This window comes from Thamnophis sirtalis, unplaced genomic scaffold (genome assembly GCF_051295495.1).
Source record: "Thamnophis sirtalis isolate CommonGarterSnake01/CBP01778 unplaced genomic scaffold, rThaSir2_p1.2 scaffold_1, whole genome shotgun sequence".
Taxonomy (NCBI): domain Eukaryota; kingdom Metazoa; phylum Chordata; class Lepidosauria; order Squamata; family Natricidae; genus Thamnophis; species Thamnophis sirtalis.
Window position 1 is genome coordinate 149,688,375 of NW_028261381.1, and position 113,137 is coordinate 149,801,511.

The following is a 113,137-nucleotide window of genomic DNA, read 5'->3' on the forward strand; positions in this document are numbered from 1 at the left end:
ACTTAGCTGGGGGCTGGACCTCCTTCATGGGTCAACAGCCCCAGGCCTGCCGGAACAGCCAGGTTTTGGTGGCTTTTTGGAAGGCCACTCACTTAACTCACTTAACAATTGTCTCACTTAGCAACAAGTGGGCTCAATTGTGGTCATACACCAAGGATTACCTATATAGGAAGAAATACTGAAGGAAAGAACTGCAATGCCTGTATAAAAATAACTTCCTCCATTGTGTTATCTTACTTAGGTCTTCTACTTCTTGCCCCATGCCGAAGGTGTCTTGCCATTTTTTTTTTCCACCAGCTTCATTTCTACCACTGAAATAATAATTGAGATACTATTTCACCAAGGCTCAAATTTAGTAGAAATCTGGTTTTTAAAAAATTCTTGTGGTTCTACTTTCCTCATAGCGCAGGGGTGTCAAACTGGCAGCTCGCAGGCCCGATGCATCACCCACCAGGCCACACCCACCACAACTCCACGAAGGAAAAATACCCGTTGTGATATGTCATGTGACGGCAACGTGATGTTGTGAGTTTGATACCTGTGTCATAGTGGAAACAAATACAGTTCAGGGTAGGATGAAGAGGATTGAAATGGACAGATTGTTTTGGACTCTCCCATTTGTTAGCTGGGAGGAATTTCAGTGGAAATTCCAGCTTTCGGTTTCACTAGTCTCAAGAGTGAGAGCACACACTTGGTGTTACAAGGATGTTTTCAGAGGGTTTGGGGGGTGGAGCAAAATAGTTGGCTTTATAGAAGAAACCCTTCTTTTCTTTTCCCAGCTAAAAATGAGGGGGGTATTTTTTTGGTCTATTGAACTTGTGGTCTACAGCCATCTTTAAAACATTTTTTAGACATTTAGACATTTTATTAAGATTTATAGGCCGCCCTTCTCCCTGAGGGGACTCAGGGTGGCTTACAATCACAGGGAAGGGGGTGCAATACCAGAGACAAACAGTAAGTGAACAAAATGAAATAATAAAACACAACTTGCATTCCACAGTCAACACTCGGGCGGGTAAATTGGGAGCCTATCCCCAGGCCTGCTGGGAGAGCCAGATCTTAAGGGCTGTGCGGAAGGTCTGGATGGTGGTGAGGGTATGAATCTCGACGGGGAGCTCGTTCCACAGGGTCGGAGCTGCAACAGAAAAGGCTCTCCTCCGTGTAGTTGCCAGTCGACATTGACTGGCAGATGGGATTCGGAGGAGGCCCAGTCTGTGCGATCTAATCGGTCGAAGGGAGGTAATCGGCAGAAGGCCCAGATCCACTACCATGGAGTGCTTTAAAGGTGGTCATCAGTACCCTGAAGCGCACCCAGAGATCGACAGGTAGCCAGTGCAGCTCGCAGAGGATGGGTGTAATGTGGGCGAACCGCGGTGCGCCCACTATCACTCGCGCGGCCGCATTCTGGACTAACTGCAGTCGCCAGATGCACTTCAAGGGCAACCCCATGTAGAGCCCATTGCAGTATTCCAGCCTAAAGATCACAAGGGCTCGAGTGACTGTTGCGAGAGCCTCCCGGTCCATTAATGGACCTGTCCTACTAGCTTCTTTTCTCATTTCTTTGAACTGCCTCATATTCTTTGTAGTTTTAACATATTCACTCCCCTATTACACTGTCACTCCATTCCTGCTGATTCTTAGGAATCTCGCCTTCCCTTTCAGCAAGGAACATTGAGGATATGAATTTAAATTTGTATAAATTTGATAAATACAAAATAAATATTTGCTTTCCCCAATTAATTTGCATCATGTATTTGAATTTTATTAAACAGTTATGAAACACCTGGGACGATCAAACCAGAGGCCTATTTAGTCAGAGTCTCCCAGAGGCAGGCTAGGCAAACAAATTTCATAAGTAAATACAAATAAATGTTCATTTCCACACTCTGAAAAAGTAAGCCTGCTTTATGCTTATTGCTTGTCCCAAACTCTTCAAAACATACTGCTTTGGTATTTGTAACTAACATCTGAGTATATTTTTCTAACAGCTTTTGAGAAATCTCTCTTTTTAAATTGATATTTGGAAGAGGCAGAGGTGGGCTGCACATACTTTCACAACCAGATTGCTGAAAATGAGAGAGTGCGCACCCAGCTTCTTCATGCCGCGCTAAGCGTGCACGCCTTCCGCACTTGTGCGTAACACCTAAAACAAGGCTTTTTCTATAGGGACAGCTTCCTGCACATCTGCTAGGTCAGCCATGGTTAGTAGAACGCAGTGGCGGGTTTCAAAAAAATTTGGAACCTCTTCTGTAGGTGTGGCCTGCTTTCTGGGTCCAGTGGTGGAACCTCTTCTAACCGGTTCAGTAGATTTGATGAACCGGTTCTACTGAATAGGTGCGAACTGGTAGGAACCCGCCTCTGGTAGAACGGGAGAGGTGCGAAAATCAGCTTGGCTGTGGGGCAGGGCGAGCGATCCAGAAAGTGAGATATCTAGGACTGGACAGTGTTGGGGCAGGGGATGGGGGTTTCCAACGAGTGCTTGGAACTACCGGTTTGGCCGAACCGGTCCAAACTGGCAGCAGCCCACCACTGGGAACAGGACGTGTCATATAATTGATGCCTGCTTACCTAAAAGCGATTTAACTAAAATGTCACTGTTACATTTTTTTTTATAATAAATTCTGGTCATTAGTTATGTATTACATAACTAATTCTCAATATGTTATTGGACCAATAACACCAATCTTATTTTGTAAAAGAGTTAAACGTGTATTTTATTCGTATTTTGCAAAATGTGTATTAAAATTGCAGAACATCATCTGCTTTACGTGCTGGACACCCCAAAGTCAGCCTATGATATCAAGCAGCAATTAATAAGAAACATTTATTTCTGAGAGTGCATTAGACGGATTACACAATTTTGGCTCATCTGTACAGACCCATATATTCCTATCCTTCCTAGTTTTATTCTGATGTTAAAGGTTGAAGCATGATACAGAATGCATACAATTATAAATTAAACAGAAGAAATTAATAAAGAGAACTTTCTTACTTGCAGAATATTGAATTACCACCCCCATTCAGGACTGTTGTTTAGTATCCCATTTTGTTGCTAATGCACGGAATAGGGTGCAGGAAGGATCATGGTCAAATGCCCCAACATAATGAAGTGTCTTATAGAAAGGGAATAGTGCGAGGATTGTTTATGGCTTTGTAGTATAAAAACCAGAATGGTCAAGTCCATGGTCAGCCAGTTAACTATGAGGTCACCTGTGATGACACTATCATTCTCTCCTTGATTAATCATCTGTGCATTTGCAGTAACCTTATTTGTGAGATGCCCCCATTGTCAGACCTGGAAGCCATCTTTTATCTTTGGGGCTTCAGGCCTGCCACATTGTCTACTGTGGGAAAATGGGGGGGATTATACGGAGTGTGGGTGATATATAGTCAAAATAACCTTCTTTTCTCAGAGAGTCAAGGTCACCTTGTCCTGCAGCTGTGATGAGGTAACTGAGAGGGGACTGAGAGGCATCCCCAGTTTTGGATGGTGCCTGATTGGATGTTGTGATGGACATGCGGGTGCTGGGCAGGAGCTTGAACTTTTGTATGGGTGGGGAAAACCTGGAAACTTTCAGATTTGGGTTTTTCCAGATGTGCCAATATGACACCTCTAATAAAATGGAACTTTGAGGAAACTCAAGCCTCGGAGACTTCTTTTGTTGGGGGTGTTACTTGGAACCCTGACACCCATCACCTTTGCAGCATAGCAAATGGATGCCTATCCCAGCTCTTTTTGCTTTATACGTCCAGATGAAGAGAAATACGAAACCTGCAACATGAGAGGCAGTGTTGCACCCCTTAAATGCATGTGTGAGATACCAAATAATCTTATACACCCACAAACGTGCGGGTATTGCCATTCCTCTTGGAGACACCATTGTTTTCTGCTTAAGTGGGGCTATCAAGGGTGATACAGGTAGTCCTCGAGTTACAACAGTTCATTTGAAATTACATCACTGAAAAAAGTGAGTTATGACCATTTTTCACATATGATCATCCTCATGGTCACATGACAAAGGCTTGAATGCTTGGCAACTGGTTCATATTTATGACAGTTGCAGTGTCCCCATATCATGCGATTCCCTCCTGTGACTTTCTGACAAGCAAAGTCAATGGGGAAGCCAGATTCACTTAACAACTGGGTTATTAACAAGGGCAATGATTCACTTAACAACTGGGTTATTAACAAGGACAATGATTCACTTAACAACTGGGTTATTAACAAGGACAATGATTCACTTAACAACTGGGTTATTAACAAGGGCAATGATTCATTTAACAACTGGGTTATTAACAAGGACAATGATTCACTTAACACCTGCGTTATTAACAAGGACAATGATTCACTTAACAACTGGGTTATTAACAAGGACAATGATTCACTTAACAACTGGGTTATTAACAAGGACAATGATTCATTTAACAACTGGGTTATTAACAAGGACAATGATTCACTTAACACCTGCGTTATTAACAAGGACAATGATTCACTTAACAACTGGGTTATTAACAAGGGCAATGATTCACTTAACAACTGTGACTAGAAAAGTGGGGCAAAACTCATTTAACAAATGTCTCATTTAGCAACAAAAATTGGTCTCAATTATGGTCGTAAATCGAGGAATTACTTGTATTTGTAATTTGGTGTTAGATAGAAAACATCTCTTATTTTTACCTAACAATTTCCATACTAGAGTTTTTTCGAATATAATTTTTTGTTAAGGACTTTGATTACAATAGTACAAACTATTTGTACTCTAGGAGCTTTTAATTAAGCAATGTTATCTATCGAGGCTACAGAAGAGGATCATCTCTTTAATAGATATTATATAATATACTATAATAAATATATAATAGAGGCCTTCCACGAGAAGAGTCCTCCACTCCTCTACTCTCAACAGAATCCCTTATGCCACCAGGTTCGAACTTTGGGCTTGGACAACCTAGAACTACTCCACCTACAGTCTGACCTAAGCGTAGTACACAAAATTATCTGCTACAATGTACTACCTGTCAACATCTACTTCAGTTTCAACCCCAATAATACACGAACACACGATATAAAGTCAAGGTAAAACTCATCAAACTTGATTGTAGAAAATATGACTTCAGGAATAAAGTGGTCAATGCCTGGAATGCACTACCTGACTATTGTTACATTCTCAAACCCCCATAAATCAATTGTCTACTGTTGACTTCACCCCATTCCTGAGAAGTCAGTAGGGGCATGCATAAGTGCACCAGCGTGCCTAACGTCCCTGTTCAAATTTCCCCATTTATTTGTACCCATTTCCTGTGTTCTTATTCATGTTTATTCTTATTCCTGTTATCTTGTACATGAGTGACAAACTAACTAAGTCTCTAAAATGAGGTTTCTCCCTGCAAGATTTAACCCCGCAACGCCCCTCCCCTATTTTGAAGCACCCTAAAGACCTAACCCTTCACCTAGGCCTTTGGCAAAGACAATCAACCCTTTCTTCTCTTTTTATTCCCATCCAGGTTTGTTTTCTTTGCTGTTGTTTTTCCTGTGTCTTTTGCTAGCAGCAAAGCTGACACTACTTTTGTGCTCTTTGTGTTTTTCTTTATTTGTAAAAAAATGTAACAATTGTAAAGCGCCCAAAATTGCTGGGAATTGGGCAGCATAAATGTAACAAATCAATATTAGTAAAATATGCAGAAGTATACTGTGAGATTCCTAGAGTCTTAATATGATATAGGGAGCCATAGAAATCACATACATATATACCAGTGGTGGGTTCCGGGTCCGGGTGCAACCAGTATGATGCAACGGAGCCAAGCACCCACCACATGAACGCGTGCAGCGCGCGCATGTGTACTTACTGCCTGTGATGCTCCACGATGCGATGCTCCAGCAGCTCGGTGGAGCATTGCGCAGGCGCCATATGCTACATGCACATAAACTCTGAAAACTTCAAATACTGGTAAGGAGCACGGGCGGGTGAGTGGGCCCTCCAGAGCACCGTACCGGAATGGTACCTGGGCATACCGACAATAGATAGATAGATAGATAGATAGATAGATAGATAGATAGATAGATAGATAGATAGATAGATAGATAGATAGATAGATAGATAGATAGATAGATAGATAGATTAGATAGATTAGATAGATTAGATAGATAGATTAGATAGATAGATAGATAGATAGATAGATAGATAGATAGATAGATAGATAGATAGATAGATAGATAGATAGATAAGATAGATAGATAAGATAGATAAGATAGATAAATAGATAGATGGATGGATGGATGGATGGATGGATGGATGGATGGATGGATGCATGCATGCATGCATGCATACAAGGCTTCTTGTGGTCTTATCACTCATCATCCCAGTTATTATCCAACAAGATTTTTTTAATCCACTGGAATATAATTTTAAGCTGCAGGTACCAGTTCAGTGTTAGTATTGCTTGACTGGGAGGTTGTTTCTGTTCTTTTCTACATCACTGAGTTCAACGTGTACATGAATAAACAGACTGAAGTCAAGGGTCTCCTCCCATTGAACAAACATTGGTCTGACATTCTCACTGATTAGAACACCCTCTCTACACTCCAAGGCCTAAAACATCTTGCAATTCTAGTGAATTTCTGAACTTCACGGCATTTTATGAAGGTTTGAGAATGGTGTAACAGATTAAAAAAGTGACACTTCCAGTAGACAATTAACAGAAATGTTGTAAGTTTAATACTGCACATTTAGATACATCTTTCACAAGGCAAAAATTCAAAAAACATGAAATGTACATTTAATTTTCATCAATAAAAAGTAATATAACATTTAATCAAGGTTAGTTGTACATGCCAGAACACAAGTACATTTTGTTTTTGTTTTTTTAATGTAGATATTGCCTATAAACTGTGCTTTTATTAATCCTAAAGAAATGATCTTGTAATAGCCGAGGCTTCTATTCTTACCAATCCACTGCTCAGATCTACTGTGCTTTAGCAAGTCTTTAAAAAAAACTTGAATGAGAAGAGGTTGAATCTATACATAAACTATTTAGACCACTCTTGCACAGGGATCAACAGAAACAGGAAGGATATTTAAGCAACTGCCTTTGCAAGAATTCAACATCCCCTTACTCTCATTCTACCTGAATTGAGGGAGCACCATATGTAGACTTGCACGGGATCCAATATTTAACGTACTTCAACCTTCAATATGCCATTTTGTCCTTCATACCGTATATATAGAATACCCAGTATTTGGGAAGATTTGTTTTCAAAATATTCTATATAGTTGCTCTTGGAAAGAGTATGAAATGTAAAGCCTTTTTGGCACAGACCTGAATTGTGATAACCTAAAGAACGCCTCTTTTCAGACCTTCCCCAATGGCAGAAGATGTACAGCAAATCTTATGCAGATATTATTAGGAACAGATGGTAAGGAGTTGAAAAATGGGGCTTACTCCTAAGCAAGTACCGTATTTTTCAGAGTATAAGATGCACCTTCCCCCTGCCTCCCCCCCCCCAAAGAACGTGAAAATATTGGTGTGTCTTATACATCGAATACAACCATTTTTGGCCTCCTGAAGCCACACCCCCTTATCCACTTTTTTCGAAAAACTGGCATTTTTGCCTTCCCCCTGACCCCAGAAGCATTTTGCAGATTTCAGGAGGATTGAGGGAAGGCAAAAATGCCCCCGTTTTTGTGAAAAACAGGCCACTTTTTGCAAAATGGAGGCTTTTTTGTCTTCCCCCAGCCCTGCTAAAGCCTGCAGAGTGCTCCTGGGGGCCGGGGAGGACAAAAACTTTTTTTTATTACTTCTCTCTTCAAAATCTTGGTGCATCTTATACACAGGTGCGTCTTATAGTCCAAAAAATGCGGTATGTAAAGACCTGCTGTTCCAAGAAGCAGCAAAGGGGTTTATACGGAATTGCAGAATTTAGGCACAAAGATGAGCTCAATATCTGGTCATGTTTTCCGTATTAAAAGATTCTAGCAGATCAAAGTCTTAGATTACAAAATCTTAATCTGGGAAACATGACAGTTCCTTGGAAGCACACAAAATACAGGTAGTCCTTTACTTATGACTGCAATTGAGCCCAAAACTTCTGTTGTTAAGACAGACATTTGTTGAGTTTTGCCCCATTTTACGACTTTTCTTACTGCAGTTGTTAAGTCAGTGGCGGGTTTCAAATTTTTTTAGAACCTCTTCTGTAGGTGTGGCCTGCTTTGTGGGAGTGGCTTGCCAGCCATGTGACCAAGTGGGAGTGGCTTGGCAGTCATGTGACATGGTGGGCATGGCCAACTTGTAAAATGTGGTGAAACTCACTTAACAACGCTCTTGCTTAGCAACCAAAATGTTGGCATTGAAGTGTGCAAGTCTTAAAGCTGTCAAGTTGCAAGACTCTTGCACCCGTAACCCTTCAGGAAAAAAACCCCAGGGTGTTCAAACTTGACAGCTTTAAGACTTGTGGACTTCAACTCCCAGAATTCCTCCTCTCGCTCTTCATCTTGATGATGTGCAGACAGGCAGGGGGAGGGAGCTGGAACCGTTCTAAACGGCAGTGTAGATTTGTGGAATCTCTTCTATAGAAGAGGTTAGAACTGGCAGGAACCCACCCCTGTGTTAAGTGAATCACTGCAGTTGATAAGTTAGTAACCTAAGCAAACTGTTGTAATTCAAGGATTACCTGTAAGGCGGGCTGAGACATAATTGCCTGGCAAATCATTCTCTAATGGAAGAATAGCATGGCAAGATGGCATGCTGTTTCTCTGAGAAAACCATTAACTATTTTTCTGCTGTTCACTATAACGTAAGCTCAAAGAACTATGTTTATTATAGTTTACAATTCTGGAAATCTCCTAAGACCTTCATGGTGTTCTATCTCTGCCTGCCTTTAATTTTTATTTTATTTTTGGCTCAAAACCCATTTGAAAAACCTTTAAGTCTTGAAAGCTTATCCAACTGAGTGGAAGCATTAAAAAAATTGTCCATCCTTTTTTATCTCTATAGTGCTTAAATTGAGACTGAAGACACTTTGTGGGAGGAATCAGCATTTTTGGCAAAAAAACAAAAATCAGTTTGCTAACCCTTTCTTCCTAGATTTTTTTTTTTAAAAAAGCTTCTAGTTTGACCTAAGGCCCAGGAATTTCCTGGGGTGTTCTCTCATACATGTAGTAGCTGGAATCAACCTTGCTTATTTTTTTGAGATTAGTCAGGTGGCCCCATGTAGTTTAAGTGTGTATTTTTTCCCCTGTGGTTTTAGGTAACTCAACTGTCTGGCAATTTCTTCCGAATTTTCCATCTCTGCCCTACTTCATACTATTTTATTTTCTTCTGCATCCAGCAGCATCTTTCTGTGGGTCAAAAAGAGCAAGAAGGCAAGTCAGATGTCCTAATGCAAATCAAATCCGTTTTGTAGGTGTCTGCTAATGTTAATGCAAGTATAAACAGACTGAGACATGATTGTGGCAATGCCACAATCATCATCTTGCTCATTTTGACAACCCCCCCCAACAGATGCCTTCCTAATTAAAGAAGACGACGACTTACAAGGGCCATTACTAAGTTCCAGTTTCTTCCTAGCGCCGCGTAACGGAGTGAGCTCCCGTTACTTGTCCCAGCTTCTACCAACCTAGCAGTTTGAAAGCATGTAAAATGCGAGTAGAAAAATAGGAACCACCTTTGGTGGGAAGGTAACAGTGCTCCATGAGCCTTCAGCGTTTAGTCATGCTGACCACATGACCATGGAGACATCTTCGGACAATGCTGGCTCTTCGGCTTTGAAACAGAGATGAGCACCCCCTCCTAGAGTCAGGAACGACTAGCAGATATATGCGAGGGAAACCTTTACCTTCTTCCTAGAAACGAAATTTAAATTTCTGTTCCTGGGCCAAGTTACTTCCTAGGCAGCTCCAAACTCAACTCATTTCACTGGCTATCGTCAAACACTGTTTGTCCATGGCTTCTTAGGTCATAATTGGCTGGGTTCACCCTAAAGCCATAAATGATGGTTTATAAATCTCAGTTGGCTGGCTTTTCTGCAACTCACTATAGCTGAATTCAATTAGGGTGATACATAGCCATCATGCACAGCCTGAAGAATTATAGATCCACGTGCATGGCAAAATTATTGAGAGAGGCATTTGAAGGATCTCACTGCAGACCTGTCTGCTTTTACACAGATCCATCACTGAATGAAAAGGTGGGCTTTTGGCATTACAAACTAGCAGGGCTTCATCATGTGTTCCAACAGAAGCCCCCTTCATCCACCCTGGCTTTGGCACTCTCCCTAGTGAATCTGGCAGGCAATTAAAATAGGAGGTCCTCGGAGATGGATTGCACAAGCTGTTTCTGTGAGATGGATGCCAAACAGGAACTTTCTCGTGCAACCTTTGGAACAATGCAGGGAAAGAAAAGCTGCCTTAACATGCTGTATCTGCTGTTGTTAAAAGATGAATTCTTTGATGCTTTGGGATACATTATTATTTCCTATTTAACAGAGTGCATCACAGATTACGCATAGCTTATGGGCCCCTGGGTGATTTCCAAAGGGTGAAAAAAATGCAACCTATAAATTTTTGGCATGCAGCTTGAAAAAGGAGACATATTGGTGAGATGTCCTCTCTAACCCCGGTTCTGGAATGGTAGCAAGCTATTTTTTTTTCCATTGAATAAACAGATTTTTAAAAAGGAAAAAAAGATGAGCAGCATGCAGTACTAGGCTCTTGATCTCATCTGCATTATCAAGAAAACTTGATCTCTCTCTTCTCTCAGAAGCAATTGACTTTTTTGAGTTTCCGCCAATAAAGTCTGCACGTTTCCATGTAAGGAAAAGAATATTTATGAAGCAAAGAAGCCTTCTAAATTTTTAGATAATAAAAGTATAATCCACAGTATGCCTTTTGAAAGAGATCCCTCTGTTCTCATACATGGACAAACATGGATATGCAGTTCTTCAACCAACCTGTTTTAATTTTTGTTCTTGAAAGAGAAACCAGCCATAATGACGTATCACTTTGTAAAATGCTTGCGCAAAAACTTAAAAGGGACATTCCTCTAGAAAGCCCATCACTTAGTGGCAGTCTTCTGTATATTTTTTTCTAAGCAGAAGATGCTGAATTCGATCTCCAGCACTTTAGAAAAGAGCTTGGAACTTGGACAGGAAAGCTTTATATGCAGACAACCTCTTTTCGTTGTTCCCAACACGGTGCCTACTGAGGTGAAGTACTGAGGTAAAGTATCCACAGATACTTCACTTTCCTTGGTATTTCTCACGCTCCCTGTCCCATTGGACTTTTTACATTTAAGAGCAACTATTTTATCAAAACATGGGAACAATATAAAATGTATGAAAATAAAAATATCAGGAAAATATGACAAGCTATGCTATAAAACCAAGTACCAGCCTCCAACCCTCATTTTTCTTTTCTAACGATGCCTTTGAGATTCAAATGGGCCCTTTAAGCTTCCTTACAATATAGAAACAATAAGCAGCTGCAAAACCCCTGTAGAATTAGAAAATGTGCCAAGCGGATGCCCCAAAAGACAAAGATAATTGAGGACCCTAAATGGTGTCCAGCAGGATGGGATACCTAGGAGGACAGGCAGTAGTATGGTGAATTAGTGTTCTGTAACAGGTTTTGCCCCTCATGGTTTTAATAAGGAAGTTCCCATCATCATCATCATATTATAAATATACATGCTGGCCCATTTCTAAGATGGTTTTGAAGTTTATTTACAAGTTAATTAAAATAGTCTGTTTCTCAAAACGTTTTTATTTTTATTTTTTTGCATGCTGCAGAAGCTCCTTTGTAGCCTCCCAGAGAAGTCAATTATCAGGAGTGGTCGAAAGTTATCTGAGCACATTCCAGAGTCTCCTAACAAAAGGAAGCAGTGGTGGGATTCACTTACTTTCCCTACCGGTTCACAAATGTGAGCACACGCACATGTGTGCTCACTTTGCTCACACGTGCTGTGTCTGTGCATGTACACCACCTTCTGTGCATGTGCAGTGCTCGCGCAGTACGTCGGGGCGGATGGGTGGAGCCTCCCGCAGCCGCGGCTACCTGAACCAGAGAGAACCGGCTGAATGCCACCTCTGAAAGGAAGGTGTCTTTTCTTACCACTATCATCTATATAAATAATCCCTGAAGCTCTATACTTTCCTAAAATCAACCTTTCCTGATCAGATGTCTTCCTAGTTAAGAACATCGTAATTAAAATTCTGCACATTCGGATGACACCAGATTCAAGAGAGCTGCTATCAATACTGCAGGCATCCAGTCTCTTGATTTCTTTTTTTAGCATTCATAGAGCTGGAACTGCTAAGTGGACCCATGGCTTCCATGGTGATAACAGTAATAATACATGCATGCCTATGGAGAAGCTAATATAAAGCGCAAGTGTTTGGTTGCTCCTAAGAGAAAAGAACATTATATATTAAAAGGAATATCCCACATCCACATGTTATTTCATTGCTGTCATGGAACATTAGAAGCCACAATAGCCAGGTTGAAATATAGCTATCTTTCTGGGTGGGAAAACAAATACAGTAAAAGCAGCACCTGAACACTCCAAGTTCAATGTTATTTTATGATTAAGTTGCATTAATGATAATATACACATATCTGGCATATCCTGGATATATGTGCACATGGTTCAAACTAAGCCTTTCTATAAAGAGAAAATTTTAAATGACTATTTGTCAGGAATCAAAATTCATCTTATTTATTGCAATCAGAGAATTAGGACTGAGCCAAGTACTCTTAAGGGGAATGATTCTGGGATGAAAAACTGGGTTAGGCCAGAAACCATTCCACAACCATGTCCAAATACAGTGGAACCTTGGTACTCAACTGCTTTGAAACTCATTTAATTTGGTGCCCAACACATTTTAACGAGAACGTTTTTGTCCCAGTACTCATCATTTGTTTAATACTCAATGCAAAAACTAGAACTTGTTGGTGTCAGTTGCATCATGACTCGCTACCTTTTCCAGGTGAAACAAAGAGTGGTGTGTTAATCATGTGATAGCTCTTGTCCTGTGCACATCCCTTTGCAGTGTTATCCTAACTTCTGTGGTCATTTTCTGTATTTTTGAGCTCCCCGCCCCATCAGTACAAGTAAAGTGAAGTTTTTATTTTATTTAATCTAAGTGTTTATTTTTGGGTTTATTTCTTATGGAAAATAATTATATACAACCCTGCCTTTTTACATATTGCCTTAATATGTGCATTGTCTTTGGTTTGGGAATGCATTACATTTATTTACATTATTCCTTCTGGGGAAAAACTGTTTGGCAGTCATCATTTTTTGTACTTATCGCACCACCCGGAAACAATTAACGATGAGTACCGAGGTACCACTGTATACCATTTTCATGATCACTATTCCATGATCATTTTTGCAGGCTTTCCTCACAACAAAGGCACATACCTCACCCAACCAAATTTGGCTCTTTACAGCGACATGGCCAAGAGCAAATCTCATTACCAGTGAAGATACCGGGATGATATTGAACACTCAATCTCAATTCTTGACGGGTGAAGGGAGAGCATAAAGTTCTAACCCAATTTGCTTACCTGTTACTTCAAGCAATTTCGTATAACTAAAAATACAAGGGCAATAACCTAACAGAACGAAGAGCATTCACTAATGCTCTTCCATTAGTGAAGAGCATCAGAAGTCCAGTTATAATAGAAACTGATGATATAGTCCTTCATATGTCAAATGGCGGGAAGACGGATGTCCTGCACCTATTAGAACTGCTGAGACTTTCTATTAAGACTCCAGGAGCATATGCCACCTACACACTTGCTGTGTTTTAGATTCCTTCATCTCCTGCCAATGACTTAACTCTTCTTCTCCACTACTGTTCTGACCCATAGAAATCCAGCCAATCATCTCTTTGCGCTTTATACTGCGGCGATTGTAAATGGAGATCATCAGGGTGACGTCCGAGAGCTGGAACAAGGCAACTTGGAAGATGAACGTCTCTTTGTAGATAGGATTTGGCTGTCCTCGTCGAACAGATGTCTTGCAACGAGACATTTCTTGACCGACAGAGTTCAGAAGGCAGAGTTTCCCGTAACTATCTGCAGGCAACATTAAAGTGGTAAAAGTTTATTTATTTATTTCTGTCCCGTGTTTATTCTTTTCACAAATAAGTCAAGGCGGCAAACTCCCACCTTCCTCCTCCTATATTCCCCACCACAAAAACCCTATGAAATGGGTTGGATGGATAGCGAGTGACTGGCCCCAAAGTCACTCTGCTGTTTATTTAAAGAAAAATATGCCTGCTTGTTTCTCTTTTTAATATATCATACAGAGAGGCCACCAGTTTGCCTAAAGCATTTCGCTTTAGCTGATTGAAATCATGGCATCATACAAAAAGCAAATAAATCAAACATTAATGTTTAGGAATATGCAGCAATATTCTTACAAGCTTATCCTAGGATGTCCTCTTAAAACGCAGCCTGTGGGCTTTTCATTACACCATATGGCTCTTTTTCTTTAGGGATGGGGTCTTTTTTTAGTATTCTACTCTGCTGGGGATAAGGCATGAAATTTTATTTCAGGTATGAACAGGCAGGCACACTTTAAAACCAAGGATATCCTGCTTCTCTTCAAAAAGTTTTGTCCTCTCTCATTACTTATTGTGTGCATTTATGCCATAAGAACAAGGGCCCTGTGTTTTCATCTACACTTTAAGGTATATATGCATAAATAGGTAAAGGTTCCCCTTGCACATATGTGCTAGTTGTTCCCGACTCTAGGGGGTGGTGCACAGAACGCTGTTACCTTCCCACTAGAGGGGGTTCATATTTTTCTACTTGAACTTCGAACTGCTAGGATTGCAGAAGCTGAGACAAGTAACTGGAGTGCATTCTGTTACGCGGTGCTAGGGATTCGAACCGCTGAACTGCTGACCTTTCTGATTGACAAGTCAGCATCTTAGCCCCTGAGTCACTGCGTCCCTTATATGTGTACATATTGTATGAGAAAGAAATAAACCCATTTAGGGAAAAAAGAATTTAATGTATGTTCAGGATTACAATTTATGTTTCTGTAATAAAGTCCCAGACAAGATGTCCTAAATACTGAAGCTACATTAATCAATTGTAGCCTGTTAAGATATGCATGGTCACCAGGCTCTTCAAACCACAAATATGTGTGTTGGGGAATGACCATCTTCTTCTCTCCAAATGTAGTCATGTGATGATTTGAGCAATCCTCTACTCAAGTGTGTGTGTGTGTGTGTGTGTGTGTGTGTGTGTGTGTGTGTGTGTGTGTGTGTGTGTGTGTGTGAATATGTCATCACACAGCCCATTACCCAGGTCGTTACAACACAAAAGAACAATAGGCACACAGCCAGTACCTCAGTCACACAGGATGTTACGAAACAGCCGACTAATCTGCAAACATCAACTCCATCAACTAATCAAGATGTTATAACACAGCCAACCAATCCGCTTGCAGCAACAAAGCCAGCACTCCACACCCACCCACCAATATTTATAAAAAGATGACAGCTCCGATCACGCTTTGCTCGCACAAGCACGAAGCTGCAAGCACCAGCCTGAAGATGGCGAGTGGGACCTCATTAAAATTTCGCCAAGATACCCTCAATCTTACACGGGAAAAGATCCAAATATGCCAAAACCTGTGTGTGTGTGTGTGTGTGTGTGTGTGTGTGTGTGTGTGTGTGTGTGTGTGTACAGATAGTAGATAGATAGATAGATAGATAGATAGATAGATAGATAGATAGATAGATAGATAGATAGATAGATAGAGTAACTAGTGTCATATATATTTGTGCTGTATCTATGCTGATAGGAAGCTTTCTCCCATATTTGGGCATACCAGGGGTTGTGACACTATCTGTCTGTCTGTCTATATTTCATATATATATATATATATATATATATATATATATATATATATATATATATATATATATATATATATATATATATATATATATATATATATATATATATACACACACACACACACACACACACACACACACACACACACATACATACATACATACGAAACTCATTACATGTCACTTATTCTCCTCTCTCAGCACACCTCTCATTTTACAAGACTGTTATTGTAGGAAAAATTGGCAAAGGGAGCGCTTTCACTTTAAGCTCCAGGAGAAAAAGTTGCGATACAACAGAAATAAAACAAATATAGATGTTTCACTAGCCCCTTAATAGTAGCACCAAATGAGTTTCTCATGGAGAACATTCTAGAAGCACCATAACACAAAAGAGTGTTAGTCCCAGTGAGCCAAAGAAGGTGAGCCTGATCTAAAAAAAAGTCTTCTACTTTCCAGTAGGCAATTTAACCAAAAGAATGTATTGCTCAACTTGACAGAATTCCCCTCCAGTCATTTAGAACTGAAAAAGCTTCTTGGATGAGAAGCGAAACTTTTTCAAAGAAAAAAAAAAAACAAGAAAGTCCATTGCCTTTTGGGAAAAAAAACCACCTTTAGGACAACTCTATACAATCTATTCTGTGCAGAAGTAATTTATCCATTCAGAAAATTTAAAAAAAACCAGATTATCCCTGGCTGGAAATTCCAATTTAAAGAAATATGATTGCCATGATGGGAATTGCCATGATGAACATGAAGGGATACCATGATGGAGGTTGATCTTCCTCACTGGGAATGGGGGAGAAGTCTTCAGCTGGGGCTCAGTAGAACACCCACTGCTTGTTTAGCGAACACAAGAACTTTGGCCCTCATATTGCTGACTCAGTCAGCTCCTCATAACATCACATGCTTCAGCAGAAAGCAAACAGAACAGAAGCTAAACATAGGAAATAAAACAGTTTTATATGATGCACCAAGGAAACTGAATTTGCTTTGCAGGGCTGGGCCAGTAAGTGTTGTTAAATCTATATGACTATCTCACTACTTGGGACAAGGCGTTGGTCCTTATTTTCCATGCTCCACCAGGAAGCCTTGCCTGAAAACATAATATAGCTCTCTGTCCACCACAACTTTATTCATTCTGAAATATTTATTTATTTATTTATTTATTTATTTATTTATCAAACTGGACACATCTAGAATACATCAAGTGGTGGGCAAAAAAATTCTAGCAAATCGCCTCACTATAAGTCCTAGAAAACGTATCAATAACGTAGACCTGACCCTGAGGCTTAGGATTCACCCTTGACAGCATGTCAAAAACGTAATAGGTTGATCCTTTTCATTACATCCTGCAACAATATTTATCCTGGTATTTCTATTTGGGTTGCCTTTCCTGTGACAACCATGGAAATTTAGGCCACTGATCTTCTAGCAAATTTGTAAGAAGAAACTGCCTTCCTCCTCCGAGCCAACTAAGAGAACAGCCTTCTCAACCAGCACAGTACAATTGCCAATTTTGAACTCCTTCTAGCCTATGGCAACCAGACAAGTAATTAAACACAAAGCTGGTCTGAGATAGACTTTATTCCATGGCAGTGTTACAACATATTCAAAAAAGGCAATCCTCCAATCCAAAAATTTACTTGGCAGGCAGTCAGGCTTTATTCTGACTTCTAAAAATGTGAACTATTGCCATTATAAGAAATTTTTTTTAAAAAATAATGAGCTCAATTTGGAAGGCAGCAAGCCAATCTCCTATGACTCAAACTAGCTTATCTTTCCATTGTTCACATCCCAGAAGACAATGGCTTTACTATGACAAGCTACAGTACTTGCTGCAATGGAAGTTTGACTCATTTGAATCTCCTACGCTTCCAACCTTTTGCCATGGGAAACATGTTTGATAATATCTTCTGCAGTCAAAGGTTACATCTCAATTATATTCGGGTTTTTTTCATAGGAAGTCCTATCCTTAGTGTAAGCCAGCATTTCAGATTTGTGTTTTTCACTGCACAAATGTGCTCTTTTGCATATTATTGTTATTATATTTGCTTGGTAGGGATAATAAGCTGGGGATATTAACACAGGCAAGCAAGGCTCTAATTATCATATGAAATCTGGATTTTTCTTTTGTCTTTTGAAGAGTTGTAAAGCCTGGGGCTTGGTTTTGTCCCACTCTCTTGGCAGATTTTTTTTTTTTGCCTTAATCAGTGTCTTGTGCACTGTTAGGCACACACCTTTTTGTTGTCTGTTTGTTTTTTCACAGTTAAGTCACAGTTTTAAAAGAAAGCATTTTCACAGTACCTTTCCGTAAGCATTAATTAGCAATGCAGGAAATCATCTCATTCCAATCCTATACTGTGCACTATTGTACATTCTTTTTAGGAGAAACAAAATAATTAAAAATGCAAGCTGAAACAAACTAAGTAGTGGGGGAAAGTGAAATCATACTAAGAAATACTGTTCCTGCATTTGTGTGTGTTCCTTAGGAAAAGTGGAAGAGAAAAAAATCGAGTAATTCAAGCAAAAAGAAAAAGAGAAACGAATGTTTAAAATCCTCATAGAGATACATTCTTGGTCTTCTCTTTCTCTTGGTCTAATCAATTTCAAAAAAACAATTCAGAAGAGACAACTGGGAGAGAGAAGAAAAATAACATGTGTCTGGATCCAACGTAACAGATTGTGCTTAAAGGTGCCTGGCAAGCTGAAGAAAGATTTCCAAGAAATCAAGCATTCTTTCAAAATACTTGAAAAACTAGCGAGCCAACAAATAAACCATGCCAACTTTTCTATCATTTAGCTGACCTTCTCCAAAGCAGCTTTTAGTCCAAGGCCATACTAGTTCATAGCCAGATTTCTGATGTCCCTGGACCAGTGTTTCTCAACTTCAGCAAATTCAAATGTGTGGACCTCAACTCCCAGAGCTCCCAGCCAGAGGAAGTTGAAAAACATTGTCCTGGAGCCTTTAGCCCAAGACGTCAGGTAAGAACATTCTTACCTGGTCTAATGTAACCACCAATTCTGGTCTAGCTCTATACCTGCTAAAGCAACTCATTACTCAGAAATGCCAAAATTACCCTAAATACCAAACCTGACTCTACTGAAGCATAGGCAGATCTGAATGACCAAACTGGAAACTAAAGAGTGAAATCACATTCCTCAAAAATTCTGTACTGAAACGCCAAAAGAGAAGTGCAAGTGGCAGAAGATGTTTTTTTTTGTGGTTTGGAAGAATATATATGACTAGAACCTGGAAAACCAAAGCATTTAGGGTTTATAATAGAGAAGTTGTGTCCTTCCTTCCTTCTCGAACCTAAACTAGTCTTGAGGAACAGAGCAAACCCAATCCTAAATATTTCAAGCTAGAGTTCAGGAAAAGAAAGGACCTGCTTCCCACAAACAGACACATTTCTATTATTTCTAATTAAACATTTCATTCCGTCCTATTTGGATTCACAAATGGGTCATACACACCCCAAGGTTAGGCCTTTCTTTCAAAATGCCTCCCAGTGTTTGTAGGGCGGTTCTTTTTTCTTATCAAAGAAGCAAGGCAATGATAGTCCAAGTTCTATATCCATGAGACCAGGAGGTCATATGTTTATGTACCTGGTGGTCTGTTAATGGCAAGGTTCCGGAAGTGGCTGCCTTTGATCATCTCAACCGACAGTCTGCCTGTTGTAGCATTGTAGGATAGTCCTACTAGCAATTCTGGAACTCCTCCATGGGACAGAGACTGGGTTGAAGAAGCACTGTCACTGTGAGAGATGGCTGAGAGACTCAGTTGGGAGCCTCCACTCTGTGGATGAGATTTTTTTTTTTTAAGCCAACAACAAAAAATATTAATTAGAAATTAGAATTCTTTAGTATTATACAGAGATCTCCACTAAAATGGGCAGCTAAAATTAAAAATATAGAAAACTACCCTCGTTATTCTATTGCAACTGTGATGTGTGTGTCTTGCATAAATTTAACAACAGAAAAAAACCCGGCAGCATAATCTTTCACAGTTAAATACCTCTGTTCACTGATGCCTTCTACTAGGTTGACCTTACATGTTTATTTAGGTGGTGAGGGGCACCCATCATTTTATTACAATGGAATGCATATTTGGTAAATTGCAATAACTGGATTCATACAGCATGGCAGACCACAAACAACTTTTTAAATCAGAAAGGCCAGGCAGATTACATTATAGTGAATCAATACTTTGTAATTGGTTCCATTTGCTATAGGAACCCTGTAGTTCCCCCTAGCCATCATGGGAGTACCCAACATGTTCTCAACATGCATTATATGCCTTCAGAGAAATAAGTTCCCTACTTTATTAATAATCATTCACTTTTTTCCTTACCAATAAAGGAGAATATTTGGGGCTTATGGTTGAAATGGGGGTGCTCTTGGTTGTTTTCTTGCAGATGTTTTATTACCCAATCTAGGTATCGTCATTAGTGATAGTTTGGGTAATGAAACATCTGCAAGAAAACAACCAAGCTCAAAGAGCATCAAGGATCCATCAACCTTTTTCATTCTCTTGTTTTGCCCAACCTGAAAATCTTCAGTTGGCTTCTTGACCACACCCAGCTCCAGTATAAGTTCTTTGTCACTATTCCACAATATTTCTTCTCCTTGCCCCACTTTCCCTCTTTGCCTTTATATTCAAATATATCTACAGTATGATCTTGATATTTCCGTTTAGATAGTCCTACTTTTTTTTTCTTTCTGCCTTCATGCAGAACTGCCTCTACATATCTGAACCATTCCTGCTTTGTTCCAGCTTCTCTTCAATACCCATTTTTTGTATGAAGTCTTTGCATGTACCCATAGCTTCATACCAGCTTGTATGTACAGTCAGTCTATGCATGCCATTGTACTATTGCAGGTTTTGATACCACTAGGTTTTTGGATTTCAAATGTTTGAAGGGAAGTCTAAAACATCTGAGGGTGGGCACTAGATTTCATACCATTAACTATTTATAGCTTTTCTGATTCAAATTCGTGAGAATTATTTTATAGGTCAATTTTGACCATTCAGTTTATGGACAGTATATAGTTCATGGCTGTAAACTATCCTCTTTTATCCAAGAGAAAGGAAATGCAATAAGAACTTTAGTAATTTGTCCCCAATTTAATTCTACTTACACATAAGTTGCTCCTTGGTTCCAGAACCAGCGTGGTCTTCATTTCCCCCTCTTGGTTGAGATGGCTAAGATAAAACAACTGCTCGCCCATCATTCTCTCCTTCATCATTTTGCGCACAGAATAGAGACGGAACCGGAGGGCGTAGCTGCTCAACATTTCAGGGGCCAGCTTAGTGAAGGTCACTTTGTCCTTGAACAATGGGTTGGGCCCTTTCTGGACACTTGTCTTCCCTCGCTGTTTCTTGCTGGGCATCAGGACTGTGTGTACCTGCCAGGTACTTGCTCCACTGCGGTCCTTGTCTGGGATATCTTTAGCTTCGACAATAGTCACCACCAATTTCTGGCTCGATGGTTTGTAATCAAAGATGACATCTAAGTCACCACATCTTGAAATTGGCTCATAGGCACTAGTATGAGCTGGAAGAACACTTGCTTCTTCATGTTCCTTTAACAGAAAAAAATACAACATTGGAATTGTAAAACCCTGTTATTTACTTATATATAGCAATTAAATAATAGTTGCAGATCAGTGATTCTGGGTTTTGTCTAATTGCCAACAAGAAATGGGAAAAAAGCATGTTGAGTTGGAAGAAGACACAAGTCAAGAGGACACTTTTGCCTTTTTTTGGTAATGGAGAAAATAGAGAAAAAGAGACAAGGTCTAGGACTTCAAAAGGAATAACAGATAATGGACAGGGAAGCATAGCATGGCTTGGAAATCCGTGAAGAATAAGTAAGAGTCAGGAGCTTCATGGAAATATGGTTGAATGATTATTTGTGAAAGACAGGAGGCCAAACAGAATGGAGAGGTGGGATCCATACAGAGGAGTTACATATTAAGAGCAAAGGATTGAATACAGAAGAAAAGTTCAGATCTAAGAAGAAAATCCTCCATTACTGAAAAGATAAGTATGAAAGATAAGTAAGAATTAGGTTTGACAAAAAGATTTTGGGACCAATTCTTGAATGCCATTTATTATCTGTACAAAAAGAAATGCATTACTGGTTCTTGTTCTGCAAAGAGCTTTCCCCTATCATAAAAAGCAGAATATTCCATTTATGTCTTCATCCCTTGTGAAGGCATAAACATATATTTTTAGTCTTCTCTGAGCACTAAATCTAAGCATTTTCATGCCTACAGATGACATCAAACCTCACAAAACATTTTATTTCCTATTTTTCAATGCATTTCTCCAGACAGATTCATCTATCTTTTGCCTAATCCCTTTTCTTCTTCTTCTTTTTAAATACAAAATTTACTTTTGATAAAAGAAAAACCTGTGAAGAGGGAAGAGGGAGAGTCAGGTGCTTAGTTTCCTGGGTGTGTGTTTTCTGTTCAAAGGTGCTTTTTAATCTCAGATTAAAACGGGTTGCCATAGAGACCTTTCCTTTCTATTTAAACATGAACATGCTGTGAAAGAACAGGATATTCAGGGAGCAGAGTAGGTCTTCAGAAGGAATTTAAGGATTTACTCCTACAGCTGTATTTCAGAACCCTTCTAGCGCACTGATGCAGAATATTTTATATATTACTCTTTTGCTGCTGGTGGTCACTATTTCTCCTTTCAATTGCCCTGATTATATTTTTATTTGGAAAATGGCATAGAAGTGCCAGAAAGAAATAATAACAATGATGTTGATGATGACCATGACAACTACTTGTCAATCACCTCACCAGAGACAGGTCACTCACCATGCCTTGTATTCTGCCTGTTGCCCAGTATTCTGTTGATTCTGTAATAAGAAACATAAAGTTTCTTACATCCTTGGTCACTACCCTGCAAAGTGGGCTGGCTGCATTCAGCTACAAATGTCACATGCAACAGTTTGCTTCCCGGAGTTGTGGTGGCTCCATCACTGGAGGTTTTGAAAAATAAACTGGACAACCATTTGACCAGGATGGTATAAGGTCTCTTGTCTTGAGCAGGCGTTGGACTAGAAGAGCCAAGAGGTCCCTTCCAGCCTTACGATCAGAGAGTACATAAGGCCTCCAGAACAAGATGCCACCTTGCTCAATGCCAGCTTTTAAACACAATCAACTATTCTGCCTTTCAGCAAGAAGTACCAGAATACAGAATGGTGTTTTAAGTTTGTCCACCTCTCTCTATTGGAGTCGGAGTCATTCTAGAAATATTTGCACTTCAACACAATATAGGCAAAGGTAAGTGTGTGTAATAATTACAAAATCCATCACCGAGCCCATCAAAAATCAGGACTGTTACCTAAACATTTTATTTGAATCCCATTGGGCACTAAACAGATAACAGAGGCAGGGGAAAGGGGAAATAAGTAGGCAGATTTTGCCTACAAACCTTGGATCTGGTTTTTACCTGGCTTGTAACCACTTGCCTTTAGTAAAACTACTCCTTTCACTAATGATGCAGCCAAAGGATCTTCTTTTGACCGAGTTGGGACAACCCCAACACCAAATCTTACTATTCCTAACAGAAGGACATGTATATTCATGGAGTGGGATGGGAGAAACTGTGTCACCTTAATTCCACAACCAATGGAGATGATCAGAAGATACAGAAATCAAGAGAGGGACAAGACTGAGGAAGAAGAGGAGCAGGAGGAGGTATCTTTGTATGAATCATACGGGAGGGGCTCATAATGAATGATTAAAGTATCCTTCATTTCAGCTCAGCCCTTCAGATAAAAGCTCAGGCATTACTTTTTCTAAAAATAGGAAGAAGATGTAGATGAAGAACTCAATAGGGACCAAGTGATCAATTCCTTGTAGGCTCAGAAGGAATGATAAAGAGGAGCTAACAAAAGAAAAAAGAAGTGTGTAAAGCCTTTTTGTAAATCAACAGACTGATTATGGAAGTGGCATTCAGAGTGGAGAGACAGACAAGTCACTTGAGGTGACTAACCAATCAGCTGCCTGATGAGTAATTCAAGGTCCTAAAAAACTAGATCTAAAAAAAAAGCATCTGAGATCGTGCAACTATATGATAGGAATGTAATCACTGCAAAGCATACAGAGATCCAGACCCGCTATGTTCAGTGCTCCAAACATAGGAAGGGGCTTACTAGTCAGAACCTTGACCCAAGTTTTTTGCACTGTCACAAACAATGGGTCACATAAAAAGAGTTGCGTCAAAACACTGTAAGGCAGGGTAAAAATACACTGCAGTACCCAGCAAGCAAACCAAGTGGAGAACAAGTACCTACTTGAACAATTCAGGCAGAATGGCTACCACAATTTTGTTTGCAACAAGATGCCTGCGCAATATGCAGGGGAGAGAAAGAAGGTACAATACTATTATATGGCATTTCCTGTCCTACTTTATAAAATATTTTAGAGGCAGTAGAAAGCAACTTCCAAGATCTGCAAGTAAGCATCCCACAGCACCTAGAGCCGTGATGGTGAACCTATGGCATGCAGAGTCCTCTCTGTGGGCATGTGTGCCGTCACCAGCTACTGTTCTGGTTTCCGGAGTGCACATGCACACTGGCCGGCTGATCTTCGTGGGTGCTGCAGCATCAGAAAATGATTTGAAAACAGCCCCAAAAATGGGCAAAACCCACACCGTTTTCAGGCCATTTTGTCCCCCAAAACAGCCCAAAATGGCACAAAAAAAAGCCAAATAACAGGCCAGCTGGTCTATGGGTTTCCAGTTCTCCGATGCACACAAAGACCAGCTGGCTGGCACGCATACATGTGCCGGAAACCCAAAAATCAGCTGGCTGGGCGGCGTGCGCATGCATGCTGCCAACTGGTCTTCGGGTTCTTGGCGAGCGTGTGCACATGAACATGCATGCACGCGTGTTCCAGTTTGGGCACTTGGTGCCATCACTGACCTAGAGGCTACCATATGAAGGCAAATCAAGAACTAGAAAGACTGTTTGGAGGTGGGAGAAATTTCAAATGTAATTTAGCAGATTCCCTGCATGGATTGCCCCTGTGGCTATGTAGGACTCAACTCTCAGTGCCCCTGACAGGAATTACAACAACATCCTGATCTCTTAAATTCTAGGAAGCAAAATTGCTCTGTTAGCAATAAATGGAGTGGAAACCACAGTAGGACAGAGAGATGGATTTTTGAAACTTAGAGAAGACCCTCTAAAATAAAATCTTAGTTTTCCATTTCAATTTACAATTTGTACAGTGGGAATAATATCAATCACTCATTGTAGAGAAGAGCCAAGTTTCATATTTCCTGTACATAGTCCAAGGGATTGCAACTTGTCATGATCTTTAACAACTCCCACTAGACGTATAGTAGCATAGTACAGTTTGCAATTGTAACTAGAGAAAGGGATGTGACAGTAGATTTAAGTTATCTGTGCGGACATACTCAAGTAGTGAAGTTTTTCATCTATCTGAGCACCGATTATTGCCTAGACTACAAACCATGTGTTTAGATGATGAGATGATTAAACAAAGCTTTGAAATATGAACCTTTTATATTTGCCACTTTACCTTGGACATGATCATATGAAAACCATCCTACTCAATGGTTAAGACAGTGATGGAGAACCTTTTCGGCACTGAGTGCGGAAACATCACACGTGTGTGTTGTCAGGGCCACTCTCCAGAAAAGCCAAACTTTTGGGTTCTAGCGTGCATGTGCACCCTACAATCAGTTGGCCAAGTGCAAATGCAGGCTGGTTTTCAGTATTGCCATGTGCGCGAAGGGATCGCGCTCTGGAAAAGCCAAACGTCCAGGTTCTGGAGCGCATGCACACCCAACAATCAGCTGGGCAGCGTGCATGTACACACTGGTGTGCGTACAAAGGACAGCTGATTGCCATGCATGCATGCATGCATGCAAGAAACCCGGAAGACAAACAGGCAAGGCCGCATGGTCCACTTTGGGCATGCATGCCATAGGTTTACCATCACAGGGTTAAGAGAATATCCACAGTCCAAAGATGCTGAAAACACAAATACCCAAACTTTGTGACTCAATATGTAGTCTTAACATAGCGCATGCAAAAGCAGCCGTTGCTAACAAGACTTCAGAGAACCACGCATGCTCTTATATAAAAGTGCCTTTTCTTACCTCTGGACTCCAAGCCGATGAGCTGTCAGTTTCGTCATTCCCTTCAAATCCTTGGTTGCTGAAAGCTGTTTCCATTTCCAAACTCCCTTCGGTTTCTTGTCGGCTGAGGCTGGGTGTTGCACTAACATCCACCTCAAAGTCTTTTGGCTGCCCAGAGCCCCTGCTCTCCACCACCCTCGAACTGATGGATAGAAGGTCATCTTCGTGAGAAGAGAGATTGTCCTGGTAACTCAGGTGGCTGAACCCATCTAAATCTAATTCATTTCAAACAAAAATATATATATATTTAGATAGATATACACACTCCAATTCAGGGATACAAAATTATTTAGAGTCTGAGTTATTAGCATGAAATAAAACTATTCCAGTTAAAAAACAGGTTCTGAGGATCCCAGATTTAGTTATGAATGACAAGACACTGATATCATTTAAAGGTATGGCCGCAGTTAGACCCACACTTAAGAAGTTTGTTTCATTTATATACTCCAATGACTAATTCCCTGTGATGAACATCATAAAAAACTATTGTCTATATCAAAGGAATGCATTTTTCCCCAAGCTGAGAGCTTGATTTGATCTTTCATAGGCTTAGCCAGCACTGAAGGCCCAATCCACAGAAGTAGGACTAGAACACATGTAGATTTAATTAAAATAAATGACAGAATAGATAACTGCAGATTTAAATATACCATAAGTTTACAAATAATTTATTTGCAGGTGTTATAGCTTTCTCTAATCCAAAGGCTCTGGGCAGGTTACAACACTAAAAATTTAAGACAATGAAATATAAACTTTTTTTTTTTCAGATCAGATACCACTAGCAACAAATTACAATTGAAGGCTTGGTGGAACTGAACCATCTTCAATAACTTCTATAATGAAAGCTTTATGAAACTTTGACAGTAAACTGTTCCAAAATAAGGGAGCCACAGTAATGAAATGCTACTGATATGATTTTTCTCCAAATTATTAATAATTGTGAGTGATTATGTGCCACCAAATCAGTGTTTACTTTTAGTAACCTCATAGATAGACCTTCTTCACAACAGTTTTTCCCCAATATGGCTTTTCAGGTATTTCAACTGTACACCCATTGCAACTGTAATCAAACTAATGTTGAAGAAGTTTAATTAACTCTACTAGAGTGATTAGTGTAATGCTTTCCCCTTCTTTTATTAAAATTACAACTTTTAAAGGACTTCTGGATCACCACAGTCAAGACTAAGAATGGTTCCTTCTATGCTGCAACTCCTATAATCCAGTAGAGAAATAAAAGGGAATGGAAGCAAAATTGGCAGAATCAGGAATAATAGAAATTGTTTCATGAAAGGTGAGATGTGCTGCTGAGATTTCCAAACATTTATAGAGCATTTCTCCCTCATTCAAGTCTTCCTGAAGTCACCACTGCTTATCCTTTGATTTCATTAACTGAAAATCAACTCCAACCAATTCCCGGATAAGCAAGCAAAGAGACTGGCATCTTGCATACAATTCCCTGTGTGTTTGTCCAGAATCTGTCTGTTTGGAGGGCCACTGGGATTTCCTTCCGACAAGAATGTTTTAGGGTGTTTTTCATTCCACTACAAAGACTCCAGGCACCACTGATGTTGAATAGAACATGGTGTACATCACAGATTGTAGCTCTAACATAAGCAGTACATGTTTGATATACACTTGGCACACACCAGAGCAGTAGGCTGGAAGACAGGTTTTAAAATTTAAAATAAATAAATAAAATGCCATAAGCTTTCAGAATAGAAGTGCTTCTCTAGTGAGAAATTATTTTACACACTTCCCACACACAGCCTCCCCCAGCACACATATTCAGTGCTTTGCAAAGCTGGCTTGCAGCCAGAGTATCAGTTAAGCGTTCAAAAGCTATTTGAAGATTAAGAAATATAATTCAAGGGAATCTACTGACTGCCTATGCCTGCTCTTGGGAGCCAAGCCTTACTGAAATAAGTGGGGCCTATTTCAGAATACAAATAATTCAGTTTCTTCTGAAAATGCTGCCGTGGAGTTCACTTAAGAGTTTATTGCAGGATTCCTCATAAAGACTTTCCAAAAGTTGAACTAGCTATACTAGAAACAGTCGGTGAGATATATTCCAAAGTGCATTTACACACCAACTCCAGCTTTTTTCCAATTTGGCATTCTCTCTCTGGAAGGTGCTAATTGGAGAAGTCTGATCTAAACCAGTGTTCATCAGCTTCAGCAACCTCAACCTCAGCATACTGGTTGGACAATTCTGGGAGTTGAAGTCTACCCATCTTAAAGTTGCGGTTGAGGAAGAGTGGTGATTTAGATCAAGCAACCTGGTTAAAATCCACCTTGACTCACTTTCTGAAGTTATATCTTAGGAGCCTGTGCCACTCACAGAGTTGTCATCAGCAAAGACAGCTTGATAAATACAAATTTATGTACATACAACTTATGATCACAACTGAGCCGAAGTTTCCTGTTGCTAAATAAGACAGTTGTTAAGTGGGTTTTGCCTCAATTTTATGACCTTTCTTGCCACAGTTGTTAAGATAATAAGATGATTGTTAAATGAGTATGGCTTCCCTGTTGACTTTCACTATAACACTGTAACAGAAACAGAGTTGGAAGGGACCTTGGAGGTCATCTAGTCCAACCTCCTGCTCACGCAGGAGACCTATACTAGGGATTTGCACTGCCAAATTGCCGACCTTTCTGATCAACAAGCTCAGTGTCTTAGCCAATGAGCCACTTTGTCAAACTAGGTGCTTCTCAGGAGGCCAGAAAAGTTGATAAAATGAGCCCAAGACACTGCAACCCTCATAAAATATATGCCAGTGTCTGAATTTTGGTCATGTTATCACAGTGAATGCTGTTAAGTGTGAAAATGGTCATAAGTCACTTTTTTCAGTGTCGTAACTTTGAATGGCCACTAAACAAATGGTTGTAAATTGAGAACTACCTGTAAGTTTGTCTTATCATAAAATGGTATTAATTGTGCTTTCTTAAGGAAACAAGAGTGATGGCTACAGCAACCATTATTACAGTTTACCCAAGTCAAATATTCATTATATCAACCTATTAAGGTGTTAGATGTAGTTATGGGAGAAGTTAAGAAGCTTGTGAATGCACCCCTGTTTCCCAGGTACTACTAAAAATATTTTATTCTTATTTTTCCCCATTTCATTTTTGAAGTGATGTGTTGATTTTAGATTAACATTATAAGCTTTTGATTTTATGTCTTTTGTCATCTTTACTGTTAAACTTCGACTGATTTTAAGAGAGGCTTAGCAGAAGCAGAGCTAGTATAAGATGATATCCATAGTCCTTCAACCCTGGAGCAAATTCTAGACATGTTGTTGACCACTTGTGCATCCCTTGACTGAGCCATTTTTTTGTTTATCTCATTATTGGTGTTTTTTTTTTTGAAAGAGTTATAAAATACCTTCACTTTCAGAGGCCTCAGTACTGTATTCTTCATGATTTGACAACAAGCAGTTAAATTTTGGCCTGTGCTCCAAACCTGCTTGGATTCCTTTTTCAGAAACTCCTGATCGAAAGCTTTGCGAACGAGAAACTGAGATCTCAAACTGTTTAATCACCTCTTCATCACTGTCTGAGGATGTTGTTAGATCTTCATCATCCCCATAACTGTTCACTGAGAGAAAAAGAGACACACAGAAGGTTTTGACAGCCCAGGAGGCAGAATCATCATCATACAAACTCAGAAAGACAAAACAAGGCAGGAGCCACGGGATACACGATCTCCAATGAGCTATTGGTGTTTTACCAAGAGGTGTGCCATCTTTCTGCTAGTGATCTTCATAACAACAATGAATGTTTGGTTTTTTTACTCCTCTCCCCAGTCGTCATTCCATTTTTTTCTTTCCCTTAAGACAGGGGTGTCAAACTCAAGGTCCGGGTCCTCGATCACGAGGTACTTAGATCTGGCCCATGGGGCCACCCTGGGAACAGCGAAGGACCAACCCGCAGTGCTTCTGCCAGTGAAAACGGGCTCCTCCCAAGGAGGAGGCCTCCCAAGCTCCTTTTTCACTGGAAAGGGCTTGCAGGAGGCCGCGGCAATCGAAAACAGAGCTCAGGAGCCATTTTTCACTGGCAGAGAGCTCGGGCCGCCACAGGTGCCCCCAATAGGAGTGACATTGAGCTGGCCAGGCCCACCCTGGCCACACCCACCTTGGCCCCCCAAGATCAAACACAACCCTGATGTTGCACTCAATGAAATCGAGTTTGACACCCCTGCTTTAAGAGGATGTTTAATATTTTTGTTTCATTTGTTTTACTTGAAATAGTTGATTTTCTAATATCTCAATAATAAATGTAAACTTTCAAGGATTTTCTACCAATCAACTTTATCCTGAATGAAGATGTCAAATGCTACAGCAAAGAGGAAACATTCACATTATCTTCCTCAAACGAGCAATGGAATTAACCCTGCAGCTGAAAAAGCAAACGTAGTAACTGTAACTCAGACACTGCTCAACCTTGTTCCCCATATCCTCCCCAATGTTATATGAGCAGTACATGATGAGTAGATACTTAAAATGCCATTTGGCTTGGACACTTATTTATGCATCACCGCTATTAATATTTTTAAGCATAGTTTACAAAGTGCTGTAGGCATGGGAAAGGGAATATTTATTGGAGATCAATGATTACCATCTGAACTTAATTACAAATGAAAAAGCCTCCCCAACTATTCCAATCTCCATTCTACCCTGAAGCATAAGGTATACTCATGTCATAAAAGAACATGGATAGCATTTCAAGATCAGCTGCAATACTCCATATCAATTATTTCTCTCTGCTATCCATGTATATTAGGTACAGAGAATTCCTGCATAGAAAATGCCATTAAAAGTCCCAGTTTCTTTGCTACTTGGTCAAAGTCATCATTTTAATGGTCAACAAGATTTGCTTTTTAAATATAGTCAGTCAGTTGAAAGCTCTACAAAAACTCTGACACAGGGTGATAGTCACCATGAAGTCTTGTGCTACTGTTGATTAAGGTAGCAGAACTGATGGGATTGTGAAGGAAGCGTGTCTGACAGATCTCCAAGTCCCTCGGGCCACCAAAGAGAAGGCCATCTCCTAGCTGGATACAAAATACAGTAAGGCTAACAACATGTTTACGCAAAAGAATAACTAGTGTTCAAAGACATGCACTCCATATTCTTTGCATGTATTTTTGACAATACTGAAAAAAAATCTGTGTTGCCAGAACTGTATTCCTTTATCCTTTAAAAAAAAAACAATACAACATAGTAACACAACAGACAGCTGGTATATTCAAATGCATCTGACTATGCTTGTGTAGTTGTGTGAGAGAAAATGAGAGAGAATGAGCACACACACACACACACACAAATTGTCACTTATATCCAACACCCCTCCACCCCAGCAGTTCCCAAAGGAAAGATTCCTCCTGTTGTTTGCCTGGATGCAGATGGGGAAAAAAATTAAATGAAAAATCAAGAAGCAGCACACTATTTTTTGTATCAATTAGTAGATGATGGTGTTGAAACACCTGCTCTTTCATAGCCAAATTTGTAAACTTAGCTCATACCTCAAACTCACTCTAGAAATACCCCAAAGCTTTGTGATAAGTCTGTAGGCATAGAAAAGTCAAGCATTTGCATTATTTGCCTAAAATAACGTAGCAAATTATTCAATGTCAAAGTCATAGAACTGGTCTTATACTAACAAGGCACAAGAATAGATAAGTCTCTATCTATTAACTGAGAATGCCTATTTCTAACTTTCATACCCATGCATTTAATGCATGTGCATACTATGTGTAGCTGTGAGCATACACAGCATGAAGATTTCAATCTCCCTTTCTTTTCACTTTGGTTTTCTCTATCCTTAATGCTAGATAATATTGTCTTGGCACACCTTTATGTAACTAATCTCCTTTCCCCACAGACAGAGGTCAAATTTATAAATGATTACTGTAATACCAGTTATTGTGTTTCACACTGTATATAAAAAAGATCCAAAGAACAACAGGGATTTTTTACATTTATCTGCATTCCACCTTTGTTAACTTTCGAAGTAACTCAAGGCATCAAACAGATCCAAGACACATTTCTCCTCCTATTTTCCCTACAACAACAACCATGTGAGGTAGGCTGTGTGTGTGTGACTGGCCCAAGGTCACCCAGTTGGCTTTCATGGTTAAGGTGAAACTTGAACTCATGGTTTCCTACTTTCTAGCCCGGTGCCTTAACCACTAAACCAAATGAATTCATACAGAGAGCTAAGCATCTACATTTAGGTGCTTAGAATATAAATTAATGAAGAAAATAAATAAAAAACATCGCATAAACTTTCTGGCTTATGGCTGACTATAATGGGGGACCTTAACCACTATGACATTCAGCACATTATGTTAAATACACTGTGGGTTAATGTGAATGATGAATGACATAAGGTGCTCAACAGTTGTTAGTTAAAATGGGAACACATTTCCGTTCCTTCATTTCTTGGATTTTGTTTTGTCTAAGTGAATTTTAAAAAAAACTAGGAATAAATATGGTGCTTAAAGTAAAAGCTCCAGTTTCCTACAATTAGTCACTGGAAGAAACAGGGTGATAGGCTACTTTATTCTTTTGTCTTATCTCAAAAGGCTTTTCTTTCACTCTTAAGAAGTACCTACTACATGGCCATGAACCTAAACCTAATGTTCACTCAAAAGATTGCAGATGAAAACAACAGGGTTCCTTGCAGTAATATAAGCTTCCTTACAGAACCATTGAAAATATTACCACTATGGCATAAATGAGATTTGTTGTTCATTCTGACAATAAATAAACATGGTCAATCATTTCATTTCCAACTCTTTGGGAATGTTTAACAAGCTCTCTTCACTTCCCTGTGGAGAAGTCATGTTATATCCATACAACTAACTGCTGTTTTTACTAAGAGAAGCCCCCAGTTCTGTTCATGTTGTCAAACCGTATGTCTTTATATACCCTAACAGTACATCTCCAATATGACAGAAGCAAAGCAGAAAAGTGGTCTACCAAACATTCCTTATAAAAATTGTTCTTCTAAAGATTCCATACGCTCATCAGCATCCCAAGCAGAAGGTCATGGATGAAATTTACTTTTGGGAGTGTTTATTGGCCCAAGAAACACTGCTCATATCTGCTGTAAAACATTCTTTCTACAATTTTGTATGTTTATATTAGTCCATATTATTTTTGAGGCCTTTGAACTCTGGTGCTGGAGAAGACTCCTGCGAGTCCCTTGGATTGCAAAGTGAGCAAACCGGTCAGTCCTAGCGGAGATCAATCCTGATTGCTCTTTAGAAGGCCAGATCCTGAAGATGAAACTCAAATACTTTGGCCACCTAATGAGAAGGAAGGACTCACTGGAGAAGAGCCTCATGCTGGGAAAGATTGAGGGCAAAAGAAGAAGGGGGCGACAGAGAATGAGGTGGCTGGATGGAGTCACTGAAGCAGGAGGCCTGAGCTTAAATGGACTCCAGAGGATGGTAGAGGACAGGAAGTCCTGGAGAAATATTGTCCATGGGGTTGCGATGGGGAACACGACTTTGTAACTAATAACAACATTTTATTTTAATGGGGAAAATCATTTATTTAATTCATTATAGCCACAAGTTTTCCATTAAAAAAATTCAAGATCTGTCTAGCTTAATAAAAATAACCCCATGCTGTTGGATGGTGAAGAATGCAAAACGGTTAACCAAAATGCAAAAGTCTCTTTGTTTCTTACTGTAATTGACATGCTAAAATCTAACACTTTCTCTTCCAATCTGAACACAGTCATTAGCTAGCACAGATTTCATTCTAGTCGCACAGATACCTTCAATTTTAGTTATTTTAACTCTGCCAATGTCTCTCATGTGTCAGGCTCAATTATATTTCAGAACAAGAATCACAGTGTCAGGCCAAGAAGCTGGACTGTTTCTTTAATCACACCCACAAGAATTAAAGTACAGGGGATGCTTTGATTGTCATCTAAACTATTCAAGGTGAAGCTACTTCTCATTCACATTTGCCATGCTTTTATTCATCCTATTATCCCTCTTTCTCAAATGTCATATTTTCAACTGCTGCACAGAACAATCTTCTTTGTTCACAGCTTGCAAGTAAATATTTACCTCTTGAGATGAACAATCTACCAAGGATTCACTTCCTTAGAGCACAAATGCGTATTCTGAAGCCATACTTCACACAGGCACTTATTTCCATCACATTCTCTCATCATTACCTTGGCTACCTCCTTTAGTGCACAGATGACTTTCTGTCCCGACTTTGACGTATAGTATTGCAAATCACAGCACCAGCTCCCAGTATAGATTTTATTTCTTGTGATCCATAGGAACGATCTTGGAAACTAAACATAGTAAATGGCAATAATCTTTTTGTTTGTAAGTATGTCCCTTCCTATGAAAAGAAAGAGCAGGATAAGCTGGGTAGGTAAGAGCATCTGGAGTGGAGTATAAAGATAATGGCAAGGAACTATGCTACTGGAATTCTACCACAACAAAAGCCTCAGAATTAAGGCATTAAACTTGGAAAAAGTTAAGAAAGGGTTTTTTGCTGTAAAATTAGTTGCTGTGTGGGCACGTTGTGTGCATTTCATGCAGTAACTCTGAATAGCAATAGCAATAGCAATAGCAGTTAGACTTATATACTGCTTCATAGGGCTCTCTAAGTGGTTTACAGAGTCAGCATATCGCCCCCACAGTCTGGGTCCTCATTTCACCCACCTCGGAAGGATGGAAGGCTGAGTCAACCTTGAGCCGGTGAGATTAGAACCGCTGAACTGCAGATAACAGTCAGATGAAGTGGCCTGCAGTACTGCACCCTAGCCACTGCGCCACCTCGGCTCATGTAAGCGGCATGTAATATTTTTTTAAAAATGCATACAACTAATTAAAGATAAAAAGATTGTAATTGCTTTACTGTAGGTGTGTGCTGGCTATTTCAAGGGGGGGTTGTCTCTGAGATGGCTTTTTATTGAAGGTATATGGCCTGTAAGAATGGTAAACAACTGAGGGCTTCTTGGCATGCATGGGAGGTAAAGGATTAGGGGAATGCATCAATCAGGGACCATGATCTGGCCAGAACATGTTATAATTTAGAATTGTTAAGCCTCCCAGAGTCCCTTGGTTGAGATACAAGGCGATAGGAAGGTAGGAAGTTGGTAGGTAGGTAGGTAGGTAGGTAGGTAGAAGATGAGGGAGGGAGGGAGGGAGGGAGGGATATATATATTTTCTGTGTATCCTGTGAAAAAGGTTGTGTGTGCTTGAAGACAAAAGAAAGCAATTGGTTTATAGGGAGGGAGGGGGGAAGAAAGGAAGATGGATTACTTTATTGTGCTTTGTACCATGAATCTACTATCTCAGTAATGACTGTAATTGACTTTGTCCAATAATTCAGCATTCTGGAAACTGCAATTCAGTCTCTTAACCGTTGGTTTGATTGTGAATTGTATTGTTACAGCCTTTTATTAAGTATTTTCCATATAGCATACATGCGTCTACTGGAGAAGCAATTGTCGTGGGCAGGGGGTAGTTGGCAAGAGAAAACGTATTTTAAACAATAGAGATGCAGCATTGCTTGCAGGTTGCTGAAAGCGTGTTAATAAGGTTTATTCTAAGAGAACTACTAGTGTAGCTAGTGAAGTCATTGAGTAAAGAGAATGGAAGGATTTTTTTTAAAAAAAAAGAATGTATAAAATCAGAAATGTTCAAAAGAATGGAAGAGTTCTTGTTCCTGGTCTAATACAGAGAGAAAATGTAGAAAATGTAGAAACAAGCAGCTCTATGTCAATTAGCAAGATACAGTAACCAAGAAAACATTGTTAACAAATATAATGAAGCCATAACCATAACAAAACCTTATTAAGTTATGCCCATCAAGCAAAGCAAACTTTGAAGGAACATTGAACTGGCACTCTCAAGAAGCTTGTAAATATCAAAAGTACAAAATATTGTTTGCTTCTTGCTTAATAGCTCCGAACCATCTGTCAAGCCAATTGTATTTTCTGCTTCCGTATAAGAATTTTAAAGAAGCAGTTGATAATTCAGTGGAATTCCAGAATTATCATATACTTCTGATGGATGGTAGCAGTACTAAACTAATCCTTTCAGATGCTATCAAGAAATTACAGAAACTGATAAGGTAGAAATTAAAAACTAAAGAATTCACACCTTCTGCTTTCAGGATTAATGATGTCAGCCATGAATCTGGGACAATCAGTCTGCAATAGGTAAGTAGACAATGAATCTACAGGAACTGGGAGCACTTCTGGATGTCATATCCAGTGAGCTCTCCCAATCCTATAAGAGATACCACAAATTGAACTTGGGATCTCATAAATCTAAAGCAAGTATGAAGATTAGAGGAACTAAGATCTGATGCAAAGAAGGTGAGGAGAGGCCATTACAACAACTATGCACAAGAAATTATTGGTTCTTGCTCAATTAGGAAACACAGGAGGAAATGCACTATTTCAACCCGAGATATATAACTCTCTCTATATTGAAGTTTGCCTCTTAAGAGTTGTAATAGGTTGTAATGTATGAATGTTTATGGAAACCATCTCCTGATGGTAAAATGTGTGCATAGACTCTCAGGATCAACTAGATGGTAGCATCTGGCTGACCTTGGCAACCCACAGAAAGCTTGGAAGATTTGGATTTGGCTAGTATTTGGCTGGAAACCCCTAGAAAACAATGGATGTAAACTAATCAAGGAGAGAAGCAATGCAGAACTAAGGAAAAATTTCCTAACAGTGAGAACAATTAACCAATGGAGCGGTTTGCCTTCAGAGGTTGTGGGTGCCCCGTCACTGGAGGCTTTTAAGAAGAGGCTGGAGAGCCACTAGACAATCTCCAAAGTCCGTTCCAGTTCTGTTTATCCTGTTGTTCTGCTAAATATCACTATGTCTACCTTGGGAAGTTTTTAAAAAATAGGAAGAATGCAATGATGAACCCCAGTATTGTTGTTGCGATGAAAAGTGTGAGGATTTTTCAATGTCATAATCAGGAGTCCAAGCTGGTCTTCGAGGAGTCTTCAGTTTATGGGCACTCAGACAGCTTTGGCAACTACTACACTTGTATATCAATTTGCAGAAAGCTATGGACGCCAGTGATTTTATGGCTCGTATATCACAGGGCCAGATAGTAGAATTGCATTTCCAGCTTCCATTGCAACTGAAAGCTAGTGTAAGACCATCAGTGATCACAAGGACTTTTGAGTGTACAGTGAAAGCTTGGCATTAGCCCAAGACTACACTTTGCTTTGCATACATGTGCATGACAACGTAAATGTTGGTTTGGTCTCACATCTATGCTTAGACGGACTGTGAACTCTTTTACTATTTTAACTCAACATCTGCATGTGAGATCTTCGTGCTTTGATGTGTCTGATGTATGCCCATATCCAAATACAGATCACTAGCAATTTTTAGTGCAATCATTTTCCCGAGAGATGGCAGAGAAATATTACTTATCTCTCTTTAAAAGGAAGCAATCTTGAAAACTGCAAGATGATTTTTCTGAGCTCAGAAAGACAGAAAAGACGTGGAGTTAAACATATCATTGGCACTTCTAAGCTATCTCCAAATATTCTTGATTTTATGCTCCTCTTTTATTCAAGCACAGGACGATAATTGTCATAATAAGATATTAATTCTCCTGTTGCTTCCTGCCCCTTCCCAAAATGAAACTCATGTACATTCAGTAGAGACTATTCTGGACTAAGAACATAAGGCTTGTTTGCTTTTTCATCAACAGCAATTACTTGATGAAGAGCGTGTCTATTTTCTTCTCATACTTTACTATTAGCAAAAGGGTCCTTCTGTGATCTGCCAGAAGTGCTTCTATGGCAACAAAAAGCATTCAAGTATTGCTCTTGTTTTGTGTCAATTTATCATTCAAAGCCTCGATTATACTTTTGGGAGCTAGGTGAAAGATGGTAAAGAATAAATAAAAGTGGAGAAAGCCACATCCCCCTGCCCCCAAAAAGCAGCAATAAAAGAGAGAAAACAGATACATAAGAAACTCCACTGAAAAAAAAACCCAAGACAAGTGTTTACAATTTTGAGGCAGGAGAACACATTTATGGGCCAGGGATACAGGAGAAGGCTTTTAAAAATAATCTCTCTTCCATTACAAAATGTTATGTACCAGACCACCTCAGCTTGGGTAATCATCAAGACAGTGTCAGCCCTCTTCTATTCAGTTTTCATATGTTTGGTGCTTGAAAGAGCACTTGAAGAGCAAAGATTAAATATTAAAGATAGCCTTCCCTAACCCTGTCCCCTCCAGATGAGGAGGGGTATCAACACTTTTAATTCCTTAGCCATTCCCTGGTCAAATTTGAAATCTCACACATCTTAAAAACATTAGGTTGGGAAAGATAGAAGAGATAGAAGCTTCATTTTTAGAGTCATCCCTTCTGTGTTTAGGAACAAAATATGTTAGATACTAGCTGATAACCTGGCGTTGCCCAGGTATTTATAGACGTCAAAGCATTTGTCTGACAGGAAGCCATTGAGAGGGGCCTTTCTTCCCCCTATTCCCATGCCCATCATCCCTGCCCTCTCCCTTTCCCTCTCCCATGCGCTCCCCTTTCCCACCCTGTCTACGATCCTGGCACTTTGCCCCAAATCCATCAGGCACTTTCCCATTGGTCCATTGGAGGGTGAACGTCATTGCTGGCTTTCCAGAGGAAGCTGCGAAGGAACTGACATCACCAACAATTGCCGCTCTAGGATGCCACCCTTGCTCTCCATAATAGGCCAGGCATTCCAGAGTTATGCTGGAACATACACACACACACACCAGGGGTGTCCCCCCCACCACCAGTATTTGTTCCAGAGGGTAAGTCATCTGTATACCGAGTTATGCTGGAACACACAAACATAAATACATACATACAGTCATACAGCCATTTATATATATAATAAGGAAGGAAGGAAGGAAGGAGGGAGGGAGGGAGGGAAGGGAGGGAGGGAGGGAGGGAGGAAGGAAGGAAGGAAGGAAGGAAGGAAGGAAGGAAGGAAGGAAGGAAGGAAGGAAGGAAGGAGATAGATTACGTTTATGCAGGTACTCAATATACACATATTAACCAATGACTACTTTAGCAGCAATTTTTCTCCAATGGCAAATGGCAGCCACTGTCGAAAATTTAATCAGAAGTACTATTTCAGCTGCACCAAAGATTTGCAGTTTTGGGAATGGATTTGAAGAAATTAAAGTCTGATTTAACAACAGTGGATAGAATCTGTTTAGAACACAGAACCCTGAAAACATTTTTTTTTAAAGTATGTCGGGAAAGGAGATTTGGTCAAAAGTGAAAGTGTCTTCTCTCTCAATTTGTTACTGAACTTAAGGACCGTGGCACGACATAACCGCGAACGTCAAAAGCGCGCCAACACCGCGGCGCTAAAACCGCGATGTCAAAAGCGCACCCACAACAGCGCGCCGACAGAAGCGCAATTTAACTTAAGGTAAGGTTTAGGGTTAGGGTTAGGTTTAGGGTTAGGTTTAGGGTAGGTTTAGCGTTAGGTTTAGGTTTAGGTTTAGGGTTATTTTTAGGGTTATGTTACAGCGTGCTTCTGTCGGCGCGCTGTTGTCGGCGCGCTGTTGTCGCGCGGTTTTGACGGTGCGGTTTTGTCACCGCGCTTTAGTCACACGCGCTTTAGTCTACCGCGGTTTTGTGGTGAAACCCTTAAGGACAACTGGTTCTGTCTTCAGGTACAAGGCAATTCCATCTGATGAAGTGATGTGAAGTTCAAAGAGTATTTCATGCTTCATGTGAAGAGATACAATTTTGCCAATACTTTCAATAGTCACGTTGAAATAACATCTGAGACACGTGAGTTATAAAAGAAAGCCCAGTCTCTAGAACTACAAACATGGAACAGAAACTGATAGTTAACAGAGTAACAGAATTGGAAGAAATGGACCTTGTAGGTCATCTAGTGCATCTTGTCCAATCACCCCACCCCACCCTGCCCAAGTAGGAGACCTTTCAGAATTTCTGACAGCTGGCAGTCCAATCTCTTCTTGAAGCTTCCAGTGATGAAGGTCCCACAAACTTCTGAAAACAAGCTGTTCCATTGGTTGAATGTTTCTCACTGCTGGGAAATTTCTCCTTATATTGAAATTGAAAAATACTTCCTGATAGAAGATTTAAAAATGGAAATTGATTCATGAAGGCATATTTAAGCGTTATCCCTTAAAATACTTTACCAGTATATACATGACTTAGATTGCTTCTATTTGATGATAAAATCAATCTAAGTCATGTATATACTGGTAGAGTACCTATGTGGATATAGGTAGATCCAAAGGTGCTTTTTCTGAAAGTCAACTGGACTTGTTTTTTTCCTTAGAAAACATTTCGCAAAATGTTTGCAAAATGAGAAGCAAAATGTTTTCAAAGAAAAAAAAAACCAAGACAGTCCAGTTGCCTTTTGGAAAAAGCACCTTTGGGGAAACCATGACCTGGATGACTGAGAATCTCCAGAGATGATACAGAAAAAGCAAGTAAACATTAGCAAAGTTGTCCAAAGTCAAAACCAGAAAAAGAATGTTAGTTTATTCAAGCCTATCTCAAAAAGAGAAATGGATTTCAAACAAAATCCCAAGTTCTTCAATGATTAAAATATAAATCCTGGTAAAGAATTATTGGCCTTCGAACTTGCCTTGCCTTTGAACTTTAATTGCTGATAGCAATAGCAGTTAGACTTACATACCACTTCATAGGGCTTTCAGCCCTCTCTAAGCAGTTTACAGTCAGTATATTGCCCCCAACAACAATCCGGGTCCTCATTTTACCCACCTCGGAAGGATGGAAGGCTGAGTCAACCCTGAGCCGGTGAGATTTGAACAGCCGAACTGCAGAACTGCAGTCAGCTGAAGTAGCCTGTAGTGCTGCATTTAACCACTGCGCCACCTCGGCTGATACCTATGTTAGGAACCTACAAGGGAATGTGTGTGTGAGAGAGGGGGGAGGGAGGGGGAGAGATGCTAGCAAAAAAGGGGGTGCTAATGGAATATTATGAACTATTACCTATCCTTAGCTCTAATAACATCTAGCTAAGAACATATTATCTGATCAGATATGAATTTGCATGAACTGATGAAGCCTTTGTGCCCTCTAAAACTGTTTTAGGAAAGGTTCTCCAAAGGTGTTTTCCATAGTTATCATTGACCATCTAGCTTATAAGGCGTATTTGAAGCCAGCTCCCAGAAAACATAATGTATGCATATTTACACCCAATACAGAGGGCAACCTAGAGAACATATTTCTCATCTTATCATCCAAGCTATGCTCCTGAAATCAGTAAGATTATGTGTCTTCAGATAATCTCAAATTACAATGGTAAATTGGACTGTAATTTGCATTGCTAAGTGATGACAATCCTGGTAATCCCAGTTGCCATCAACTGAATTCTACAGATCATTAGGTGAGGACCAACCAAAATCTAAGCCATTCCCAGCTTAGATCCCCCCTCCCCACCCCAAACCTTGGTTAAGATAGGAAAGTAGAAATTAAAACTCCTCAGGTCCCATCGTAAAGCATCTAATATAAAGTAGTTGTCTGCTGTGAGACTTATGCATAGGATAACCTGATCTGCACTGAATGTTCCAAGAGGAGACCAGCCATATGGTTTGGTCTGTAACCTGACAGATTAATTCCTTTACAACAAAGGGGAACTTTCTTTCAAACCCTTAAAATGGCTCAAAGAGTATATAAGATCTTCCAACTATTTTTGGATCATAAACATTTTCCAAGGTAGCCCAAAGTGTTTCTGAAGAATTTACCCATTTCGTGAATAGTTTCAAAATGTAGTGTGTAAGGTGCACTGAAAAATCAAACTCTTAACTTCTGCTTATCAAAATTCAGAATATGAAGCCTGACTAAATGTACAGATGACCAGCCTTGCAGATGGAAGATCATCTACACAAGCAAATGTTAATGCCATCAAAGGAGAATAAAACTCACCATCCCAGCTACATGAAAGGTTCTTAATTTGCTTGCAGTGGAGATGTTCCTCCTCCTCAGGAATAGTGGGGAGAGCTTCCATAGCATGATAACTCTTGTAACTTTGGTAGATTCCATGGGAGGTATCCTCAAAGTATTCCTCGGAGGTGTGGGAAATGGTTTCTTTCTGCTCGGGCCAATACAAATCAAGATCTGAAGATTCAGGTGAAGCAAGATCTTGAAAGGATGATGAAGAATGATAAGATTTCTCACTCTCCTGACTTGAAGTACTGTCATCATCGGAACCTATAGAGTAGCGTTCATAAAGCCCATCACTGTCTTCAAAATCCTCATCTTCCCCATCAAATCCATTTGGATCTGGTTTGCTTCCCAGATGATTCAACGAAGAAGATAAGGATTCTCCTGCTTGCTGGAAAGCCTCATAAACTCGAGATATCCAGGAGGAAAAAGGCTGGAAGAAGCTTAAGACATCCTCTGAAGCCATACTTATATATTTAATGAGCAAAACCTGTGATGGTCATAAATTCCAGCTGTTCCTCTTTGCCAGTGTATCAGATTCAGTGCTCTGTGAGCTACAGAATAAGCATTACAAGAAGTTAGTTTGAATCATCTGTTTTTTCTTAACAATGGTCTTTATTAAGCACTAAATCTAGCTCAGCAGATAGAACCCAAGAAAAAGAAGAACCCAGGCAGTATTTGATTTTACCCTAAATGATCAAAATAGAAAATGATTATGAATATGTAATTGGAAAGTCCTTAATTAAGTCTCACCGCACATATTTATTCATATGAAAGGTTCTAGATTCAAACCCTAGCAAATTCACAAAGGGCTAAAAAAAAACCTATCTTGATGGGTTATTGAAAGGCTATGTATATAAGGAGACAGGAAGCACTTATGATCAGATAAGGCAGATTCATCCTAAGCTAAATCAAAGCAGCTGGAATAAACCCTGAATACAAATCAATGGAACACTGAATAGTTCTGTTATCACTATTTGGTTTTTTAAAAAAGAGACTAAGTACCTATATCGATACGTTGTTAAAACTTTGCATGAGGAACATAACAAAACTTCCAAGCATCGAACTATTTCTTGCTACGCCTACCCTTATGGATACAACCTATTAAGTCACCCAAGCTGTCAACTGCTATTATGAATCCAGCTTGCCTGCAGCATTTGTAGAACAAAGTTATTTGCAGCCAAGAAAGCAGCAGCTGCCCTCACACAGATGTAATTCAACTGACATTAACAATTGATACTGAATAGGCTCATATTTTATATTAAGTCATGATTTATCTAATGATGGTCTCTAAACTATAACAGCTGGATTCACATGATATGTGTTTATGGATTAAGAAGTTCACACTTTACTGATAACTGGTAGGATGAAACTCACTAATAAACTACAAGGACTGATGAATATAATTTATACAAAAGAAACAAGCCAGACAAAAGGAAGGTGAGGAAAATTGGTATTATATACGAAGGAAATAAATGTTATTTATTAAGATCCAGGAATCTGAATGCAATTTGAGGGTCCAGATGAGAGCATCTGAATAAGAATACAAAGAAGAGGAAACAGCAAATATGGTGAACAAACAATCTAGATATTGCCCTCCCTGGTCGTGATGTAAGATGCAATAATAATAACAGGGGCCCCCCTCAACTACTTGCATCCTTCCTTGAAAACCAAGTCAGACAATAATCCAATATCCCAAAAATTCTTTCACACTTGTTCAATTTTTAGAGAGAACAATGAAAGATTAAAAAGGATAAATTGCTCTAGATTTGATCTGAACAAGTACAGAAGACTTGGTTGAAGATGTAAATGCAGCAGATTACTTTGGTAGAAAGTAATCATATCATCTTGGGGTTCTGGCATACCCATTTATGCATTCTAACAGGTCAACTTAAATCCTTTGAGAATACTAGGTACTACAAACCTATGTGCAGAAATCCCCAGGTCAAGTGAAAAGAGGAAAGCCGGGACTGAAAGTACAGTTGCACACAAGTCTAATGATAAAACTGGGGATTGGGGAAAGCAACTTAACAAGTTTAATGAGATACATATACGGTTGGGTGTAATTGTCAAAGTATCAGCAAATAGCAATTACCTGCAGAAAGAAAATTAGAAAATTTAAAACACAAAAGACAGGATACACTAGAATGGGCTTTTTGGCTTTCGGTATTTAGAGGAAGAAAAAAAGAAGAGGTCATACAAGAAGATGGTAGGATAGTAACAGCTGACATAAAGAGGACAGAACTCTACAGCTTCTATTTTTGCATCAGTAATCTTCTGAAAGGAATGTATCTTAATTTCAGCAAACTATTTGATTATGTTTCCCATGGGAAACTAGGATAAAAGGTATGGGCTGGAGTAGACTACATAGCTGGTTAAACCACTATACCCAAAGAGTGCACATTAAGATGCACTCACAACAAACCGAAAGGAAGTATTGAGCGCTCTACTTACTGCAGGGCTTCATTCTAGACCCTGTGTTGTTCAAAATATTTACAAATTATTTCATTGAAGACAGAGTTACTATAAATTTTGTAGTCAACAAAAAAAAACTGGGAATAGCAACTACTTTAAAGAAAAGTGTCAAGGTTCTGAAAGATCTTAAGCTGAAACTATGGAAAGAAATCAGCAAAATGAATGATAATAGCAACAAAATGTTGCCAAATTACAGAGGTGATTCCGTTTGTACCAACTATTCCGAGACCTTTTCCATACATACCATTACCAAAATGAAAATGAGCCTCGTTCTATAGCTGGATGGTTGCTGGTTCTGAGAAGCCATTTGCATTTGTCTCTTTAAATATTATTGTGTTACTTTCAGTCCATTTCTCTAGATCACTTAATTTATTTCTGTCTTCTAGTACATTAGCCATCCCACACAATTTTGAGACAATTGATATAGCTTCTACCTCTTCATCCAAGTCATTAATAAAAATATGGAAGAACAAAGTGCCTTTTCTTCGGTTACATACAGTTTAACATTCTACCTCATAAACAGTCACAGCAGCTACTGGCATTTAGCAACCTTTGCCAAGTTCAAAAGCATTGCAGAGCTACAGTAGATCTAGATTGGGACATTAGTAGAAAATCTATGGCCGTGATGGCAAACCTATGGCACACATGCTACAGATGGCACGCGGAGCCATAGCTGCTGGAACCTGAGCTGTCATCTCCAGCGCGCATGCGTGCATCGGGCAGCTGGTTTTCAGTCTTCCAGAGGACTGGGGGAGGCATTTTCGCCCTCCTCAGGCTTCAGGAAAGCTTCCATAGCTTGGGGAAGGTGAACAACGGGCCCAATGGGACTACTGGAAGTTCAAAAATGATCCATTTCTGGCTTCTGGAGGGCCTCCGAGAAGCCAGGGTAGGCTATTTTGCCCTCCCCAGGCTCTGGTAGGCCCATTGGACCTATTTTAACCCTCTCCATGCTCCAGAGGCTTTCCTGAAGCCTGGGGAGGGCAAAAGTGGCCTTTCCCTGCCTCTCGGAGGAAATATCAAGCTCAGCTGGGAGGCGAGCAGTGTGGTGCAAGTGGGGTGGCATGGGGGAGGGCCTTTTGTGTATGCATGCGCATGTGGGGACACACTTTGCATTATGGGTGCTGGCACATGGGTGCTCATATTTTTGGCACCCAACAACAAAAAGGTTAGCCATCACTGTCCTAGGGCTACAGGCAAGATTGGAAAGGAAAAGAAGAATCTTATTAAGAAGACAATACTGTTCTGATCTAGGCTTCCCAAGAGCATGAAGCAAACTCCTGGTCCTGACAAAAAACCCTTTTATTAATTTATTGTGAATTCTTCTCATTCACATCCAACAAAGTCTTTTGAGGGAGAATTCACAGTCACAGACATTATCTGGCTTGGAGAGCTGCCAGGCCGATATCTGCAAAACTTGGCAAGGAGTCTCGGAGAGTCACAAACCAATTAAGCGAACGAACTGTCTCCTGCAAACTCCACTCCCCTTTCGCTCCTCTTTTATTTCCTCTGGGAGGGGCCATTCATCATCCACCTGTGGCCTTATTCCCAAGTCAACCTGTTCTTTAGTTGTTCCCTTTGTCTGGCAACTCTGCCCATGCGCACACTGAGAACAGGCGCCAGTCTTCGCCTGCCTCACTGATTTCTGACTCTGAAGGCCGCTGATAACTGGCATATGGCTCTGGCCTCTTCTATGCCTCCGACACAGAGCCTTCATCAGAGCCTTCTGCAGACTCCAGGACTGGCCCATGTTCCTCCCCAACTTCTTCACTGTCCAAATCTGCTGCCAGCTCTGCCACCACAAGTACCTTTCATAACATTGTCCCTAAACCTACACAGGCACATTTATCTAGTCACCAGGGGTCAAGCTAGGATGCATTTATCCTACCCATTTACTATTTTCATGACTTATAAAGTTTGAACATCTTTCTATTCACTTAATTGTTATTCATAGTAATGGGACCTGGCAAGAGATTTTATGAATTGATATCAAAGGCATCTGGAGGGCATCCATACCCGAAACCAGTCAAAGTAATGGGGGAAATGGAACATGGCACAGTTAAGGCAGAGAAGTGGTGACTCCGCAGAAATCATCCTGCTCTGGACAGAAGATCCTCTTCGTTTTGGTTTTAGTGCGTTGCCAGGAATGTGAACAAATAAAACTTGATTGCCCCGTCACATTTAGGTCTTGATAGTTTTGAGTTAGAATTTCAAAAGTCCAAAACCCCTTTCAAAATAATGCAGCTCACTCACACCTAGTTTTTCCACCAACTTTCCTTTTGCTGTGCTGCATTAGTTGCATCCCAACTGGAGCTGTGTTTGTCCCAACTCCCAGCTAGAGTCATCCACCTGCTTTCAAAAGCTGTGGTTAGAATCAATACAAATCTTTCCATTGTAAGTACCATATTTCCAAGGTTTTACTTGTCAATCACATGTAAGTGAAAGAATCACTTTCAAATGCAAATCACTTTCAAATGCAAATTCCCCTCCTCCTTCCCACTTTACTCCAGTTTAAAACTTCCCCTGTTTGTTAATCATTCACTTTTTAAAAAGCTTCAGTAAATATATGTTTGCAAGATCATCTCTGGCAGCTCCAAAAAACTGTCAACACCCACATAAAGGGAAGGAGAGATGTTGTCATTTAGAAAGGCCCCTCCATCGTGCTATTTGTCAAGAAGAAGAAAGATTTTGCAATACTCACACAAAAGAAATTTTTAACAGAAAAATATCAGTGTTTATGTAACACTGGAACTATGGCAGAGAAGAAAATTTTTAAAAAAACCTGTACTGTAGAAAGAAGTGGGTGGCGAAGACCAGGATCATAACACACGTTTGTTTTCTGCTAGGGGTGGAGTTCTCACTTCACAATCAGGAGGTTGTGAGTTCGATCCTAGGTAGAGGCAGATATAGGGTCTCCTGCTTGGGAGGGGGTGGACTAGATGACCTGCAGGGTCCCTTCCAACTCTGTTAATCTGCTCTCTCTCTCACACACACAAACAAACATACACAAACACCGCAATATGTACACATCTACAATGCATGGAAAATGCCTCTTTCATGCACTGTTAAATGTGTATACCCAGTTTTATATTTATCAGGATTGCATATGTTAGACTTTAAACTATTTTTAGCACGCATGTGCAAAGCAGACAATCTGCTTTGCAGAATCTATCTGTCTGCAGTTCAACCAATCCCACTACGCTTTCCAGAAGCAAACATCTGTACTTCTTGAAAGTGTTTCCAATTAGGAAGATTCAGAAAAAATGGTCAATCTCTTATGCTGTTTGCACATTGCTTAGAAATCCACCCCCGAGAGAGCATGGAAATATTGGTGCGTCTTATACACCGAATACAGCCATTTTTGGCCTTCCAAAACCCCACCTCTGCATCCCATTTTTGCAAAAAAAGGAGGACTTTTTTGCCTTCCCTCAGCCCCCAGCAGCCCTCTGCGGGCTTCAGCAGGGCTGAGGGAAGGCAAAAACTTTTTTTTCTTACTTACCTCTTTGAAATCTTGGTGCTTCTTATATACCAGTGTGTCTTATAGTCCAAAAATACAGTAACTATAGCTTTCCATTTTGCCTTATCTATTATTGTTAGACTTCCATTACTGATAAGCTAGAACAAGGAAGTAATCTTAGGCTCTGAAGCAGATTTAGGATCCTAGCATGTGGAAAATTTAGTAACAAATGCTTATTAAACTGCTCAAGACCTCGTTCCTATGTCCTGACCTAGGACAGGGGTTGAGCCCCTTTGGTTGACTTTGGGGGATTGGGAGATTGGTTTCTAATCACTTATCTTCTTTTTCTACATGTTTCCTTTTAACTTTCATCTGCTTAAGTCGCTAAGACATTGAGCAGCCTCAAAATTGAAATAATAAATTAAATAAAAAAAAATATTATAGGAACACAGATAATCTTAGATTTGTTTCCATCTTCTTATTGAAGAAGAGAAATGAAACAAAAATCATTTTCCACTAGTTACCTATAGAACATAAAGGTGTACTACTTTCATGATTCTTCCTGTTTGTCACTCTGAGGAAAACTAAAATGTTTTATGCTCTGTATCTCATTTGAATATCTATATGAGAATATGGATATGACCCTGACACAATAAAACTAAGCCATTACTGTAGAGTCCAGAGCAATAATCATTTCAGGGTAGCATTAGTCAAAATCTGAAATCAACAATTAACTATTGCTCCAAGTTCAGGGATGAATTAAGGTCATTTAGCAATAGCACTTACACTTACATACCACTTCACAGTGCTTCACAGCCCTCTCTAAACGGTTTACAGAGCAAGCCTATTGCCCCCAACAATCTGGGTCCTCATTTTACTGACCTTGGAAGGATGGAAGGCTGAGTCAACCTTGACCCTGATGAGATTCAAACTGCCAAACTGCTGGCAGCTGGTGACCAGCAGAAGTAGCCTGCAGTAAGTACTCCACCACTGCGGTTCATTAATTTACAAGAATACCTAAGTATGCCATTATATATCAACAAAGGTCTTATATGTATGAATAAACCACTTGACTTGCCCCATCAACTCATGTAATTCTTTTATATATAATAATCAGAACCATCCCAAAAACATTAGCTGTTACTGGCAGGACTAAAATACTGGAATTGTTGTGCTTTTTAATTTGTGTTTCTTGTTCAATCCAATTTTTCCCTCTGCTGTTTCAGACCATACAACAATTTTTTAATCAAATTAAGCTATATATGCTCAATTGGTTTGTCGCCCCCCCCCCTGCACACACATAATCTGCAAGCAAACTCCTCTTTGTTTTTAATTAATAAATTTACAGTATGGTCTATTGATTGGGGATCCGCATCTCAACTTTTTTAATGATGAAAAAATACTTTATTGTGCTATGATATCATAAACAACCAAGGAGGAAGTTCTGTAAATGGCAGAAAAAGAATCCAGATAAAAATGGAGATAAAACTCACAGAATTATCTAACCACTAATAGAGAGAGCTCAGCTTGAGTAATGCATTTTCAGTCAAGAGCACCAAAGAATCCCAATATTGAGAATGAAACATATTTCAATTCTAAATTCACTCTATTACCTGGATTCCCCACCTCAACACAATTCCTCATTTGCTGCGGCATGCCTGAATCTGCCTCTGCTTTTATGCCATTTCTCCCCCTTTTCCTTACCCCCTGCCTAGTTTTGACATACCCACCACTTCATCGTCAAGTAGAAATTCACAGGAACAGTTCCTTTAATACAATATATAATTAACTTGTAAAATTTTCTGCCTTGAGAAATGAAGACCCCAATTTAGATGGTTTTAAAAGGGAACTTCATCTCAAATCCTGCTGTGTTGCTTCATTATGATAGGGTCTGTCTGTGGTAGTAGGGAGTAAAGGACACCAGTAAGTATCCTTACTGGTACATAATCCCAACAGAATTACCCAAATCATTCCAATTGCCCAGCTATAGAAGATAGATAGATAGATAGATAGATAGATAGATAGGTAGGTAGGTAGGTAGGTAGGTAGGTAGGTAGGTAGGTAGGTAGGTAGGTAGGTAGGTAGGTAGGTAGGTAGGTAGAGAGACAGACAGACAGACAGACAGACAGACAGACAGACAGACAGACAACTATATCCTTTGCATATATCTTAATGTTATGTCATGTAATACGCCTTGTTTTAATTGTAATGCTTCTGAATGAATAAACAATCATGCATCTTAATTTGAAGGGAGCTAAGTATCTATCACCAAGCAGAAAGCACACAGAAAGAAAAATTGTGAATCACCCAGGTGGCCCATGCCTTGTGTCCAAATTCTTGCAGGTTAAAAAAAAGATAAGCTGCAATACAATGTTATGCTGTGATTTATTTTTGGAAAGAGAAAAGATTGATTATAGTGCAAAGATCGTTAAGGCAGCTGTTCTGGCTAAGCTAAAGTTTTGCAATTTGCATGCAATCAATATCAAAACAGAAATAAGTTATTAACATCTACAAGAGGAGATTGTTCTTGCTGCTGATGCGGTTGTTGCCAGAATATTGCATCTTACTTACCAAGACCCTCCCGAACCCCAGATTTCTCTTTGTAGTGCTTGTGCTTCCCTTGTTGCTCCAAGCAGGGAAGGCCTCCAATCTTTTCAAAACAGAGCTTCTTGTTGATGAAGAGGGAGAGGACTGCAAGGAGAACTATAAAGACCCCAACAGCAGAGAGGAACCCAATTGCTTCAGGAGTAACTGGGAATAAAATGAGAGAAAGCAAATAGAATAAATGGAGGTTGCACCCATGAGCTGCATTTTCTATGTTAGGAGCATGCAGTTATTGGGGATGTTCACAGGGATCACCAGGAAGGGGGAATGAGTGCGTGGTGGCAGTTAAGATGCTGGCTTAGGAGCAAAGGTTCTAGTCCATCCTCATCATCCATAGAGGCTCAAGGACCCCAAGGATGTTGACTCCCTTTCAAGCCAGCTCAACTAACAATGTCATTGCTACGGGGGGAAATAGGAAGGGAGGATGCTACGAGGTCCTAAATGAAATTATAGATATACAGCTAAAAAATAAACAAATATTACTTGGGCATCAGGATGAAAATAATCACTTCTGCCATCCCACCACAATTTGCAATGAACCACAATCCATTTCTATGGAAAATGGAGAACGCAACTTCTGAAAGTCTACAGCTAGTGCAGTCTTCCTCAAACTGATGTTGATGTTCACAGTTATTGGATAAATAGGTGGTCCTCGGCTTACAACAGTTTGTCTGGTTCAAAGTTGCAATGACACTGAAATGTTATTGCAAAGATGTGACATATCTGTTATTCACAGTTAAGACCTCTGCAGCACCCCCATGGTCATGTGACCAAAATTCGGACACTTGTCAAACTGGTTGATATTTATGACGCCGTGTTGCAGTGTCTCAGTGTCGTGTGATGTCCTTTTGCAACCTTCTGACAAGGAAAGTCAATGGGGAAGCCAGGTTCATTTAACAACTGACTTACTAACTTATCAGCCGCAGTGATTCACTTAACAACTGTGGCAAGAATAGTCATAAAAGGAGGCAAACTTCACTTAGCAAATGTTTCACTTAATGGAAAATCTGGGTTCAATTGTTGTCATAAGTTGAGGACTACCTGTAGTAGCTGGGGAATTGCTTGAACTTCAGGAAGAGGCATGTTCAAATGACTAATCACAGTAAAAAGGCAACATCAAGTAGCAGTAGACTTATATACCGCTTCATAGGCCTTTCAGGCCTCTCTAAGCGGTTTACAGAGAGTCAGCATATTGCCCCCAACAATCTGGGTCCTCATTTTACCCACCTCGGAAGGATGGAAGGCTGAGTCAACCCTGAGCCGGTGAGATTTGAACCGCTGACCTGCTGATCTAGCAGTAGCCTGCAGTGCTGCATTTAACCACTGCGCCACCTTGGCTCTAGAGCTGCTGGCTATGTCCATGGTTCTTTTGAGGGGTAGCAGTACAGAAATTGTTTGCCATTGCCTTCTCCTGGGATTTTTTATTTTATTTCCCATCTTATTTTATAGTTCTCCTTAAATCTGTTCAGGTACAGGGGCTATGTATGCAACTGATTTAGCCACGTTAAACTAAACCACATTTAAAACTCCATTCAGCTGCATCACCTTGCTTTGGTCCGGGGATGAGAAATGTGGCTCTCCAAATGTTTTAACACTGGTAGTGCTGATCTGGGCTACTAAGAGCTGAAACTGAACAATATCTGTACAAACGTGTACAAGTTAGCTTTATTTTTTCTAATCACTGCCCTGTTTCCATGGCAATCCTAAGATACAGCTTAGGCAAATGACCAAGAACCCTCACTCTATTTTCACAACAGGGAAGCTCCAGAAAGAAATGTTTTACCATATACATTAAGGCAAACAGAACATCTCACTTCAGCTACATAAAGCTGGTGGATCTTTCACCAGGAACAAATCTTCAGCCACCTGTGCACACACACCTGTGTGTGGATGGAGACACTTCTGCTAAGACTGTCAATGAAGCACGGTAAGATTACTGCACATGGACTTTCGTGGGGAGACTTCAAGGACAATATAATCAGCAGCTATTGTCAGTATTGCTACGAAAATAGCAACCGATTTGAGGAACAAGCCCATGATGGCTTCCGAGGAAAAGAAACTTTAGAAATAGCTAGCTACTGACAGTTGTAAGAGTTCCTGCCATCCACACTGAAGACCAGCAGAAGGTACTCTAGCACACAGAAAGTCCTCCACCTATGGCCACAATTGAGTCCAGAATTTATGTTGCTAAGTGATACCTTTGTTAGGGGAGTTTTGCCCCATTTTATGACTTTTATTGTCAGCTAGCGAATTCTTGGCTACTATAAAATATAGTACTGAAAATCAGAGAAACTGTTATCAACTGAGTTGGAGAAAGTGTGAAAATAAGAACACTTAACAGGAAAGGTTAAGCTTTCATTTCTTTCAGATTTAAAATCGTCTCTTAGGGCCATCAGCTGGACTCTTAAAGCAGTGGGTCTCAACCTTCCTAATGCCCTTTAATACAGTTGCTCATGTTGTGGTGGCCCCCAACCATAAAATTATTTTATGTTCTCCGTATTTTTTCAAAAATATGTGTTTTCCGATGGTCTTAGGCGACCCCTGTGAAAGGGTCATTCGACCCCCCAAAGGGGTCCCGACCCACAGTTTGCTCTAGAGCAGTGTTTCTCAACCCTGGCCACTTGAAGATGTCTGGACTTCAACTCCCAGAATTCCCCAGCCAGCATTCGCTGGCTGGGGAATTCTGGGAGTTGAAGTCTAGACATCTTCAAGTGGCCAAGGTTGAGAAACACTGCTCTAGAGTCATTAGAAGGCTTTGCAATTCAATTTCAGACTGGTATAAAATAAAGACTGTAGAAAAGTCTGTGCTACAGCAATTAGAAAGTAATCATGCCCAAGAGTGTTAGCATATAAAGAGCAAAAGGCAAGTTGTCTAAGGCATACAAGTTAAAAGCATCAGTCACCTAATCCAAGACATTGACTATCCCCCAGCATTTGCTTACTAAACAGAGCAATTTCTTAGCATCACCAAACTAGGAGGGAGGATTCATTGCAAAGTGGCCTCTGAAACTGCTACTTGTCAGAGACAGCACTGTTCTCAGCCATTGCTTTAATTCTAATTTATTCCTGACATTTGGGTGGGAGGTGGGGCCAGAGAATAATAAGGAAAGAGTCACTGGTACTTTTCCAATTATAATTCTGCCATCTCCCAACCAGTAGTCCATAAACTGCCTCTGTTATAACCATTTGTGCTAATTGAACTTCATTATACATTTGTAGCAATGTGTTATTTTCCAACCGATTCCTGCGGCATCCTTTCTAGCCAACGGCTAATTATACCGCACGTACCCGCACACATACACAGAAGACATCACACCAAGAGAGCTGGTGCGTGGGCAGGAGCTCAGAGGAAAGCTGCATGTGGCAGACTTGTACGACATTACTATGGGCTGGAGCATTAGAAGGTTACCTCCCACAAGAAGGCCCAAAGTGCTTCACAAAAAGTATTTCTGAGGTGGAAAAATATAGCCAGGAAAGTTGCCTGCTGAAGGCAATTACTCTGCTTCTCTCACACTGCTTGAGAGTGTGGCAAGGCTGGAACTTTTGCATAGCCTACCCCAGTGCTATTCTCTAAAACCTTCTCCAAATAAGGATTGGATTTTGGAAGAACCTTGTCAATATTTGGAGATATTGCCTAGGGATAATAGCAGTAGCACTTAGATTTATATATCGCTTTACAGTGCTTTACAGCCCTCTCTAAGCGATTTTACAGAGTCAGCATATTTCCTCGGAAGGATGGAAGGCTGAGTCGACCTTGAGCCTGGTGAGATTTGATCTGCCAAATTGCAGGCAGCTGGCAGTCAGCAGAAGTAGCCTGCAGTACTGCATTCTAACTACTGCACCACCACGGCTCATATGATGGACGCTGTAGTCCAACAACTCTCCTTGGAAAAAAATATGATTTAGGCGAAGTCACAGACAATAGCCAAATAATGTTTTCTGAAGAAAGAAGAGAGATTTTCTAAAGCATCTGAAGGCAAGACAAGAAGCAATGGATGGAAAACTAATTGAGAGATTCAGCCTAGAACTAAGGAAACATTTCCTAACAGTGAGACTAATCAACCAGTGGAAGGGCTTGCCTTCAGAAGTTGTGGGTGTCCTATCACTGGAGACTTTTAAAAAGAGACTAGATAGCCATTTGTCAGAAATGCTATAGGATCTTCTGCATGAGCAGGGGATTGGACTAGAAGACCTCCAAGATCCCTTCCAATTCTGTTATTCTGTTTCAAGGTTGCCTCTATATCCGGGTTCAATCAGTGCAATTAGACTAAAACATGGCTAGTTAGTTGTCACACTGGGTACTAAATGAATCCAAACAGTGTGGTTAGTGTACAATTCAGTATGTACAATGCCAGACCACTGGATTAATTTAGTAAATGAAGGGTCCTAACCCTAACCATAAGCAGTATCAAATCTTTGCATTATAAATACTATATTTTTATTTCTTAAGCAGCTCAAACAGTGTGTCTTCTTGCAGAAGATCCATTCTTCAATAAAAGAAACCAGCGTATGCAGGATGTTTTGTTGTTGTGTTCAGTTGCTAAGTTGGGTCTTCAAGATTGCATGGACCAAAGCACACCACAATCCTCCTTTACCTCTCTGTTTGCCCAAATTAATGTTCATTGACTCGATAATACTGTCTAACCATCTCATTCTCTGCCATCCCCTTCTCCTTTTGCCTTCAATCTTTCCCAAAATCAGGGTGTTTCCATTGAATTATCTCTTCTCATTTAGTGGCTGAAGTATTTGAGTTTCTGTATCTGCCCTACCAAAGAATAATCAGGGTTGATTTCCTTTAGGATTGACTGATTTGATATCTTTGCAGACCAAGGGACTCTCAAGGATCTTCTCCAACTACCAAGGATGTGTACAACAAGCCTATGAACATAGCAACTAGACTCAGTGTGATGCCTTCCCAGGAAGAAGACCAAGAAGAGCTAACTCTGAAATAAGTCACAGTAAGCTAAAGCCTCAAACCGGCCAGGTTATTTTGAGGGATACTTGAAAGTGGGTTGGGATAGTTGCACTTTTAAAAAATGGTGACACCACAAAGATTGACAATTCCTGAAGTAAACCATGATTCGGTTCACCATGGGTTTTAGCATACAATATTTGCATTTTACTTCCCAAAATTAAAATTGGAAAAGAGTCGAGGACAATTTCACCCATTTTTCCAACTTCCATGGATGAGAGGATGTTTTGGTTATCAAAGAGCTGCAGAATAAGCAAAAATGTGAAAACCTGATTTTATCAACTGTCTGAACTCCAACATCCTTTTGAACAAATTAAATTTGGATACTCCAACCCAGTCTTCTACTAACCATAACTTCAATATAAATTATTTATACAAGCAACAAATACAAACTATATTTTAAGGAGATGGGAAATCTACTTATGCAGGTTACCAATTGTACAAGGGGAGGTTAGCAAAGTACAGTTACCCATGAATAAACTTTACGCAAGCATTAATTCAAACATATTGTGGTTAGTAGCTGGAAAAGGAAATACAATTCTATTTATTCTACCTACATCCCACCCCTATTAAAAGCGGTAAGTACAAGAATCTTGGAGAAAACTAAAAAACTTGTGGTCTTCTGGATCACATCTGAATCACATTTCCCAGCAAGCATTTGGTCAATGGTGATGTTTCAGCATCATTGGGAAGACCACAAGTTCTCCATCTTATGGTAAGCATCTTGCAGAGACATTGCAAATTGTTAAGATATGTACCCAATAGTATCACAAATGCCATCTGTGATACAGGCGTAGTTCTAAAATCCCTTTGCCTGCACTTATTGGGAATTAGCAGCTTCTCTCCAATCTACTCAAGAATCTTCATCTCTCCAACTTCTTTCCACCAGATGCTGACAACCATTTTCAAGCTTATCTCTGTAGCAGGAAACATATAAGAAACTGTTTTTGTGCAAACTTTGAAAGCCCAGAGATTTATTAAAGCAAACTGAACAGCAGGCAGCTGTTTTAGTAAAATGTGGGTCACACCAAAACTGCTAGAGCCACTTCTGCTTGTTGCTAGAGCAAGCCAAACTGATATGTGCACTATGAGCCATAGTTATCAGCCACAAACAGGTGGTGCTTTTATTCATGTGTGAGGCTCACACAATGTGCAAACACTCCAGAAATAAAATGTGTGTGTTTTCGCAGGACAGCAGGTCTCTGCTGATTATTTCAAACAAGCTAGAGAATGAATTATTGCAACTGCTTGTATGCTGCAAGGAATAAAACAATTGCATAACGCATCCACTGTCCCAAAGGTGACCCTAATCATCAATCACCTGGAGTGGAATGGGAGGGAGTGGGAGGTTTGTCAGCCTGGAACAAAAGCAAGCAGCAGTTCAGGGGTGGGCAGGAACTTTCCGTCTGCAAATTTTTCAGTCTCCAGGGGCTGTGAGGACATGGCCATAGCGTGATGCTATCATGATCCCCGGCCCTTTTAATGATTCATTGTTATAGCTAGAGGAATTGCAAAAAAAAAAAAAATGGAACTAGGGATCCAGTATCTTTGCTGTAGTTCTTACTCAAAGGAACCGTTCTATAAACTGCTTGTAGACCTTAGTTCAACGTGCCGAGCTTTAGCTTGAAATTCAGACTGTACCTGGCCTACGACATGCTGAAGAACAGCCATTTTTAGGATTCCACAAACTCTCAAACCTTTTGGACTTTCATGTATCCAGCATGAAATGTCACATGTTTAGAACAGGCTCTGTTCCCCTTCATGAACAAATATTATCCTGTGCAGGACTTTTTTAAGATTCTCAGGACTGGCCCAGTGGTGGGATTCAAATTTTTTAATACCAGTTCTATGGGCATGGCGTGGCAGGCATGGCAGGGGAAGGATACTGCAAAATTCCCATTCCCTCCCCACTCCAGGGCAAGGATACTGTAAAATCTCCATTTCTACCCTACTCCAGGGAGACGATACTGTAAAATCCCCTCCCCACCCATCTGCTTTCCACTTCCATTCTCCTGTGCACGGCAACAGAAGAAGACACAGCAGATCAGCTGGGACTCCGATCAGCTGGGGCTGAGCCAGCCGGAGGTGGTATTTGCCGGTTCTCCGAACTACTCAAAATGTCCGCTACCGGTTCACCAGAACTGGTCAGAACTGGCTGAATACCATCTCTGGACTGGCCCTTCTGTATTGAAAAAAGCCAATGAAGATATCTAAATAAAGCCTCATCTTAGCAATATAGGCAAGTATCTGTAGCTCAGATGTAGGATGAGAGTGAAGGTTCATTCTCTGAGTGTTCGGAAACCAACCCAAAGCCTCAGCTCTGCTGATTTTTGGTTGACAAGCAACAAGTAGTTTTTATTCAACAACTCTTGAGCAGCTGGAGGTTTTAATTATTAGTGTTCCAAAATCAGCCTTATAATTTCTAGGGAATGTTCTCCCGAGTGTCTGTTTTTCTCTGTTAGCCTCAAGGTGTTGGAGAAGAACTTTTGATTATTTTTTTCTTGAGACATTTTCAACACATTATACTTGAATGTGGGAAGAGTGCTGCTGCTGGTGTTTTGATTCTACTATATAGAGGTTGGGACACGGTGGCTCAGTGGCTAAGTCGCTGAGTTTGTTGATCAAAAAGGTTGACAGTTTGGCGGTTTGAATCCCTGGGGCCACGTAATGGAGTGAGCTCCCCTTACTTCTCCCAGCTTTTGCCAACCTAGCAGTTCGAAAGCATGTAAAAATGCAAATAGAAGAATAGGAACCACCTTTGGTGGGAAGATAACAGCATTCCGTGCTTCTTCGGCATTTAGTCATGCCAGCCACAGGACCACAGAGACTTCTTTGGACAGTGCTGGCTCTTCGGCTTTGAAACTGAGATGAGCACTGCCCCCTAGAGCCGGGAACAACTAAACTGCTTCCCCCAAAATAAGACCTCCTCAGATAATAAACCCAATCTGGCTTTTGAGCGCATGGCCTAAAATAATCCCTCCCCAAAAATATTGCAACAGCAACAGCCATGAGGTGACCATGCTTGCCGCCTCCTACACGCCGAAAATAATAAGACCTCCCTGAAAATAAGACCTTATTTCGGAGTCAAAAGAAAATAAGATTTTCGGGGAAATACAGTAGCACATATGTGTGAGGGGAACCTTTACCTTTATCTATATAGGTAATCCTTGACTTACGACCTCAATTGTGCCTAAAATTTCTGTTGCTAAACAAGACAATTCTTAAGTGAATTTCTTGAGACAGTTGTTAAGTGAATCACTGCAGTTACCCCCTAGGTCAGTGCATGGAGCTCTGCCGGGCTTGAGAAGGGGTTGCTCGAGCGCCTGTTCTGCCCCCAGCAGGCATGCCTCCTAGCTTTAACGTGTCCAGGCCCAGCTCTCTCTGCAAACTCCCAAACTCGGCTGTTGAGTCTTCCAGCAGCGGCCGCTCTAGGAGTGCACTCTATGGTTGTGGGCTGGCTGCTGGAAGACTCTCGCAGAGTCATCTCTCCAGGCATGCGAGCCGTAACCCGTTGCTCTTCCGGGTTCTGGTGTGCCGGCCAGCTTGTCTTCATGCACACAGGAGGGTCAGAAACACACATGCCGGCCACCTGGTCTTCCAGTTTCTGACACGCATGCACACACAAAGATCAGCTGGTCTGTGCGCATGCCGGAAACTGGACAATCATCTTCCCGGTACGTGCATGGGTGCCAGGGGGCTGCTCTTCTGGTTTCCGGCAGCGACCGCACACATGCAAACATTCCCGTGCTGAAAAGGTTCGTCAACACTGGACTAGAAGAACTCCCAGGTCCCTTCCAACTCTGTTATTCTGTAATCGCATAAAGGGACATATTTTATTGAAACTTATTTCTTCTGTAATTTTGTTGTACGCTGTCTCTCACGTGCTATTTTTGGTGGAAATTTAGGATTTAAATCTATTGAATAAACAGCTGCAAGTTTTACATGCGTTTTCCCTCCTTTTCTTTTATGGCTGCTAGATCATAAACCGGAAAACAGTAATTAACTTGCTTATTATTTTTGATCCATTTCCATGGACGACAAGAGTAGAAAGCATACAGAATTCAGTATAGAAGCAATTTCAGGGGAACTAATTATTAGACAAATACAAAACATGGAGTAGAGATGTTTTTTGAAGAAAAAGACAGATCAGAAACTGCAAACCAATGAAATAAAAATTGGGGGGAAAATATTGTGGCATACATTCCTCTCTTGCTGAGGCCAGAAAAACAGGAAGATGCATTTAAATATCTGTTTTACAGAGCCAAAAGTTTCTTTCCCCTACAACATTGGCTATGTTCATGAATATGCAGAGCCTTCTACTCTTCAGTATTGATTTCATGCGCAAGGTGAAGGAAGATATTACAAAAACTCATGCCAATATGTTAAGTTGCGCCTGTCGTGAAGATTCCACTGGGATTCTGAATAGGATTACAAGAATTATAACTTTTTTTCTCCTATATTTTCTATGCTAAAGAGGTAGAAGTCAAAATCCTGTTAAAAATAAAATAAAACGAACGTTGGTCTTACTTTAACGTGTCTTTTAAGGGGAAGAGAGGGAGTGGTCATGTGTGGGTATTCTCAAAGCCTGATTGGTCCAAAGACTGAGAGCAAACTCTTAAATACTGGTGCCTTCCAATCCTAGCCCAGTTTCCTCGAAGGCAAATGGTAGAACTGAAACAACAAAAACAACAACAACAAACCCCCCCGGGAACCACCTGGGTCCTCCCCTTGGCCCCAAAGGAAAACACCCAGGGCGGGTCATGACCACTCCCTCTCTTCCCCTTAAAAGACACGTTCAGGTAAGACCAACGTTCTTTTTCCAGTGGAAGAGAGGGAATGGTCACGTGTGGGACATACCCAAGCTTTAGTCCCAGGGAGGGAGAACAAGAAACCACTAAGGCCCAAGGGGAGCATCGGTCGCCACCATCTGCAAGACCCTTCGACCAAAAGACGCATCCGCCGAAGTGAAAGCATCCAAACGATAATGCCGGATGAAAGGCATCAGAGAAGCCCAAGTGGCTGCTTGACAAATATCCTCTAAGGGGGCCCTCGTGGCCCATGCCGCCGTGATCATGGCACTTCTAGTAGAATGGGCCATTATCCCAGACAGAGCTAGGTGACCAGCCGCCCCATAGGCCTCCACAATGGCCTGACGCAGCCAACGGCCAATGGTGGCCGAGGACACCCTGGATCCCAACGTACCCGGCTGGAATGAAACAAACAATGCCTCCCTCCTGCCGGAGGTAAATGCGTAATGCATGGTGCACGTCCTCCCTGTCATTGGACGGACCCGGACAAAAATCTGGCAGGATGATCTCCTGCGCCCTATGGAAAGGCGTGTTTACCTCTGGGATGAAGGCAGCATCAAGGTGGAGCACCACCCTATCCTGATGGAAGTGACAGAGGTCATCCCTGAAAGAAACGGCACCCAGTTCCGAAATGCGCCAAGCGGAAGTAACTGCCACCAGAAAGACCACCTTCAGGGTCAACAACCATAGATGAACCAACCGGAGAAGCTCGAATGGAGGCCCCGTCAAGCCCCTGAGAACTAGGGGAAGATCCCACATGGGAAACCTATGGATGGGGGGAGGCCGCCCCCTTCAGAAATCGCTTGATCAGGGGAACATGAGAAAGAGACGAAGACCCCACACACCCCACAACAGAAGATAAAGCCACCACCTGATGGCGCAAAGTATTCTGTGACAGCCCCTCATCTAGACCCTTCTGCAGGAAATCCAAGAAGTTAGGGATAGTAGCCCTGTCAGAGGAAATGCCAAGAGGGGAACACCACCGGACAAAGGCCACCCAGGTGGAATTGTAGATGCAGGTCGTCGACGGACACCTAGACACCTCAATGGTACGAATGACCCCAGAGGATAAGTTAGTCCCCCTCAGGAGCTGCCGTTCAAGAGCCAGGCGGTCAGATAGAGTCACTGGGGCTCTGGGTGAAGAAGACCCCTTGCCACAAGACCACCTCCTCCAGTGGAATCCTCCACGGAGGGGCCACCAATAACTGGACAAGGTCCGCAAACCAGAGCCCCCTGGGTCAATAAGGAGCCACGACTATGACTAGCGCCCCTTCCACTACTACCTTACTGAGGGTCCCCGGAACAAGGGGAATGGGAGGAAAAGGGTATAGAAGGCCTGGGGGCCACCTGCTCCTGAGAGCGTTCATGCCCTCCGCAGACCGGAACTGAAAATGGGTGAAAAACCAGGGAAGCTATGAGTTCGCTGGTGAGGCAAAGAGATCCACCAGCGGAGTGCCGAACCTCCGATAGATCCTCCTAAACAACGATGGGTGGAGCTGCCACTCGCCATTGTCCAGAGTCGCCAGATTCAGCCAATCTGCCTGGTGGTTGGAAAGACCGGAGATGTGTTCCAATACCAAAGACAACAGGTGACTTTCTGCCAAGGCACCCAGCCTCAGAGCCTCCAGCCAGAGAGCCCGAGAGTGAGTCCCTCCCTGATGATTTATGTGGGCCTTGGTGGCCACATTAACCGTCAGGGGAAGCACGTGACGCCCCTCCACTGAGGTGCGAAAGTGCAGCAGAGCCAGATGTGCTGCCTTCAGCTCCAACCAATTTACGTTGTGTAGGAGATCTGAATCCGTCCACCTGCCCTGAGCCAACCGGGAACTCACCAGGGCCCCCCAACCGAACAGATTCGCATCTGTGGTGACAGTCACCCTGTCCAGCTCCCAGAAGCAGCAGCCCTGCTGAATGGCCGGGGAGAGCCACCACCTCAGAGAGGATTGGACCTCCGCCAGAAGGCGGAGAGTCCAAAGAGAATTGCTCAACCGTCCCCTCTGGAACGGGATGAGCTCCCACTGGAGAGGCCGGAGGTGGAGTCTGGCCCAAGGGACTATCCCTATACAAGAGACCATCTTGCCTAACAATTGCGACAATGTGAGGACCGAAACTAACCGACTTCTGTGAACGTTGTCTGCCAGCTTGTGCAGACTCCTCTGATGCTCCTGGGACAGACAGACCACCCCTGACACAGAGTCTATGACCGTCCCCAAGTGAAGAATGCGCGTGGAGGGGGAGAGATGGTTCTTGGGGAAGTTTACGGAAAACCCCAGATTTTGAAGACTCCGGATGGTGAGTCGAAGGTCCAAGATGGCCTGAGGAAGAGACCCCGCCTGAATTAAGACATCGTCTAAGTCAGTGTTTTTCAACCTTGGCGACTTTAAGTCCTGTGGACTTCAACTCCCAGAATTCCCCAGCCAGCTGTGCTGGCTGGGGGATTCTGGGAATTGAAGTCCACAGGACTTAAAGTCGCCAAGGTTGAAAAACACTGGTCTAAGTAACATTGGAGTCTCACTGGAATGGAACATAGATGAGCCCTCAGAGCCGTCAGAACCTTTGTGATTGCCTGGGGAGCTGAGGCCAGCCCGAAAGGAAGAGCCCTGTACTGGTAATGGCGGGCCCCATGAGAGAACCTCAGAAACCTGCAGTGACTTGGCAGAATAGGAATGTGAAGGTAGGCCTCTGTAAGGTCTACCGAAGCCAAGAAGTCTCCCTTTTGGATGCCCTGAAGGATAGACTTGAGGGAGGATATCTTGAAACACCTGTACACCAGAAAGCGGTTCAGGTGTTTGAGGTCTAGAATTGTCCTCCAGCCCCCCGAACTCTTTGGAACCACGAACAGGCTGGAACAGTCGCCCAGGCCCCGTTCCTTCAAGGGAACTGCCTCCACCGCCTGATTGTCGAGAAGGTGGGCAATTGCCTGATCCATTAGGCGGCGGCGCTCCAGACTCCGGGACTGAGGGAACGACCTGAAGAGATTCGGAGGGGTTGAGAAAAATTCCAACCTGAGACTCTGACGTACCGTGGACCGGACCCAAGCGTCTGACATGATCTCGTCCCATTGATCCACATAGAGGGACGACTCGGGTTTGAGTCACTTCCCTCTGCGGTAGGGACGGCCGCCTCCGCCATGAAAGGGCCGCCGGGACTGGTGCTGAAACCGGTTTCTGTCCTGAAAGGACGACCTGGGAAACTGCCTGTCGGACATGAAAGAGGAAAACTGTTGGTTAGGGTCATAGTCAGGTGCTCTGTAAGACTGCCTACGGTAATGATGAGACCTAGCCTCGGGCTTCTTAGCGGTAGTCGGCAGAACCTTCTTTTTATCTTTATTCTCGACCAGAATGGGGTCGAGAGCCTCCCCCAAAAGATTTGGACCCTTAAACGGGGCAGCTGCCAAATTCCACTTGGCCTTGTTATCCATCTGCCAGTTACGCAGCCATAAAAGCCGGCAGGAGGTAACAGAAGTGGCCAAGGCACTGGACGCAAACTTAACCGTGTCCAGGGTCACATCAGCGGAAAACTGAGAGGCTGCCATGATCTTGATCAGATCCTGGTGGAGACGCTTGTCCTGGATAGGAATGCGCTCCTGCAGCTGCCGAAGCCACATAACCGTGGCATGATTGAAATAAGAAGCCAAGGCTGCGGACTTAATAGCCCACGCAATGGTGTTGAAATTTTTCCTCAAGGTAAGCTCAGTGTGCTTATCTTCCAGCTTCAACTTATCTGCAGCATCCCCTGACACCACCGGAGAGGAAGAAACCAGGGCAGCCACCGGAGTGTCAATGACAGGCAACTGAATGGCCTGGGCAAAGGTCTGCTCCACATTATAGAAGCGGCAGTCATTAGAGTTCGAGAAATTAGAGGGCCTGGTTGGTCAAGACTTCCATGAACAAGGGAGGGACTGGACTCCTTGTTCGTGGCCGTGTTGGAAAACATGGCCATGTCGGGATCTCTAGGTGGGGGAATGGAAGGATCCCCAGTCCCTACCTTGGTGGTCTTCCTCGCTTATTCAGGAGTATCTTGAACATGGCCGGGGAAAAGAGACCCAAGGAAGAGGGAGCATCTGGAAGGACAGCATCCTCGTCCTCAGAGAAACCCATGTCCTGGAGGTTCTCCTCCCCCATGACCAAAGCCTCACTAACCATGGAGGGAGAGGAAGCCTGATACTGGGCACAGTTCAAACCCTCATGCCTAGAAGAGTGGGAGCTTCTGTCCTGCTGGGCAATGCCCCATGCTGCAGAAATAAGTCTTTTAATACCTTCCGGAAGATGCTTCAAATCCTCCACATCTCCATAAGAAGAACTAGGCCTCTGGGGTGCCAACCTGCACGAAGGGCAAGGCCCCCTGGACGTACGTTCCAAAGGATCCGCAGGGCCCCTCCTAGGATAACCTGAAGACACCGAAGGGGAAGGATAGGGAGACCTCCTCCGCCAGGAAACAGAATGGGCCCTATCAGGGGAGGCCGAAGGAAAAGAAGGGATGAAATCTCTGGGAGAAGAATGTCCAGACAAAGGCTTGAGAGGCGACCTGTCCCTGTCCCTGGAAGCAGACCTCGAGGCCCTGGCCTGCCTTTCTGCCCTTGCAAAGGTCTTTTCAATGGCCTTGTGCCTCCTGGCCTCCTCTCTAATGGAGGCCCTGGATGGGCGCTGGGCCTCGTATGGCTGAAGAGAGGGAAGGCCCTCAGACCCCTGCACCGGGTCCCCCCACACCCCATTGGGCCCTCCACCTGGCCCTGGGGAATTTCTGATCCCACTCATGTGTCTGACGAAGGAGGAAGAAAACACAGGCCTCTGTAGGCCCCGCCGGGACCTGGACCTGATAGACTGTGGAGGAACTAGGCCAAAATGCCCCTTGGCTAGGCCTCATGAATCGTAGCAGGGAGAATCAAAGGCCCCGCACATGTGGCAGCAGTCAAAATGGTCACCAAATGGTGCGTGGACGAGGAGTTGCAGGCAACACAAGCGGCTCAGCCGGGCTTCCAGGAACCGGCGCCGCTCAAACCGCTGTCAGGGGAGCCACGCAGCATCCAGGCACGCACTCCTCACCCCCAAGAGCCCTTCGCAATGCAAAATAAGAATCCAGGCAAAGCGGCAGCCGCCCGGATCAATCAGCAGCTCTGCAGGTGGCTCGTGCATTCCACGTGGCGCTGAAGCCGCTTTCTCCGCTGTTCCCTGAAAAGAGAGCTGCCTCTTCTGCAGCTGAATCCAGGAGCTGGCACCTCTGCAACCCCGGGGATAGGGCTGAGATTCCGGGCCCGCAGGGGGGGAGTCTGAATGCCCCACAAGGCCCTCCCCAACCGCCTGAGGCAGAAAACTGTCCCTTGGGGCCGCAGCTGCTAATTTAGAATTTAAAGAATTTAAAATGCCCAATTAAGCCAAATGAGAGACCAGATTGCAACAAAAATAATCCTACCTATAACCAATTCTCAACAGTGCTTGGACCAAGGAGACTGAGAGGAAACTGGGCTAGGATTGGAAGGCACCAGTATTTAAGAGTTTGCTCTCAGTCTTTGGACCAATCAGGCTTTGAGAATACCCACACGTGACCACTCCCTCTCTTCCACTGGAAAAGTCATCAATTACTATAGGAACACTGGTTCATAGAGTATTTACCAACTTTCCTAAGGCGAAATCAAATTCATAGATGAATAGCCTCTTGAAATAGTTTCAACCACTGCCTTATTGTGCTGTGAGAGCTGTTAGAATAGATTTCCCCCGTGTGTGTGTGTGTGTGTGTGTTTGTGCCTTCAATTCAGTGTTTTTATTTATTTTTTTATTTGTTAAATTTAGTTACCAAGAAGAATTCCCACATTAAATTATATATCCAAATACTGGATGATAAAAAAATGATTGGTTTTTAACTGACGAATTGACATATTTTATTGCAACTATTATTTCTTCCATATTTTGTCGTAATGTGTTGACTCCTGGCAAATGCCTGGACTAATCTCTGCAATTTTCTTGCCAATTTTCTCCCCAAATAGCGTGCCATTGCCTTCTTCTTCCTAGGGCCAAGAAACAGTGCCTGGCCCAGAATCACCCAGCTGACTATGTGTCTTAGGCAGGAGTAGAACTCAACAGTTTTCCAGGTTCTAGGCTGATTCATCATAATAAATTGGCTCTCTATACTAAACTATAGTATGTTGTTTCTTTGAACACTACATGTTAGATCAGGGGTGTCAAACTCAAGACTTGCGGGCCAGGGTGCTTAGATCTGGCCCGTGGCACCACCCTGGAAACAGTGAAGGACTAGCCAGCCAGCAAAACCAGAGCTCGGGAGAGGGCTGCAGGAGGCCATTGCAGTCGAAAATGGAGCCCCAAAACAGAGCTCTCCCTGGTCTTGCCTTCCTCTGCTGGAGCCAATGGATTCCCCTAGCCCACAGGTGCTCCCAACATGAGTGATGTTGAGCTGGCCCTACCCATCCTTGCCATGCCCCACCCCTCAGGTCAAACACAATCCTGATGTGGCCCTCAATAAAACTGAGTTTGACACCCCTGTGTTAGTCGAACAGTTATTTGCATTTTAAAAATCCAGGTTTAGAAGTATGCAGCTCCTTACCCCAACTCTTCTTATGTCAGAAAGTCTGTTGAATTATAAATTGCTCTTTTATACTAACTTTAACAATCTCTGGATTCTGGATAGTTTTTATTTTTACTGTATTTTTTTCTCCCTTTTTTCCTGTGTTTAACTGCAATCATCACATTGGGGGGAAAACACAGAATGTAGAGAAGCCTCAGCTGCCTCAGGTTTATTGCGGGGGATGAATGCTTAGCACTCACCACTTAGCCCACCACAATCCATTAACTACAACGTTTTCCATTTACTCGCATTATATTCAGTTTGGGTTTAAATTGGACCCCGAGTTCCATCATTGCTTCCTGCCAATATGAACAATCACTTGTTTTATTTTGCACACATTTGGGCTCTAGGAAGTGACAGCTGCCTTTTATATCCGATGGCCTTTTGCTCTCTTTATAGAACCTCTCACATACACACACACAGAGGGAGGGAGAACAGGAGTGAGATATGTAACACACATAGCACTCTGCTAACTGACTTTAACACTGTGCATCTGCCAAAACAAGCTCAAGTCCACAAAAGCTTATGTCACAATAAATAAATCTGTTTAGCCTTTCAAAGTATCACAAGATCTTGGTTGTGTTTGCTGCAAGAGCATAAAGCAGATATAGCTGGGGGAAGGGATCAGTTGTTCCATTCATCTGAAAACGGATTTTTCCCCCCACAGATACACTCCCCTGATCAACTCTCAGATCCCTCTTGGCCCATCCATGTATTTTGCTCCTTCTCAAAATTAAGATTGTGAGGTACATCCTGGCAACCAGCCAACTCCAACATCCATCTGGAACGTTTCTTACATTTTTCCCTCAAAGAGACATGAGTGCAATATCTTTGTTCCTATGACAACATACCAATGAAATATTTTGACTTAATGAAAATTATGTACATTATTGCTAGGAAGCTTCCGCATCGCTGCCTTCTGCTCAAGTAAAATAGCCCTTACCATTCTCCTGAGATATCTATAGAATCCAGACAGGTCCTTAATCTGCAGTTTAGAGTAATAGCTGCTCTCTGCTTTCGCTTTAAAGAAATAAATTCCAGAAAGCAAATCTCTAGCTTAGAAAAGAATTAACCACTTACATGATGTCTGGAATTTCAAAGATGCAAAGCAAACATAAACCAGACTTTTGGTTCCCTTTCATGGTTAGTTCACTAAATAATGGTAATAGATTTTGAACCCAAAATCAACAATCCAAAATCTGCACTGAACTGGTACATCAACTGAAAATCTACAAAGTAGCGTGCAAGCTTTTAAGTGTCCAAAATCCCGTAATTAATTTGTGGGATCTAGCTGATGGATTTAAGAAGTATCTGAATAAATTCATAAATGTCAAGTATTCTGAGGGTGATTAGTGTTAATGTTTCCTCTGTGATGGGGAAAACTGGTATTTTGTCTCCAAATACCAGTTGCCTAGTTCCTCATTCTTTGTGGTGAATATAAAATATTACAGTTCTGGTCAATTGTACAATTTGCAAAAATCTAGGCCAGGGGTGTAAAACTCGTAGTCCGCAGTCCAGATGTGTCATACACTGGCCACACCCATGCCTGGTTTAGCAAAGGGAGGTTAGCAAAGGTGAAAAGTCATGACATGTGACGTGACAACATGACACCACGAGTTTGACACCCCTGATCTAGGCCAGTACTATCTTAGTTTTCTTCTCATTTTCAATTGAGTGCATTTACTAATTCAGTTCACAAAGGGTCTGCATCTTGATCTGAAAACTACTTCATCACTTGCAACCCATATTTTATTTTGCTTCTTAAAAGTCTGTATATTTTTCCACCTATTGCATGCTAAATACTGCAATTTCCGCATGCTTCCAGAATAACAACTCCTTACTGGATGGCCTGCTTTGACTGAGCCTAAATTAATATTCCATCTTTGATCCATTCACACAAAGTACATGGCACAAGAAGTCTACACTGGGATATAAATTTTATGTGTGTGATTATTATATAATGTGAAAAGCTATAAATTAATACATTAATTGGATAATAATAGATTTGAGCAGGAAACATAAGACCAATGTGGAGTCTTTCTTTGGTCTTTTTCTATGACTGTAGTTTTAAAAAAAAACTTTTCATGCATTTTGATTCCCAATGTAACTTTCAGAATAGAAATAAACAAACATACACAGTGATGCACTGAATGCTAAAAGTATGTAGCTTTGGATCATTTTCCTCAAAAAATAAGCATGGGTATAATCTTTTTGAGTCTTTTTTTTTTTTTTTTTACGTTGGCTTATCTGCAATTAGTAAACTGACGAAAAAAATAGGCAACAATAGCTGGGCTTATTTGCAACACTGTTCTTCTATTAGACAACAAAATGCCCTCTAGAGAGTAAAATACTGCAGTTTTTCATCTTCGTTCACTCAACTTGCAATCAAACAAGTTGGCCCTGCAGATTGATCCAAATGCTTCTCTAGGTGATATAAGTCTAAACCTTTCCTCTCAAGGTTATGTGTGTTTCCTTGGCAACCCACCGAACCTCCATAACTCCAGGGAGCTACAATGTGCTGCCAACGAGAGTCTGATATTTAATCAACCCTCTATTTTTAACAGTTATTCAGCTTCCATGCGCAGGCCACATGCCCAGATGAAACAGGGCATCTTGCAGATCTTGTTTCCCCCTTGACCTACAATTATTTATGTCTCCCTTCAGGACACACGCTTAATCAACAGTGACATAAAACAAAGTAGGCCAACATGTACTTAACACTTGCACTCCAGGCACTCTTTCTGTTCTCTGGATTTTGATTTGTTTTGTTTTGGCAGGAACTGCACACCAATTACAACAGTTATTTTGGGAAAAGCAGGTAGGGAAAATAACATTATTTATATGCACTCTCATAGATTTTGCGCCTCCTTAATTTTAAAGCTTTCTGTCAAAACCTATCACTAGGCATTATTTTTTTAGGTCTTATTAGATTCCCTTGCCCAATGTGCCAAAGCTATTACTTGAGGTTCTTCTACTCAGGGTGAAGTTAGGCAAAATTAAAAACACAGTGGAAGTGGAGAAGCCTTGAAACTTTGAGACAGAGTTCAAGCAAGGATCTATTCCAATACTGTTACCCCTGTTTTGAGATGGATGAACACAAAATTTCACAAACAAAATATTTGTTTGCCTTGGTTTAGAACAGGGATATCCAACTTTGGAAGAAACTTTAAGACTTGTGGACTTCAACTGCACAAAAACATATACCATACTACGGTATGACCTGGGCCTCCTTGTGTGAAGCTACTATAACCTTTCTCATATAAAAAAAAAATGTTATCCACCTTTGCTTCTCAAATTGAGTACGAAGAGAAAGAGAGGAAAAGAGAGAGAATTTGAACTGATGTCTGACTAAATGAGGGGACAAACTGAGGACAACAGGGGAAAAGACATAGAATTAAATTGACACATTAGCTGGAAAAATGTATCCAGGGGATTAATGGTACCCCTCCAACTTTTTTCTCCCCGAAGTAAAATGTTCTAATGGTAAAAAAGCTAATGAAATTCAAAGAAGACCAATGCGATATTTCAAAGCAAAAACCCCAGACAGATGCCGTTTTCTTTTTCTTTACCAGATAATAAAAGTGAAAACCCTGGAGCTGCAATAGACCATGGAAATCAAAGGAACCACATTCTCACTTATCTACACTAATAACCACAGACTCTACTGCAAGTCCCTGAATATCACCTAATACAAAGAATTACAAAACACTCTTGCCAAATGTTTTGTTTTCAAAAGAAATCACAAAATGAGGATAGCATGGCAGGAAAACCAAATTTAGACCATAGAATCATACAGACCAGAACAACTTACCTGATTTCCCTTGGGCCCCCTACGAAAGTTAAGCTCCAAACGTCAAACTTTAATTAATTAATACAGATGTTTCACTTTATCATCCCAGCACTGGTTGTGTGATTAAGGAAACTTTTATTGGATTACAAGTTTGGGTTTCCATGATAGGTTGACACCTGTGAGATATTTTGGAGTTCTTTGCAAACCTCGAATGGCAAAGTTTAGAACTGGGAGCGGCAATTTATCCAGAAGAAGGAGGAAGCTTCTGGGTCTATAAACATATGACAAGCAGCCAAGGAATGTTAACCAGATGGACAGCACAAAAACCGGCCGAACATGTTTCTCCGTTACAAGGTAGCTGTTCACAATAGCCCTAATCCAAGTGAAAGAGCATTGTTTTGGAAGAGCATTGACGCAGCCTGCTGTTGGTCAAATTATTACCTGTTTCTGTTCTAGAGGGATTGTTTTTGCTGACAAAATCTGCCCAGTGGAAAGAACTGTAAATTATTGTTTATTAAAGTCTTCCACAGCAGAAGTATAATTTTCCTCCTTGCTTAGACTCTGCCGTCACCAGAAATATGCTTCAGCCACCAGAGAGACTTCCTGTAGCTGAAGTTCAACATTTATAACAGAAAAAGGTAAAACAAAAGGCTTTCACTTGTGAATATAATTGGCCAGACCTTCATCGATCATTACTTCACCCAAAGATGTATTATTTCTTACTTCTGAGGTTCTAAGGCCAAGGAACTACACACATTTTCAGTGTGTTATTACGCATTTGGGACAATGTGTTCTAAAAGAAATGACAGCTGTACCCTGCTCTTTGTGGACAGAACAATGTCATTCTCAAATCAGGGTATTTATTATCTGATCATTGATTTTCCATGCAGAAGAAAAAGTACAGAAGGCTAAATTACTTTTGCAAAGATTTAGTTTCTTTTCCTCCCACGAGGATCACTTACAAAAGACATCTGGTATATCTATATTTAAGAGAGAACCTGAGGGGGGGGGAGAAACTTACAACATTTCACAACAGACTTTACCTCTCTTCCAAATCTTTCTTAGTCACAAAATTATTCTGGGTGGGGCAATTTAGAAGCAAGGCTCACTCTTCAGGTTTCAAGTTGGCTGAAAGCTAGAAAGAAGCATGTGAATCCCAGAAACCCCAGTCCCACTCAAAATGCCAAAACCAGACAAGACAATTTTAACCAAAACGTGCATCCTATCACACTCTTCAACATGAAAGGAAACCCTCAATATGGTGCCACAATCTCCTCCACCACTGTTCAACTGCAACTTTGAGCTTATTTGCTTGAAATATTGCATACAATGGGAAAAGCTATTTGCTTTCATAATCGTATCAGTTTTCTACTCTTCGGTATTAAACTAATCACATGTAGCATCATGTAATATCAAAGGAGATGTATAGATACATCCGAACAATCTACAAATCTTGTGGGAGGTAGAGAAGTGTATTATTTTGAACAGAAAATGTGCATTTATGAACACAAAACATCTAGGTAGCAAGTACATTCCTGAAGTCCAAATCTGTCTCAGATCAATGTGGTTAACAAATCTGAAATTCACATTGTCTTGCAATTTAAAAGAAAACTTTTTTAAAATGGTTGATATATTAAAGGTGCTTCTAATCACTGTTGGAAATGTGCAAAGCATCAAGGGACATTTATAGGCTTGTGAAAAAGCAAAAACATACTGGATAGAAATACAAAATGTGGTGATGCAAAAATCGGTTTTAGGTATGGCAACTGCAGAGAGGATATTATAAGCACAAAGATGGAAGTCTGCAGAAATAACAGTAATGGAAGAAAGGTTTGTGAAGATGGCTGAGTTTGCAGAAATGGTTAAATTGACTGGTTTGATCAAGGAGAGAACTACAATTACTTTTATTAAAAAAACCCTGGAAATCCTTTATAGACTTTTTGCTGAAAACGGATAAAAATGAACTGCTGATTTCAGGATTTATTGATTTAAAAAGATTTTTATGGGAAGGAGGGAATTGTGGTCAGAGGAAGTGGCCTTGAATTAAATTATTGCCAAACCTATAAGTCAGCTCTTCAGAGTTCTGAAACAGGCTAGCCAACTGAGGTTCCTATAGATGCTGGCACAAATTTCACTGTCAGGAATAATGACAAAGGTATAGATTGAACAAGGGGTTGGGTATCTAGTATCTGTCACTTACAATCATGAGATAAATGGCCTTGCTGAAAAGTTTAATGGAACTTTGGATTAGCAAATGCATTAATGAATGCTGTAATAACTGGGACTTGATCTTGTCCATGATATTGCTATTAGCTTATAGGTAGTACCACACTTGTGTCTTGAGTTCTTCCCCTTTACTCTTTGCTTACATAAGAAAAACGATCAGAAATGATCAGAAGAATGTAGTTTATGTAAAAAGAGGCAACATAGTCCAGATACGGGAGCCATGGGAATTTTTTTTAAAAAAACTTGCCTTAATTTACTGTAATTGTGGCTGAGAATTTACCCTTAGAGTTTTTAGTTGTACCCAAGACTAGCTTTAAAAATGCTAATGTATCCATGTAGGTTCTTGATTTTTTGGTTTATCAGCTACATAGGGCATCAGGGTTAGTCCAAAGCCAGAATAAAGGAAGAAAGTGAAAATCCTGGATGTTCAACTACAGAAATATGGTTTTCAGATAGATTTATTCCATTTGAAAACAGCAAGTGTGAAAGAATAATTTCAAGCTTCACTCATCATTACAGGCATAAGTAATTATTTCATCATCATTATCATCATCATAGCATTTTTCCCCACAGGGGCAGGGTCTGCTTTTTGGGTCAACAAGCACCATCTTGCCTGATCAAATGCAGCATTTGGGTCGAACGGGACATTTTTCATGCCTGCATTTATTGTATCATGCCTTCTTTGCTTCAGCCTTCCACGCCTTCCACATGCATAAGTATATTTCAGATCCCTAATAGTTGACAGCAATAATAGATCAATACAAGAATCACTGCTTTTTCTTTCTGTGTTTTATTTACGTGACAAGGAGAATATATTAAAGGAAAAGAAGGTACCTCAAGAGTTAACCAAAAATAAAATTGCCATTCTAGCTGGTGGAGCAGAAGCAAAGCTCAGGAAACTCAACACCAGAGTGACTAATCAGAAGCACTAAGGCATTCCTCTCTTTCAGGTGAGCTTTAAAATTAGGAGGGGAGGCGCTCAATTTTGGTATTTGTTCTTTTCCCTTCTATCATAACCAGCTAGCTGGCTTTCCATATTGACTTCTATCCAGTCAGAATTGAAGTCCACGATAGACAAGAGTTGGAGAACCAGAAGAAAATAGGCATCTAAGGGAAGGCAGAGCTACATGAGAATTAAGATCTTTTTAAAAAAAACTGAAATAAGTATGGGTTGATTTAAGCTATTTCTTGGCATTCTTAGTCTTTGTTTTATCTCTATTATGAGTATATTTAGACATGTTTTCACTCCTGTAAGGTTAAAGTGCACATGAATCATGAGATTTTCATTTCCTTTTCTCCCACAGCCTTCCATTTTCAATTAACTTCCAATCTTACTTTGCAGTATGAAACCAGCAGTCTCATAATGAAAAGAAGCTACGCACATCTCAGCCTTCCTGTTAGCTTCAGAAAGAGAATCTAGAGTGGTGTTTGTCCATCTTAGCAACTTTAGGATACGTGGGCTCCAACTCCCAGAATTCCCCAGACACAGGTCTACAATATGGGAATTTTTTCCATTCCCTTCCTCTAGAATAACGGTAAGGTAAAAGTTCCCTTGCACATGTGTGCTAATCATTTCCAGTTCTAGGGGTGATGCTCATCATTGTTTCTAAGCCGAAGAGTCAGCCTGTCCGAAGATGTCTCCATGGTCATGTGGCTGGCATGACTAAATGCCGAAGGCATACAGAGCACCGTTACCTTCCCATCAAAGTGGTTCCTATTTTTCTACTTGCATTTTTACGCGCTTTCGAACTGGTAGAAGCTGGGACAAGTAATGGGAGCTCCCTCTGTTACGCGCTACTAGGGATTCAAACCACTGAACTGCCGACCTTCTGATCAACAAGCTCAGCGTCTTAGCCATTGAGCCACCACATCCCACTAGAATAATGATACAAAGGGGCACATTCTCTACAAAGATGATATTACTGCCCAAACAAATCCTCCCTCACAACTCTCTAAGAAAGTGATTAGGGGCTGGAAGCTAAAACATAAGAAGGACGATTGCAAGAATTGGGTTTATCTAGTCTAGTGAAAAGAAGGGCTAGGGGTGACGTGATAGTTGTGTTGTAACATTTGAGGGGCTGCCACAAAGAAGAGGGGGGAACCTATTTTCCTAAGCACCAGAAGGCAAAGGCAAGAAACAATTAACGGAAACTAATCAAGGAAAGAATCAACCTAGAACTAAGGGGAAACTTCCTAAGAGTGAGGACAATTAACTAGTGGAACAGCTTGCCTTCAGAGTTGTAGGTGCCCCATCACTGGAGGCTTTTAAGAGACTGGACAGCCACTGGTTTGGAATGGTATAGGGCAGTGATGGTTAACCTTTTCAGCACCGACTGCCAAAACTGGAGCGCAAGCACATGCGCGCGAGAACCAGAACCTGGAAGAGAGCAGCTGGCTGGTGCGCATGTGCACTACCAGCTGGTACAGTGCACATGCCCAGAGAGAGCTCTGCATGCCACCTCTGACACATGTGCCATAGGTTTGCCATCACAGGTACAGGGTCTCCTGCTTTTTCAGGGGGTTAGACTAGAAGACCTCCAAGGTTATTTTTAACTCTGTTATTTTGTTAAAGTGTCACTGTAGTTATTGTGGAGGTGGGCTTAGAAACACTGCTTGAAGGAATCAGAGGAGTCAACCCACCACATCCCTACTTGTGTGCGCAAGCATGTATTCCATTACATATGTCAGCCACTGCTTCTAACGTCCTTTACAAAAAGATGCTGAGACCAAATATTAACCCTGAATAGCTAAGGGAGCAATCAGCATGCAGATACAGTAAGCAAGAACATACCGTATTTTCACGACCAAAAGCCGCACCGGATTAAAAGCCGCAGTATCAATTAACATTAATTTTTCAAACTTTTTCCACATATAAAGCGCACCGGGTTATAAGCCGCACGTTTCCCAACGCTTCTGGACATCTGTTGCAGTCGCGAGGAGGAGCGGAGAACAGCGCGAAGGTTCTTGGCGCTCCAGGAAGCTACGAAAGCAGTTGGGAGAGGCGCACGGCTTGGTTTCTCCTCCCTGGACGTCACAGCAGCAGCCCCAAACTCACCGATCTCAGTGTTTTTCGCATCGGGGTGTGCTGCAAGAGCATGCCCCGATGCGAAAAACACAGAGTTCGGTGCGCTTGGGGCTGCTGCTGCGACGCGACGTCCAGGGAGGAGAAACCAAGCCGTGCGCCTCCCCCAGCTGCTTTCGTAGCTTCCTGGAGCGCCAAGAACCTTCGCGCTATTCTCCGCTCCTCACGACTGCAATAGATGTCCAGAAGCGGCAGGGGCTATCGAGCTGGAAATCCAATCCCCATTAGCCCCAAAAGCCGCTTCTGGACATCTATTGCAGTCGTGAGGAGCGGAGAACAGCGCGAAGGTTCTTGGCGCTCCAGGAAGCCCCGAAAGCAGCTGGGAGATCTTTTTCCACATATAAAGCGCACCGGGTTATAAGCCGAACTGCCGGTTTTGGATCAAATTTTAGGATTTTCAGTGCGGCTTATAGTCGTGAAAATACGGTACTTAATGGTTCGCCTTCAGAGGCTTCATCAGCTCACCAATGTTATCGTCATCAGGTTACATTAAAAAAATCTAGATGCTTAAACCACAATAGGTCAGCTCCTAAGTAAGCTGCATGAACAGAAGACGACATGGGAACTTTCTCTGAAGGAACAAGTTGAGCATAGAAGTAAAAATACATAAACAAAATCATACAGACTGTGGGCGTTATACTTCTTTGGCCAGCTTTTAACTACTGAAATTAATAAGGGAAAAAAACCTGGCATGTTCACCAAGGGATTTGGCTTTCTTTCAAATTTCAGAAAGCAAGGAAAGATAAATGCAACCGTTTATACAACACATCTGTCTTTTTTGGAGGAAGGCCAGAGTGAGCCTTCAATACCTTCAGAAGAACGAATAGGAAATCAATCCACAAGACATTCATTTAATCTTACAGATGCACCTTGGCAACAGACCTTTTTATAGTGCTCTGAAGGCAAACTCGTTGCTTTTTCTGGGCTCAGATGGGTTGACACGTGCGCTGAACCTATGAAATTCTAACTCTTCTGTTGAACGGGAAACAGAATGATGTTACCTGGGTAACCATGCCTTTCGTGAAAGGATGTTTGATTTTTTTAAAGTAATAATAATAAGCCCAATAGTAAAAAGGGCAAAGATTCATGAGACAATCGCCATAAAGATTTTTTTTTAAAAAAATAACAGCTTGACATTTAAAAGCAGTAACAGAGAAAAGAGGCAGATTTTACTATTTAGTTAATGGTTGACATATACATTAGCACCAAGAGGCCCTTTGACACAAATGTAGGTGGTTTCAACTGGTCCCATAAAACAATTCAAAATGAAAAGTATAAATATAAACCTGGATGAGAATTCCACTCACTCTTTCAATTCATTAATGAAGAACAATTTCTTTGATAGGTGTACAGGAATTTAATTTTCCTTTATCCGTTTGCCTTTATCCGTTTGCCTTTATCCTTCTCATCTTAAAACCTTGAGGTTTTAAGATGAGAAGCAGGAAGATAAAGTTGGAGAACTATAAAACAGAAAGAAAGAAACTATATAAAGGAAGTCAGTGATTCTATAATCTCTTCAGCATTCTCTATTTCTGTATAGTCTTCAGCATTCTGAGCTAGATTTAGACCATTGGGCTTACCTGAAAGGCCCTTCTCTGTGCACTGCGGGAGAGTCCAAGCAATGGGTTAATTCAGTCTGGTTGCCCTGGAAACTGAGGAAACTTTTCCCTGACCATGCCTCCTGGCATGATGGCTCTCCAGAAATTTGAGATGGTTTGGCCGTGAGGATGCAGCAAAAAACGACCAAAGAGTTCCATAATGTTGACACGACGACTTTGAATCCCTGGACGGACCAGGGTGGGTTGGACTCTCCCGCGGTGCACAGAGAAGGACCCTTCAGGTAAGCCCAATGGTCTTTCTCCTGTGCACCGCTTGGAGAGTCCAAGCAATGGGACATACCCAAGTTAATGTCCATCTGAGCGGGCAGAATAAGAGTCCCGGGATTCGACCGGAGAAATCACTGCCTGGAGCACCCGCCTGCCAAAGGCCGCCTCAGCCGAGGCAAATGTGTCCAGTCTGTAATGTTTGATGAACGGAGACAGTGAAGACCATGTGACCACCTTGCAGATCTCATCGATCGAGGCCTAAGTGGCCCAAGCTGCAGAAGTAGCTGCACTGCATGTAGAGTGGGCAGTTATGTGGCAAGGCACCGCCCTAGACTGGAGTTCGTATACAGACGTGATGCACGCCCTGAGCCATCTACCAACGGTGGGAGATGAGACTTTCTTGCCCATGGACCCGGGATGGAATGAGATGAAGAGGGCCTCAGACTTTTGGAATTCTGAAGTGCGATGGAGATATATCTTCAAGTCCCATCGCACATCCAGTTTGTGCCACTTGTGCTCACTCGGATGGGAAGGATGAGAGCAAAAGTTTGGCAGCATAATTTCCTGCGACCTATGAAACCAGGTATTGACCTTCGGAATGAAGGTCGGGTCAAGGCGCAAAACAACCCTGTCGGCGTGATTGATACACAAATCCTGACGAACCGATAGGGCCACCAATTCTGAGATACAACAGGCGGCCCCTGGGAACCCTGCTGAGGGGTAGGAAGGGGTCTCCAGACAAAACGGTTGACAAAGCCACCACCTGGCAATGGAGCATGGCTGGAGAGAGACCCTTCTCAAGGCCCCCCTGCAAGAAGTCCAACACTTGAGACACTGGAACCGTAACCGGATCGAGCCGTAATTCCTTGCACCACTTGGCAAATGCAGCCCAAGTAGAGTCGTATATCCTCGTTGTTGAGGGACGTCGAGCAGCTTGGATGGTACGCACAACCTCGTCCGACAATCCCTCGGCCTTCAGCAGGTCCCTCTCAAGTGCCAGATGCCAACTGGAGCCACTGGGGTTCCAGGTGGACGATGGCCCCCTGGCTGAGGGAGACCTGATCTGGAGGAATCCGCCACGGCAGGGACACTGACAGGCTGACTAAGTCGGCGAACCATGACCTCTGGGGCCAATGAGGCGCTACGAGGAGCACCTCTGCCCCCTCAACTATGATCTTGTGGAGAACCTGCAGAAGAAGAGGGAGAGGAGGGAATGTGTATAGGAGGCCCCGGGGCCAGCTGCAACGAAGGGCATCCATTCCTTCCGCCCGATGAATGGAAGTGGGAGAAGAACCGCTATAGTTGGGCGTTGTCCTTGGTGGCAAATAGGTCAACTAGTGGAAGGCCGAATCTGAGACAGTTGATCGAACAGAGCAGGATCCAGCCGCCATTCTGCGGAGTCTATAGTGGTCCTGCTCAGCCAGTCCGCTTGTGTGTTGTCCACTCCGGAGATGTGGTCAGAGCGGAGGGACTCCAGATGTCATTCCGCCCAACGACTCAGGGCCTCTGCTTACGCCATCAGACTTTTGGATCTGGTGCTGCCCTGGCGGTTAATGTGCTCCTTCGGGGCCACATTGTCTGTCATCAAAAAAAATGTGCAGTGATGGATGGACCTGTGGAAGTGTCAAAGGGCCAACCTCGCTGCTTGCAGCTCCAGGAAGTTGATGCTGCAATTCGACTCCACTGGTGACCACTTGCCCTGAACCACAAGACGCCCCATGTGCGAGACTGGTGACTAGATAGCAAGACTGGCATCTGCGGTAATGACCAATCAGTTGGGCTCCTTGAATAGATGTCCTTTGAGGAGTGCAGGTGATGTCCACCACCGGAGGGACCTCTTCACCATCTGTGGTATGGGAATCAGTCTGGTCGAATTGCTCCTGCTGGCTCTGTGGTGGGGTAGAAGAAGCCACTGCAGCGCCCTGGAGTGGAGGCGAACCCAGGGGACAATCGACAGGCAGGAGATCATTTTCCCCAACAGCTGGGAGAGGAGGATCACCAGAACCTGCCTCGCATGCATCACCTTGTGGGTCATGGACCTGAGGGCCTCTAACCTGTCCTGGGATAGGAAGACTGCAGGACATAGTGTCTATCACCGCCTCCAGATGGTTGATTTTGGTGGTGGGCATAAAGTGGCTTTTCTCTAAGTTTCTGAGTGTCCTTATTGTGATGTGAAGATCCTGCAAGGCCTGCCGCCTGGACGATGACTGAATGATGATGTTGTCCAGGTAGCATTGAAGCCTTATGGGCCTGCATCTGAGATGGGCTGCCACCACTGCCAGGACCTTCGTGAAGGTCCTGGGTGCTGACCAGAGGCCGAATGGAAGGGCCCTGTATTGAAAGTGGTGGCCGGCATAAAAGAAGTGCAGGAACCTCCTGTGCCGGGGGTGAATGGGAGAACTATAAAGGGAGAACTATGGAGGTAAGCCTCCCTCAGGTCAATAGAGGTGAAGAGGTCTCCCTGGCGGATCCCCGCCAGGATCAACTGGAGGGACTGCATCTTGAACTTCTGGTAGGCGATGTGCTTGTTGAGGTTCTTGAGGTCCAAGATGGCCCTCCAACCCCCTGAATTCTTCGGGACCAGGAAAAGAATGGAGTAATACCCGCTCCCTTCCTGGTCGGGGGGCACCTCTCTATCACATTGATGTCCAGGAGATGTAGGATCTCCTAGTCCATCTGCTCCCTCTTGAGAGGACAATCTGCAGGACCCAGGCATCCTGTGCTGTCTGAGCCCAATGGGAGGCAAACAGTTGGAGTCGACTCACAATGGGTGACAAGCTCGGGGAGTCACTTAGATTTGCGGAAGGGCCTGTTGGAGGCACCCCCGCGATTGAATTTGCGAAAGCCAAATTGTTGCCTGCCTCTGTCTCGAAAGGAAAACCTGTCCTGAGCTCTATCCCCAATTGCCCGGAAGACCTATTGGGGGAGTTGAAGGAAAAGGAGGTGGAAGATTCTGAGGACTGAAAGGACTGCCTTCTCGGGTATGGGGCGGACTTCCAGTCCTGTTTTTTAGAAGTGGGTGGTAGGACCTTCCTCTTATACTTTGACTCAATGAGGAGAGGGCCCAGAACCTCCCCAAATAATTTTGATCCCTTAAAGGGAGCTGAAGCCAATTTCCATTTATGCTTCAGGTCCGCTTGCCAATGTCAGAGCCAGAGCAAACAGCGGGACGTGGCATTCACAGCCAGAGCCCTGGAGGCGAATTTAGTGGCGTTGAGGGTGGCATCCGCCGCATACTGCGAAGCCGCAATAAGCTTGCTCACGTCCTGTTGGAGACGCACGTCTCCCACAGGGATTTTATTCACGAGTTCATGCAGCCAAGTCACTGTGGCCCTGCTAAAGAATGAAGTGGAAGAGCACGCCCTAATGGCCCAAGCCGCCGCAAGATGAGTCTTGCGGCAGACCTTCTCTATCTTCTTATCCTCTGCCTTGAGATCTTCTAACAGGTCCGCTGGAAGAGAGGAGTTAGAAGTAAGGGCCGTAATAGGGGGATCCACAGTTGGAAGGACCAGGATATCCTCTAGGACGGGCTCCATTGTATAAAGCTTCTTGTCCACCCTGCTGGGAGAGCACAGCATGGTAGGTTGGGTCCACTGGCGCTGGATAAGGTCTAGAAACAAGCCAGCTCCTGTTGAGGAGTTGGGACGTCAAACATGGCCGTGTTTGGATTTACCAGGGCCGAATCAGCTGGAGGCGGAACAGGTTTGGGTTTAATACCCACCATGGTGGTCGCCTTGACCTTACAAAGAACAGATTTGAAAAGGCTGGGCTTGAAAAGGCCCGAGAAGGCAGGTGCATCTGGGAGAAGATCCTCATCCTCTGAGAGCCCCTGCCCCACCTGATCAGGATCTCCTAAGGCTGAGGCCTCGCTAACCACGGATGACTCTAGGGGGGGATGATGAACCCACTTAGCCGGGGGAGGCCCGCCCTGTTCGGAGGGAGAAGTGACGGGAGCCACAGAAGGTTTGTTGTGATCCCGCATGCCATCCGCAATGCCCTTTGCAATGGCGCGTGCAACCACGGCTTGCATGCGGGTGGACAACTCAGGTTCCTGGTCCGAGTCTGGGTCCAGGACAATGGACTCCTCCATATGAGAGGGAGGGTCAATTGATTCACCCCAGGGGAGATCCTCTGGGACAGGGTCTTGGTCGTGAGACCAAGAGGGGGGCAGGAATGGAGGTTTAGTCAACGCCCGGTCCGGAGACAGGTCTTGGGACTCTACCTCCTCAGCCATCAGGGCCATAGGATCCCTCCTATGGAGGGGAAGGACAAAGGAATGTCCAGGAGGAAGAATCTGGGGAGTGTCCTTTGCCGCCAGGCGCCGGGCCTTCTCAAATTGCTTGTCAAGAGCCCATTGGCGCCTTGCAGCGTCTCTGGCCTCAGTCACTGTAGGGGCCTTGAGGGAATGTGCCTGGGAGGTCACCCTGCCTCTATCAGTCCCACTGCCCTTGGGAAGGGAAGAAATCTTGTTATGGCCCTGGGAGAGTCCGGGTCTACTGGCTGATGGACCAGATGAACTGGGCATTTCCATTGTCAATGACCGCACAGGCTGCTCTGTCAAGCGCAGGCCAATAGCTGGAGTAGCTGAGGCTGTTACTGGCTACACTGCAATACAAAAGGAAAATCATTTATTAAATTGAGCAGGAAACATGCAAGTGCAAAAAATCCACCCATTACACCTGATAATAAATAAGACTCAGTGCCAGTGACATTACATGGAGGTTGCAGCCTGCAGCGTTAGGCTGACAGGCCAGTCAGGAAAGCAAAGAGGCCCAGGCCCTTGAGCAAGCAGAAAAAAAGGGGCAATGCCTGGGAACCCTCCCTGTGCCGGTGCGGTGGCCTCAAGTAGACCAGGGCCCCAGCACCGCGTTGGTAATGATGAAGGTGGCAGGTGGACAGGAGGCAACCCCAGGCTGGCCCCCTGCCACCCAGCGGGCTCCTGACACAGCGTGGTTGCACGGCCTGCAACTCAGCCAAGAAAGGGTGCGAAAAGAACTTAAAATGGCCACCGTGCAGTGAGGGGAATCAAGGAGGCCAAGGCGACGATTGACCAGCAATCCAGCGATTGCGCGCTCCTCCATGGCAGGCTATAAAACCAAAAAAATTGCAAAAAAAATAAATAGGGACCCTTGGGAGCCGTTAGCTTGCAACAAACCTCTGCCACTTCTGCCACGCCTTTTAAAAATGTGTGGCGAGCCTCCGAAGCCAACCCGGACGGAGCAGCATTGAGAGCACTTCCCCACAGCACGCTTACCTCCTGGAGACTCTTTTCAGCAGAAATTAGATCACTAACAAGGGTGGAAGGAAAGGAAATTTGGAATAGGTTAAGGGAAAAGTCAGGAAGGAAGGAGAGTCGAAGCCAAAAAAAATAGGATTAATTCAGCTGGACCTCACACAAATGCTTCCGAACGGGCAAACTGAGGAAAAATTTCTGGAGAGCGATCCCGCCAGGAGGCGTGGTCAGGGAAAAGTTTCCTCAGTTTCCAAGGCAACCTGACTGAATTAACCCATTGTTTGGACTCTTCAAGCGGTGCACAAGAGAACATGTGGTTGTACTCCATTCTCCATGAGTAGAATGTATATTGCTATTAGCTTTCAATGAAATGTATTTCCCAAAAAGTGTCTGTTTGGCATTCGAAAGTTTCTATTGAAACATTCCAACCTTCAGAAGCAATCAAATGTTCTTCTCCAAAAGAAAGGAAATATACTGCAGGGTATCAACATAAACAAAGTTTCTTTCAAAGTGTTAGAGAAGATACACAGACACCAGTGGTGGGTTGCAGGCGGTATGCCCCGATACAGGCATACCAGTGCCTGCCTGGAGCACCGGGTACCAGTTCCGGTACAGTGGTCTGGAGAGCCCACCCACCTGCCCAAGCTCCGTACCTGTATTTGAGCTCTTCTGCGCTTCTGCGCATGCAGAGTACAGCGCCTGCGCAATGCTCCGCCAAGCAGCTGGAATGTCGTGGAGGCTCATGGAGGCATCGCAAGAGGTAAGGACGCATGTGTGCACTGTGGGTGTGTGCACATTCATGTGGTGGACGGTGGGCCCAATTGCACCGTACCAGTTGCAACGGGATCCAGAACCCACTACTGACACACACACAAACGCACTGGTACCAATATGAGTAAAGCGTTTTTTCAAAGGGTTAGAGAGGGAATATAGATCTTAAGGAGGTTCAAAAGCTTCTTCAAAGGCTGTTCCTAGTGGCCTATGTATGTCCCAGAATTGCACCGCCTCTTCATTGGATTGCAGTAGAAGTCTGGTCTAAGCGCACAGACACACACACATATAGTATAGACAACTGGGGAGGGTTTTTCCACAAGCCAAGCCAGTCATGTCCATAAAGCAGAGCACATGACTGCTTTAATGTTTGAAAAATAGTACTGGATCAATACTGGCATGTTGCATGAAGAATCCCTTTCAAATATTTATGCAGCATCAAGCAGAAATTGTTTGAGGGTGTAAAGTGAGTGTGTAAGTAAAGTGAGTAGAGGCTATCCAGAGGGTGGGGGGGAGATTACCAAACACCAGTGACTGTAACAGGGCTAACAGATAATGCCAACTCTATGAAAACATTAGCGTCCATGGACCTTTACAAAAAAATAATAAGAGGGATGAAACATACTTTATGACTTGGAGAGGAAAATAGTATTTGGAAGTAGATGAGGCAAACGGCTCCCTGATTTGCTAGGATATAAGAAAGAGTGGAGAAGAAGCCTAATAAGATTTTCAAGATTCTGCTTTATAGCCCCGTGATGGAGAACCTGTGGCATGCCTCTCACTGGCCAGCTGGTTTTTGGGTCTCTGCTGTGCATGCGTGGGGGCAAGGGGTGTGAACATGTGTGGGGGTTGGGGGGGTATGGGGGCTACATGTGAATGCACGGGAGTGCATGCACTGCATTTTGGGCGTTTAGACATGCATTTGTGTGCACACATGCACTCTTTGGGCACTCGGTCCAGAATAGCAATAGCAATAGCAGTAGACTTATATACCGCTTCATAGGCCTTTCAGGCCTCTCTAAGCGGTTTACAGAGAGTCAGCATATTGCCCCCAACAATCTGGGTCCTCATTTTACCCACCTCGGAAGGATGGAAGGCTGAGTCAACCCTGAGCCGGTGAGATTTGAACCGCTGACCTGCTGATCTAGCAGTAGCCTGCAGTGCTGCATTTAACCACTGCGCCACCTTGGTTAGCCATCACTATTATAGCCCTTCTCAATAAAGTATAGCGCTAGTTGTTAGGAATATAATCTAACGGTTGGGTTGGCAATATATAAATCATGTAACAATGTTGTACCTGTTTCTTTAAAGCATACTGTAAAAAGTGATTGGTTGCGGTTTTCCTCAATCAGCCATAAGAGGGAGCCAGAGTGACTGTTAGCTCTCTGTTCGTTAGATGCTGGGCTGATCTGAGTGCCGTGAGCTATTGTAAGTTTTGCAACTGCTAGCAAACTTTGAGTTCTGAACTGATTATATGATACTGGAGTATGTTATTTGGCTTATCCCTTAACTGAAAGACGTTGATGACTGACTGTCTTAACCGTGTATGACTTGGACTGTTTGATGGACTCTGATACCTCTTTTTCCACAAAAAAAAGCCTATTTAAACTGCAGTGTCTCTGTATGCTGGTTTGTGTGTTCTCCAACAGCAAACTCACAACGCTTCTCTGAACGCACTCGCACTTCCAACGGGGAGCTTAACTAACACAAGTCTTCCTGGGAGAACTGGTTTTTCGGGTCTGGTCTACCGAGTGCTGCTGACCACTGGCAGCATCAGGCTAAATATCCAGACCTTGGCATTCCTCAGATGTCACCCATAGAAGAATTTGCTACATGAAATTATGAGCTTTATACAAAACATGTTCTTTAGGGAGGACACTCAGTGATAAATCTATGGAGATTTTCAGTAATCCAGGTCATGTTTGTCCCAAAGATGCTTTTTTTCAAGATGCACGTGGATAATACTTGGGTCAAGATCAAAACACAGTAATTAGAAACATTCACCAAACATATCAATTCAAATTCACATGGGAAGATGTTAAGAAAAATAGTCTAGGTTTCCTGGACTGTAGAGTACACATTAAGGAAGACAGACGCCTTAACATTGAAGTTTACAGAAAATCCACTCACACAAATCAATATTTACATTTTGATTTCCACCACCCACTGGAGCACAAAAAGAACGTTGGTCTTACCTGAACGTGTCTTTTAAGAGGAGAGGAGTGGCCACCTGTGGGTATTCTCAAAGCCTGATTGGTCCAAAGACTGAGAGCAAAGCCTTAAATACTGGTGCCTTCCAATCCTGGCCCAGTTTCCTCGAAGTCGAACGTTACAACTGAAACAACACCAAAAAATAAACAACCAAACCCCTGGGACCACCCGGGCCCTCCCCTTGGCCCTAACGGAACAATACTCAGGGCAGGTCGTGACCACTCCCTCCCCTCCTCTTAAAATACACGTTCAGGTAAGACCAACATTCTTTTCCCAGAGGAGGGGAGGGAGTGGTCACCTGTGGGACATACCCAAGCTATAGTCCCGGGGGGGGGGAGAACAAGAAACCAACTAGGACCCAAGGGGAGCATCAGCCGCCACCCTCTGCAAGACCCACTGACCAAAGGATGCATCCGCAGATGCGAAAGCATCCAGACGATAAATATTGGCTGAAAGGCGTCAGAGAAGCCCAAGTGGCCGCACGACAAATGTCCTCAAACGGGGCCCTCATGGCCCACGCCACTGTGGTCATGGCGCTTCTAGTAGAATGGGCCGTGATGCCCGACGGGGCTGGCCCCCAGAAGCCCCGTAAGCTTCCCCAATGGCCTGACGCAACCAACAGCCGATGGTGGCAAAGGACACCCTAGAACCCAACGTTCCCGGCTGGAATGAAACAAACAAGGCCTCTGACCTACGGACCCCTTCGGTCTGCCGGAGGTAGATCCACAGAGCGTGGTGGACATCCAACCAATGCCAGAGCGTCTCCCTATCATTGGGCGGGTCCGGGCAAAAGTCGGGCAGGATGATCTCCTGAGCCCTATGAAAGGGAGTATTTACCTTGGGGATGAAGGTAGGATCAAGGCAAAGCACCACCCTGTCCTGGTGAAAATGGCAAAGGTTGTCCCTGGAAGACAGGGCGCCTAGCTCAGAAATACGCCGGGCGGATGTGATCGCCACCAGGAATGCCACTTTCAGCGACAAGAAGCGTAAGTGAACTGAGTGGAGGGGCTCAAACGGTGGTCTTTCGCACCTTGTCTAAGAGAATCTTGAACTTGGCTGGGACAAAGAGACCTGCAGAGGAAGGCTCATCTGAAAGGCCCGTATTCTCGTCATCTGAGAATCCCATGTCCTGGATATTCTCCACCCCCATGACTGAAGCCTCGCTAACCATGGAAGGAGAGGAAGCCTGATACTAGGCCCTGCCGAGCCCTCCCTGTCTGGAAGAAAAAGAGCCTTTATCTCGCTGGGCAATGCCCTGTGAAATGGCAGCCGAAATAAGCCTCTTAAGACCTTCAGGGAGATGTTCCAAATCCTCCACATCACCAAAAGCAGAACTAGGTCCCCGTGGAGTCAACCCACGCGAGGGACATGGCCCCCTAGACATGCCCTCCAATGGATCCCTTGAAGGGGAGGGGGACCATCTTCTCCTGGAATAAAAGTGGGGCCTATCCGGAGAGATCAAGGGCGAAGAAGGCTAAATCCCCTAGGGGAAGAGCATGCAAAAAGAGGCCCCAGGGGCGACCTGGACCTATCCCTGGATAAGGGCCCAGTTGACCTGGCCTGTCTCTCTGCCCTTGCAAAAATCTTTTCAATCACCCTGTGCCTCCTGGCCTCCTCCCTAGTGGAGGCCCTAGAGGGGCGCTGGGCAGCCAAAGAACCAGTGGACCTCCTGCTCCACCCCCCCCCGCACAAGGCCTTCTCCACCCCGGATTGGGTCCACCACCTGGCCCTGGGGGAGCTCTGCACCCTCGTCCATAACCAACTCACACATCTGACACTTTCTCGAGGGTTCCCAGGCTCTGTAGGCCCCACCGGGACCATGGCCTGCTGGCTCCTGCAAGGAATGAGGCCTGGGATGCCACAGGTCGAATCGCGCTCCTCACTCCATGTGGTGGCAATCCAAAATGGCTGCTGGAACTTTCACCCAAGTTTAGCGGCCGTAAACAAACTCCCACAGCTCAGCTGGGCTTCCAGCCACCCGCACCGCTGCCAGTAAAATCGGGGGAGGCCACGCAGCTCCTGGCTCGCACCTCCCTCAACCAAGGCCAACCAAAGCAGGGGAATAAACAGAGCGAAGCGCGGAAGCTGCTCCGACCTGTTGCTGGCTCCGCAAGTGCTCGTGCACACCTCGTGGCTCCGCCGCCACTTCCCTCACTCAAACTGCAAGAACGGCAATTGCTTCAGCAGCTGAGATAGGAGCTGGCACCCCCGCACTCCCGGGGATAGGGCTAAGGCTCCAGGCCCGTGGGGGGGGGAGGCAGAATGCCCCACGGGGCCCTCCCCAACCACCCGAGGCAGAGAACTGTCCCTTGGGGCCGCAGCTGCACAATTTGGAATTTAGGAAAAAAAATTAAAGTGCCCAATTAAGCCAAATAGAAATCCAGATCGCAATAAAAACAAAGCCTACCTATGGATATCTCAAACAGTACTTGGACCAAGAAAGACTGAGAGAAAACTGGGCCAGGATTGGAAGGCACCAGTATTTAAGGCTTTGCTCTCAGTCTTTGGACCAATCAGGCTTTGAGAATACCCACAGGTGACCACTCCCTCCCCTCCTCTGGAAAATGGAAGTCATCAGAACCTTATATCACCAAGCTGAAAGCCTGCCTACTAGCAAAGATGGGAAAGAAAAAGAATGGAAACACATCAAGGAAGCTCTCAGAATGTGTGGCTATTCCAAATGGGCCTTTCTCAAATCTCAAAAAAGACTCCACAGGAACTCCTCCATAACAGACAATGACGAGAACAATAAATGAAGCAACGTTGTCATTCTGTACATTCGAGGCATATTGGAAAAGCTCAGGGGAATCTTCAGCCAACATAACATACACTTCAGACCTAAGAATGCACTAAGGCAGAAGCTTGTCCACCCCAAGGATAAACCACCCAGACATAAACTGAGCAACATGGTATATGCAATACAATGCAGTGAGCCAGGTGCAGATCTTTACATTGGGGAAACAAAACAACCACTTCATAAACACATGGCACCATGTACAATGGTCAATAATCAGATCAGCAAAATCCAAGGCAATCAGTGAAGCCCTGCGAGGCCCAAGACTTGTTCCAAGCTTAGGAAGATACAAATGAAGAGAGTTGGGATTACAATTTAAATAGGGAAAAGGCTGCTTGCTCACTGCATGGTTGACAATCCTCAAGGATTACAATTTCCTTGCTACTGTCTCAACCTTTACCCTTTCCCCCATCAATAAAACAATTTAAAGCCAGAGTTATTTTCTTTCAATAAACCCCATAAAAGTGCACCTTACACTCTTCTGAGCTGTGGAAAATACAAACTATTGATGGTCTGATTTCAGAACTTAAAACCAGCATCTCTATTTCCTTTACCACTTACATCTCCCTCCACCCCACCAGCGAGTAACATCTTGTCGAGTCAATTTAATGTTGCATTTAGGGCCCTCCTGCTCCATACACCATTGATTTTTATTTTAAACAATACCAGACAGTCATTCTACCGCTTCCAATCAATGCAAAGATGTTTATGCTGGGCACATAAAAGCTTTCTCTGCTACAGAGAGACAATTGCTCTCAGCAAGGAACTTGCCGATAATTGCCAACGTTGTGGGATTATGTATTTCTCATTCTGTAACTCTGCAATTTACAGGAAAGACCAGCCAATTTTGACCAAGCAGCCTGCTAGACTATAACCGCCAAATATACCAAGGAAGAAGTCTGAAATCCCTATAGGATTCAGATTAAAGTGTGGCTTCCTGCTGACTGCTTCATATATCTTTGTATAGGGGCATAGCTACTCTAACTGCAACATCGAGTAAGCATCAGTTACAGCTTCAAGAGGCTTAAGGAAATAGGAAACATGAGCATCCCCCTCTAGTGGAAACATAATGTAAGTTGTTAAAACTTGCTGAATTTTGTAAATGTACGGGATATGATTGCCGCTACTTCTTAGATATGGGCTGGAAACGGGAGAATTGTTTACCTGTGGAGATAAGATCATAGCTCACGGCCACTCACATAAGGTGCAGCTGATCAGCAGCTTAATGAAAATCTTAAGATACAGATATAATTCTGTATAATTCTCACCCTACTCTATTTTTTGAGGTAAGTGTCATCTGTCTAGTTTTTCTAGAGCTAAGGTGGATAGACCACGGTTAGTACTTAGACCAGTGTTTCTCAACCTTGGCAACTTGAAGATGTCTGGACTTCAACTCCCAGAATTCCCCAGCCAGCATTCGCTGCATTCTGGGAGTTGAAGTCCAGACATCTTCAAGTTGCCAAGGTTGAGAAACACTGACTTAGACTGAAGATCATCGAACAACATGTCTGTAAGCCAGACTGGAAATAGAAGGATAGCCCACCTTCGGGCCAGCAAAGTCAATAGGGAAGCCAGATTCACTTAACAAGAGTTTGACCTAATTTAACAACTACATTAATTCACTTAGCAACTGTGGCAAGAAAGGATGTAAAATGGGGCTTAAATGTTAGATTGTTATCTCTGTTTTGAAACAGCTTTCCAACTCAAAAGTTGACTAAGAAGTGAGATTGCAGGTAGTCCTTGACTTAGAGGACATTCAGTTGCTTGGCAAACTGGCATGTCCTTATGACAATTGGGGTGTCCTGGGCTCAGTGGTGAGTTCCGGATCCCGTTCCAACCGATACGCTTGGAACGAGCCTGGCAGCATCCACATGGACGCGCACATGCATCTTACGGCCTCTGAGAGCCTCCGTGTTGCTCCAGTTGCTCAGCGGAGCGTCGCATAGGCATTGTATGTGCCATGCACATGCGCGGAAGCGCAGAAGCCTTAAAAGACAGGTAAGGAGCTCGGGGAGGCGGGTGGGCCCTCCAGACCACTGTACCAGAACGGTATGCGGTGTTCCGGGCAGACTCCAGTACATTCAGCCTCATCACTGCCTGGGCTCATGGGATCAGCTTTTGTGACAAGGAAAATCAAGGAAAATCAAATTCACTTAACAACAATGTGTTACCAACCTAACAATTCTATTGTGGTCATAAGTCAAGGATTACCTGTATTTGGCCACTGTTTACAAATTCGCCCATCACATAAAGGGAAAGTTACTGCCCTATTGGATTAAAATAAAATGTATAATATTTGCTTTTAAAAGCACCTATGGTCCAGTTTCTTATCCTTTCCCATAATTAAATGAAATCAGATTCATACTGCGAAAGAAACAAAATTATGCAAAATTTAAAAATTATGTAATGTTACTATAATTTAATTATGTAGTCTATTTCTACAGAAATTTGCAAAACAAAATATAATTTCTCTTGTGCTGCCAATCATATACTCAGTCATTTACAATAAAGCCTGCATAATAATATTTCATTATTCTTAAGAATCAAATATCAATTCTGGAGAGAGTAATTTTCACAAGGGAAATTTTCCTTGCTAATTACACTCATCCACCAAAACATATTCAAAATTTCCTACTGTAAACTACTGGCCTAATACAAACTCCACTTAGAGGTTTCTTCTCTGATTTTAATTCTTCTTTATGCACTATTTACTAAAGGAAGGCAGCTAGTTTAAAGTGGAAGGATCTTATACTGACCTCTAGTGGCCCACTATGAAACCATCCACTTGAGACTTCCAACCACTTCTGAAAAATCTTGCCAAGAAAACTTCAACAACTTGTCTAGACACAATTGAACAGAAAAAAATAAATGATTTTTTAAAAAGCATCTAATATGTACATTTCCTTAAATAAAATTATATTTCCCCCCAGTTTGCTAAAATGCCGGAACCCCTTTTCCCTTTCTTTGAGATTTCTTAGCCATTAGCTGAACTACTTTGATGCAACAGAAGCTTGGCTGTTTTAAACAGGAAACTTTTCCAATAGGAAAATAACTGGCAGTTATATCACAATTCTGGAAGATGGAACGAAATTCAAGAATGGATCATTCTTTATCTCTCTTTAGCCTCCTTTTTCTATTATCCAGAGGTCCCTTTTCAGTTTCTTCCATAGACAAACAAAACTTCCCTATACTACCCCAAAATAAGCCCTAGTTAAGGTCGCCATCAGTGGGGAGCATGGCCAACACCGGAGGCAGCGAGGTTGCTGGGGCCTACAGTGGCAGCTGCAGCCTGCACGGTGCAGTGAGTTGATTACCTGTCCAAGCAGCAGGCGGAGGCAGAGGAGGGGGGATCTGGACGCATTGCACGGGATGCGAGAAAGCTGAGAGTCTACCAATGGAAGCAAGGGATCACACACATTTTACAAGTTGCCTTTCTCTACATAAATAAAGCTGAAAATGTAAATGCCTTCAACACCTGAGCTACTGCAATAGTTTAGCAAGCCGGGGTCTTGTTCCCCATGCAACTCCTTGCACATTAGTGACTTGGACACAAGCTTTCTCTTCAATGGCATCTGCAGTGTGGAATAACCATAAAAGGTTAATCTGAGGTTAATGTATTTTAAATGTCATTTAAAAACCATTAGTCTCCTTCTACTAATATCTGTTTCTTGTTTCAAAAGAATTGTGCATATTTTTCTTTGTTATTTTCACTGTTTTTATACACCTTAATGTATTGTAATAGTGGCGAATATCTGTAGCTCGGGTGTAGGATGAGAGTAAAGGTTTGTTCTCTGAGCTTGTGGTTTGGTTTCTGAATGCTTTGTTAACAGGCTAGGTAACATCTTCAGTGGAGTTTAGGGGATGTTAGTGTCCTTCTGTTTATAAAGGCTGTGTTGTAGCCCACCAGCAGCCAGCAGAGCTGGCAGTAGATTTGGACAGTGAGGAGGTTGGGGAGGAACATGGGCCAGTCCTGGAGTCTGGGGAAGGCTCTGATTAGGGCTTTGGGTTAGAGGCAGAGGGGAAGGCAGTCAGATATCAGGAAGGCAGACAAACAGCTGGAGCCTGTTCCCAGTGTGCGCGTGCGCAGAGTTGTCAGACAAAGGGAACAGCTAAAGAACAGGGGTCAATTTGGGAGTAAGGCCACAGATGGACGATGAATGGCCCCTCCCAGAGAAAATAAAAGAGTGAAAGGGTACTTTAGTTTGCAGGAGACAATTAATTTGCTTAATGGGTTCATGACTCTCCGAGACGCCTTGCCAAGTTTTGCAGATATCGGCTGGCAGCACTCCAAGCCAGATAAGGTCTGTGACTGTAAATCCTCCCATGAAAGACTTTGCTGGATGTGAATGAGCAGCATTCACGGTAAATTAATAAAAGGGTTTTTGTTAGGACCAGGAGTTTGCTTCATGCTCTTGGGAAGCCTAGGTCAGAACAGGCTTCATGTATGCGTATATCAAGTGTTATAATGGGTCAGGTGTGAGTCATCAGTGGGTCTTGTGATAAGGAGATTACATCAGTTCAGGGTCATTGGGAAGTGAACTGCTGATGGGGAGGCTGCGTGGATTGGGTTGAGGGTTGGTGTTGTCTCTGGTTACATTCAGAAACCAACCCACAACCTCAGAGAACAAATCTTCACTCTCACCCTACTGTATTTTTACTGCTACTGCAAATAGTTTTAGGATTATTAAAGTAAGAAGAGGCATATGGGTACTCTTCTGGAGAATATATATATGTAGTCACTAAGAGATGACAAATGGCGCAAAACAACAGCCATCAACTATATGTATGATTTCAATGTACTTATCAAAGATAATGTAAGTGACGTTCTGTGAAATATATTTTACAGAAATATGTATTATTCTCTACAAAGGCAGTTTGATTTCAATGCTGTCCTTCTGTGCAATTAAAAGAACAGATTTTTGCAATCACATACCAGTCTGTCCCTGTTAAAATAAAATTATTTTTATTTCAATACAGAATCGGTTAGTTTTAACACACTGTATCCTGAAATAATAATTTGAAAAAGAGAACCAAAACAGCAGATTCTCATCAAATATTGATTCCGGTAGGAGAGAATATAGATAGCTCCAGAGTGGAACTGTGGAGTCTTTGGTACTCTCAGACTTTGATTCTTTGCCTGCAGATGTTTCATTAGCTGACTGGGTAACATCCTTGGTGCTGCCTATAGGAAAACAACAAAGCTCAGAGAACATCAAGGACTCCAAATATGGATTTCTTTACTCCCAGGGGACGGTGCAGTCAGCCCAAGGGAAGAAGACAAGGTGGTAATCCAATCATTCCATGTTCACAAACAGCCTGGACTGACAAGTGATGAGATACCATCCTTCAACATACCTGAGGCAGAAGACTACCATATTTTTTGGAGTATAAGACGCACCAAGGTTTTGAAGAGGCAAATTTTAAAAAAAGTTTTTGCACTCTGCAGACCTCCCTAAAACGGCCCCATTTAAAAAAAAAAAAAAAAGTCGCATGAATAGCCTTTAGGAGGCTTGTAGAGTGCTCCTGGGTGGTGATGAGGGCAAAAACGAGCAAAAAATGACACATTTTTTGCAAAAACGGGCCCATTTTTTGTCAAAAAAGGGGGGCATGGATAGCCTTTAGGAGGCTTATAAAGTGCTCTGGGTGGGGCAAAATTGAGCAAAAATGGGCCATTTTTTGCTCATTTCTGCCCTCCCCAGCCCTCAGGAGCACTCTGGAAGCCTCCAAAGGCTATGCATGGCCATTTTGGTGAAGGGGGCAGGGTTTCGGGAGGCAAAAAATGCTGTATTCAGTGTATAAAATGCACCCAGATTTTTACCCTCTTTTTTGAGGAGAAAAGGGTGCGTTTTATACTCCGAAAAATACGGTCGTTCCAGGGACCTGGGACAGATAATATGCCATATATTGTTCTGCTCTCCAAAAGGGGAAGATCTGAGGAACTCCAGATAAACAGCCTGGGATTCTTGAAGTGCTTTCTTTCCTGAACAGCTACTACTAGAAGTGCTTCCTTCCTTGAACTGAACAGAAGAAACCCTTCCAATTCCACAGATCCTCTTCTCTTACCAGCAACAAATCTTTACATGTTATCTTAGAAGAGGGTTCAACAACCTTTTAAGGTAGTAGGCACTATCACGTGGTTTTGCATGATGTCTTAGATGCCAAAACAAATTTAAAAAACGTGTTTTGAACATGAAATTACAAAAATTAAAATAGAAAAAAAAACACTCAAGAGAACTCACGTGAGAACAAATAACACATGAAACCTCAGCCTTTACATTTTGAAAAAATATTTATTTACTTTACTTAGTTTATACGTTGCATGCCAAACTCTTGAGTAGCTTAAAATGTCATATATTAAATTATATGATTAGAAACAGTAAAAAACAAAAAGCAAAATAATTCAGTCCATAAGTGCTCTCATAACACAATGTGGCTACAGCATTTAGGAAAAGTACAACTTTCCCACAAATCCCCAAAGGCAGTTTTTCAAGTCTCTTTGGAAACACCCAAAAAGAATCATAAGAAAGTAAGAAGTGGGATGAATCTGATAAAAGAGCATCTCTTCCAGGATTCTGTTACTAAACAACCTCTGCTTTCCAGTTTCATCCAGGGTTTGAAACATGTCTATGATGTCTCCCATCATTTTCTCTCCCTCTGAACTAAGAAACTTACGCTGTGATATTTCCTGCTAACAGCTATTCTAACTTCTTGATCATTTGGTAGCCCTTATACTATTTATTTGTTATTATTAAGAGCCACAGTGACACAGTGGTTAGAGTGCAGGACTGCAAGCTACTTCTGCTTCCAGCAGTTTGGCACATCAAATCTCACCAGGCTCAAGGTTGACTCAGCCTTCCATCCTTCCGAGGTCGGTAAAATGAGGACCTGAATTGTTGGGGCAATATGCTGACTCTGTAAACCGCTCAGTGCTGTAAAGCACTGTGAAGCAGTATATAAGTCTAAGTGCTATTGCTGCTAAGTGCTATTTTCCTTTAGACACATTTATTATTTGTTGAATTGGTGAGCTTTCATTTCTAAAAGTAACTTGGAGCTCTTATGTCCTAATTTAACACCTGAGCCACTTGCCACACTTGCTCTCCTTTTTTTTATATCTTTCCCAATTCTAGAGTATCTTTCTTCAAGTTCTGGGTTCAAAACTAGCTGGTGGATTTATAAGATTCCAATGTGGGGTTTGCTTTTCAGAACAGCCATCAGAACAATCGTTCAGTCACCACGTCCGAACCTGCTGCCTTGGCAAAGGCAAGATTGCAGTTTTTTCCCAAGACAGTATTTTGGCCAATGGTGATTTAGAATGCTGAGAAAATACCTGGAGGCCATGAACCCAAGACCATATATGTAGACCATTGTTTTCATGGCATTAACCATCCCAAGATCCAAACCTGTTTGCTCTTTAGAGGCATAGAATCATCAATTCCAGCCTGTAACTTTACTGATGTTCTGAAGTTGTTAGTCCTTTGATGTAGTCCAGATAAAAATCACAACTGTAACTCTATATTTATTGTAAGATTACATTAATAGAATCTTGCTAAACTTAAAACTATTTCAACCCAGCTCTCCTTTTACTCTCTGGAAAACAAGGAGGGTCCCTTCTAAAATGCTTCCCATGCTCACCTCCTCTTTTGTGACCTGAGACACCTTTTACAGTTGTCCAGTTCTTCCTGCTATCTCCCAAGGTCATTCCCACATACCATTAGAAGCTAAAATAATCTTGATTGCTACAATCCTTGAGAGCATTACAGGTTCTGTCGGGCACAAGGAACTAGGAGCCAGGATAGTGCTCAGAAAGCACTGCAAATTTATTCCAGGCAATCTATGCCCGAAAATCTGACCTGCTAACAGTCAAGGCAAATTGACGACAGATAAGAGTCAATGGACTTCAAGATGGGCTGGACTTAGGTCTCTTTCGGGGGCATAGAGACTCCAAACTGATGATACATTTGACCCCACCCTCGGCTTCAGCCTGGTCATCTCCTACAAGTTCTCTTCTAAAGCACAGGAATTTACTTGGGAGACTGCAGTAAATAGATGCTTTCCACATTGAAAATACAGCTTTTCCTGCCAGGAGTTGTAGTCCTAGAACTGTGCAAGAAACTGACATGTCATCCCAGCACTGATTAAAAAAAATGCTAGATATCCTTTTCAGTCTGTGCTTCAAGATGTTCAAAGATCCTTAGAGCAGACTTCAAGCTTTTGGGAAGGTGGAGATGAAAGACAATGTGGCTATACTTTCAACCCACTGTCAAGCTGGTTGCCATCTGGAAACCTGCCAGGAATTGTAGTTCAGGATCCGAAGCAAGAAGTTGAAATAAATACTGAAAGAATATATATTTTAAAACTAACAAAAAAGAGAGGGGAGAAAGAAAATGAAGGGTGGGTTTTTTGATGCTTTGAAAGTAGAGAAGGGTAAGAAATGCTCACCATCGTATCTCAAAAAATCTTGATCATAAATAAAATAAATTATGAAACAATCAACAGATTCTATCATGAGCCATTGCCAAAACTGGCATTACTCAGACTTTCATCAACAAGCACACCCTGTTTGTGAATGCTTTCCACATCATTATCATTTCTAATTCTTATTTCCAGTTTGGAGCCAAAGCCACAGACTGAAGTCACCATGAGCCAATTCAAAGCCTGTACTATATTTCTAATTACTAGCCAACTGAAGAACTGGACAAGAGGAGGAAGAGAGAAAGTTGTACTCACCAATTGACTTACCACCACATTCAGCCTGATTGCAATCAGATCTAAATCTTTGTGATCCCACAGCATCAGTAGTGGTTGAAAACTGATTTTATTTCTAGTTGTGTTGTGTTGTATCCAAAAGTAAACTTTGTTTTTGCTACAACAAGCCTCAAGAGGGCTGGTTTCCTATTAGCAAGAACTCTTGCATCACCCGGGTTTTCCAGCTTCTGGATTCAATGCAGCATTTTCCTGCTCCAGGTGAAGAAATAAATACGAGTCCTACCATCCATAGGATGCTAATCCCATTCTCTATTCTCACTCCTATTCTACAGGAACATCACTGAACAAATGCAGACAAATGAATTTAAAACATGATATGGAAGAGTCAGAGCCCTGACTGAATGCCAGTTTATGCACTCTTCAGTTGGTCAACTAGAAAAGCCATCAATTGGTTCATGGTGATCTCGGCATTTTCAGGGTCTGTGGCCATGAAGAGTTTAAATCCAGCTTCAAAATGCTTTTGTGGAACTAAGCCCTGGAAATGATATTGACGCAGAGACAGCAGCCTGAATGAAATTTTAACAAGGCACAGTAATTTAAAGGTTACAATAACAACAGCAAAAATACCAGTGCTGTACATTTTAACCATCAATAGTTCCTTCATCTTTTCTAATGAACTGCTACACATTTGACAGAAAAAGAATGAGCAACTAAATGCACTGCCTTTAATTAGAGTTCTAATTATTGTATCATAATAGCTGCAATGGAATATGAAACACCTCCAACTGGAAAAATAAAAAAAAACTGGATTCATTTCTATCTGCACTAGTCTTCCTATTGTTATTGTAGGGAAAATATTCATAAGAAATACAAGTAATACTGGAGAAAAATCAATTAAAAGGTGCGGAATTTAACTCCACTTCAATTGTGAACAGTTGACAAAATGCATCACTCAACAGACTTCCCATATCGCTCCAAGATATATCAAAATTAGTTCCATCTCATAATTTCAACACTGGTGGTGCAAAAATGCTCACATTACTAGGCAGGAGCTTTCACTTACTGGTAAGAAATAAATATTGTAAATTGAGTTATATAAAGTTTTGAGCCCCCAAATTTAAATATCTGGCATCTCCAATTAAAGGAATTAAGTAGCATAGCTGGAAGACTTTGCTAGAAGAATACCAGGCCGCATGGACCAACTGGCTTGGCTCTGTATAGGGCTAATCCTTCATTACATGTGCCATCTAACATATGAGAGAATATGCAGCTGGAGAAAGTATGTCAGTGGAGAGGGAATGTCAGCAATAGCACTGTTAGGGAAGCTCCCCGTTGGGAGAGCGAGTGCGTTCAGAGAGGCGTTGTGAGAGAGGTGTTGGAGAACACACAAACCAGCATACAGAGACACTGCAGTTTAAATAGGCCTTTACTTTCATGGAAATAGAGGTATCGGAGTCCATCAAACAGTCCAAGTAAGTCATACATGGTTAAGACCAGTCATCAAGGTCTTTCAATTAAGGGATAATCCAAATAACATAGTCCATAATCATACAAACAGTCCGGTACACAAAGTTTGCTAGCAGTTGCAAAACTTACAATAGCTCACGCTGATCACTATACGGCACTTCTAACAGCAGCTTCCAAACACTCAGATCAGATCAGCATCTAACAGTGATTCGAGGTGGCGCAGTGGTTAAATGCAGCACTGCAGGCTACTTCAGCTGACTGCAGTTCTGCAGTTCGGCTGTTCAAATCTCACCGGCTCAGGGTTGACTCAGCCTTCCATCCTTCCGAGGCGGGTAAAATGAGGACCTGGATCGTTGTTTGGGGCAATATGCTGACTCTGTAAACCGCTTAGAGAGGGCTGAAAGCCCTATGAAGCGGTATATAAGTCTAACTGCTATTGCTATTGCTATTCTGGCTCCATCTTATGGCCAATTGAGGAAACAGCAACCAATCACATTTACAGCATGATTTAAAGAAACAGGTACAGCATTGTTACATGATTTATATATTGCCAGCCCAACTGTTAGATTATATTCCTAACAAGCACCATGACTTCCCAGACAGGAAGCAACACAATCCAGAGAAGACTGCTGTCAACTAGCAAAGCATCCCTGGACTGCTCTTGAGTTGCCATAAGAAAGGGGGGATGGGAAACTGATGATGCAGCATGGTAGGCACAAACAGAAGCACATTCCAGGCATATCTTTCTCAAGGTTGTCTCCAAGGTTACCCGCAGCAGCCAGAGGAGCGTGATCTCTAAAGCCTGTGCTCCATTGGAGAATGTGATTTATGACACACCCTGGGGGAGAGGGAAACAGGGTGATAATTGGGTCATAAATTACATGAGGTCAGAGTTGGCTTCACTTGGGTACCTGCTGACATGTTACTCCTAATAAATAACTGGTTTATTTTTAAGCTTGGCTCAAGACTCATGGTTTAATTAGGGCATCCATTGGAACCCTGACAACTGCACAATTTTGAAGTGGATTGGGGAGGGAGGAAGTGGCTCAGGATAAACACACCCTAGAATTTCCCAGAATATATCTATTAGTTTAAAAAGTTATAGTTTTTGTTTGGCAAGATTCTGTCTGTTAAGTATGATCAAGTAAAGAACTAGACTCAAGAGAATCCACAGATTATCCCGGCTTCCCTGTATATAGCAGACGAGAGCTACATACAACCTATGTAATAATACATCAATGGGTCACTGAATCAGCATTTTCTGTCAAATATTCATTCATAATCAAGTCTCTCTTAGAAAATCACTGATGAATGCTTATAAAAATGTTCTCGGCAGCTAAGCAGACTTTCTCAAGTACGTTTATTATGTTGTATGAACTCAGTCACTGTAATTGATAAACCATGGAGTTTATAACCATCCAATTGTGGATTATTCAATAAATCATATATAGATAACGGAAGGTTCAACCTAACATTTGGGAGGAAAAACATAAATCAAAGTTTGTAAACCACAAAGACTGTTAATTCAATATACCAAATCAAAACAAACCAAGGTATGGCTTACTGTTACTCTATGTAAGAATTACACTGCAAAAATCCTGAGCACATTTTATTATGGAGAACCAAATGTATAAAGTGGGACTGTATGAATATTTTTATGGAAACTAATCTTTGATTTGTTATAGTCTTCTGGAGGCTTTTCCATTGTAGCTGTTCTTAATTTACTTTGTATAAGAGTTGAAATGAAGGAAAAAATACTTTGGATTATAAACTAAATCTAGAGATAGTTTATTGGCTGGGATTTTTATTATGAGAAAATAATGTGTCAGCTTGAATAAAATGAATAAAATGTTATTTTATAATTTAAATGTGCTATAGCTGTCCAAATAATAGACAACACCTTTAGGTTGGGGCCTTTTAGGAAACAGATGAGTTTAATTTGTTCAGAAATTGGGAAGTGCCAGAACAATTAAAAAATATTTGAAAATACAGTATATACAAGATGAAGGATGCTTGTAGAAAACTAAAAAAACCATGAACTATAACACTGTTGTTTTTTTCGGTTAAAAGCAAAAGAAAGAAGGACAAATAGTATCCTGGTAAAAAGGCTGGGATAGTGGCTAAGCCGTATGAATTTAATTATAAACAATATGAAGAACCACATAACTGACATACAACCCCATCAAACTGGCATGTCTCTAGTTCAGTGAGACACGTAACTCAGCCTTAATATGTGTGGACTTCAACTCTGAAAATTCCCCAGCCAGGTTGCATTAGTTGTTCTGTTTATTTGTCAGCTTCTTTTGGCTCCAAACTTTTAAAAGAAAAATAACAAGAAGGTTCAATAATTCAGGCTTACTTTGCTCACTGCTCTCATAAAAACTCTGAACAGTTGTTTCAGAGATTAGGGGGATTTGTAATATGTGATTTCATATTTCCTTAGAGATTTGCTCAACACACTCAAATGAAAGAAGACAAGGCTATGTAGTTCAACGTATTGAAGCACATAAAAAAGATGAGAAAATGAAAACTTTGAAATTGGAACTAATTTTAATTACTTGACCGGAGTTTGCGTATAATGAGGGGGGGGGGGGTGTTCCAATTTCTTAATTACCCAAAACAACTCTGTATGTAGTCAGACTGAGACAACTCCATATCTTAACAATACAAATATTGTTATTTATATTATTTATATTATCAGGCTTTGTACATCCCTAAAGGTTTATAAGGCTGTCCATCCAAGGTCATTATGGAGGTGGATGTTCACCTATTTCCAAAATGGCTTTAGCCAGTCACAAACCTCTATTTACCTGAAGACAAATGGATAAAGTTATTCAGCGACAGTTTCTCAACCACCAAAGTGCCCTTTCTCTTTTCATCTTTTTTTTTTTAAAAAAATTGGGCACTCTTCCAAGCACTTTGTTGCTACTGGTATCACCCTCTTTTTCCATTTTCCAAGCATTCCTATGGGTCTGATATGCTGGAGCCTGCTGCTTTATGACATCCCAGCAACCCAGTAATTTAATTTGCAAAATTAACATTGGGAGAAGGGGCATGAAGTGCATTCATGTATACAAGCTGTAAACAGACTATAAATGGAAATGGAAATGATGAACATGAAACAATGTGTAGGGTCTTGTGAAGATCTCAAGAACATACAAATCTTTTAAAATAAAATAAAATGGAAATGCTCCACGTTGTCAGCCATCTGACAACCATCTGGATTCACCACAATTTATGTTGTTTGACCCAACATCTGCTTCATTCACAGGAATTTGTTTAGGGGGCTCATTCAGGTTCAGTGCAGAATATTTCAGAAATGAAAGTATATAATAAGTGGGACTATCCAGTTGGTCCTGGACAATTGTTACTATTGTAAATTCCCATCCTTGTGCATCCCCCCAGATGCCTGAAGTATCAAAGGGAATCCTCACCTATTGGGGGGGGGTCCCCCATCTGCAGTCTTGCCAGGAGAGAGAGGATCCCTGAAAGTCCTTCCCCAGGTTCCTGGCCAGAGGTAGCTTTCTTGCTGCTGGCCTTGTGGCAAATGCACTCCAAGGCTCGGTGCCTCCGCCTTTCGTATTTGGAGCCAGCCTTTGGGAGCTTGGAGCTGCAGCCTGCTTCTTTGACCCCCTTGGAGGAGACATGCTTTCTCTTCGCCTTTGCCTTGCCTCCTCCTCTTCCCCTAGCAGCCTCTGTAGCAGTCTCTGACCTGTTTAGCTGCTCCTCTGGTGGGGCTGCTGGCTGCTGGGCTGGAGGTTTGAGTCCGGCTGACATCCTCTGTGCTGCTGGGTGTCGCCATCTTGGATCATGTGGTTCCAAAATGGCCACTGGCTCCAAATTCAAAAAGTTCCTCTCCCTGGGAACATGTGGAAGCAGCTTGTGCCTTTGGGGCTGCCGCGCAGCTTTCCACTGCCACTGGAGACCTCTTCTCTCGCTTCCTCTGCTCTCTTCCGAACTTTGTGAGCTCCTGCGGGCCGCTATCTCTCTCCAGGAGTCACAAGCAGGTGCAGGCGCTCCACTGCATTTAAAAATGCCCCGCTCGATCCCCTGGGGGGGGAGCGCTCCAGCACCGGCTGAGCCTCTCCGATGTGACTGCCGTCCCAGGGCTTCCAGGGGAGCATCCCCTCGCCCGCAGTTTTGATTAGTGCCCTAGGTCTCTCTTTATGACCTGGGCTGTGCATTGCCCTGAAGGGCTTGCTGCGTGTGCTTGCTCTCTCTCTCTCTCTCTCTCTTCCCAGCCAGGGAATCAGCCAAGAGTCAGTTACTCACTCAGGCAGGGAGGCAGCAAATGCAATCCAGTTAACAATGAGTTCAGTCCTTTCTTTAAACATTTCCAGGAGCTTGGGATGATCACAGCCGCCCATTGAGGGGCTGAGTCGATAACTGGGTGGTACCTGGTGGCCAGGGGCATGGCCCAAAGAGCTTATCTGACTCAGCCCAATCAATGAGAGGACAAGGTCAACCCATCCTGGATACTCCTCCCCTCACTATGGAGAAAAGCACTTTTGGGACAATCATGACCTGGATGACTGAAAATCTCCATAGACAAGAACTGAAGAAGCTTCTTGGATGAGAAGCAAAACGTCTTCAAAGAATAAACAGAAAGTCTAGTTGCCTCTTGAAAAATCACTTTGGGGATTTCTATTCATTGTTTTTAATACGATGCATGCACGTTATGGAGAGTAGTGCCCTGTGATAGCCCTTCAAGTATTGGGAAACTATTCTCATTTATCCTCTAAATCTTTCTTTTTTTTCTTCTTTAAACCTAATTGGTTCCTTTAATCACTCTTCATAGGATTTAATCTCCAAGCTCCACACTTGTCTGCCCTCTTTCCACTTTCTCAGCATCCTTCCTGCCTTTGGCAACCAAAAACTGAATAAGCCTTCCAAGTGTGACCTGACCAGCGCAACAAAACTTTCCACGATGTTAACATCTCAACATCATGCCTTTGTTAAGGGCGCTCAACAGCATATGGCAGCTCTGGCACACGTCATGCTTAGTCCATGATCTCCCAAAATGCACAGATCCTTTTCACAAGTAATTACTACCAATCCATGTACTACCTGCTTTGTACCTGCACATCTCAGTTTCCCAAATATAGAACCTTATATTTCTTACCCCTGAATATTTTGTTGAATAGGATCCAATGTTCAAGTCTGTCAGGATCCTTTTAAACCAGTGGTAGTCAACCTGGTCCCTATCGCCCACTAGTGGGCATTCCAGCTTTCATGGTGGGCGGTACGGATTTTGTCCGATATTGAAGCACTTTCCTTTTTAAAATTTAATTGATTTCCCTACTTTATAAATCACCATTACCGGTGGGCGGTTAGAAAATTTTACTACTAACAGAGATACAAAAGTGGGCGGTAGGTATAAAAATGTTGACTACCCCTGTTTCAAACCTTGAACCTCTTCTCAGGTATTGGTAACTTCCTGACACTTTTATTCCATCTCTCCCACTCTTCTCTTATTTCAAGAGAGAGTTCTCTTCTTTCATACCATAGTTGTCTTCATAAAACAGCAGCAGTGCATACATACTGTCTTAATAATAAAACTAAAAACTGATCTATAATTTCAAATACGGTTGCATCTGGGCTGCAAAAATACAAATAATTTGTAGTTCTAGCAGCAAAGAGAGATTTCTGGCTCTTTAAAAAAATCTTTAGGTTTTTTTTTAATTTAGAGACTATCTCACTCACAGAGCAACTATTAAAAACACAAAAATCACATATTTTAATAGACAATTAAAACAGGAATAAAATAATTAAAGTTTTTTGTTAGTCCCCTGGTGGTTATTTGGATTCTTACAGCCCAGAAATGATTATCTAAATTTTAAAAGTTTCTTTTGTTTGTATAAACTCCCAAGACATGTAGAGTTGGTAGTTCTTTAGGAAAATTAAAATATTTGAAAACAGACTACTTAAGCTATAATCCATCAAGAGATTCAGTTCCTGATGACGATGGTGAGTTGTATATTCCCAACTCAGAATAATACTTCATAGACTTAATTAGGTCAGCTACAACTTATCAGCTATATAAGTAGTGTATGCATGCAGAGTAGTATATGGTACAGGTAGTCCCTGACCTACAATCACAACGGAGCCCAAAATTTCCATTGTTAAGCACTTCAGTTTTGCCCCATTTTACAACTTTTCTATCCACAGTTGTTAAACTGAATCTTAGTTAGTCACACAGTTGAATCTGACTTCTCCATTGACTTTGCTTGTTAGGTCACAAAAGGTGATCACATGACTCCAGGACACTGCAACCATCATAAATACATGCTGTTTACCAAGCATCTGAATTTTGATCACAGTATCACAGGGATTTCACAGTCATACGTATGAAAACGGCCATAAGTTTTTTTTTCAGTGCCATTGTAACATTGAACGATCACTAAACAAATGGTTATAAGTCAAGGACTACCAGTGTAGTGCAGTGTAGTTTAATATAGTGTAGTGTAATGTAGTTCTTAGCTTTTAAAATGCCAATAAATATTTAAAAATCTTAAATTTCATTTTGCCTTCTCTCACCTGTATTAGCAACTCTCTATCTCTCTTGCACACACACACACACAGCAAAAAAGCATCCCAAGTACTATCTGAATATGACCAAGGGATGTTATAAGACAAATCTGGAAGATACACAAGAGCCATGAGAGAGACTCCCTTCCAATTCCATTTACTCATCAAACATGTTTTTCCCTTTTCTTATCAATGTCCTGGGTTAAGAAAAAGCAAAAAAAAAAAAGACCAACATTCTAAACTTAACACTACTCAAAATATTATATTAAAAATGTAGTAAGATTACAGTAAGTAAGTAAAACTGTAGTAAGATGTGTTTCAGCACCTAAGGTCAGGAAAACATGAAAACACTGCACAATTAGATCTTAGAAGCAGTAGTTGTTCATTCATACAATCTTTAAGGACTAGTATGATCAAAATTAGAAACAGAAAATGGTTCCACCACAAAACCGCGCTCGACTAAACCGCGCCCGACTAAACCGCGTCGCTGATGTCATCAACAGGGCAACAACAGAGTGGAGATAGAAGCACGCCGTAAACCCTAAACCTAAAATTAACCCCTAAACCTAAACCTAACCCCCCTAAACCTAATCCTAAACCTAACCCTAACCCTAACCCTAAACCTAACCCTAAACCTAATCCTGACCCTTAACCTAACCCTAAACCTAACCCTTAACCTAAACCTAAACCTAACCCTAACCCTTAACCTAACCCTAAACCTAACCCTAAAGCTAACCCTAAACCTAACCCTTACCTTAAGTTGAATCGGCTTGCTTTCAAAGCGCTATTTAAAGCACCCTTCTTTCTCTGCGCTGGCTGTTGTTGCCCTGTTGATGACGTCAGCGACGCGGTTTAATCGGGCGCGGTTTAGTCGAGTGCGGTTTTGACGGGTCCCGACAGAAAATATCTCTTGTAAATTAAATGTTAACGCATACAAAGATCTCCAACAGTACAGTAGCTAAGCAACCACTGTACAAACCAAAATAGAAAACAAAACAGCCATGACACCTTAATTTTAGGGGCTGTAATCCTTTTCAACTTGAAAATAGCTAATTGAATCAGTTCTGGCTCAAGGCTATTTTTCTATTTATTTATACCGATGTTTTCCTTTAATCTACTTTTTTGTTAATTTTCATTCCCATTCAACATGCTTAATTCACCCCCTCTCCCAGTCTCTTCTAAAATTAAAAGTCAAGATGACTCAGTGACCAAAGTATTGGATTTTGCAGTTATTAACTTTTCCTTTTTAATACTGCAATCTCTGGCGTGTGATGCTAGTTCGCCTCCTCGTGGTGCACCTGGATAGCATGGAAGTGTGAACCAAACGACTAACAACAATTGGCAGCCAGACTACATTGAAGAATTGGCAGTTGACAGTTGGCAGTCAGACATCTTTGTAGAACTCCTGGCTCTCTAAATACATGGCAATGAACATCAAAAGGTTACATCAGCCCAATGTCTGGTTTTTTCAGCATGGACCACCCTGTCCTTGGATGGCTGGGTAGACTGGACTTTGGCATTTGAACTACTAAAAGTCCATGTGTATTTGCCATAAACTAAATAAATAAATAAATCACAATCTCTAAAAATAGAATAAAAGCCGACTTGATGAGGCCTTAACGTCAACAGATACAACAACCTGTCTAAAAACTAATAGTGAAAATACTGAAGTGCTGGACAGATTCTGCTTATTTTGGATTGACTATGAATAATAAAGGAATCAGCAGTTGAGAAATATGCCACAGACTAGGACAGTGATGGCTAACCTTTTTGTTGCTGGGTTCCAAAAAGAAGAATTGGCAGTTAATGACAGTTGGCAGTCAGACATCTTTGTAGAACTCCTGGCTTTCTAAACAAATTTCCGGTTGGCCCATTGGCCCTGTTTTTCACCCTGCCCAGGCTCCGGAGGCTTTCCTGAAGCCTGGGAAGGGTAAAAACTGCCTTCCCTGGCCCTCCATAAGGCCAAAAATCAGCTGCCAGACAGCTGGAACCCCCCACTGGAACTGACAGCTCACCTGCCAGCAGATATGGCTCCACATGCCACCTGTGGCATGCTTGCCATAGGTTCGTCATCACGAGACAAGGATATGGTAGAATAGCCACAAAGGTTTTGTTAAAGATACTCAGATGTCATGGTGTGTCCATACCTACAAAGAATTCTCCAAGCTATGGTTTTCCTTATGATGCTCTATTCAAGTGGAAGTTGGATTTTGAAGAAGAGAGAAATAAATAGAAATGTTGATGTTTTTGAACTTTGAGAAGATAGCAAAGAAAACAAACAAATGGATCATCAATCCAGATTTCTCACTCCAGGCACAAGTAACGAGGCTCAAATGATACTTCAGATACATTATGCAAAGGCCTTACTCTTTGGAGGAGTTTAAAATTATAACTTTCTTATTAATTAAATACTACTACTACTACTACCACCACCACCACCACCACCACCACCAATAAGACATCAACCTTGGAAAGGATTTGATAAGTAGACAACAATGCCAAATCCAGCCTGAACATAATAATAAACATCAGCATTCTGAGAAATTCCTTAGCCTGATACATTTTAGTTATTGTCTAATTTTTTCTGTCAATGTTTCAATTTGACAAATGCATACCATGTATTCACAAATATTAAGAATCAATGTACAAAGATATAAAAATCTAGAAAGACTTTTAATGCAAACAACATATACTTCTCTCTCTTCTCTTAAAATATGGACAACAGAAAGTTTAAAAAATTAAGTAGTATTATTCAATCTATTATATTAGCCTGTATGTGTAATGAAAAAAATCTGCTACCCCAAATAGATGAGCACCCAAATTATGTAATATTAAAACATCCTGTTCAAGTGGGACATGAAAAGCAACTTATAGCACAAAAGAAAGTCATAACATTCAAAAGAAAAATAGAACATCTAACATGCAAATAGAAAATTCATCAGAAACAAAAGGTTTGATTTTACTTATAAAAATATGTGTCTGAAATATTTTTGTAAAGGCAAAGAAGAAAAGCAACCTTGCCCATTTCAAACCACAGAAATCTTTATAGGGTCCTCTCTGGACATCTAAATGTCCAGATTCAGAACAAGATAGTTCTGCCCTAATCCATTTGAGTCTTAAAGTTTATATCAATATCTTAAAAGAGGCCCTCAAAGAAACAGCAATGAATGTAGCTGTCTAAACAACAGCCCCATATGATTTCTACCTGTTTAATTAATTGAATGGGAATTGTCTTTAATTCCCATAATCACCAGTCAGGGGATTATGGGAGGCTATCAAATTTGGTGAAAGCTGCTTTACATACTGTGCCTTTTCTTGAAGAGTCTCAAACAAGAACTCAAGTTGTCCATTTATTTCACCTGCACTATAAGCAGATATTGTACCAGCTTTAGGGGAATTAAGTTGCTTGTGAAATTAACAGAGGATGCTGCTGGTTTCCTGGGCCATCTCCTTCCTCCATTTCATCATAGCAGACAAGGATGCTTCTTTGCTAAAGGCCTCATTCATGTCCTGCAGTCTACTTGAAAATGAACCTTTGCCACTGCAGAGATCAAGAGCTGAACAAAAAGCTTTCCAGGAATTATGGCACCTGACAGTTCATTGCTGGCTTTTCAATCAGCATCTAGGACAGGCTGGGATGGCTGTGCAATATTTGGAAAGCCACACATTGTATTCTGCAGCAGCAATTGCACTCAATTCTGAGTTCAGGCTTAACTAGGTTAGAATGTTGCCCAGCCCTATGCTTGCAGATGATGGTGATAACATAATCAAATCGACACAGCCTTAGATTAAAACAGAGCTGCCCAACCCAGGGCCTCAGATCCTTAGAAGTCAGATCAAAACTCGGATGGCCCAAATAAATCTTCAACGGTCTCTTCTGCCAGAAACAACTCCAGGGAACAAGACAGGATTGATGACTAAGGGACCCAAATTGCATACAACTTTTAAAACCAATTTGAAGACAGATTGAGAGATCTGGAAAGAAAAACTCAGGTTGGAGCAGCTAAATGCAGAGAGAGGGGAAATGGGGAGGGGACAGATGAGGACAAAGAGCAGGAGAGGATCCACAGACATCCCACCCCCCTGCTCCAAAAAAGAGCTTCCAAAAATGTCAGCCGGTACCAGGCCTGGTGGGATTTGAAATCGCAAACATTGTAAAGGTCTCCCAACTGAGAGAAGTATGGCAAAAATGCAGAATGGATAGCAAAACCCGGGGAAGGGGGTTGGCAGACACACAGCTCCCACCAAAGCAAAGGAAGCAGGAATCTCACATACACACACACACCAAGCGCAGAGTGGAAAATCCCCGCAGAGAATCCCGCGTTGTGCGAAAGCCCGCAAGAAGGGCACTTACTATCGGTCGCCATCGCTGCTGCAGCGGTTTGAAGAGACCCACTTTTCCAACCGGGGACTTGCGGAGGGGCGGCGACAATCGCCACCTGCTTTCCCACCTCGCCGCCGCCGCCGCCCGCCGCCGCCGCAGCAGCAGCCGCTTTCCCATTAATCGGGAAGGAGTCGCATCCTTTAATCCTTTACTTCCCTCCAGGAAAAGAGGAAGAGGAGGAGGGGAGGGAGCGGATTTTACGCACGCGCTCGCTGGGATTCGATACCTCGGCAGGCGCGTGCCGGAGGGGCGGCCTGCGGAGGCGCCGAGCTTCTGCAGGAGGCTCGGCACGTGCTCCAGAGTCCCTCCCCTCCCTCCGGCTCAAAGACCCGGGTGGAATCGGAAGGCTGGAAGGTACCGATGCTCCTCTTTAGTGGCTGTTGCTGAACCTCCGTCTCCCGGTCATTGGAAAGGTTTCCTGGAATGTTTGCATTAAATGCGCCAAGTAAAAATGAAAATCCTATAGAAAATCGACCCATATGGGGGGGGGGGGGATGCTTGGATCGATTTATATTATCAGCCACAAAAAAAAAGTTTCCTATTCAGTTTCCCCCCCTCTCTTCAGTCCTGTCCAGTTTAGAGACTTGCCTCGTCAAGATTTTCAGAAGTGGTTTGTCATTGCTTCCTTCCCAGGGCTGAGAGAAAGTGACTGGCCCAACCTCACTCAGCTGGCTTCATGCCTAAACAGACTGGACTAGAGCGCAGTCTCCTGATTTCTAGCCTGATGCCTTAACCACTGCACCAAACTGGCTCTACGTTTTCTTTAAAATTGTGCAAAACTGATCACATACAAAATGATTAGCTTCGTTATTATCAACAAGTTTTGAAACAAGCAAGAACATTGCCTTGATTCTGGATAGGGGAAGGGGCATGCTTCTTCTCCAACTCCCAACCTGTTAAATGGTGCCTTCCTTCAACCACATAAATATCCTATAAAGTATATTTAAAATATTTTTTCTTGGTAGAGTGCTTTTAAACCAGTAGCCCAATTAATAGGAATGTGAATAGCATCCACAATCCTTCTCACTTTCAAGGTTGGTTGGGACCAGCTCCAGTAATGACATAAGATCATAAATCCTGGAAATTCTGGGACTTGGGGGTCTCAGTTGGTCCAGAGAATGTCAGGTTGGGAAGCTGACAAAAAGGAAGCTACACGCTGAACAAAACCCATTCTATGCTGCAGAGCTGTGCTTTCCACACAGAAATAGAGCCAGATTAGTTTACATCTCTTCTTGCCAAAAGAAGTTGGCAATATCAGGCTTATGGCCTCTCTATATCTGACCTACTCCTAGGCAACATTAATTTCTCACTTACCAGAATTGCTTTAAAAAAAAAACAAGCATTGAATCCAGTAGCTAGGACTGTCAAAAGCAGATAACTGTTTTTTATTATTGAAATGTGTATGCCACTGAAACAAACTTCCAGCAGTTTATAATATAAAAATGCAATAGAACATCCATAGTAATAAAAAGAAAAACAAATGCAATAAAATGTCTGTCATTGTGGGGGTGGGGGGAGAGATTACTTCACAACTCCAATAGCATCACAAGAAGAAAAAACAAAGGTGAAAACTATAGTTCAAATTAGAAGTGCAATAGTGGCCATTCATATCTCAAAGGCACTCTTTAGAACAGTTCAACTGTCACCCAGCTTCTGAATGGTCATAATTCTAGAATCCCCAAAAAGCAGAGAGATCCAAAAGTTATTCCTTCTGGCCTCATTTCACCCAACTGGGATGTTGGCAGCTATGCTGCTTCAAGGTTGCAGGAATACACACGTAGACACCGTACTCAGAAGCTGAAGTAGATAACAGCAGACAGAAATGTAATTTAAATGTCTAGCAGAGAATGCTTGCCTAAAAAAGGCCAATAAAGTCCAAAAGTAATAGCATAATCCAGAGTCACAGAAAGCCAATCAAGTAGTTGGTAGGTCCAAGAATCATAAACCATTATTCTGAATTGTTGTTTCCAAGAGACTGAAGGCAGCTGGCTGCAATTATTCAGGACTCATGCTTTGTTTAGAAAGAAACCTCATTGACTGGCATTGCTCTGCTCACTGCTGCAAGCATCCAGACTTGGGAGATTGTGCTTAATCATCCAACGGCTCCAGCTGATCATAAAATGCCTGTGATTGCTCAGCCTCCTCAGATTAATGATGACTTGAAGATTCCAAAGTCTGATAATCTACAGTCTCGGCTGGAGCAACATTGCCAGTGTCCGAATCAGAATCCTGGCACCTGACAGCAGTGGTTTCTCCTGCAAGCCATCATCAGACACCTTAACTCTGATTAGATTGGATAGTCTTTGCAGGTATCTTGATGCCAACCCAGCTTTAAAGCTAAAAAAGCATTTTCAATTGCAGCTGGAAGCATATTGATAAGGCTTCCTTCCACATAAGCCTTTTGTCTTTAAGATAATAGCAATTAGCAACAAACAGGCATTTTACGCTAACTGCAGTTTCTGAGTGCTGAGTTTCTGAGTGGTCTTCAAAAAAGACTGAGCACATAGAGCATACCGTGATGATAAAGGAATGAATCATGTAACCAGTTTGTGGTTAACTATGATAACAGTACATAAATCTGGGTGGAGGCGTCCAGATTTGTTAGGTATCCAGTAGCTGCATGCTCAAAGTCAGAATTCTTAAGAATTCTGATTTAGCATTTTCTGTAAAGGTAGCCTTTTCAATTAAGTAGCCTTTTCAATTAGTTGTTGTTAGTTGCAGTGTCATGTCCGACCTATTGTGACTCTATGGACAACATTCCTCCAGGCTTTCCTGTCTTCTACCATCCTCTGGAGTCCATTTAAGCTCACACCTCCTGCTTCAGTGACTCCATCCAGCCACCTCATTCTCTGTCGCCTATAAAGTATATTTAAAATAGTTTTCACATTTGGTAGCCGAAGTATTTTTCATCTTCAGGATCTGGTCTTCTAAAGAGCAGTCAGGGTTGACCTTCTCTAGGACTGACCACTTTGATAGCCTTGTACTCCAAGGGACTCGCAGGAGTCTTCTCCAGCCCCATAGGTCAAAGGCCTCAATTTTTTGACGCTCAGCCTTTCTTATGATCCAACCATACATTGCAACTGGAAAAAACATAGTTTTGACTATACACACTTTTGTTGGCAGGGCAGTAGTCCATGAAGGGGTTTCAATCAGTAGGATTGCCAATTAGTAGAACTGAACTTTGATGGGCTGTTATTCA

The 113,137-nt window shown here is 42.2% G+C and overlaps 1 protein-coding gene across 3 annotated transcripts; it reads right to left on the bottom strand.

Moving 5' to 3' along the window:
- Positions 1–6,683: 6,683 nt before the first annotated feature.
- Positions 6,684–109,983, bottom strand: SYT16 (synaptotagmin 16). 3 transcript variants are annotated; one of them, XM_087727490.1, is made up of 8 exons: positions 109,909–109,983; positions 56,292–56,450; positions 50,529–50,708; positions 29,443–29,655; positions 26,019–26,272; positions 21,008–21,451; positions 19,475–19,664; positions 6,684–14,072 (listed from the first exon to the last, which is right to left on the bottom strand). In XM_087727490.1, the coding sequence occupies exons 2-8, from the start codon at positions 56,311–56,313 to the stop codon at positions 13,759–13,761; spliced, it is 1,617 nt and encodes a 538-aa protein (XP_087583616.1). In that variant the 5' UTR covers positions 56,314–56,450; positions 109,909–109,983; the 3' UTR covers positions 6,684–13,758. The 3 variants fall into 3 exon arrangements, with proteins under 3 accessions (XP_087583616.1, XP_087583611.1, XP_087583606.1); XM_087727485.1 differs by lacking the exons at positions 56,292–56,450; positions 109,909–109,983 and adding exons at positions 42,011–42,582; positions 70,732–70,924; XM_087727480.1 differs by lacking the exons at positions 29,443–29,655; positions 50,529–50,708; positions 56,292–56,450; positions 109,909–109,983 and adding an exon at positions 42,011–42,509.
- Between the last annotated feature and the right edge of the window lie 3,154 nt (positions 109,984–113,137).

What these genes read in the sequence shown, in the direction of transcription:
- SYT16 (XM_087727485.1), bottom strand. Translation starts at nt 42,494, where the DNA reads ATGGCTTCAGAGGATGTCTTAAGCTTCTTCCAGCCTTTTTCCTCCTGG. An exon ending in CCTTTCATGTAGCTGGGATG is followed by an intron (nt 29,656 to 42,010) that starts GTGAGTTTTATT and finishes TTTTTCTCTCAG; the next exon opens with TGAACAGTTATGGGGATGAT. An exon ending in CATCGGCTTGGAGTCCAGAG is followed by an intron (nt 21,452 to 26,018) that starts GTAAGAAAAGGC and finishes TTTCTGTTAAAG; the next exon opens with GAACATGAAGAAGCAAGTGT.